Here is a 144,179-nt window from a genome sequence, read left to right on the forward strand (position 1 = left end):
CTAATTTAAATTCAGTTCAGTGTGTTTCAAGAATGCCTTTACACTCTCTCACACTCTCTCTCTCTCTCACTCTCTCTCGCTCTCTCGTCCCAATGCGCACATAGGTAGACCCACTGAGTCAGAGTTATGTAACCTGTCTGGTCTACTGCTTGAATTTTCCTTTAGATCAAAGCATGTCTGCTTTGATTGTCTCCCTGAAGGTCCTTGTGTCTCTGATCACTTCACCTTGGTCTGATCTTCACATGACAGTTATCTTTACCCTCATATTCACCTTCAGTATCAGAGGTGGAGAAAAAACCTTCTCTTTCCTTTTACCTTTTGCACAGAACTATGGGTATGGAAGATGTCAGAGTTCTCTGTGTTGCATTGTTATTTCTCAGTGACACAAGCTGTCTGCACTGCACTAGATATTAAGGTGCCAAAAAGTTATTTGGGGGTGATGCTATAACCACTTTTGGTTCTCTAAAAAAACCTGGCATGATGGATTAAATATTTGCTTGTGAAATTTCTTGAATGTTTTTAGAACCATAGATCAAGACAATAACTCTTTATGAAGCTTAGTTTTTATTTATTTCTTGAGTATTTATTTATTATATTTTTACCCATTTTTTTCCCCAATTTAGATCGCCAATAACCCAACCCGTACGTATTCTCTCCCCCTCACTACTGTAATGTGGGGAAATAGCGCTATCTACCCACCCTAGAGAGAGCAAGACCAATTGTGCTCTCTCACAGCCCCGGCTGCCAATGGCTATGAAGCTTAGTTTTTGAGAGTGTACAAAACACACATCTCTCCATCGAATCCCAATAAAGCCAATAGGATTGGTGTGTAGCACTATTGTGTGTGTGATGAGGCTATAGAACCTTCTCACCCATTCACACTGTTTGTAGAATGCTTGTATCTCATAGAATGTTTCCTCCTTCCTTTGCTAGCATTTTTCTCTTTGTTCACAATATTCTGTTCTAGAATGTTCTCATCCATTCACATTATAGAACAGTCACATCTGGAGGAATGTTCTCATCCATCTCATCCATTCACATCGTAGAATATTTCCACCTGGTGAAATGTTCTCATCCCTTCACATTGTTCTAGAATGTTCTCATCTATTCACATCGTAGAATATTTACATCTGGTGGAATATTCTCATCTATTCACATCATAGAATACTCACATCTGGTGGAATGTTCTCATCTATTCACACAGGTTCTAGAATGTTCTCATCCCTTCACATTGTTTTAGAATGTTCTCATCTATTCACATCGTAGAATATTCACATCTGGTGGAATGTTCTCATCCATTCACATTGTAGAATATTCACATCTGGTGGAATGTTCTCATCTATTCACACAGGTTCTAGAATGTTCTCATCCATTCACATTGTTCTAGAATGTTCTCATCTATTCACATCATAGAATATTCACATCTGGTGGAATTTTCTCATCCCTTCACACTGTTCTAGAATATTGTCATCTATTCACACAGGTTCTAGAATGTTCTCATGCCTTTACATTGTTCAAATATATTCACATCGTAGAATATTCACATCTGGTGGAATGTTCGCATCTATTCACACTGTTCTAGAATATTCACATCTGGTGGAATGTTCTCATCTATTCACATTGTTCTGGAATGTTCTCATCTATTCACATCATAGAATATCCACATCTAGGGGAATGTTGTCATCCCGTCACATTGTTCTAGAATATTCTCATCCATTCATGTCGTAGAATATTCACATCTGGTGGAATGTTCTCATCTATTCACACAGGTTCTAGAATGTTCTCATCCATTCACACTGTTCCAGAATGTTCTCATCTACTTACATCATAGAATATTCACATCTGGTGGAACGTTCTCATCCATTCACACTGTTCTAGAATATTCACATCTGGTGGAATGTTCTCATCCCTTCACATTGTTATAAAATGTTCTCATCCATTCACGTAATAGAATATTCACATATGGTGAAATGTTGTCATCTATTTATACAGGTTCTAAAATATTGTCATCTATTCACACAGGTTCTAGAATGTTCTCATCCTTCACATTGTTCTAGAATGTTCTCATCTGGTGGAATGTTCTCATCTATTCACATCATAGAATATTCACATCTGGTGGAATGTTCTCATCCATTTACACTGTTCAACAATATTCACATCTGGTAAAATGTTCTCATCCTATCACATTGTTCTAGAATGTTCTCATCTATTCACGTCATAGAATATTCACATCTGGTGGAATGTTCTCATCTATTCACATCATAGAATATTCACATCTGGTGGAATGTTCTCATCCATTTACACAGTTCAACAATATTCACATCTGGTGGAATGTTCTCATCCATTCATACTGTTCTAGAATATTCACATCTGGTGGAATGTTATCATCTATTCACATTGTTCTAAAATGTTTTCATCTATTCACATCATAGATTATTCACATCTGGTGGAATGTTCTCATCCCTTCACATTGTTCTAGAATGTTTTCATCCATTCATGTCGTAGAATATTCACATCTGGTGGAATGTTCTCATTCATTCACATCATAGAATATTCACATCTGGTGGAATGTTCTCATCTATTTACACAGGTTCTAGAATGTTCTTATCCCTTTACATTGTTCTAGAATGTTCTCATCCATTCATCTTGTAGAATATTCACATCTGGTCGAATGTTTTCATCACATTGTTCTAGAATTTCATAGATTTATATTGTCCTAAAATGTTCACACTGTTTTGGGTAGAACATTAGAAAGTTAGCATGTTAGCAGGTTGGGTAGGTGTGTGCCTTCATAACATTAGAAACATATCTCTAACAGCAGAAAAAATAATACCACTAAACCTTAAAAAAAATAAACCATATTATTATCAGATTGCCATATTTTTATCATTAGATCAATGTTAATTCAAGCACAGAACCAGGGAGGCTGTGTTTTGAGACTACAACCTAAACTCATATTTGTTAAAAGTGTATTTCCACCTAAAAGCCAAACATTACATACAAATGCAATTAATGACATGTAGAGTGTGTGAGAATCTATATGTCATGTATTATTTGCATGCTATGCTTGTTTTAATAATGTTCTAGTTTCTTTAGGCCACAGTTTAGCATTTGACAAATAAAAGAAGGAAACAAGGCTCTATCACTCTCAGAATGATGATTGATGTGCTTTGCCTGTGTTGCAACCCACAGTTTGTGTTTTCCCATGGATCTCCTCTGTTTGGACCTGCAAAACATTTGCACTGAGCTTGCTGAGCTCCCCAAACAGAACAAGGCTCCAGCTCAAAATCAATGCAGCCGGTATCAAAGGCAATTAGCAAACGGAGGTGGAGCACTTCTTATCTCTTGCTGCTGTAAAGTCTCATATTAGGCTGCTTATTCAGACCCAACTAAAACATGCATTAATGAACTTTAACGAATGAAAGGTGAAATGGCCCATGATCATCATGAAGGGTTATACATTTGTTGGTTAAGACAAGAGCACAAGGAGAAAATATCTAGTCAGATTATCTATTTAAACTCTAAGGATCCATCGGTGAGTCTGGACTCAAATTCATAACAGCTACTGAAAAACAAGCTTTAAAATGGCCATATCATGAAAAACTGAAACATGAATTCCTCTTAAAAAACAAAAAATGAATGTAGTATTGAAAACACTGTAAACGTTTTGCAGCATACTGATTACTCCTGAGTCTATAAGGGTACGTATACACTCACCGTGCACCTTATTAGCAACACTGTACTAATTGTGGGTAGCCCCATAAACAGCCTATGGCCCACATTGTTAAAAATGTTATTGTAATTGTTATCACCAAAGAATAGCCCCACCGGTTTGTACAGATGTCCCTGTAGTTACTAAATAATAATACACCTTAGTGTGTAATAGGCCTAAGAGTATAAAGGGGTAAAATAGCTTCATTTCTTTGTGCAATGGATTCCACAAAAACATTCCTTTTCTGAGATCCCGAAGGTATTCTATTGGATCCAGAACACAGAACTCTGGAAGCTGGAAGTATCCATTGGGTAAGAAGATGGTTAAACTGTGGTCATGAATGGGTGCACATGGTCAACAACAATACTCAAATAGGCTAGGGTTAGGGTTAGGGTTAGGGTTAGGCTGTGGCATGCAGGCAATGATTGATTGGCATTAACAGGCTGCCAAGAGAATTTAATGCACAAAAAACTTGAATTTGAGCAAGTGGAGTCGAGTACTTGGTGTTGAAGTGTCAGAAAGAGCAAATCTAACAAATTATTAGCATGCCTTTCTTTCTTTAGCGCTGTTTAACATTGGTTTAACACTTGTGTGGCCTGATTGACAGTTTATTTTAATTCTTCATCTCCACAAACGTATTCACTTGAAGCTACTAGTGGGAATGGCAGAGTCTGAAAAGTGAGAGCGGGGGGCATCTACAATTTCGAGATGCTTTAGTAGTTTTCTGGACTTTACCATTTGTATGGTTTAAATTAGGACATTATTGACATTAATAATAAATAGAAATAATGGATCATTATACACTTGTAGGAACAATGCTAGCACAACATTTAGGCATTCAAATGCTTCATCATGGTTCATATTATATTATATTTGCTTAAAGAACCCCAGAAAAACTATTTTGTAGGATTTAGTGTGTGATCAGTTCTATGTCTATGAAAACGGTGAATGGATGTAAACAATAGTGATAGGAAAGTGGCTTGAAAAAGCCACCCACCAATGTTTGAAATGGTCTGCACCGTTTGTGTTCACAGATAAAGACTCTCAGATAGAGAGAGAGTTTGACTTTTTGGTTAGAAGCCACATTGGCCTGATGCGCTGTTCTCCGCAGCTCAGGACTCGTCCGAGCGCTCGCACAAAGGGACAGCTCGCTTGGTGGGTAATTGGCATCTGCAGGGGACAGGTGCTCCCACAATGCAGCAGGGCCGTCCGCCGAGACTCCTTTCACACACTGGTAATTACCTAATTGAAAGGCTCACTAGGGGAGAATGAGAGCGAAAGAGATAAGGTCTATTTCTCGCTGCCCAGCCACGGGCTTGCTTTTCTGTTGATCCAAAAAAAACACCTATTGGATGGTGCTTGAGGTAAATATTGTCCAGGCAGGGGGTTGGGATAGTGTAGGGAAGCAAAGAAGGACGAGCTGGAATTGGAAAGGTATTTGGGAGGTAAAAGGGTTGAGGAGGAGGGACAAAATAGAGTCTGCAGAAGAAAAGATGGTGCATGTCTTTTATCTCCTAAACCTGAACTGAAGCTATCAGGATCAGGCTCCAGAGATCCAGAGAAGCACAAAGCAAGCTCTTCTTCTATTCTAAGTATGGGCCAGTTATTCAATATGGGCCAGTTATTCAATATTCATTCATATTATATATTTAATGTACATGAGATGTTTGAGAGGGAAGAGCTTTTAAAGGATTTACATATTGTAAAGACTCTATTAAAGGATTTTCTTGAATTGTACACTGCAGCGAAGAACCAGTTAGAAGTAGGGATGCACTGATCCATCTTTTTCTGTTCCGATACAGATACTTAAACTTTGAGCATACCCGATACCGATCCAATATCATTGTTGAATTTATAAACCAAATACCTGACCATCTGGGAGAGACTTATCAGAATTGATGTAATCATTACTTTACTAACTTTATAAAACCGACTATAACAAATGACACAGATATAAACTAACCAAATTTCTGTTTATTGGTCAGTAAAATTAATAACAGTGCTGGACCTTGGCACAGTGTTTTCTGGGCTGGGAGACTAAAGAGTCTCAAAGCTGGTTCTCTTTATATGAAAGAAAAGCTGGATTTCTCGCTGATACAGGTCGATGACAGGTCGAGGGCTAGATAGCGGGAGTCTTACATTTAGGTCTACATTTACATTTAAGGCATTTAGCAGACGCTCTTACCCAGAGAAACTTACAAAAGCTATTTGCTATTTACCCAAGAATAAGCTCAGCTAGTTTAAATAGGTTAAAAATTCAAAGATACCTCTAAGCTTAGACACTACTAAACACATGTCAATAAGGTGACCACTCTGCTATTCACAAAATTATTCTCAGAAGAGAATACTTCAGTCTGCATTTGAAGACAGCGAGCGACTCTGCCGTTCAGACACCCAGGAGGTGGTCGTTCCACCACTTTGGTGCCAGGACAGAAAAAAGCCTAGACGCTTGTCTTCCGTGGATTTTGAGGGATGGAGGAACGAGCCGAACCGTACTGGAAGCTTGAAGGGCTCTTGGTGCGGATCGGCTTTTGACCATTGCCATCAAGTATAGAGGGGCTGGTCCTTTCTTAGCTTTGCAGGCCAGCGTCAGGTTTTTGAATCTGATGCGGGCTGCAGCTACAGGAAGCCAGTGAAGAGAACGCAGCAGAGGAGTAACATGGCTGAATTTATGAACGTTGAAGTTGCATTAGTGTCTTGAAGTGACTCTGATTCTGAAGTCTAGAATATCGGTGGTGCGAGAATCGAGTTCCGTGAATGTATCGGTCCTTTGGATCAGACTAATTATCCGATACCCAATCCCGCTAATTTTGTTAGTATCGGGACTGATATCCAATCCCAGTATCCTAGTATCGGATTGGTGCAGCCCTAGTTAGAAGGCTTTATTGCTAAGAGTACAGTGTATTTTACATAAAAGAGGTTATTTAGTGAAGGCTATAGTGAAGGCTAAAGTTTTGAAAAACGTTTTTTATTTATTTAGTGTGGCTGTTAAATGTCATTAACTACTCATTAGCTTTGAATAATACTTTGCTATCTCAAGAAATAATCCAAAGCTGAGATGACCAAATAGTGGCCCACTGGGAACAGATCTGTACTGTGACCAAGTTTTTTCCAGTCCCAAACCATTGACCTATTAACCTTTATTAATTTCTAGGAAAATTGTGTGAACTCTGTGAGAAAAAAGGGTTCAATCATTGAACACACAGGGGTTGTTCTCACTCTATAGAAATTAGAAAAGATTGTTTTTTGAAGTGACACATTAAAAACAACACAATCATTTTAGAATGATGGTAATATGATAAAGACAAACAGTAAAGATATTAAATTTCATTAAAACGTTACAACACTCCACTAACACTGCAAATCTGAGAGAGGTGCTAGCAGGATTAGCATTCATTTTGAGGAGGCTCAAAGCTCATGCTAATGCTGCTAACACCGCTCTCAGATTCGCAATGTCATATTGCCAACTGGAAGTGGAGTGTACTAACTTTTCTATTGGGCTTATTACCCCTTATGGCATCTGCTTAGAGTTCCACATCCAAGTTCCACATTTCTTCACTTTTTATGGCATAGTTTTACTGTAAATCCTTCAGTAAGGCCTTTAGCTTAGCCTGGGGAGAGTTCATGCTAGTTTCCTCCTTCAGCGATGCACACAAGAGCTATTGAATACTAATAGCTCCCCTACAGCCTGAGGGAGTCAGTTATTGAGTTATACGCTAGGCTAATATGCTGCTTCACATGTTACAAAGTAGGAATTTTAATATCTGAATGTACTTTTCAGTTCAGTGTATATTTTATGACACCGGGCGAAATCATTCACTGATTGAAAAGCAGAGTCGCTCGCTGTCTTCAAACGCAGACTGAAGACCCATCCCTTCCAAGAGTACCTGGGCGAGGTGTAGCGTTGAGTATTGTGGTCTCCATGTTGACTCCATGTTTAGTAGTATCTAAGCTTAGAGGTATCGTTTGGATCCTAGTCTTCACAAACTAGCTAAGGGAATTTTTGGAGTGGCTCTGAATGAGAGGCTCTGATAAATGTAAATGTAAAAGTGTCAGGAGTTAAGAATATGTCTTATGAACCCTGTAGTGATATGAGTGTTTTATTCACCCCAGATTAAGTCTATTTGAGGACCCCTAAAGCCCTCGTGATCCAACATATTGTTGTTGTCATAAGCAAACCTTCTATATCTGAAACGGTAATTGCACTATACTGTATGTGAACTGTAAAACATGTAGTTCTGAGTAAGTTTGGATCAATATTGGGGGAAAAAAGCTTTGGTGTGAGAGCAGCGATTTGCTCTTTTACACTTACCACTGTCAGGTTAGCAAATGTGCTCCTACTAAAAGGTGTAGGTGTGAACTGTTGCTGACCAGCAAGCTGTAAAGGAAGCACATGTTTTTGTCTCCTCATTGTCCTTGGGAAATATTCTCTTTCATGTTGCGTAGCTGAAGCTATAATAGTGACACTAATATTTTCCTCTCTCCGATATTCCAGCTACAAAGGATGGAAATATCTCCCAGGGCAAGAATGGCTAGCTGTCAAAGTCAGCGCAGGCTCTTTTTAATAATTCAGCAGGAAACTCTGACAATTCTTCACACTCCGAGCCTGCTTCAGATGTCTCAATCACTTCCTTTTTTTTTGTGGCTGGTGATGGATGGGTTCTATTTTAAAGTGCTTGCCGCTTGTTTCCAGTTTTGTTAGGGCAGAGAAAACAGCAGGCCCGTGTCTTTCGTGCGGGCAACTTGGGAGTTAACTTGGGAGCTCCCTTGGGATTCAAAGGAATCAGTTAATCATGTTTTGATGTTACTTTGTGAAATGTGAAATTATAAAGTAGGAAACTGCCCTCTAGTGGTTGCTTCACAGACCACAGCATGCTGTATCTCACTAGCTTTACCATCACCATCATCATCATCATCAATAGAACACATTAAGAGTCTCTCTGTATTGCGTAGGTCTCCTTCTGGTCTTGAAGACTGCCATGAACTACCTGTCGTATTTTTGTTCTTAAAAAAAAAAATGAATTCACACATCCTTCACTGCTGGATGCTAGTGGTTGGATTTTCCTCCTAATGCTGTATAAATCTGGTGCTTGTATTCATAAACTGCAAAACCCGTGATTTGTTGCTGTGTTGGAGTGCTAGACACAAAGTGGGTAACAACACTGCCCTCCACATGGCAGACTGGGGTTCAATAGCCTGGGTAGGCAGGTATGTTACACCAGCAAGAGTAACCCCCGTGACCTCCAGACACAAATGGCTATGGTATCACATGGGATCAAAAAGACACATGCCCTGGTGGAACCACATGCCACTAAACCCCTACTTAAACCATTGGGTGCTAATGCTAATAACCCTCTTCAAGTGCTATACGGTATGGAGCTGAATAGGAGGACACGATTTTTGTGACATGACAGTCCCAAGCTTTCACAGCACCGTTTCCTTCCATAGACTCCCATGAGTCATAAAATACGAGTTTTTGAAAAAGTAAGCCACTGCTAATGCTAATTTCCATCTATCAACTTAAGTAAGCTGTCGCCAGGCTATCGATAACAGGGTTGTGGGTTCAATTCCCGTTCTTGGCAAGCTGCCACTGTTGGGCCCTTGAGCAAGGCGCTGGAGTTGGCTGCCCACCGCTCTGGGTGTGTGTGTACTCACTTCCCCTAGTTCACTAGTGTGTGTGTGTTCACTACCATAGATGGGTTAAATGCAGAGGACACATTTTGCTGTACAGTGACAAATACATGCACCTTTACATAATACTTTAAGTAGTAGCCTCTTCAAGTCAGATTTACACAGGGTTTGGTGGGGTTGGGGGCACGCCACATAGTTTTAGACAGTTATAAGAGCAGCCATACCTACCGGAATCATTGGGCGCAAGGCCGGTATACCCCCTGGACAAGGCATCAGTCTATCACAAGGTACCACAGACACCCATTACCTCACATTCTCACATCTAGGGTGCAATTTAGCGTAGGCAGTTTACTGACCTGCATGTTTTTGGGAGGATTTGAGGAGAACTCTTAGCAGATGACAGTGTGTAGTGCCTTAAATGAAACCAACAGATATGCAACATGTGGTGCGTCTTCTTGTTTGCCAGTGTTTGAGCTAGTCCGTGTCAAAGTCACATCACTTGTACACCTTGAGTAACAGGAATTGTGAGCACCTGTACGATAAAGGACGCAGGTCTGCGATTAGCATGATGTCGATTGTATGCTCTATAACTCTATATTCTTTAAGGACCCAAATGTGGTTCTTCTATGGCATCACTCCATTTGTAGCACCTTTATTTTTAGAAGTGTAGTAGGGAGCTCAAACACTCAAACACAGCTCTCCATGAGGTGGACCTATGCTGCCCTCTAGTGGTTGCTTCACAGACCACAGGATGCTGTATCTCACTAGCTTTACCATCACCATCATCAACATCAATAGAACACATTAAGAGTCTCTCTGTATTGCGTAGGTCTTCTTGTGGTCTTGAAGACTGCCATGAACTACCTGTCGTATTTTTGTTCTTAAAAAAAAAAAAAAAATGAATTCACACATCCTTCACTGCTGGATGCTTGTGGTTGGATTTTCCTCCTAATGCTGTATAAATCTGGTGCTTGTATTCATAAACTGCAAAACCCATGATTTGTTGCTGTGTTGGAGTGCTAGACACAAAGTGGGTAACAACACTGCCCTCCACATGGCAGACTGGGGTTCAATAGCCTGGGTAGGCAGGTATGTTACACCAGTAAGAGTAACCCCTGTGACCTCCAGACACAAATGGCTATGGTATCACATGGGATCGAAAAGACACATGCCCTGGTGGAACCACATGCCACTAAACCCCTACTTAAACCACTGGGTGCTAATGCTAATAACCCTCTCCAAGTGCTATACGGTATGGAGCTGAATAGGAGGACATGATTTTTGTGACATGACAGTCCCAAGCTTTCACAGCACCGTTTCTGTGGATGGGCTGGGAAAAGAATGGCACACTGCATGAAACACATTTTAGGAAAGCAGGGGGAATTTAGTGCCCATGATCTGTAAAGGACTTTGAGCTTAGCTGGCAGAAAGTGTGAATGTGTAATTAGGTCTTATAAACAAGTAAAGTAGGATACAAATATGAGAATATCCAAAAAATAAGGTTCTATGTCTGTGTGATTGTGATGGGGCTGAAGCATCTCCCAGAGGGCAGAACATCAGACAGGTGACGCTGGGGGTGGGGTGGGATGGGTCTTTGTGTACGTTGGCTGCTTTGTTGAGGCAGTGAAATCTGAAAATGACCTTCAAGAGAGCACTGAGAAACCAGTGATCTTCTGGGCAGTAGCAATGACCCTTTAAAAAGCTCTCCTGTCTGCTGCTGAGCATTTGGCACCCAGCACCAAGATGCAGTAGGTCAACACATTCTTGGTGAAGCATCGTTAGAAGGACACCAGCAGCTTCTCCTGCAGGTGGTTTTCCTTGAGGAATCCCAGGAAGAAGAGCTGCTGCTGGGCCTTCACTTGGTGATGTGGGTAGTCAAGGATAAATCATTAGCGATGTGTGTGCCCAGGAACCTGACAGCAGGGACCCTTCCTACACTGTCCCCATTGCTGTACAGTGGATCAGGGTTTGCACTATATTTCTATTACGAGTCTATCAGTTGTTCTTCTGTCCTGTGGGACGTGTGGATGCAGAGACGCAAGTGTGTGTAGAAGGGGATTCAACACGCAGTCTTGTGCGGCACCAGTGCCGAGCGTCAGGGCGGAGAAAAGGTGGGTGCCTATTCTGATAGTCTTGGGGCAAGTGAGCTAAATCACTCCTTCCTTGAGGAACTTTTGGAGGTTCTTCAATTTGAAACTGTGGAGGAACCACATAAGGTGCTTTGAGGAACCTTCAAGAAATTAAAGTAATATCACCATTATATGACAATCACAGACATGTATATTCAAATAGCTTTATTTACATCACTTATCGCAAAATATACAGATTTTAAATCCCTGAGTAGTTTAGTTTCTATTCCTGCTTGAGTAAGGCCACCTAAACTGTCCCCCACACATCACACTGTACAAGACTACAACAAACGAAGCAGATTTTTCATGAAAATAGACATTCTATAAACCTGCTTCAAGTTTAAGCAGCAAAACCTGGCATTTTGTGCACAGTAACTGAGCCTGCTCATGAGCTACTTCATGCATCAACATTTTGTACATTCAGAACATTTTGTATTAGATCAACATATCAGCACTAAATATTGGAAACATCTAAATCAAGTCCGGTATTTGAAACAAATAATTGCTGATACTGATATGGCACTGATATTACTGCACATCCCTACACTCTGACCCATTTTACACACAGATTAGCATGTCTATGGTGTACATAGTTTAGAGAATAAAGAGCAACTGGGCCTGGACACTGTCTAGGGTCGGCTGGCATAGTTTCAATAACCATTCCAAAGGCACATTCAAGCTTTCACATTCCTATCCAGTGGGAGAATGTTTAGGACATTTAGGCTTGGTCTATAAAGTACACCTCAGTAGTTTGGCAAAGTGGTCCTCTGGGTGGATCCCACAGATTGGCTCAGTGCTCTGGTAAAGAGATGACTGATTTTTCCACAGTATGTGTGCGTGGTCTCATTCAACTTGTCTTCCAGGGGCAGCCAAAAAGAGTTTACCAAATCATCTCCGAAGGCGTACTACAGGAAGGAAAATGTGAGAAAAGCATGGATATTAAAGATCACTGCAACTATTTTCAGATACTTTTGTGCATCAGTTTTCTTTTTATTCAGTCACCTTCAAATAAAGCTGTGTTATGTTAGTCATGTTCATTTTAGATGTATTTTATGTATTTTTATAAATTTATGGTGATGGTGTTTGAATTGTAAATTCATTATATTATATGTTTCTCACTGGACAAACATGTATACACAAAATCTCTGAAGGGGGCGAAGTGGGTTTTGCAGCCAATTGTTTCTTACGTAGAGAGCGGTCCAATGATTAGAGTTCAAGGGTTCATCAGCAAAGGCAGCGGTGCTGGTGGAATATAGAACCGTGACAACTCAAAGGTACATTTGGATGATTAAATAATTCTCTGCCTGGCTAAAGAGTTGTATATAAAATCATTTTAGGTGGTTTTATATACACAACCATTTAATGTGCAAATGTTTGTGGACGCCCCTTCTAATGAATGCATTCAGGTACTTTAAGCTGCACCTATTGTGGACACAGATATGCTAATGCACACACACAGCTCGTCTAGTCCCTGTGGAGAAGTACTGCAAATAGAATTAGACTCTCTGGAACAGGTAAGCATGAACCTATTGGCACCATGCCTAATGTCAGGCATGGGCTAAAGGGGTATAAAGCCAGCATTGAACTGTGGAGCAGTGGAACTGTATTTTCTAGAATCCATCCAATACTTTTGGGATGATTTGGAGAGTTGGGCAAGTGCACATCCATCTTTCTTACCTCAATCAAAATAATTGTCAAATAACCAATTTATAGTACTATAAATATAAAACCCAGTTCAGTTACAGTGTAGTGACAAATTACAGAGGATGAACAAAGTTAGGAGAAAATAAACTGAAAGTAAGTTTTTAAAACTTCAGAAAATAGTACCCCTCTCTCTCACCTGTCTAACAGCATCATATACAGCCCTGAATGCAGGCTGTTTCTCACTGTGGAACACTCCCCTGTTGCCATGGAGAACAAACACCCCTTCCTGCTCTGCGGGGCTGCAGTTACTGCCGTAGATGCAGTGATCAGGACGATAGTTCCATTGGCACGGGAACACCAGCAGCTTCTCTGTTATGAAACAATAGCAGATCTTACATTAGTGCTATTTTCATTTAGGTATAGGCTTTAATTGCCATTTTCTTAATAAAGCAACACAGTCATTTCCCTTTTATCTCATAAAAAGTACTTTAGTACTTCTGGGTACTTTAGAGGTTTACAATTTCTAAGAGTAGCTAATCTGTTACGGCACAACTTAATCAGTTACTCTCTTCCCTGTCTTGTAATGCCATAATGGTTATCAAACTAGTCCTCCAGATGGTTCACAATGTGCACTACTAAGTCCTATATTTAGTGGGTTTGGTTAGAGCAAAAACATTGCCTGACTGGAGGTCGCTCAGAACTGGTTGAGAACCACAGCAGTGATAGAAAAAAACAAACAAACATACAAACATTCTCAGGGCAAGAGAAGTACAAGAAATATTTCAGCATTTTGAAGCCCACCAGGATTATGATGAAAGATGATGTTAATGAGGTCTTGATCTCCCCAGGTGATGTTTAGCTTGTATTTGTGCAGCAGTGGCACCAGAAGCTCCTCCCAGCGCAGACCAACAGCAGTCATATCATTCTATTCACACAAAGACAAGCATTTGCTTACTAAACAGACTATTATGCAGAACATTTGGACATAGCCAGAACACTAAAAACCCTGACAGGTGAATATCCAGGGGTGGGATACAGCAACAGCCACTTCTTTAAGCTGATGATGTTGGAAGCAGTAAAAATGGGCAAACATAAGAATCTGAGCCACTTTGGACTTCTAGATTACTTGGTCAGAGAATCTCCAAAACAGCAGAGTTTATCCCGCTGCAGTAGTCAGTACCTACTATAATTGTTTCAAGGAAGGACAACTAATGACGCAGAGACAGGGCCACAGACACGCAAGGCTTATTGATGCAATCCATGGAGGCCCCACCTCCGAACTTACAGGTAGACACCCACAGAACACCTTCAGAGGTCATGCGGAGTGCATGCCTCGACTGAACAGAGCTGTTTTGGCAGCAAGAGGAAAAGCCTATCCAATATTAGACAGGTGGTTTTAATGTTATGGCTAATCAATGTATAAATTGTGGAATGGGCATCAGATTTGTAATACTTCAGGCCAGCAGTTCTGCTTTCTTCTAAACTATCATCTAGTGGACAATATTGGTTATTACATGACATTCACAACAAACTCACCTTAAAGTGGGCTTGTCTCATTCGGGTCAAGTTCATCAGCATTACACCAGAGTTGATGCCTGTTGCTCCATAATACGGATGGCGGGCGAAGCGGTTGTACCAGGCGATGCGCGGCTCCTCGTGCTCTGGTGCCATCGCTGCCAGCTGGCTGGAGTTAAACTGCACAAACAGGTCCCACAGCAGCTCCACAGGCCGCAAGAAGAGCACGTCTGTGTCCACATACAGCAGGGAGTCCACATCCCTTAGTATCATCTGCATGAACGAGAGTGAGTGGCCATTAAATCTTGTAAATCTGTCATCCACAATTACGTAGTATGACAATGGTGTTGATCACGGGTTCAGTTCTTGCTAAGACTGTAAGATACATGACACTGATTTGCCAGTTTATTTACTGGCCATTTTATCAGACAACTATATTAGAGATGGCATACTGGTTAGAATGGGTAACAGTATTAGGCCAATCTCCAGAAAACACCAGATTGGATGTTGGTTCGCTAATGTGATCACTGCTCAAGAGGCTGGGTTCTTCTTCTCTAAAGGTTTCCGAATACAGTCCCACAAACTCTTACAATAGTGTTTGAACCTGGTCATTGTGTTGTTCATGGCTTCACCTGAACTCAGCCCTCAACCCACTCCATCACTTGATTAACAGGGTAGCATCTTGTGTTGTCTTCTTGTTGTTTTTTTGTGGTACTATTTCTTGGAAAGACTCCTCAAACATATCCAAAACATGTGCTGTGTATTAGAATACATGATATTTATCTGAGTAGTCCAGAAATAGTTTGAACAGTCAGTACTTTAATATAACAGTAGAATTTCTTGCTTTTAGGGTATTTTTTCCATTTTCAAATTAACAGAATTTGTTATTTCAGTATGGATTAATATTGAGGTGACCAAGTGTAGTCAAGCGAGTAACCTTATATATGTCGCTCATTGTGAAGCTCAGTCCATTTTAAGGAAGACATTGATTGATACTTGATAGGGGAGTCATTCACAGAACCTATAATATACGCCAATCAGCCACAACATTAGCACCTAACGTAAAGTGTAATATTAAGTAGGTCGCCCCTGTGTTGCTACAACAGATGTGAGCAATCAAAGCACGCCACAAGACCTCTGAAGGTGTTTTGTGGTATCTCACCAATATGTTAGCAGAAGAGCCTTAAGTGTTATAAGTTGTGGGGTGGGGCCTTCATGGATCACATTAAGAGCTTTAGGTACCCATGACCCTGTGGCTGGTTTACAGGCGTTTTTTTTTTTTCATTTTTGGTAGGTACTGACCACTGCATACCTGGAACACCCTACAAGATCTGCCTGATGTTTCGGAGATGTTCTGACCCAGTCGCCTAGCCATGACAATTTGGTCCTTGTCGAAGTGGCTCAGATTCTTAATGTTTTCTTTACTTCACCTCTAATGTTATGGCTGACCGGTGCAGTGATTAACAACTTGTGGGTATAAGTGGGTATAAACACAATGGTAAAAATACGATTTCACCTTATAACAGAATCATTTATGGATGCGCTTTGTCAGATGTGTTTTATTATTTGTGATTTAGTCTTCGTCAGTTTTTTTACTGGTATAAACCGTAGGTTTCATGTATTATGGTCATAGTTCTAGACATCCATGAATGTGAAGCAAAATCATTACTTAAGAAATAAAAAAGCTTTGATATTCAGCATTTCTTTGGCTTGAACGTGTCTATGGAAATTGACCAAACAGGTCCCAGGTGTGTTAGTGTGAAAGGTAAATAAACCCCAGCAATGCTGACATGGCTGATGCACTCAGTGGAGTGCGACCAACTGTAACTGCAGGCCTAAAACAGTAATGAATGTATCACACACAGGAAGTAGAAAGGGCTGCGTAAAAAAGTCTACAGTCACAGGTTTGATCCCAGGTGACCCCTGACCGGACGTCCCAGCAAAAACACCCGGCCTTACTTTCACTGGATGGGCAACATGGCCCTCCCTTTCCCCAATCACACAGTGCTAGCCAGTGTTGGCGTCTGTTAGTCAACATAACAGCACTGGCGGTTAGTGTTCTTTTTTATGTGTGTATAGTTGTTCAATAACGCTGTATCAGCACCAGTTTCAAAAAAACAGATGATGTTTGGGTCATGTGACTCAGATGAAGGGGGGAGTTCCTAGCTACTGGGTGGGAACCAGAAATTACATAAATAAATTTAAAAAAAAATCAGAGAGAAAACTGTGACTACCACAATAAGGTACAAAGTAAACTTACAGGCAGGAAAAGTCTCTGTGATGCACATGGCTTGAAAAGCTTACTCCACTCGCTCTGGTGCTGGCTTGGGAAAGAGACTGGATGCACAGTGTAGTTGAACTTCTGCCTGATCGACGTGGGCCAAGAATCCAGCTGCATATGAGGAATGTTAGGAAAGGAGTTACTTTCAGAACTGTCTTATTCAGGCCAGACTATCAATCACTCACTGAACCTAATATTTATTTAATATTTGGGAAACATTACATTTGTTAATATGATATGTAACAGTGTTCTTTATCAGAAATGTTTAGAAAGAAATTCTCAACAGAAAACTCACTTAAATGGCAATCCTATAGTAGATGGTTGTCCAAAATTTCAGGTTAATTCTTTCTAAAATTAACAGGAAATGTTTTAAATAATGTTAAAAATACTCACAACTTCTTTTATACTGCTGTGCAGCTGATCCTCAGCAAATATATGAAATTGCATTGCCCTATTGCTCAGTATGACTGCAGACTTGAGCAGGCTGACAGCCTCCTCCTGCCTCGTTCCACAAGCCACCACTGCCAGATGCATTGTCTCCTCTTCCTGTCTCCCAACCGAATCGGGTTCCTGTGCAGCTTTTCTGAAAAGACAAATGTTGAAAATTAGGGCCAGTGTTGGATAGAAACATAGAAACGGTGTCTTCTACTACACCTATGGGTATTTAAAATGCATTAGGTTATTTATTTATTTATATATATATATACAGTGAGTCCAAGAAGTATTTGATCCCTTGCTGATTTTCTTCGTTGGCCCACTAATAAAGACATGATCATTCTATACTTTTAATGGTAGATGTATTCTTACATGGAGAGACAGAATATTAAAAAGAAAATCCAGAAAATAAATCTAAGGAATATATATTAATTGATTTGTATTTCATGGAGTGAAATAAGTATTTGATCCCTTAGTATTCATTAGCAGTTCTGGCTTTTACAGACCAGTTAGACACTCCCAATCAACTTGTTACCTGACCTGAAGCCACCTGTTCTCACTAATCACTTGTGTGAAAAACACCTGTCCACAGAATCAGACAGATCACACAGATTTCAAGTCTCCAACATGGGTAAAACCAAAGAGCTGTCACAGGACCTCAGAGTCAGAATTGTTGACCTTCACAAAGCTGGAATGGGCTACAAAAAGATTAGTAAGGTGTTGGATGTGAAAGTAACAACTATTGGTGCAATTATCAGAAAGTTTAAAGAGTATAACATGACAATCAACAGACCTCGGCCCGGTGCTCCAAAGAAGATTTCGCCTCGTGGGGTGGCAATGATGCTGAGAACAGTCAGAAATCGTCCTGCAACCACTCGGCAGGAGTTAGCAAATGACCTGAAGGCAGCTGGGACCACAGTTTGCAAGGAAACAATTGGCAACACTTTGCGCAACAATGGATTCACATCCTGCAGTGCCCGAAAGGTACCCCTGCTGAAGAGAGCACATGTGGAGGCGCGCCTCAAGTATGCCAATGATCATTTGAAAGATGAACCAAGTTATTGGGAGAAGGTTTTGTGGTCAGACGAGACCAAAATTGAACTTTTTGGCCTCAACTCCACCCGCCATGTGTGGAGGAAGAAAAATGCTGCCTATGACCCCAAGAACACTGTGCCCACCGTCAAGCATGGAGGTGGAAGCATAATGTTTTGGGGGTGTTTCTCTGCCAAGGGTACAGGGCTACTTCACCGCATCACTGGGAAGATGGATGGAGCCATGTACCGCACAATCCTGAGGGACAACCTCCTCCCCTCTGCCAGGGATCTGAAAATGGGCCGTGGTTGGGTCTTCCAACATGATAACGACCCTAAACATACAGCAAAGGCAACAAAGGATTGGCTCAAGAAAAATCACATTAAGGTCATGGAGTGGCCCAGCCAGTCGCCAGACCTCAATCCGATCGAAAATCTATGGAGGGAGCTGAAGGTCAGAGTTGCCAAGCGACAGCCCACCAACCTTCATGATTTAGAGAGGATCTGCAAAGAAGAGTGGGCCAAAATTCCCCCTGGTGTGTGTGCTAAACTTGTGGTTAACTACAACAAACGTCTCACCGCTGTGCTTGCAAACAAAGGCTTTGCCACTAAGTATTGAGTGTGTTTGGCAAGAGGGATCAAATACTTATTTTCCTCATTGAAATACAAATTAATTAAAATATATTCTTTAAAATTATATTCTGGATTTTTGTCTTGATATTCTGTCTCTCCATGTTAGAATATATCTACCATTAAAAGTGCAGAAGGATAGTGTCTTTATTAGTGGGCAAACAAAGAAAATCAGCAAGGGATCAAATACTTCTTGGACTCACTGTATATATATATATATATATATATATATATATATATATATATATATATATATATATATATACACACACACACACACATACACACACATTATATAATAATAATAATAATAATAATAATAATAAAAGTTTTCCTAATTATTCTGCGCTCAATACCCCATTATGAGAAAGGGACCGAATTTTAGAATTCTTCTTAAAATGGAAAAACTGAACTATTTACTAATATAGTATTAAGACCCTTTATTTAGTACTTAGTTAAAGCACCTTTGGCAACGATAACAGCCTGGATTTGGGGATTTTCCACCATTCTTTTCTGCAGATCCTCTTAAGATCTGTCAGGTTGGATGACTACTGTTGGTGGACAGCTATTTTCAGGTCTTTCCAGAAATGTTTGATTGGGTTCAAGCCATAGTGATAATGAACTACCAGTCTCTAACATCAACTGGGAGGAAGTGTTTCCCACTCCTCCATGCAGAAATCTTTTAGCTGTGTGACAGCTCTGATACAATAACGAATTCCTAGTGGAGTCTAAGTTGGAGAGCTCTCCAGACTCTACTGCAGAAAAGCAGCCCCAAACCATGACACTTCCACCTCCATGCTTCACAGCTGATATGGGTTCTTGAGCTCAAATGCTGTGTCCGGTTCATGCTAAAAAAAAAAGTCCTCTGTTAATACAGCTTTACTTGGCTCCTCCAAAATCCTCCTAATTATGTTCTGCACCCCATAAATATGGGGGCGTCCAAGATTTTAAATTTGTTTAATATCAAACTATTTTTTTTTAAAGAAGGGGAAATTATGATTGATTTTTTAGGGGCCAATACATTTTTTAACGGTTCTCTAGCGCAGGCTGTGGTAAATTACCCAACAAGGATACCCTGCAGATCTTAACATGTCTGAACATCTTGAAGGATCTTGGTACTTTGCAGACTCATTTACATCAAAGCAGTTCTCACAATGGTGTGAGAGAAAATCTTAACAGCCTGGTGAAGAAGCCCTGCAGTATGTCCCATGTGTGAAGGACAAGCTTATACCCCCTTAAAAGGGGGCTCTTAAAAGATTCATTTTTAGTAAAAGCAAGCATCTACACAGAGCTTAGTAATGGCTAAATACTGACAACTGGCTTAATTGTTATGCATCTCAAAAATATTAGAATTCCATGAAAATGTTTAATTCAAAAATGCAGAAATCTAGTAATACAAATTATTTAATTGCAGTTTGAATAAATTCCTATTTAGACAGTGTAAATAGCATGCACCTCTCTGTCTAGTTCAGCACATGCAACCACAATCATGGGGAAGACATGGAAATCACAGGCTGATTGCTTCAATGTCATGCCACACTGATGCAGTATTTGGTGGTAAAGAAGCCCCAACTATGCATATGCAAGTGTATAATTGAACATATTTGTCAGAAGTTCGGAATTGCAGTACTGTACACCCTTATGTATTTAATCTTATGAAATATTAGAATAATTTGAGATACAGGATTTTCATGAGCTATAAGCCATACTGATCAAAAGTGAATGCTCAAAATAGGTCACTTTACATGTAATAATTATAAAATACTGTGTATGGCTTTTATGACTTTTGAAACTAAAATATAAAATAAAAATAAAAAAATAACCCACCGGCCCTAATATAATTTTTTTGACATGTACATATTCAAAATATATTACAAAATAGGGCTTGGCGATATGGTAAAAAATACTATATCCCGGTATTTAAAGATATATCAATAGCAGTAGCAACAGATTCCTAAAAACTACTGTTTAGATCCTCTCCCGTAACCGAGAACAGTGATTCTGCTGCACTAATTAAACTACTTGTTATGAAACGTGCAGCTGAACGGTATCCTCGATAGAAAAGCATACTGCATATCACGATAACAAAACTGATCACGATACGAGAAAATCTCACCACATTGCTCAGCTCTATTAAAAAAAACCCATTTAGGAAAGGCCTCCTTTATATGGAAAAATTGTGAAATCTTAAGCCCAGCTACCAGAGACCATGGGTTACTGTAAACACCCTTACCCACGACAGCATTTCTGACAAACAACGCACGTCCAAGTGCTTTAATAAGCAGGAATCCTTTGAACACTGAATCCTTTATTTATATAAAACCACAAGTGGTCGATGTGGCGCAATGGATAACACCACTACCTGCCCAGTGAGCCAGGGGTTCGAGTCCCTGTCTGGATGACTAGCTATATCCTACACTACACCAATAAGAGTCCCTGGGCAAGACTCCCAACACTGCTCTGGTCCACCTCTGTAATACCTCTGAGTAACCTTGTAAATCTGAGTAACCTCTGAATAAGAGCATCAGCTAAATACCATTAAATCATCAGAAATTATATATATATATATATATATATATATATATATATATATATATATATATATATATATAAAATCTTACCTAAAACCAATAAAAAAAAGTTAAAGGAAACAAAATAATGCCAATAGTAATCCAATCTGAGGACCTGAAGGGTTGAACTTTTTGAAAACAAGGCACTGTAGGTATAGAGAGCCATTACTGCTCACAGAAGCACTTGAGTGCCTAAATGTTTCTCTGCCTGATTAAATAATTATTCTGTATGATGGGAAGATTGTTGTACATGTTCAACACCTCTAAGAGTCAAAGGGCTGTTTTGCTAAGAGTGTAGAGCACCCAGACTGGCTGTCCAGTGTGTAGTGAGCTATTCGGTTTTGCAGGTTCAGAGGTTAATAAACACGAACGGGTCCCGCCACGACCAACCTAGACCTTCAAAGACCACCAAAGACCAGCTCAGGCCACCTAAAAACCAGCTAGCTAGCTACCACTAAAAGCTGGTTTTATACAGATGCAGGAATACGCATAACTACACGTAGAAATAAACGACCCAGCAGGAGCAACAACAGATTTCGGACGCTGCCACTGTGGGTTAGGAGCTAGCAGCAACTTCCAAGTCCCGGCAAGTCCACCCGGCTGGGATGAGCACAACAGCCAGTAAACCTCCCTGATTCACTCCATGATTTAATCCAGGGGGAGGTTTGTAGCCATGTGTAGGAGAAACACCCTTACCTGACATTACTAGTGCTTCGCGGCTCTCCGGCGGCGTCTGCCTGTTTCGCATGCTGTCCTTTAGGAGAGGTCTGTGAGGAGAAGCGGAGCAGAGGCGCTGTAGCCCTGTTAGCATGTAGCTCACTGAACACGTACAGCACAGAGAGCAGGGCTAGCACCGTGCACAAGGCCAGAGCCCGCACATATCTCCGCATTATTTCTCACTCACAAACCTACAACTCGCCACTGGAGAGACTACATGTCCGTCTTTGGCTGCAGAAAACATGCCAAGCAGCTAAATACTCCACTCTGCAGCGCCTCGGTCATACGCCTCACCATCCCCCCACTCTACAGACCGCAGCAGAACTGGGGTCTCCCCCTACTGTGGATGCCCTGGAGCTACGGGTACCCCTGATATTTTACGCTAAGTGCTTATGTATTTATTTTCGAGTCAACGTTTAAGTAAGATTAGTGCATAATTTTTATTTTGTCCAATTTTAAAGTAAAGAAAAGAAAAAAAGCAGTGCAAAGGGCAACGTTTGGGCAGCCCAAAGATAACGGGCTCTCAAGATAACGGTCTAAAGGTCCCATACCGTAATAAGTTTGTTAGGGCTATTGCTTGGTCAAATCGCCATAAAGAAAGGCTAAGTAATGCACATCTCAAAGCCAAAAGATCAGCAGCTCATCTAAGCAGCCTAGCATTCTGCTCTGACCATAGCGCTATGCCCGTTAGCATTTTCATGAAAAGAGCACCTCTCCAACTGTTGAGCACTGGGGTGGCTCAGTTATGCTCTGGGTTGCAGCCAGTGGCACAGGGAACATTTTTGCTAGAAATTAAACATCAGCACATTCTGGATGCAGAAAAAAGAAGCTAAATATAAAAACTAAAGGCTTCTCCAGCAAGATGGTGATCCTCAACACATTCCAATATTCACAAAGGACTATCCCAAGAGACCCCCGCAGTCACCAACCTAAGCATCACAGAAAATCTGTAGAGAGCCCTCAAAAGAGCAGTACAAGCACAACAGCCCTAGACTCTCATGAAACTGAGACATTTGCCAGGAAGAATGGGTGAGAATTCTTAGCTGGCTACAAAATGCATTTACAAGCTGTGATACGTGCCACAGGGGCTGCTGCTGACCCTCAAGGGTGTCTGAATGTTTGCTTTCGGACATTTTATTATTTGGAAACTGTAAAACGTGTCTGTTTTAATGCATCTTTTGGATTAGGCCTTGCAATTGCTTTCACAGGAAGAGAACCCCTTTGCATACCACTAATATTACACCAATTCATCCTGTATTCATAGGATCACATCAAGCAAAAGGGGCAAAAAGGTACCTACAGTACCACAGCATTATCAGTTAAAAGTTACCTAGCATTGTGAAAACGCCCAGGATTTCTAGGGATTCACAACAATATCAAATCATAGGGGTGTTGGCAGAGGTGTTGGGTCTAATCTAGCTACCCTACAAAACCTTGCTTTGTGAATTGCCCTCCATCTAAGGACTCATTGCCCTGCACAGTTTCAGGTATTCTCTGCCCCACACCTGATCTGCACCCCTGCCATAATACCAACCACAAGGGTGAACAGCAAATTATATTACATGCAAAAATGAACCCACTACAAACCATCTAGAAATGGAATAAATCCACATATTGCACTCATTGACCAAAACAAATAACACACTCATATAGAAATGTCAGATTTTACAGTCAGCATTTATTGCATCGCAGTCATGTCTCAGGGCAGACATGTAAATGATTGCAGGTGTGTGGTCTGATTAGACACTGGGTCTGCCACAAGAGGGTGTAAAAGTGCCTTAGAAAAAGGCTCAGAGTGAGAGTCTCTACCATGCACTTAAAGACCTTTTCCCAGTTGACAGACTGAGAGAAGCAGGATAGTCATTTGACAAATTGCCTCCCATCTAGACCATTCTGACCTAGCTCACCGTCGCCTTAGTTACAGACTACAACCGTATTGTCTCTAGAGACGAATCCAGGTTCCCGTTTGGGTTTTGGGGACCGGCGGGTTTAATACGGCGGCCTCACGGTGAGCGCTTCAAGCCTGCCTTTACTGTGGAGCGACACACTGCCCCAACTGCTTGTGTGATGGTCTGATGAACCATCACACACCACAGTCTCCCCTAGTAGTGACACGAAAGACACTAAGAGCTCAGTGATATGTGCAGGACATCTTGCAGCCATATGTGGTGTTCAATCGATCCCAACAACTCCTCGTTGGTGCGTTATTTGTTTTGTCAGCGAGTGTATGATTCCCATGTTGCGACACCTCCCACCTCACTTTAGCAACGGAGATGCATACACTATTGAGTCTAAATATTAGAGTTTATTAAGAGATGATTCCTATACTGCAATATATTTATGTACCACTGCTCATTATAAAGGATGAAATAAGGTAAAGTGAACATCTTACAAATACATTTTCCTTTTTCTTTTCTTTTTTTTAAACTAATAAACGTTTTCGTCTGTTTAGCCGTCTTGGTGAGAGAAACCAAGACGTTCTAACATGTTACAGTACATCTGAGTGGAAGGCTAAACTAAAAAATGCTGATGTAATTCTCTCAAAATCAGACAATAAAAACAAACATCAAACATTATCCCCCTCCGCCTCATGAACCACACCAAGTGCCAGCAGGTGCAATAAACAAGTGAGGGTAAAAAAAAAAAACTAAACAAAACAATAAAACATAAAAACAAACAAGCCAGTTGCTACCACAGTTAGTTATCGATAAAGGACTGTACAATTACAGAAAGGCAATGCTTTTGCTCCTCCGTGTTGCACTTGATGCTCCAAAAGAAAAAAAAAAAAAAAAGGAACCCAACCATGCCACAACTTTACAAAGGACAAGAGTAGATGCATGTTTGTGTTTAAATGCAAACTGACACTAACACTGGTTTGATGCATAATACTATCAAAGTCAAATTGGCGCTGTGCAGTCAGTAAATCGTTTACTTGTTACAAGTCAGCAAATTTTATCATCATCATCATCGTCCTGTAAAAAGAAGTCAGAAGTTCACTCCAGCTGACTTTAATAAGTGTTGTAACAAAAACTCCTGTGTCATAACAAAGCAGGAGCGTTCAGTCCTGGGAGATCCTGGGCTTAAATCCTCTAGGTATGGCGAAGGTGGTTGCTCAATGGTGCCTGGGTCCGAGTCTGTATCTTGCAGTAAGTCTTGACACACACACACACACACACACACACACACACACACACACACACCTGTGCGTGTTCTGGTGCAAAAAGAACACTGGGTGCGAAGGGGTAGAGGGTTTGCTACAGGGTCAGCTCTTAATGGGCCTCTCCGTTGACTGAAGAGGCCTCCCCCCGTGGCGAGGAAGAACGGGAGAAGCCTCTCTCTGTGTTGTCGGAGCTGGAGCCGCTCTGGTTGTGGTGATCTGCAGAGGTGGCGCTAGAAGAGGAGCTGGACGAGGGCTTAGTTTTCTCTTTAAAGTCTGTGATGATAACTGTCAGGTCTCCCACAGTGACCTCCAGGTGCTGAGCACTGCTCCTGTCCACATTTTTTAACCTGGGCCTGCGGGGCAGGGACACGAAAAATGTAAAAATGTGATCTGGAAAGATTCTCTGAGGAGTTCAAATAATCTCTTAAGTGAGTGCGCTGGGAAAGACCGAACAAGACATTAAGAACATCAAAACACACTGATAATCCTTCAAAGCTGTGCTCAATCAATTTGGCATCAAAAACAGACACCCATATTCATCATTTGTGATGGACACCAATGAAATTGGAAATGGTCTTGTGTGCAAACAAACACAGTGGAATATGAGCACACATGTCCAGAGCTGTGGGCAGCCAACTCTGCAACTCTGCGTCCAGGGAGCAGACCGGGTTAAGGTCTGTGATTTTTTTTTTCCATGGGCAGAGAGGGTTTTGATTTGTTACATTTTTTATTTTGGTTTGTTCTGAACAAAAACATTCATTTTCTGTTTTAGTCTTATTGGTATGGTTTTCACACAGCTTCCAATATCAAAAATTCTGAGCATCAAATATATATGCAGGGTTTTACTTAGTTTTACTTTACTTATGACAGTATTTGCCTTTGTAGCACCTACAGCTAGAATTATGACTTGTTAATCCAGTTTAGTAACAGTTCAACCCATCAACAACATTGCTATGTCAAGTGTTGCTATTTTACTTTCATTTGTCTTGTGTCATAACTTTACAGTGAGATAGACCACAACTTAATTTAATAAATAGCAATTCACCAGTGGGGCTTCTTATCCCAGGTAGGTAGGGGGTCTTTTTACTCCAGGTGTGCTGTTTTGCTTATAACCCTTAGCTGCATGAATTTATGCTACAATCATGCACACATAATGTTTAGCCGCTGAGCTGAATAATAGTTTCACACTCATTATTCAGCCCACCAGCTAATTGCTAAATGAATAATGCATACACTGAAATGTGCAATGCAGTGGTATTTCATAATTATGCCGTCCTGAACTGCTGAAACAACATGCATACATGACAAAAAAGGATGCACCTCATTTTCTTGTGGCTATTCCTTTTCAGTGTGGGCTCCTTCTCATTTTTCTCTTTATCCGTCTTCTCCTTCTTCTCTTTCTTGGGATGAGTGGGCGAAGCAAACTGCTGCGTTACTTGCTGTGCTACCAGCTGGGAGACAGGACGAGGCTTCCTGCAGGAAAAGGAAAATAAAAAGAATAAGAAAGAGACAGAGAGACAAAACCAGAAATGCAAGAAATGCAAATTAACCACGTGTGTAGCGTGAACAGGGAACGGAAGGAAAACCCCAAGGTTTTCCAGGATTGAGCAAAACTAGTGGAGAAATCCAATCTGTCAGGCTACACCGTAATGTGAGAAAGCTTTTAGAGCAAACTCTCACCATTTATTCCTCTTACATTAGAAACATGCTAGAAAACATTAGCACTGGGAATTGCATGGAAACTTAATATTATTCTGTGTTCAGCCTCTGGTTTCTAGCTTTGCGGCTGCATGATACAGTGTGTGAAAACAATGTACAGTAACAAGTAAAAGATACATTCAAACCCCCAGTGGGTTCTGAGGCACTTATCTGTGGGATTAAAGTCAGCCTGGCAAAATGAGGACCACACACCATGCACAGATTCCATGAAATAGTGTGCTGTTTTGCACTGGTCTATGACAGGGGTCAGCAACCCAAACAAGAGGAAGAACCTATTATTTTGTAAATTATACTCCCCTCGCAAGATGCTATGAAGCTTTCTCTTGTAATGAGGTTTGTAGTTTGCGGAAAACATTGAAATCTAAAATTGGACAGTATTCCAAATACTCTATGTCTCACTAACACATTATTTAATCCAATGCTCTGAAGTATACTTAGACTTATTTGTACTTGTTCTTTGAGGCCTAACGTTTGATGTGCCACGCTGCGTATCATCGCACCGCAGAGCAGAGTACATTTCACGCACCACAATGAGAGTGCAGATAAACGTCACAGTCATTTTACACTCCATTTGAGGAGATTTAATGGAATAAAACTTTCAACACCACTTAGAGAATTTTTCATTTGATATCAGTTAACTTCTGCTTCATACACTCACCGTCATCCAGCTAAAAGGCACAAGACTAAACAAAAGATGGAAAAAAGCTCATCATATGGCAAGTGCGATCACTGTCCGACCTGACATTTTTAATGAAAACTGCTGTGTAAAAGGCAGTGGCCTCTAGTTTGGAAATATTCTTGGATCACCCTGTTTACAGTTTGCCTAAGGTCTATTGACTCATTTCCCATGATATTTAAGTCAGGGGAACATAAGGGCCATTCCAAAAGCTTCAGTTTGTGTCTCCTCACGTAGTTCTCCTCATAGTGGTTTGGATTATTTTCCTGTTATAGAAGCCATGCTCGATTCAGCCTTTTTCTTTTCACAGATGGTTTGACATTTGCATCCAGAATTTGCTGGCATTCAGTGGAAACCATTTTCCTCCCTCCGCCTGTGCAATACTGCAACACAACCCACCAAAAAATACACAGCTTCAAAGCACAGTGGCTCCACTCATCACTTCACAGTTGGAAAGGTGTTCTTTTTATTAAATGACAAGAGAGACAAAAGCAATTTTCCACTTGATGGAGGATCACTTCATGAAGTCCATCTACAGTGTTTGGCAACTAATTATTTTACTAACCTTTGTTTGCTATTACTTCATTTTTGCGAAGAGTTGCTGTGTCTTTTTAACAGACACAGTGACAGCGTTCTTTTGCAACAAATGCACTGAAAGTACTGCTGTGATTAGATTAGTGCATCGATGTCAAGCTCAGCTTTCACCCAAGAAGCCACAGAGGACACCACATTAGAGCTGCTCAAGCAGCTACTTACGCCAACTTCAGCATTCGATTCATTTACCATGACAAGATGCAACCAGATCTTGAATAACAAAGCAAGTACATTAAGACAACGATGACCTCACCAGTGACTTATTTTAAGGCCTATTAGTCAGTTCATGTTTCTCTGGCTCTCTCTTACACAGGCTATACGTCCTGACTCTTCTTTCTGTAGACAGAAAATTGCTAATTATTGGGTGGTACCTGATTCTTCTCCATCAGCTCCTCTGGGTGGGTAAATGTTGGCAACACTAGCTGATGCTGTTTGACAGTGAGCTGCATTTGTGTTGCAAAATTCATATTTCATTCCGTTCTCCACTTTGTCCAAAGTATAATACAATATACTACACACAAACACACATGCTAAAGATGTAAGTAGTACAAGAGCACATTTTTGAGACAGGCTGCCTGGATAGTGACAGCCTCACACTCTGTGTATGTGCAGGCGTGAGCAAACTTGACAGTCACTGTGTGAAATCAAGTCCAAAGCTTTGGAGTTGACTCACGATAGCTAAACGCCTGACTCTTTTTAGGATCGTCTGCCTGTTTTAGCAAAACCTAGTTCTAGTTTCCCAATAATGATTAACAATGGGTATGTCAAGCACCCTAACTACTGTAAACACCATACCGTGGTAAACGTTCCGTGTCACTGGCTAATGTTGGCAGCAGGTCAGGTTTTAGCGCAATAGTGTGATGACTGTGCTGTGAGGCAATGTGTAGTCAGGAGGCTGAGAGTATGATTAATGTGTTACACTGTGCGAGCATGCCATCAGCGTGCTGCTCTCTCCTCCACACCAGTGCCAAACCCCCTTTCTGACAGATGGCCCTGCACCTCCTGCTGCTCCATGCTTTCCCTCCCCTAACCTCCTATCCTTTCCCCTCTGCTAGCCTTTTCTTTTCTCCTGGCCTCTCCCAACTCCTCTGTTCTCCTGCAGTTTCCATTGCCTTTCCTCGTCCACGCTCTCTTTTGCAACCCCCCCCCCCCACACACACACACACTCCTTCGTTTCCCCACCCCACTCTTATTTAAAATTAGGTCAGCATTTTTCATAAATTCAAGCACACAACCAGTCATGCCTTGGCTAGCTGTATCATGCCTGCAGTATTATCTCCTTTTTCAGGGGAGATGATTTCGTTGGATAAGGCAGCTAATGTGCTGCCTTTCAATTCCATGAATAGAGCGGTTTGCAGAGACCTTCTGCACACTGTTAGTTTTGGCATAGCAGAGAGGGGCACTGTAAAGTTTCACACCCACACTGTTAGAGATGCTTAATTGGGAATCTACACGCATCTTATTGATCATGCCAATCATGTGTAATTATATGCTACAAATCTAAAGACCATGGTGTACAATTGAGGGTTGGGCACCTGAACAGTAGGGATGCAACAATGAAAACAATCATTAATGAACTGTCTGTTAGCATGAGCCTAACATCAAGTGGTAGAGCGTTAGACTGGGACACTATGGACCGGTTCCCCAGACGCAGATTAAGCCTAAACCTGGGAAGGGTGTGCTTTACCACTGGATCTGCAATTTAGTCTTAAGACTAGGCTTAATCCACCATTTATATCAAAACAAGTTAGCAACATCTGTCTAGCTAAAACACTTAGCCATAACTGTATTGATTTTACATCCTATTCACATCATTACTACATCCTGCCTATTCAATTCTTCAAAAGGGGGCATCAAGGTAAAGAATGATGCCTGGTCCAAAGCAAACGGTCCACCCCCCACACAGGTGGCAGCCGATTAGCATCATGTGCTCTGCAGCAGAGTGCTTTAGCTGGGGGGCAGAAAATGCCAGAGCACTCAGATTATCAGGAATGCTGGCTGGTGCAGGGGCGGTCTGGCCTCAAACACTCAGCAAGAGGCACCAGTGCCTCATCAGTGACCTGCCAGTCTGTCAACACTAGGTAAACATGCCACTCTTAGAATGAAGGGCAATAAAGCCAACGCTGAAAAGGCACTCAATGAGCACACCTCAAAGTGCACAAGCTACCGAGCATTTCATGCTGACTTGAGGAATGTGAGCTGTGCAAAAACGGGCTAAATCATCACTGCACGCCTGCAGACCGTCCTCTCCCACGTCTCAACTGACACGTCCAGCGAGTGGCCCGCAAACGTCCTTTCAATTACGGCTTTTTCTTTCGACACCTGCCAGCCAGGCTCGGTTAAACCTCCGCTTCATAAAACATTCATCCTCACCTGCAAACCGCAGGAACGCAACTGTGACCAAAAGTGGCGCCTGTCATCATTTCAGCAGGAGGACATGACCAGCAGAAAGAGATAAAAGCAGCTATTGACGTCAACAAACAATGGAAAGCACAAAAAATGGATTTGTTGGTGACAATCTCAAACAGGAAGCGAAACCTGCCTGATGATAGTCGGCTTGTCTGACAAATAAAGCAGTTTTCGCTTCTGAGGGTCTCTGGGGCGCAACCACTCGTATCGGTCACAGAACGAAGGGCATGTCATCATCATTAAAGCCCATCAACAACTGCCAACCTCAGGGGCGCAATAAAAGAGGCCAGGGTGGAGGGAGAGGGACAGAATGTCAGTGTTTCTGTGCGTGTCAGTGGTTAAATGTCCTGATGAGGTGCTCCTGCCTCTGATGACACCGCGCCTGATTAAGCCATTGAATACTAATGAGCTATGGATGTCTGGCAGCCAGCTGCCACACAGCCACACTATTTGCCACTCTCCCAAACCTAAATGGCCAGACACTAAAGAGTAAATAAGAACATGGTGAACAGACCTTCTTGTCAAGATTTGTGCAACAACAAAAAAACAACAGCGTCAGGATCCAGAAGGATCACAGGCCAAAAAATGTGATTACATAATTTGGGAATTCACAGGCCCATGTTCCTGCCTCTCAGCTAAGCTTTTAGCTCAGAAGAAGGGCAAATAATACTTGCTGCCAGGCACAGCCAGGTGATGTCCTAAAACTGTCAGAGGCTCTCATGGTGTGTGGACTGAGACCGACGAATCATCACCTAATAATAAATAGGGGCCAGGCCAAAGACCCTTAAATAACCTCCCTCACGAGGAGAGACAGAGCCTGTAAAAACTAAACAAAACAGACTAGAGTTCAACTCTCCCACGATCTTCCCACAGCACTTCAGTTCTGCTGTGGGTCAAAACGGAGGAACCACCTGAGGTTTTCTGGACGACCTCCGATCAGCTCCGTCTACTGCACCTCGCTCCTGTTTACACACCGTCTCACAGCACAGCGCTCAATAGGCCACATTACAGCAGCCTACACCAGCCTTCACTCAGAACGAAGACATTAAAAATACATGACCGTGCACTTCAGCAGGACCGCCAGCTCCCTGGTGCTCCTCGAAGAAGCGCTTCGTGCTCTCAGCTCCTCTTCGACGTTTAAACACACACCGACACCAAACGGCCAGCCTCAGAGAAGTCTGTCATCGCGCGGCTCGGAGAATTAAGACTAAAAACGCCTCACGGAAACACTTACCGTGTCGAGGTGCCCTTGCGGACATCGCACATCATGCATTTGAACGCCTCGGCGCTGTTCCTAAACGTACACACACTACAGTCCCAGTAGGCGTCGTCGGACGAGGGCTTGGGCTGCCGCTTCGGCCTGCGAAAAGAGACACGCACACACATAGGCAGGCAGGCAGGCACGCACACACACGCACACACACACACACACGGGCAATACCACGTGTCTGAACTGAAAAAGGCGACTGTGTGTGTGTGTGTGTGTGTTTTTCTAACGAGGTCTCGTTTTTGTGACTAAATCGCGAGCCGCCATGGCCGCAGCTTCCCTCAGCAGAGCGCGGTTTCTGTGAGGGCGAGGGGAGCTGCGGCCATAGCCATGCGAGCGTGGGCTTTATTTATTTATTTATTTACTTCGTTCTTTACCTCGTCGGACTCCTCTTGTCTCCCATGCTGGCCAAACTTTGGTCCGTTCCGTTCGCGTGTTCGGCGGCGCGGCGGGGCTGTGTTTGTTTTCTGTGAGACGGCAGAGCGCCCACAGCTCGCTGTCGGAGAAAAGTCCAGTTACGAGGACGGCGGTCACGTGACCGCGAAGGGCCAATCAGCGGCGATCTGCACGACCAACGGGTCGCCGGGTTCAGGAAAGCGTTAGGGGCCAAAACACAGATTTTGAGGACCACCTTCAGCTTAAGAGAGCTTAAGACCACTCGCAGGTCAGCATTTGGCTGATTTGTTCAAATCATATCTCAAGAAGGAGTAAACGTGGTAGGACTAAGCAAGTTTAACTAATCAGATCCAGAAAATCCTGAGGTTTTTCTTTTTTTTTTTTTCTTTTTTTTTTGAGATCCTTTTGGTATAAAATAAAAAGATAAAGCTCCGAGGTGAGGTGTGATAACCTCCAAAATAGCAAAAATTAATACACCATTTTAAAAGCAAACAGCAAAAATACATTCTCACCAAGCACTTTATTAGGAACACTACAGTAATACGGCTAGGGTCTCATTTCACCCTTGCTGGTAACAATTCTTTGAGATTCTGGCCCCTGTTTTCATCAGGGCATCTCACGCAAGCTCACGTTCTACCACATCCCAAAAGTGTTCTATTGGATCTGGTGACTGGGAAGTCCACTGAAGAACAGATTTTGACCCTACCATCTCTGTGCCTCAGCTGAAATCAAGATTCATGAGCCCAGACTACATTTTGCCAGTCTTCAACTGTCATGTTTTAGTGAGCCGGTGTCCACTGCAGCCTCAGTTTTCTATTCTTGACGGATAGAAGTGGAACCGGACATCTGCTGGTCTTCTGCTGTTGTAGCCTATCTGCCTTAAAAGATGTGTTGTGTATTCCGAGATGCTTTTCTCTCGATTTAGGATCTATGATTTAGCAGTCACCAGCACATCTGACCAGGGGTACCGTATGGGGGGAGGGGGGGTTAGGACGATGGGGCCTGTGACAGAATGTTAAGAGTTGTGGGGCCCAGTGTAACATTTTTACGGGGCCTAAAATCCCTGGCAGCACCCCTGCATCTGACACCAATAATCATGCTATGCTGAAAAGCAGAGATCACATTTTCCCCTTTTTGATTACCTTAAGCTTTTCACCTATATTTGCATTGCACTGCTGCCACACAATTGGCCAAGAAGACAATTGCTTAGATAAGTAGGTGTGCAGTTCTTCCTAATAAATGTTTTGGCTAGTATGAATATACAACTCATAAATTGCACTTGGAAGTAGATAGAACTAGTGATACACCCCAGCTCTGCATCTGGCAACATGATTTCACGTAGACTAAAATCCAATAGAATCCCTGTTCACCCCAGAAATCAAAAACCCCAATACTCTGTATAAGCAGCATGAAGTCATCAGATGTTCAATACTGGTTGCCTTAAACAAGTAGTTACTGGACAGGAATTACACGAACCACTTGACCAATTTCCATCTTCAGGGATTTTGCCGTTTTTAAAGTCGCACTAGCTCACAGCTCAAAAGTAGGGCCTTTGGAGTCGTCTTTGGCCTCAGCTCTATAAATCAGACTTACTCCAATTCTGCCACAGTCTACCAGTTTTGCAGACTACCACACAGCACAAGACTTGATGTTTCATGGATGTTGCATCAAAAAAATGTATTTGGGTGTAGGTGAGGTTAAATGTTCAGCATTCTCAGGTTGGCAAGTCTGGAAGAGATTTTTCTGAGGCTTATTAAATAACGTGATGTTGTGACCCTCGTCATTGAAGACTGCTTGGTGGTGTTGCTATATAATGGGGAGAAATCAGGTAGGATTTATGGAAATGGCTGAAATGAGAGAGAGGATTAAGACCTAAAAATATAGTTTTATTTACTCATTTCACAGCATGAAATCAGTAGTCCGTATTAAATCAGTAATCTGTACTATCTTTACAATACATCAGAGGACAAATAATAATAAAAATAATAAAAAAACATATGCAGGTAATGTAGAAATCAAAGCATTTATCTGAACACCAGTATGGCAGCTTCTCAAATCAAGTTAAAGTGTTTTGAATGCAGAATCCGTAACTATAGCATTTGGCTGCAAAAAGTGACAAAACTTTATTCATATAAAGAGATTTCACCTCCATTTCCTTGATAAGCCTTAGAGGATTCCTTTCACGAATGTTGTTTGAAGTGTAAGCCCACTGATTTGCAAATAAGGTAGACCGTAAGAACTTCAGAATATTTATTAGTCACTGAGCTCCTCCTCGTCGCTGAAGTAGGCGCTCTTTTTGATCCTGGGTTTATGTGAGTCGTCTGATGTGGAAGCCTGGCCCGAGTCTTCTACCGCTTGTTTCCGTCGTCTCTCTTCTTCTTCCATTCGAGCTTGCTGTAAAAAAAAAAAAAAAAAAAAAAAAAAAAAAGAACAACAAATTAATGAAGAGAAACTTTCTTGTTTCCTTATCCTGGATTATATCCTGAATAGATCCTTTAAGTCCTGAAAGCTCTGAGGTGAGGCCTCCATGGATCAACCAACGACCTTTGGGCGCCCATGAGCCTGTCGCTATGCCATCGTTTCTAATGTTTTGGAGATGCTCTGATCCGGTCATCTACCCATTACAATTTGGCCCTTGTCAAAGTCACTCAGATCTTTACACTTGCCCAGTCCCTTTTACTTTTAGTATTAGTCTGGCTCAGACGTGCTTGGCCGTGCCAGCCCTCTAACAAAACACCCCTCAACAATCTCCGTGCCTAGAATATGCAAGTCTAGTCATTTGTGCCTGCATGCAGACACATGAACGGCAGTGGTTTTCAAAAAAAAAAAAAAAAAGCAAATAAGAGACCTTAGGTTTACAATGTTAATGGTATTTAGCTGATGCTCTTTTACAGAGCGACGTACAAGGTTACTCATATTACAGAGGTGGGCCAATGTAGTGTCAGGAGTCTTGCCCCAGGGCTCTTATTAGAGCAGCACAGCATAGTCACCCAGACCAAGAATCGAACCCTGGTCTCCCACATGGTCACCACAACGCGTTATTTGCGCATTCAACATGGTAAAAGTACAATATTTTGTATAGTAGCTCAATTTCATGCTCTTGCCACAAGCTAATATGTTAGCCTCATGCTAACAGACCAGCCACAAATTAATAAGATGATAATCATAAGATCACAATACAATACTCAGCAATTCAACCAGATACGAATACGCTGCACTGTAGCATCACTAATAACAACAGCAAGCTGAACCCTGTAGAAACTGCATACCCCAAAAGGTCAGATTCTTTTCACTGACCTGGAAAGCAATTGCCTGACTTAAACTGTCGAGCGCAGGGTCTTCTCCCTCATCTGCACTTTCTTCAGGCTCACTGGTGGGGGAAATAAAAACATGTCCAAATTATGCTTTATGTAAAAAGAGCAGGAAAAAAAAACCCAAACCCACACACACACACACACACACACACACACACACACACACACACACACACACACACACACAGAAAGGCTACTTACACTTCTTCAGGCTGTTTTATCTTTTTCTTCTTTTTCTTCTCCTTCTTTGGTGGAGGTTCTCTTTCTCCCAGCAAATTCTTTGGGCAGGAGTAGCTTAAGTGACCGTCTTCCTGTGGTGAATCACAGGAATAACAGGGTGTAAACCTAATGTTGAACTATAATCCAACTACTAGGCTAATGCCTTTGGTAAGTACAAATGTACAGCACAAATTCACATAGCACTGCAACACCAGTGCACTGAGCATACTAAAATGAAACCCCTGTTGCTAAATTTTAGTGGTATTTGCACTCAGAATTAAGCAACTGTTCAAGTGAGTAGGGGCCATTTTTTCCTAACAGCAAAAAATAATAAAATAATTGATTACCCGTTTCACCTAGGCATGTTAAAAAAGGTTTGAACTGAAGGAAGTGTACCATTACCATGTACCATTAACTGACACAATGTCTAGCACTAGGATGTAAAAATACAAATGTGTTAATTATATATTAATAGAATATTGATTTAAGTCATTTCAGTGGGGATTAAGTGTTTCTGATGCCAATTAAGGGAATTTGTTAGAACAAGACCAAAAGTGATGTTAAATAAATAAAACGCAATAATGTGGATTCATTTATACTGAGTGCTACAGACATTTGAGACAAAGTTGCAAAGTTCAATACTGTACTGAGACTCTGAAGCACTTTTAACCCTTTATTTTAGTAAGTTAACAGCAGACTGAGGTCATATTTTGCCAGCACTCTTACATATAAGGGTAATGCCACTGAATACCAATGTTGCCTTCTGTAATTTTCACTGGATAATTGACGTGTGAGCACGAGGAAGCTTTGTAAAGTTTACACTTTAACCTTCAAATAAGAAATCATCATTTCACTATATGGCTAGTTGAATTGGAATACTGTCTATCCCATGGCTTGTCCCAATGGTAAATATACAACACCTTGAATTGGATGCTATGGATGCTGTGTAGGTATTTAAACCCGGTATCTTTAACCTCAACTAAAAACCTAAATATATAAAGTGTAAATGTAAATGTAAATGTTCTCCTCAGAGCTGAATGACATTGTTTAAAATAGTAAGAGAGGGGGGTCTTCTGCATAGTAATAATTGTTTGTAAATAAGCAGTGAATATTTTTCCTTTAAATAATAATAATAATAATAATAATAATAATAATAAAATAATAATAAAAAATAAACTGTCCTTTCAAAATGCTGCGTAGTCTAGGACTAGGCTTAATCCCTGTACTGGAAACTGGTCCTCCTTGGTGTTCAGGCAATGATATTACTACACACTTCTGCAAAATAAGTGTATCTGGGACAATGAAAACCAGCACAGGAGCTTTGGGAGTTTTTTTCCCCCTCTCACTATAATCCATATCCTAACCATTATACTACCTTAGCTAGTGTATTACTACTGTTTCATGTTGCTTTGTGGCTGAAAAACAAGTTATAATCCCAATAAAAGAAGTATAACAACAAAAAGCTGCACAGTGGTTTTTGCACTTTGCCTTAAAACCTAGTCTAAACACCATGCTTAAAACATTTTGTGACTAATTTATCAAATTATAATTTAAAATAGGATGTCCAACAACTTACACCACACTCATAACACCTGGATTTGTCCGTGTAGTTTCTCCTCCGAATAAACTCAGCTGCTCTTCCATTATCAATGGCAATGCTGGCCTTTACCAACCTCCCGAACAACTGCAAAAGAGACAAGGAGAAAATTACTGGGAGTACTGGGACAATACAGCAACCAAAAGACATGCAAACAGATTGTTTGTAAATGGAAAGGCAATGGTTTACTGATTTTACCAAAGTACCTGTTTGTTGTTTAGTGCTCGGGCACAATTGTGGGCGGACTCTCTGTCCAGGAACAGCACGAACGCCACTCCTTTGCTCATCCGTGTCTGTTTGTCCTTGACAACAGTCACCCTTGAAACACCCCAAAGAAATTGTATATGTAAGGCTCCATGTGATTACAACGCAACCACTCATTTAATTGTTGAATATGGAAAGTCTAACCAAAAAATGCATACTTACTTAACAACCTTCCCATATTTGGTGCACAGCTATTGGGGAAATGAGAGAATTCCGTGTGAGACAAGCAAAACCACAAAACATTTGGGCCTAATTCACAGTCTCTACACTGAGAACACACTATAGCACAATCTTGAGAAAATCACGGCCATTGCTGGAGAGTTTAAAAAATTGTGTCTGAGCAAGAAATGACACACGCAACAAGATTCAAGCACTATGTAATTCTGCAATCTGTTAATATGGCTGTAATGATTGTTGGGTTTAGTGGCTTACAAATGAAATCATAAGAAAATGAGCCACGAGATCTTCTCAAAAAGCAAAACTGTAGAGGTGAATTTGTTTAGCACTGCAGTTACACACCACCAACATGCTTACAATAAGGATGCAATACTGAGTGCTTGAAATTGGCTAAATCCGATTAAGTTGCCTGCATTTTCTTAACATTCAATGTTTGTAAATTATGTAAACATAGCCTAACAAGGTTTAGTCCAGGAAATGGCTTAATTGACTTTACAAAAAGCATTTGTTTACCAAACTCAGTGGATGTCAATGTAGAAAATGCATTAGAAAAAGTTCTTTAGGAGCATTTCTATTGGTCCGTTAATCCCGAAATTCTGACAGTTTAAAGAGCAACTGCTTGATTTAAACAATGTCAAAAAGAAAAAAGAAAAATTAGTGATGTATGATATATCTGTGGCCGATATATTATTTGCCGATATATGTTTTTTTCAGTTATTGTCATCGGTCCGTTAGAGGCCGATATTTTGGCCGATATTGCAACCGATAACTTTCGGACTTTTGCTGTTTGCAATAAATGTTCAGCTGAGGTACAGAGAGGGGGAAATGAAGCAATACCTTTCAATACCTGTAATTTAATCAGTCATTTGAGAATTTGTCATTCCACTGATGTATATAAAGGATGGGTGTCTATAAAACAGGCATTTAAAAGTGCCAGAAAGTTTGCTAAAGACAGTCCGAAAGCTAAAGCCATCACAGACGAAAGCTGCAGTTTATGGCTCTTGACGACCAACCGTTCTCTGTCGTGGAGGACCATGGATTTCGTTGACTGCTTGAGCAAGGTCTGATGTTTATTGCTATGTAAAGTGAATTACTAAAAAAGGTTTTTTAAAAGCAGTTCATATATGGATTATAATGTGACCTTTTTTTAAATACTAAAAACGTTAAGTTATCGGTTTTTAATATCGGTATCGGCCACAACAATGTGCTAATAATCGGTTATCATATCGGCCCAAGAAATTCTATATCGGTGCATCCCTAATAAAAATGGAGATACATGAATTTAGTGTGACAGCATCAACATGTTTTACTTGGTACGTTAGCATTTCAGAGACCTACAGTTAATAAAGATAAAAAATTATAAATAAATAAATAAAATCAGGTTAATAAGGTAACATAATCTATAGTCCAGTGCTTGTTGTACAGCGCAAAGCCAATGATGTCACACAGCTCCCAAAAAATTTAGTTTGGACCCTTTCAAAGCCTGAATTATTTTCAAGAAACAATTATGATCGTGCACAATTTTTATAATGAAAGACATTCACATTTAAAGGTCACTGAATTTATTTAATAACTGCAGTTTAGCAACTACTTCTAATATCCTTTACAATACAAGCAGGAAACAGGAAACAGGAAAATCTTTTTTTTTTTTTTCAAAAAATCTGAACGCATGGAAATTGTTTTGCATTGCAGGAACATACTAGTTACAGTCCTCACTTAGCAGTGCACATCATCTCTTACACAGGCACTGCAATGTATTTATGGACAATTTGTTTATAGCTATAATTATATAATGCGTGTGTGTGCATTTGTGCAAAGCATGCGCTCTATCTATTAATATTATTTGTCATTTGTTGGCGTCCAGTGTGTGATAATGTCAAGCATGATGTGAAATAACTTGCCTTATGCAGGTCGCTATTGGTCAGAGAAAACGGCAGATTGGAAACATAAACTGTGCTTTTGCTTGGTGCTAAGCCGCCACTCATCTCGCACCTGGAAAAAAAAAGGGAAAAGGTCATTTGTACGGCTTTGCCAACCAGATCACCTGCAGAGCACCTGAGAACCAATGAACTGGCACAGACCCAGTGATCTGGGTACAGAGGAGAAAATAACAAAAGGGAATGAAAAGCATAAATGATATGAAAGCAGGTCCTGACCACACATTAAGTTTGTGCGTAAAAAAAAATGCTGGGAGAAATGATCTCTTAAAATCAGCCCATTCATAACTGAGATAAATATATTATTAATACATTACTTATACCAGTGGTTCCCAACCCTGCTCCAATGAACAAGCCCTTTCTGAGTTTAAGGTAGTGCATTAGAGCAGGAAACATGTGAAACGTGCAGGGCAGAGGGGTCCTCCAGAATCAGGGCTGGGAACCACTGATCCGTACCATTGTACTGTGATATTGATAAAGCATTCTCTGTGATGATGATGATGATGATGATACAGGTGGATTTATTCTTAATCTTAACATTTTTATGTACATTTAGACCAATGTTGGCAACGACCCACAATACATTCCCATGTATGAGCTTCTCTACACTGTATTTTCAGTTTCTCTTTTGTGAAACCAAGTCATGCTGTCCAGGAACTGACATCTAACTGTGTTCTTTGGACAAAAAATGTATAGTTATTTCTGTAAACGTGTTTTTATCTGGTTTAATATTTTGAATTTTAGAGAAAGCTCCTCCATAGTCGGTTTGTGAAGCATTATTTGAGACACTGTAAAATGATGACCTTACCATTCCACACACAGTGCAAAGTTTCTGCACTAATGACAGATTTGCCTGAGAACCATATGATCGGGACAAGAACCATTTAGGAAGCAGTGTTTCCGATTGTCTTTTACTTTGACTTATTGTGTGAAATAGTGTAGAGATCCACCTACAAGCTCCTACAGTCTCAGAAATACTGTCTGTCCCACGACCCATAACCTTTATTTATTTACTTACTTATTTATTTATAAATTCGAGATTTATGCATTTTAATCCTGGACTGCTGGTTAAGTGTGAAGATGGACTAAAGTGTATAGAGAACAGAGAGTACTAAAATTAAATGTGGTGTTCAGCTAGCTACAATTTAATTAACTTATATTTACGTTAAGGCTTCACGTATAATGTCCTAATTTAGCTAGCATGTCAACATTCATTCACCCTATCAGTCTAAACAGAAATAACGGCTGAAACGGTTATATTTAGGCTGAAAATCTTGTGATCTTGAATTTTGGATCTGGGCTTTACTGCAGCTCAGTGTATTAAAGTCTCATTGGATAGCACGTCGTTTCTGTGTCTAATTTCTGGCGATTTTTTTTTTTGTTTATTTGGGAGATAACTAACTGTACAGCAGGATGGCAGTGCAGTGTAATCTTACCGAATCCGTTTAGACGATCTGGGAGTGTAGATAATGTTCAGTGCTCAGATCTCCTCTTCTGTTTCTAGTTAGCTATAGCTGACTACCAACTAGCACCCGGCTACTGTTAGCTGGACATGTACACAAACACTGCGAGCCATGCTGTCTAACCAGGCAGAAAGCTACAGATCCGCGCCAAACTGCGTCTATATGGACAGATCAAGGTAATGTGCGCCTCAGTGAACGCGCGCACATCACTGGTGTTAAAGGTTATATTAGCGCTACTGGTGCTACAAGGTTTGTCTCACAGCAAAGTGAACACAGTGACATCCAGTAGTGGAACTGTCATAATAAAAGCCTGGAAAAAACGTCTGAGCGTTAATATATACGTAAAAATTCTATAAAAATGATTAAACAACTCAGAATTGACATTAAGAATATTTTACACATACTTGTTATTTATCCAATTGTATATTGAATTCATATTAAATGCAATTGCTACACGTATTATGAGAGTTGTAGCAAAAAATATATAGCTAATTATGACAAATATAATACACTTGTTAAGGAAATTGCATGGACCAAACGCTGCAAGCCACAGACAATAAGTATTAGGATAGAAATTTGAAAATCTAAATTAGCTACAATAAATGCAGTTTCTCAGTACTAACGTTTCTCCAACGCGGGACAGACAGACTTTTATTTTGACAACGCCGCGAACGGGAAACGCTGTGTGTGACTCGTGCCGCTTCCCATTCGTGTCCACAGTGATGTTTGTGAACTGGTTTGGCTAAAAGGTTTTTCCTCCGTCGATTCTCCTGGAGTTAGGCAAAGTTCAAACTTCTGCACGAATGATGTGAACTCTGCTCCCGGGAGTAAACTGCAACGTTACGCGTTGTTTATTTTCAGGAGCTGGTTGACGTTGAACACAAAGCGCGCCGCGGTGGAGCTGGGTGTCGAGCAGCACTGAGAAAGAGAGGGGGAGAGAGAGAGGAAGAGAGAGAGAGGGAGAGTGGTATTAGAGACCTATGGTCTCTCTTTCACTCTCTCACACACTTCAGCATACATGTAAGGTATGTATACTGGTCTTAATTCCACTGATCACGACTTGACAGCACGGCAGTGGCGCTAACTGCTGCTTAAACCGCTCACTTCTTCTCCTGTCAGTCTCTGTCATGATGTGTAAGCCACTGCTGCTGGGGTCTGACCTAGCTAGCTAGCTATATCAGATGAATTGTGTCCTGCTCGCTGTGTCAAAACTCAGCAGGATGAGAAAACGTATTAATAAGCATGCTTAGAGATTAAAATATTTGTTTTGAACATTTTAGATTAGTCAGATTAGTGTGCTAGCTATCTTTGTTTTGCACAATTGTATAGAGAAAAATAAGAAAAGAGCACCATGCAAACATTTGAGCACCCCAGGAGATCTCTCGGATACCTTTTAGCAGAGTCTCAGACCTTATTTAGAACTTCATTAACAATAAAAATTCACTATATGGACAGAAGTACTGGAAATCGAAAAGCAAGGATATTAAAAAGAGTGTATCTTGCCTTTTTGGAGTAACGCACTCAGCGTTAGTGAGGTCAGGAAGTTGGATGATCACCACCCCAATTCATCCCAAATCACTGGACGGAGCACCATCATTCCGGAGCGCACAGTGTTAAGCTGTGGAGCTTTATACCCCTCTAGCCCACGCGTGGCATTAGACAAGGTGCCGACAGGTTCATGTTTATCTGCTCCAGAGAAAGGTTTTCTTTTGGCAGTACTTCTTTCTTTACAGGGACTAGACAATATGTATGTTTGTACATCTGTGTCAGCAATGGGTTGCATTAAATGCATTCATTAGAAGGGGTGTCTACAACCATTTGGACATATTGTGTTGTTGATGCCACACGATCTGGCTTACCAAAGTGTTTCTGCTCTGCAGTTTGGGACTACAATTTGGGTTTCTAAGACCAGTACAAAAAAGGTGAAAATGTTCGTGGAAGTGGTTTAAAGGATTTTAGTGTGATTTGTATTTATGACAGGGGTGTAAAAGTCAGTTACCCTCCGCAACCGTAGGGGGTAGCAAAGGCCCAGTGGCAAAAAATGCATTTTTACTGTAGATATGAGGGTGAAGATTGCATTTCTGATAATTCGTAGGAATTCATTGGATTTTTCGGTTCTCAAAGTGGAGGACCAGGCACTTTGTAACTGTAGTATTTTGTACTGTTTGATTTTTGTCCTGTACCTTTTCAGGTAACCAAGACTGTACAGCGGAAGATCACTTCATAAGTAAAGCAAGTAGGTGGAATATTTTCATCTTTGTTTAAAATGTGTTAAACTTTTAAAATGGTAAAACATGGCCCAAAATGTACATTGATGCCAGAATGTATCTCCTGCTTTTTTTTATTTTATTTTTTTATAAAGGAATTCGTTTTTTCTTGCTTTTTCACTTATAAAAGCATAATTCTGACACCAGTCTTGTTTTAGTGTGACTGTGAAAATCTTTAGCTAAAAGGTACTTTAACACACTGTATTTTCTTTTTCTTTTTTCCCCCTCTAGTGGCGTTCAGGAGAGAGAGGAACATCCGAGAGATGTATGAGGAGCGCTTCCATCCAGAACGAGCTGTAAGAGCAGTGTTTACACTACACACACATGCCGTCTGTGTGCCTTGATGTCATAGCTATTTGACACACTTGCCTTTGTTTGTTTAGGGCCTGTATCAAAGAGGGGCTGGTGGGGAAAGGAGACCCAATTTCGGACGCCCTGATGATGAATACGGTCGAGGTTTCGAATATGACGGCCCTCGCTTTTACCCAAACGGTGCACCCCGAAACTACCATGGTGAAGATCAGAGGGGTTATCATGGTGACAGCCATCACTCTTTTAGCAATGAACCTAGAGCGGGCCCACCCGGCCGGAGGGTGAGTACAGAAGCTGCAGCAACGAAACCGCATTAAATACTGTGTTGTGTTTTCATCTAACTTGCATTGCACTTCTTTAATAAATGCACTAAAGAAATCATTTTGGATAACTGATTTTAAAATTGTCTTTTTATTATTAAAACGTAAATGAGTTCCATCATGCTACACAAACAGTTCTTCAGGGCTTCTTTAGTCAGGCAATGATTCTACATTGTCTATATTGTGATTGTGGTCCAGCCTGGTGTGTTATAATGATACTGCAGCACAGCACATCGGCTACTATCCGCTACAGAGTTCTCTGAGTTCTCCCTGCAGTGTTGAACTGTTTTACAGTGAAACTCAAGAACGTAATCGTTGTTTTTACTGTATCTAAGCTGCTTTTCCTCCAATCTTGAGCGAATATGCTGTTACACTCCTGTTTGTATTTTCTGCTGTTTTGTGCCGTGTCACCAAAGGCACGAGGGAAATGCACTACCATCACTCTTCTGTCACGGCTGACAGAAAAACGAAACTACCTCAGAATGTTCCGCTTCACTGGTGAGGGTGCCACACTGCTGGTTAAACAGCAAGTTTAAAAACAGCAGCAGGCTGATGCACAAGCATTAGATTGGGGGGGGGGAGAGAAATCATAACACAGATAAGTGACATAAGACAATACTTTGGAGTTCCTGCAGCATATATGCAAGACAGGCAGAGAATACCCAAAAGAGCAGGGTACAAATAATAATACGAAGAAATAGAATGTAGAGTGTGTAAATGTTCATGTGCGTATACCCATGCAAAAGAGCATGACCAGTGCAGAATAGGCAGTAATGCAGATGATGCATACAGTGCTGTATCGCTAAAGATTTACCCATAGAAGAAACACAGATTGCCACCTCAGCCACAAAAACATCCAGTTAACCAAACTCTCATGACAGTTGGGTTCAGTTTCACTAGCCACATCCAGGCATGATTATTATCAGACTTGTAAATATCTCTTGTATGTCCCCCTGAGGACCCAATTAAACTTAGTTTACTAAAACCAACTTCTTTTTTTTTAAATTCCAGATAACATTTTTACACTAAATCATTGTTCATTTCCATCTCCTAATGCATCATATCAATGTTATAACAGATGTCAGAATTTATTTATGTGCACATTTATTAAACAGTGATTGACAACATTAATTCAGTGTTATTTTTGAGCGTATGTAAATGGAAAATCAATATACAATGCTGTCAGTTATTTTGCTCTCTTGAAATATTTACGTATTATGTAATTTATTTGTTTATTTTTATAACTCATACTTTTGCAATGGCAAAAGGCTCGTATTTACTTATTTTGTTTAATTTGCTTTTTTGTTTAATTACTTTTTTATCCTTAGAGAGAGCTGTGTAAGTGTGTATATTTTATATTTATATACACTGCTGTCCCAGCACACAACAGCATAAAAACTAGCACTAGCACCACAGACCCATAGAAAGATCTCAGCAGCAGACCTGCCGTGCCAAAGGACCTCAGCCTCTTCAGGAAGTACAGTTGCCTCTGGCCCTTCTTGTACAGCCTGTTTACAGTCAATCATCATCCCAACTTGTCTCAGAGCAGCTTCAGAATGTCACGTTATGTAAATAGTCTGTTTAAAAAAATTAGATTTGTATTTCATTATTAATTGGCAGCACTGGCTGTTTTATCTATGAAAACACAGAGAGCGGATCGCCATCGACTGATACTAAGCATTAGCTGATAATGTACTTAAAATAAAGAGCAGGGGCTGAAAAACAGGATTGTGACTTCAGTACGTTTGCATAGCATAGGGATAATTGCATAATTCCACAATTATAAATAAATAAATATATATAATAATATATATGCAGAATTATATAGAGCTTTTTTTTTTGTTTTGTTTTCTAATTCTAGTTTTCAGGTATCTGCTCTCCACATTGTACTGTTTTACCCACCCCAGCATATCCTCACTCAGTTCACAAGCCCTTCATGCATTGTAAACGTGTCCTAAAGGAGACATTTGCAAACATTCCTTGTAACATTAATACAAATATCAATAATATCTCATATATCAAGAATATTGTCAATTTTTGTGTGTGTGTGTTTTTGCAAAAAGAATCTGGGGAAGCATTGCATAAACATCACATAATAGTCATATTAACAATGACACAACCGGTTGAGCCATTTTGAAGTTCAGGTGCGTCGTCGAGGTGTAGTTTTTCCAAGGTGGCTCTGAATTGTAGGTCAGTCTCTCTTTGTATGATTGTAATTATCACTTAAGTCTCTGGGTGTGTGTGTCTCAACAGGAGGACTACCCTTATTACAGAGGACCCAGAGAGGAGCCTCACTCTGGACGCCAAGTGGATTTCAGGTATTAGCTTGATGTATAGTAATCGTACACACTTAAGTTGCCAAGGGGAAAAGAATGTGCCTATCCTTGCGGTCAGTGTTATGTCTGAATGTGATCCTAAGCAGAGAACGAGCTAGAAAAGCATCAAGCCTGACAAACGCTGCGCAATTGTAGCCAATTTTAGGCCTGCATCTCAGGACGTTTGACGTGCGGTGTGAGAGGGGAAGCAATGCCCAAAAAAACCCAATTGAGTAGTCGGTTGACCCGATGGCTTTCTGGCATGTCAGGAGTTTTGGTTGCTTGTCTCACAGTCAAGTCGTACCTTTCATCCTATATTTCATCTCTGCATAGCAGACAAACTGCAGTGTCCACGTCTTCCCAACCACCTGTGGATCCATGTACTACATTCCCTTTCTTTTCTCCAAGGACTCCCAGTACACAGCAAGGCACAAGTTATCAAGACTAAGTGGTTTCTCAACATTTCTAATATACAGGGTGCCATATTCTGCTGAAATCTATGTAGAAAGAAGTCTGCCTATGGGCTGCGTTTCACAGGGTGTGTGAGCACCCACGTTGCAGCATGTCAGTCAGACCAACTGCTTTTGCACAGTATGAGCAAAAGAACCAAATAATAAGACGTCCAAAATAGCTGAGATGGTTATTTGTCTGGATTATTTTGGGATATCTGTGGCCCTTGCAATACCTTGAGCTTTCTAAAAATATTTGCTTTTCTCAGCAGATGGCAGCACTGCTTCAGCCGTTAAAAGTGCTTGAGAAGGGGTGTGTGTGTGTGTGTTCATATGTTTTCCTGTTCGGAGGGGAAACAGTGCCATAGTACAATATAGGATCAGGGAAATAAGTGATAACACATCAGAGCATTTTCTTTTGGTTTCCCTGATCAAAGTTTGAGTCTGTAGAAAAAAAAGTTATTACTGCATACATTCACTACCTGTCAAAAATTAGAAAACACCCTATTGTGCTGTGTTGTTGACATTTAAACACTTCAGGTCCAAAAAGAACCTGTAATTGTAAAAAGGGAAGCATGGTAAATTTAATACATTGAATTAAAAAAGGTGTTGCTTTTTTTTCAGGGAACATTGCAGGATTATTGCTTAACCACTCACAGCTGGTTTGTATCAATGGGAGTAAATTCTATTTTGGAAATTGATGCAAACATTTCAGATGTCCAAACTTTTGCAGATTACCTACAAACCCTTTTTTAGGTATGAAAGTGGTGTTGAAACAGACTGTGTTACTGCTCTCTGTACCACAGTATGTATAATGAATAAAATACGTACATAATATTATAAGAAGACACTTAACAAAGAAACTCACAGATGAACTATTATACATTTTAATATTATAAACTTAAAGGTGTAGGCTTTTCTTTTGGAGAAATTCCAAATTTCAAGTCTGAGTGTAATGAGTACAGTCCTACCCCATCAAAAACTTCAGAAACCTACTTAGTACCTGGAGAAAACTTTAAAAACAGAAGAGATTGTGTGATTGTGGGCGTTTTAAAACTTCTGACCTGTAGTGTATACATGTACATTATTATTATTATTATTATTATTATTATTATTTGTTTTTTTAATGTATATAATTATGTGTGTGTGTGTGAGAAAGCGAGAGAGAGAGAGAGAAAAACATGTCAAGTCCTATGTCTTAACAAGGAGCATAAATCAAGCTAATACCCGACCTACATTCTGCTGGATTTCTGGCTTTGCTGTCATGGGAATGTACCCAGAGAGAGGTGCTGTGGTTTAAGGGTTAGTTTAGGAAGATTCCTTGTGGCTTTATCGCTCTTGTTCCTCCCACGTTAACCCTCTCCATCTCCTGTAATTTAAATGCTCTCTCTTATTTATATTAGCTGTATCATCATTAGGGAAAACCTACCTGTGCACTGTTGTTGTTGTTGTTCTTCCCTGTGCGAGAAAGCCTGTCCTGTCATGCCGTGTTATCTTTGAGTTATCAGTTCCTGAGTTAACAGTTTGGAAAGTGTACTCATGGCTGCGCATATTAAGATTTGGCTAGATGTTGGAGAAAATGGGCCTCAAGTTGAGCCTCAAGCAAGCAAACCCTTAAAATGAATAGGTACATCAGTGTGGCCAGAGTGACCCGTCACAAACACACGTGAGAAGTGACACGTACTGCGTACTTTGTAGCCATTCTCATTGATGTTGTACAGCTCCTCCCTCAGGTTCGCCCCTCACCCCGTGTCACCACACTCCCTGCCAGTCACAACTGGGTCACAACACTTTTCACACTTCTGGATGAGGACTCCCCTGAAGGTGCCGGATATTTAGCCTGCAAGCTCTCAGGTCGCGCCTCTTAACGGTTCGCAGATAGCGGCCGAGCTGATCACGAGCATACACCATTTTGCCTCTGTCCCAGAGCTTTTTTCAGTCATTAAAAACTGTTGGTGAGTGAAAAATCAAAGGAACTGCTCAAACTGCTGGAAGAAGAGCGCAGTTTACAATATGGGTGGTCTTTTGTCAACTCAATATCACAAAAAAGACCCCTCATCTGCAGCACGAGCACTGGCATGCAGACTAGCTAGCTTTTCGGCTTTCTTATGGTCCATGTTTGTACTCAAAGAGATTCTGCAGTAATGCCATTAACTTCAAGTGATTAAAAGATTCAAATGATTCTTGAGCAGCTCCACATCCTTTCAAACCCACAGTGTTGAGTTAGGGGTGTAAAAAAAATCAATATATCGAAGTATCGCAATATTATATTTTTCAATTCTGTGCCGATTCTCAAAAACACAGTATTGATTTTTAATGAATAGGTTACATGCAAAGTTTGGTGGCAAAGTTTGGTTCGTTTGTGTTGTGTTTAAACCCCCGACCTCTAAATAGCCTAGTCTACTGATCCCACTGTTCCCAACTTTTATTTTAGCTCAGAAGTCCCAAAGTTTGATTAATAAAATTGTGATATATCATCTTTCTTAAAGTATCTCAGTGTAGCGCAGTGTATTGGAATCATAACACCTGTATCACGATAATTACGTATCGTATCTCCAGGTTCTTGCCAGTTGAAGCGCAAGTGGATTTTCCTTTTCTTGTCTCTGTCTCAAATATAAAAGCTTTAAGTGCTGTTTATCTGATGGGATCATTTTCTTGCAGTCTGCAAGGCCTTGCACAGTTATTAGGGGTCTCATGTGCTCTGTACCTTTTGTTGTATTACTGTGCATTGTAAAATCTTAAATCTGTAAAACTCCTCTATTTGATCACTTATTAACCGTTGAGGATTAAGTTGGCCACACTGGATTCACATTTGGATATTTGGATGAGGTTTTGAACAGAATGAGCTGAACCAAGATAAACAGTCACTGTATCCAGTTGTTGCATAATCTAGTAATGAGACTACAGCTGGAAGGCAGGAGGAGTGTGGCGTGTGACATGCTTGTGAACATGCTGGAGTGGTGTTTTGCTTGGTGCCGGTTCTCACACAGTTCATTTGCATTAGAGATCATAATTCATAAAATGCCTATCTGTCATCTGTCAGCGTTTTTGCCTTGTTGCGCTATTGCACCCCTAGCAACAGGGTAATCATATCTAATTGATTTGAAGTAAATGAACGGTGGCCATTGCCCGGTATTGCATGTTGGGAAAAGTTACCAATGGTAAATATGATCCAAAATCAGCCTCTACAGCACTGAACTAGGGAGAAATATTGGAGCACTCCAAGGAAAGACCCTGAAGTATTATGAGCACTAATGTGCACTAATTCCAAGCTAAATAATAGAGCCATTGAGCTTTCTCTCAGTTACGCTATTGATTATTGCACATATTTGCAGGAACCAGACAGTAATAATGAATATACAACCATTTTCCACCACATGGTGGCACTGGTGTCATCGGATGACGCTGTAAATGTGAATTACTGCACTCACGCACATGGTCTGTTAATCATTTTAGTCATGCTGTAGGCTATATTTGGTGGTGGGCAGCATGCATAAAAATCCTTATTTATTACCCCTGCCTATAAAACTGGTTGAAATTTAGGACTTTGTGCAAGCCTGTATGTCTGGACTGGTTTGGAAGCATGTAACTCATTATGAACCATCAACACTGTCTCATATGTTGGTCTGCAATTATTACTCTTGGTTTCTGATTGCAGTTTTTTTTTTTTTTTTGAAGCTGAAGGTTATTAAAAGCCCCTTTTTGTACATAAGCATAATATCGGCAGTAAAGACAGACATGTGGTAATTTGCTCTGTCGGTCTGGGGCAGACGGGTCATGTACACTTCAAACAAAAAATCCGGGTCATTAAAGTTTTGTGAGGTCACTATGAGCGGCCTTTGCTGTCGTTCGTGTGCGTGTGTGTAAGAGAGAGAGATGGTTAAGGGTTCGTGCCAAGGTCACCCAAACCAGGTGCCTCTAATTCGTTCCTGGCCGTTCCCCGCCCCTGCCCCCCAGCCTGTACTGCAGGGTCGTATAAACGCTTCAACCAGAGGGAGTAAACAGGGAAAGCGGGACGAGGGCAGCGTAAAAAACCGCGGCCTTTGTTGCGCCTCACGCAGATGTGCGTTAATGAACGATGCGGACGCTGGCTAGCTCCCCAGCTCTGTAGTTCCAGGAGGCTCTGCAACAGTTTTAAGAGGCCATGGCTCTTTGTGTGGTTTAAAGCAAGCTGGAGTTTACAAGCAGGATGTGTTGCCTCTGGCATGACTCTTACACAAACATGCAAAGTCTTTAAATGAGGTGGGTAGCTCCCACGATGTAGCGTAAACTTTCCATTAGCGTTGTCTTAATTAGGGAGCAGTCATTAATCCGATACCCAGGATCAATGTAGGGGGTCATACCAGTAGGTCAGGCTATAGCTGACGAGTAAATAGGCAATGAAAGAGTGAGACGTAGTGTTGAAACTGTGTGTTGCAAAATGTACCTTCCACTCCATGGTCCATACAGTCCATATATGGAAATTAATCTGCAAAACCAGGCAGTTTAAATGTTTGTTTGACTCACTTTTCCAATTTCCTCCCAACTTAAAACCGCCAGTAAACCCACCCGTTCATAGCACCCCATAGCTTAAGCAATGCTCCCGACACTGAGGGTAAGCACATGTCCTCTCCGATACATGCAAAGCCAGCCACCACCTCTTTTTCGCACTGCCGCCAGTGCAACCGCCATCAGGAAAGGGCCTGGTCCCCAGCTCCACAGCACCAGCTAACAGATGCCTGTGCCGGTCAACATCACTTAAGAGAGCCAGTTGTGCTCTCTTGGACTCCGCTGAGACACTCACAGCTCATATTGGTGTTCAATCCTGTAAATCTCGCAACTCTACAGCGGACTATGTTGAAGCATGACCAGCTTCTCCTGCATAGGCAGCGTACTGTGTGCAGATGTGAGCTTTAGTCTTGTTACAAATAAGTCTTTCAGATGTAAAAAGGAAAGCAGCTCCCTTGTTCTGTGCTCTCGTTTCCTTTTGAAGTTTGTTACCTCTGGTGCTTTCCCTGCATGAAGGGTTTAAGTAGAAAGTAATCTATCAAACCAGTCTCCCTGCTGGGTAAGAGGACGGACGTGGCCTTCCCTCCGTCCAGTTTAATGGCCCTCAGATGCAGAAGCCCCCACCGTTGACCCCTTAAGGATAGGGGCGTGAAGTTTCTAAACAACCCCTGTAGAGGAGGCTATTGAAGTGACCCGCTTTGCCCCTCTTAACCCGTGAGTGAGGCAGAGCAAGCTGTGCTAGAAGGATGCCTGTTGTTTTTTATACAGTGGTGAAAGTATATTGAATGTGTAGGAAATGTGCAGTCTCTTTACACTATGCTCATCCTACCCACATGCAGTCAATTAACCAAGAGATGTGTTTAATTCAGGTTGTTTTCTCTGGGGACTATAACATCAGGGAATGTACCTTGTCACCATGAATGGATTTCTGAAAAGTGTAGGGCAGCAAGCCACACATTTGTTACCATTTCATGTTATGTAGCTGTTGGAAGTGTTCATTTGTTTAGACATCTGGTTTGTATCACCACCACTGTAAAGAAATGAGTCTGCAGGTTTCTCTACAATAAGCTCAGTATCTCTCATCAAACCAGTCTGAATTTGTACAGAAATTCAAGTATTTCTAATAGGCTTGCGGATATGGAGTTACACACTGTATGAGATTCTTTTATGTCTAAACATGATAAAATGTTCCTATTTATTATTTATTAACTCTTGTGTTTTATGAACACCCCTTGCAGAGGTAATAATCGAGTGGGTCCTCCTCCCAGCGCTCGGGTCCAAGGCTCTTACCCTGCACCCAGACCCCTGTCGGCTCTCGGCCCCGACCAAGGAGATGACACGCTAATACAGGCCATTATGAACCTGGACCGTGGGTAAGTGTTTGGCCGATATCAAACACGTTATGCTGTTCTGCATTTGTGATTAAACTTTGGACACCCCTGCTCAGAACAATGGTCACTATGAACAGCTAAGAAGGTAAAAGACCTGATTTCCCAAAGGCATTTTTTTAAAAGATATATTTGTTGATTTCCATCTTTTACAGTTCTCCAAACGACTGGATTTCCGACTACTTTAAACAACTGGATTTCCATGTAAAAAGTCAAGGGAAAGATGTCATGTTCTAATTTGCCTTCCATATCTATACTGATATCTAACATTTCTAAACGACCCCTGTCGAGGAGGCTATTGAATTGCCCTGCTTTGCCTAGCTGTGCTAGAAGGATGCCTGTTGTTTCTTATAGATTAGTGAAAGTATCTTGAATTTTTCTGAAGAAGGAAAATATGCAGCCTTATAACACTATACCCTATATATGAACTATACTATACTATTTAACATAATTTCATATCATTTCCATCTTTTCCGTCTTCATCTTCCATCATTTCCATGTAAAAAGTCAAGGGACAAATAGGCTCTTGTTCAATTTGCCTAATAAATCTGTACTGATTGACGGATGACTAAGTTAATAGTATTTGTCCCTCTTGCTGGTTCTTTGTGGTATCTGCGAAAAACAGAAAAGGATTCTAAGCTAGACTTTAAAGTACTCTAAAGTAATGTAGACTTTAGAGCTCTACTAAATTTGGAGGTGCATGACCACGTACTCCGATGGGGCATGGGGCTGGAAACAGTGGGGTTGCGCCATTTGCAATGCATCAAATATAAACTGACCCTACTATCTAGTATTCTTTTCTATTCAACTTAGTGTTCATACTTTGTTAAATTGCAGCTCATCTCAGCCATGCCTCAAGCAGGTTACCATGGAGTAAGTCACCTGTTCGACATTAAACCCCATCTCTCACCAACAGGGAAGAAAGGGAAGGTCTGCGCCGTAAAGCACCTTTCCCACCAGTGCGGGAGCGTTCCCCTGTCCGCCGGGATGTCCCCCCTTCCCCTCGCTCTGGATCCAGCATCAGCAGCCGAAGCTACTCCCCCGACAGGGGAAAGACCCTCCCGTATCAGCCTCCTCAGGGCAAAAGTAAGCTCCTCATGACTCCCCATCTTCTTATTCCCATAGAGAACGTCCAGCTGTATATCTGTATAGTAATTTTGGTAAATGTCACTAGCACTGGTAGCCTAGTGAGGAAACATCCTGCATCTCGTGAGTTGTTCGCTTTCCTCTTTCTTTGTGGCTTCAGTCTGGTAGACTGATGTGATTGTCTTGTTCTCTGATTGTCTTGATTGTCCAAATGTACATTACATAATGTAATTTCATGTACAGAAACATCTTATTTTAAATTGCCTGTTGTTCGTAGTACCACATTCAGAAAGCAGTCCAGGCTGCATCACTGCTATAACTTCAACATGAATGGGTGGAGGTAAACTGTCAAAGGCTGAACAGGAAGATATTGTCGCTGTCCTGCAAAAACCCTGCAAGTAATTTGAATGTGCCATTTGGTCTCTGATAAATGGACCAAAAAATAAATTATAAATGGCTCCAAAATGACTTGAAATCAAATCTTCTCACATTGACTTACATTAAACATTAAGAAGATCTTTTCCTTCTCCTGTAAAGATGCTATTTTGGAGGTTTTTGTGTGACCACCAATATGTGTAAATGTGTTGGATTACAAAACAGGTTGTTTTGCTGCTTAGTTTCCATATATAGGCTGTGTAGACTGCGGCATGTTTTGACTAATGATGTTTACGCACTACATCAGCCTCAAAATCCATGAAATGGGCCCTTTAATGCAAGCCGACAAAGAAAACATGCTCACAAACTTATAGAGACGCCAGAGGTCCCCAAGCTTTTCTCTGCCAGTGTAGATGGTGCAGATATGAAGGAAGAGATGACAGTAATGACCAAACCTCTGAGGAGGGGTGCTGCTATGTTATCAGTATAGCACAACTGGAACAAAAACGGCTGCTCTTTTGATGGAGCTGTTTCTGCTTTTCCCCCTGAATGGGGGGCTGCTCATTTGTTCACCTGTATATTGCTCATAATGTCCAAATAAATGGATATTGTCCAGACTTGGTGTATGCAGCAGAACGAGAGTAAACGCTCATACGCATATTGAGAATGTGGTGTTCTCCTGCTGTTTACAGAGCTGGATTTTCCTCATAGTCATCCAGTCTTTTCGAAGGAGAGTTCTGAGTGGTGGAGCATTCCCTGCACTCAGACTGAAGACTATGCGGGGGGTCAGTGTGTGATGCACTGTGTTCCTGCTGTGTTCCAGCGTGACCTGTGACTTGACACATAACACATCATAACATGTTGTTTGTGCTCTTAAATACTACATTGCTTAAGTAAAAAAAAAAAAGTTTTTTCACAAGAGAACCTAGATACTATAAAAAGGGTACTGTAAATTTTTGCTACATAAATCCCAGAGATAAAATCAGTAGGCCACAGACAACAACAACAAAAAAGAGAAGATCAAATAGTGTTATTTATGTGGCTTTGGCTAATAAATAGTACTTTAAATAAATAGTACTAGTTTTTTTTTGTTTTTTGTTTCTTTGTTTTTTTTTTTTAAGTAAAATTAAAGTTAAAAATGCAATAATAAATGCAATTGAGTTAAAATGCAATAACTAAATGAGTATTTATGTTTTAAATAACAGAAATAAATAACAAATTATCATTATATTCTAAAGAACACAGCGCTATAATAAATTTGGCCAAAAAAACGCTGTAGGCTGATAAAAATGAGAATAAATATATAATGCTCAGTGCAGCCCTAATATTTTGCAGTGTAGATGCAGTGGAACTTACATAGTTGGGTGTGTTGCACATACAGAAATAGCAGTGCATGCCCGCGTGCCATGTCTGAAATGATTGCTGCTGAAAAAGCTCCCAGCTGTTCTATATATTTCATGGTTTGATGAAAGATGCAGAAGGATTCCTTTGCTGCTCCTCTGCAGCTCGTCTCCGTACACTCATCAGAAATGGTCCATTTTGCTTTCTGGTGAGGAAAGTTCCGGCCTTTGAGAGATGCCCGAGTTGACAATTGAATCCATCTTGTTTTAGAAATGAAAGTGTGCTGTGAGGACAGGCTTGAAAACCCATCCTCCCAAGCAATACTTCTGCTCTTACAGTGGTTACACAGCAATAAGGCAGGACTGCAGCTCATTATATTTTACACCAGACCAGCACCAAACCTACCTGCATGTGTAATTTGGTTCGTTAGCTGATTCATTTAAAATGAGTTAGCAAATAGTCTATTATTGTGGAATTTAATTAATTACTCTCTTTCGAAATCTAGATTGTACCTTAAGCAAAAATACTGCATATATACTACTGCAGTCTTAGTACTGTTCCTGCCTATGAACAGCATGCAGTGGATATCATAAATAGACCTTGTGCTGTCCAGTGGGAAATGCGCAACTGACCACTATAGAATAGCTGGTGTTAAACAGGCTTTACAGGTAGACTCCTATGACTATTCTGAAAATAATAAGCTCAGTTTGCTATGTTTCAGTCCAGCCCTGAGATGCTGTAGACCGACTTAGTGGTGCTCCTTTTTTGTTACAGAGTTGCTGAAACATCTGACAGGGGGTGCTATACCTGTAGACCGTAGAATGTTTAGGTATATAAAGTAACACTGAGGCTGAAATCCTCAATCCTGATTCCTGAGAAAATTCAATGGACAGTGCATGTCAGGCTGTTACCTGGATGTCATCGAGGCTAAGAACCAGCCTTGAGCACTGCGTACACTCTGTGCTGATATTGATGAATCAGTCCTGTGTTAGATGACTGATCACAGAGTATTTATGACATTCATGTAATTTTACAGATTTCTGTATTTATGACATTCATGGTTAGGGAAAAAAAGTCAACACGCCAGGTCAGCACTTCTACTCCTGAGGTGGTTTGTGAATACATACATCAGTAGAGAACCTACAGTATTTTAGCAGCCTAATTATGAGTTCATAAACATTATGAACAGGTCTGTAAACATTTTTAGATGGTCTTAATGGGGGTGATTTTCAAGGGGTGTACCTGCCAGTAGAAGGTTTCTATAGAAGGGGGTTTTGGGGGTTGTTGTTTACTTGATTGTCAGCTCCCATTAGTTTTAAGGGTCATTCAATTTGAAACTGTGTCTTAAGGTGCTTTGAGGCACCTTCAAGCAAAAATCTTTTCTTGAAGGATCCTCAAAGCACCTTAGGGGGTTCCTCCACAGTTTCCGGTCTCAAGAAACATATACTTTTAACAGTGTGTTTCTATAGGCTACGCAAAGCAGAGTAGTGCACCTAAATGTTTACATGCATTGCCCTTATTTTTTACCTTTATCCACAAGTTCTGCTATCAAGTACTCAAGTTACATTTAAATTTAGTTCTAATCCAGAGTGCCCCCTCCCCCCCCCTTTGGCTGCAGATTGAATGCTAGATGGAAGGATTTTTTTATAGCTCTCGTCTTCATTTTGAAGGGTAACAATCAAGTTATTTTGGTCCACTGCACCCTCTCCTACACCCTTAGAAAGCTCAACTGCTTTCTGGAAGAGAAAATGCGCTTTACTGTTGGCTGTACTGTATATTTTTGCCTGACTGATGCCAGTGTTTGTCCCCTCTCTAATTTGTAAGCAGAGATTTGTTCAAGAGAAGGAGGGTCGTGCATCAACCAAAAAAAGCCAGCAGTGATGATTTTCAGTCCCCCCTGCTCCTCAGAGCTCCCTTCATATAACCCCTACTCACGAGTGATGTGTTTCGTGCATGCCTGTGTTGGTGCAAAGCAGCAAGCCAGAGCGTGCCTTGGATATGATTGTGATCATAACAGCTATAACACAGTACAATTTCAGGAATGCCTCATTCTGAAAGCTTCTGAAACCTGATTCAATCGGGGGGATTTTTTGGTTGAGGTTGATGACTGTGAATTTTTTCTTGTATTTGTTTTAGGGACTGAAGAGCCGTATGGGCCAAGTAGAAGTGCTGGTAAGTGCAACATATCATAGCAGTGATCTGTTTGGGGTCAAATGACGGCCTGTAAGTTGGATTATTCCAGCTGCAGGTTTCTGATTGGTTGGAGTGTTGATTATGGAACGATTTAGGGTTTTTGCTGAAATTTAAGCTAATGAACTGAAGGGAGCTACATTATTATTTATTTATTTATTTTTTAAATATATAAAGAGAGGCACTAATTCTGCTCCTGTGTATGAAAGGTCAAACATCAGTCATCAGTAATCTGAGAAAGAGCGTTGCAAATCGGTCAGCTGCGCTGCCTTATTCGGTTCTCTTCAGCCATTTGTTTGGTCAAGGATCATAAAAATTGAACTGTGTCGTGTGTAGGAGCCAAATATAGAGTTTAATTACAATTGTGTTTTTTTTTTTTTTTTTTTTCAAAGATTTCGTAATTAGCTAGAAGTATCAGTTGTAGCCCTGGCCCGATGATTGATGCCGTTCATTTATTGATTTTTAGAGTATTGTTCTTCTGTTCACTTTCACATGCTAAGTGAGTTTTTGCAGTGTACTAATGTTTTTTTTTTTTTGTATATTTACCTGTTTTTGTCCAAAAATTATTTTAAAGGAATTGTAAATAGTCCAATAAGAAAACATCACTAATTATTATTATCTGCACATCTGTACATCTGTACATCCTTTAAAACAGACACAGAGAGACAGTGGACAGTACAGAGAACGACCTTGTACAGATGATTGTATATGAAACTAATATTAGAAGTTGCTCTGTTGGTTTTCAAGGAATGCGGTGCTTCATAACTGAATTTGGATCATAATGTAGTTTAACATGACCGTTCTGCAAATGATGATAACTTGTATAAATGTATGTTGTTGCCCAAGCTTAGTGAATACTGAAGCTTAATAAGGCTCACATTAAAATAAATTTTAAATTAAAATAAATAAAATTAAAATTAATTTTAACACATGAAACACACGGAATGTATATATATCGCTGTTTAATTATTTACAATGTGTTGAATTCTGCACAAAAATGGCATGGGTGCTCTAAAATGTGTAAAAAAAAAAAAAAAAATCATTTATTGCATCTCTGCCGGAATGACACCTTGTCCAGTTTTTAGCACATGTTAAAAGCGCCAGCTGCCCTTAAGACTATGTCCAAATGTGAGAAATGAACCTGTAGAAATGTTTTAACAGTACTTTTACATTGCCATCCATTGAAAGTTAAGGTTTACTTTTTAGAAGATACCATGATTTCTTCATCCAGTGATAAATTGCTGACCTTTTTATCCTTAGAAAGCGTAATTCCCAAAAAGGATAAAGCATGTGTTCATTCTTTCCCCTAAAAATGAATGTGAACACTTTGGGCTTTTTAGCAAATCCTTAAGATCATATTTAAACAAAATTCATTTTCACTTAAAATATTTTTCAGTAAATAATATAAAATAACAAGTTGCAACAGACATATAACGGTTAATAAACCACACATATTTGTTCTTTATTTTTAAACTATGCAGATCTACAGTCATCCTTTTTCACACGTTACAGTGTCCTTTTGTCAAGATCCTAGATCAGCCCCTATTCTCTCAGCTCTTATGCTTGTAAAATACTCCTCTGAACCTGTACTTTGGCTGATGAGTGCTGTATAGTGAGTTTTAGTGCTGGAACAGCAGAGTCCGGGCTGTGTGTGCCTGCAGGTCAGCTCTCTGCTCATCTCCGAAAGAGCCATCTGCTTCAGCAGCCCCTCAGGCGCAGCAACATCCGCCCCAACATGTGCAACCGTTTACAGCACTTAGTGAGTCAAGGATGACCCTAGACACTGCTGTTCTGCGGGTTTTTTATGCGTGTCCAAACCAAAGCAGCATTATTAGCAAATGTTCTTTCTGCTGTCTCATCCTCTTTTTTTTGCTCATCCCATCTTCTTTTTCCCCTACCTTTTCTTTGATCTTGCTTAGACCGGGACAGAGCCCCAGGGACCTCGGTGAGCGCATCTCGAGACGGATCACCCCACAGCTCTGTGTCAGCCTCCAAGGTGAGTGGCACACACACACACAAGTATAAGTCAATAACACAAAATCTTCACTTGGCAAAACGTAGTCCGGATAAACTACTAAATGCTAATTTGGTAGTGCCAGTCAACCTATCCATTCCTAACTCCCCCTAGAACTAACAATGCTCCCGACACTAGGAGGGTAAGGAGTTAACACAAGCCTCCTCCAATACTGTCCATGCGAAGCCAGCCACCACTTCTTTTCGAACTCAGCCTTCATGCTTTGAGGAAAGCGACGGGTCCCCAGCTCCACCCCACAAGCTCACAAATGCCTGTGCCGGCCAACATCACATTTAGAGTGATGAGAAGAGAGGGCGCCATTTACCCATTCGGACAGCCAAGGGCACAGCCAACAGCACAGAGCTCTGACCGCTGAAAGCTAAGCAGCATGGCTTGGGATTTGAACTCTCAACCCCTGGACCATAGCGATAGCGCATTAGACCGCTGAGCCACTCAGAAAGCATGCTAGTGAAACAGCAGCAAAGACCAACAAACATTTGAGCACTGTTTACAACACCTCTGACTAACTAGCTTAAGTCAGACCTGTTAACTGTTAACTTTTTAGTTTATATAATTTGTTTTGTGTAGCATTATAACTTTAACAACATAATCATATCTTTGCAACGTAGCATTGCTACTGACATGTGCTAACAAACTGTGACCAGATGCATTTAGGGGTAGGCGAATTCTAAATCCAGTGCCCTTCAATACAGTATTTAATACTGAACACAATAGCGAAACCAAATCCACTGTGTAAAACTGAAGTACAGCCTCATAAGCCGCTTAAGTGAGGTTTTGAGAACTGCTAAGTATGGTAAATTGGTCTAGCAAATTTGACTGATGTAAAACAACCAATCGTGAAGCATTCCCAACAAGGCAAAACCAAGCCTGTAGGAATGTTTTACAGTTCAATGACTGTATCTGAAGAATCATTGGTATGCACAGATGACAACTAAATTATTACTACCAGTCGTTTGTTTTTCAGTCAGACTGGTAAGCGATACAAAGAAGTGCTGAAATGTGTAGAATTAAACAGGCTGTTTCTATCACTGTCTGTTCTGACTGGCTGTGCTGCATTGTGTCTCATTCAGAAAGCGGTCATAGCTGAAACACTCCTGATGACTAAACTGTAGCAGGCTGAGTATTTATTGTAGAGATATTTGAACTACAACGATTACAGTTTACTTCTTTTACTTCTTTATTTCATTAAAGTGCGTGAAATGTAGTTTTATTCGTGATGGGAATCATTTAATAAGTTGGTGAGCTGCATCAGTCTGCTCAATAGTTACATAATTGTGCAGTTTCCCTTTTTGGAAAATGCCCCCCCAATCCAGCTAAAATGGAGCCACTGATTTGACTGTGTATCTGCTCATGTGTATAGGTCAGTGGTCCGTGCAGTTAGAGAGGGAGAGAGTGCAGGTTTTTTTTTCCTTCCCCTAAAAAACATGGAAAAGGTGTCCGGGCATTGCTCGGTTGATCCTGCGGCCTTGTATCCAAACCTGGCCTGGACATATATTTGAAACTTTATCCCGTATTCAGGTTCAGATCAAACCTTTCTGCTTTCACTGATCCTATGTTGTGGTCGGAGGTAACCCATATTCCATAATCCATAACCATTAGTGTCAACACACCGTTATATCTTTTAGAACAAACAGCTCATGGGTCCCTGACCTTGCTGTATTAATATATAAATGCATACATTCATACATTTAAATGTGTGTGGATATGTAAAGGCATAAATACACGTAAATTTAAATATGCATGTGAATAAATGTGTGTACATTTAAATGTTAAATTAAATCCTTACGATTCTGTGCTTTTCTGCTCCAGCACACTTGATTTAAAACACCAGAATGTATGTGCATGACAAGGCTCCTCTTGGAGAGAGCTTGAAATGTTTATCCAAAGCCGACAGGACCCGGCTGCTTGGTTTGGACGTTGTTTGCCGAATAAGTTCAAATTTCACGTTCGGATTCTCGTAGCCTGCGTCCTGTTTTTAACAGATTTTACCCTGCATTACCCCCACATTCGTTTTTCTCCCTGCTTTATTTTTCCTCTCTGCTGTCATTGCCATCCTCATGTTTTTAATCCAGCATGCTGGATTCACACACTTTCATGTTTTACAAAATTGAGCCCTGGGGTGCATGAGGCTCACACTTGAGACAATGAAGGAATGCACAGTGAGAGTGCAGTTAAAAGGACCTTTTTATTTATATAGTGCTGGAGTTTGTGTCTGGCTTGGACAGAAAGATCTCAAGCTTTAAGGCTTACAGTCTAGTCTTCCTTTAAAATGCTTCAGCTCCCTAATATCTGGCCTACGTCCCTAAAATAAGGCTGTCTGTAAAGTTAGAATTTGGATATTTGTTGAAAAATGTCCATCTGAATGTTAGAAATGTCCTCTCGTAGTGTCTCCTTGAATTGCTGAGCTCAGTTGGTCACACATGACGTCTGCCAAATGCACAGAACACCACGTCAGCTCCTCTTCATACATAAAAGAAAATAATTCATTTAAATTAGATGTTTAAATATATGGAAATCCCCCAACTCTGCATTTCTCTGCTTATTTATTTTTTGGTCTACTTTAAATGGAGGACCTTTTCTAACTGCAAGTGCTAGCACACTATAACACAGTAAGCTAATGATCATGTTTATAGGTTTGCATGCTATGTTTCTTTAATTCATTTAATCCCTCCCCATGATTTTTCAATAATAGGCTAAAAGTTTACCCATTGCACTTGAATGAGGAAGCAACACATTTTAAGCAGTTCTGTGTTTTCTGTCACTATACAACTCCCAGCAGGATCCCTACTATTTTTTGTGGATTGTTTTTCTTTCTTCTGTTCATAACATTTAGAAAATGATTAGAGCAATGGCTTTGTGAATTTATGTTGTTAATAAGAGGCAGTAGATAAAACAGCAGAAATACCCATGTTATATAACATCTACAGGCCTGAGTGTTTTTGCTTCTTTTGCTTCCTGATTACAAAGATATGAGGTTCTGTTCTGACAGTGACAATAAAAAAATAATTTGTATTTTATCAGAGACCCACCTTGCACCCCCAATCAGAACTAGTGCGCTTTTGGAGATTCTTGATGCACTATGTGAACAAAGTATTGGGACACCTAGGGTGCCTGTTCTTCCAAAATTAAGGATTTTTTTTTTTTTAAAGTTTCTCCTGCTTTTGTTAGAGTAACTGTCTCTACTGTCCAGGAAAGGTGTTCTATATTTTGGAACATTGCTGTGATGATTTAATTGCATTCAGTCTCAAGAGCATTAGAGAGGTCAGAGTGCTGAATGATTATCATCCCACCTCATCCCAAACTCCACAGCACAGTACAGTCATTTGTCTGTTCTTTTGAAAGGTATATATCTGCATTCTGAGGCTTCACAACAAATTTGAAGATGAAACCTCATTTTTGAGGCAGTGGTGGCTCAGCCGTTAGAGCTCCAAGCTATTGATGTGGGTTTGCTGTACCCGGGCTTGCTGTACGTTGCATTGACAAATACGTGCACCTTTACCTTTTTACCTTTTAATGCTGGGGGGGCTTTATACCTAGCGAGTTCTGGGTGATATGATCTCAAATCAGTGTCCTGATGAATTCATTTTACACTAATTACAGTTAGTTGTATGATTAAATGAGCTGCTTGAGTCGGCTCCATGCTGCTTCCATGACATGGAAAGGCACATGCGATAAAATGTTTTTATAGGGGACAGTACATGAGCATTAAAATTAAGAATATAATTTAGTTAAATTAAGAAGTTTTTTTTTTTTATATTATTAGATTAAATAAAATGAATGAATTTGACACAGGTAATTTAGGCGATTCATAATGTTGTTAATAATGTTTTGATTAATGTTTGATTATTTGCCCAGCCCTACCTCTAGCCCATACCTGGCATTGGGCATGTTGCCAATAGGTTCATGTGCATCTTTTATTGGCACTGCTTGTCTACATGGACTAGACAAGCCGTGTTTGAATTTGCCTCAAAGTAGCTGAATGTAGTGTAAACATATAGCGTGTTTAAGGCGCCCACTTATGGGTTTAGGACACTCTTAAGACTATCTTAAAAAGATTTGCTGCAGTTATGTAATACAGTTATGTCTTTACAGTTGGTCGTATTTGCATATTTACTTTCAAACAATACTGTGCCAGAATCCTGACTGCTGCCACCGGCAGAGTTTGCCCCAAATGTGGCGAGTACGTTCTTTTTCTCTTTGATAACCTGTTTGCCCACACTTCCAAACTTCTGCCATATCTTCGGCACAGGTTTGGTGCTCAGTTGACACATGAAAGGCTCACTGTCTCTGCTGTGTTTACCCTCGGTGTAAGCAGGGTTCATACACTAGACACAGGAGAATGCAGAAGGAGGACTACAACTGAGCCTTAAACTGAGGCCACCCAGGCCGCATTAGTGCTGAGAAAAGAGAGAAAAATCCATTAACTCAGACTCTCAGCTTTATCATATGATCTTATCAAACGCAGAGCGCTCTAGTCCCACTCTAGGGAGTTCCCACAGCCCAGAATGAATATTTTTCCCTCCACTTTTGCTGTCTTTCGCTCTCTGCCTGACTTTCCCAACATATTGTCATCGCTCTGAGTGATGTATTTGTTTTAACGTCCTTTCTCGCGCACCCTTGTGTTGTTTCTTCTATTTTGATTCAAGGTCAGGCTAAAGATGGTGATGCTAGGCCTGCCAGGCTTGTTGTGGTTTCTTTGTGCTCTGTAGTCCATCAGTGCCACCTTGTCTTATAGTTTGCGAACACTGTGCAAGCCCTTTGTAATCTACGCCATATAACAAACCAAATACCGTTATCTGCGGCCTGGCGAAACACACATGCACACACACACACTGTGCACACTCTCTGATCTTTTGATCTCCCTACATGACTCTGCTCGCGGGGCATAACCCATAACCTTGTAATGAAGATGAAAAGGCTGGGCCCAGTGTAAACTTCTCTTAATGTGCGGCCTCTGAGGTTCAACAAACACTCTTGCTTTTTGGGATTCATTGTTTGTAGAACAAAGAGGAGATGGACTGGAACCGCTCGAGGTTCGCTCACCCACCATCAAACATACCTCACGCCAGCCTTACATATCTGTGCAGAGAATATTTATTAATACAGAGCCGCAAGATATGAGTGTTTTGTGGTTGGATTAGTAAGTGGGTGGTCATTGCCTCAACCCCCACCCCCCCAACCCTTCCTTATTGACAGATGCATGTATACGCGATTTCTCCTAACGTTGCAGGTATTGGCAGTGATGATTACAGCATCTTTGACTATTCCCATACCAACAAAGTATTTTAGTAATTAAACAGCTACTCTGCTTCAAAAAGAGCAGTTATTGCACATTATAGTAATTGAAGCACTTCAATTAAGATGAGCATCTAAAAGGGTGGCGTCATCTTCTAAGCGCTCAGACACTCGACTATCCCACAGGAAGAGAAACACACCGCTCACATCTCCACTTGCTGTGATGATTGGCTGATTTCTAAGTGTTCTTAGACTCTTCTGCATCTGCATCCTTCTTTTTAATGGTTTTGGATCTGACCATGGTGATGCCAGTAACTCCAATGGTCAAGCACCTGATTTAAATTTTAGATATTTTAAGTAATAATAAATGTGGGGTTATCCTAACTTTTTCCTTGCAGGAAACTTTATGAACTCCATTCATTATAATTTGCTAATTTTACAAATGATCTTTCTTCTGTTTTAAATCCAACTCCTCTGCATCTACAGCCTTCTTTTTGACTGAGAAGGTCATAAATGTACAGCCTTGTAAAATCATTCAAGTCATTCTTTATTTAGTTATATTGCTGTCATCTTTCGATATTGTTGAAAAGTAGAGCATATCGTTCATATCGTTGCTGTCTAATAAAAAACATGGATCTCCAAAATGGTGACTTAACAGGAGAAATATAAAACAATTAAATGAAAGTGGTGTAAATGTAAGTACAGGGTTTAAACACTTAAAAAAAACTAAAAACTGTAAAAAATTTAGATACATTTTTATGGAGAAATGCAGATACAGTTTTTCATTGGACAGCAGTGATGATTTTTTATTTTTATTTTTTTTATTTATTTATTTTTTTTGAAAAGCTTTTTTTGGGGTGTTGTGAATTATTTTTACATTACTGTATAAACATGTAGGTCATGCGATGTCATGGTTTAAAATTAGAATTTTTATGCAGTAAGATTCATTTTTTTCATTTTTTTCATTAGAGTGGTGGCTCAGCAGTTGGTCATTGATCACAGGGTTGTGGGTTCTGTACCCGGGTCTGCTAAGCTAAGCCTGACTGCGGCTTTCTAAGATAGGATATACAAAAGAGGGATTGACATATAGGTACTTAGCTAACATAACTAACATTGTGTCTGCCACTGTGGCCTAGTTCAGCCCACTGAATCCTCTTTAACATCCAAAGCCCTCTGTAGCCATAATTACAATGCTTCTCAGCCATGTAACGCATATTTGTTAACGGCCCATGCACTGAATGCATTACAAATGTGCTGTCATGGCAAATGCAGTGTGAAATAATTGGACAGCACATCGGGCCGTGCGTGGGTATTTTAAGAAGCGCCCAGCTTCTTTGTTCCAGCCTTTTCGTTTTTTATGGCTTGGGACACAAAGAAGCAAATGTGGCTTCGTCCCAGCCATGACGAGCCCTAGATCTGCGTCTGTTTAATGAGCAACGTTCTGGCCTTCTCCCCATAGCCTTGAGAGAAGCTGCATCTCCAGTGGTCCCTTTTGGCCCTGTTTTTCCACACTGATGCTTCTTTATTGTGTAATACGACTTGACTGTTTTTCCATTACTTCCATTTCATTATTTTGTCAGTGGGGGTGGGGAAAAATCTTGTGCCTCGGATTCTTGAACCGAGTGCTCGTCTTGAGATCATCAGGGATGGAATACGGCATTTGCATGCATATGTGCATTGTGATTGTACTGAATATTCAGCTGTGCTGGTGGACACGCTGCCTGTGTATTCTGAAGTCACCCTATTTTAGTTCCGTGTAGGTGGAATAAATGAAATTCAGAAAGTGGCAAATGCACAGGCTTGCAACTGAAAATGCTCATAGCACAGCATAGCTCAGAATGATAAACGTGAATATAGGGTTACATAAGAAATGGGTGAATTTGCTAGATCTTTGAGAACTGTCCAAGCTGAGAATGCTCTGTTCCTTGTGTAGGAGGAGATTCCAGTGACTGAGGGTCCAACAGATGAACCTTTACCTGCAACTGAAGAAGGCCCCACTGTTTTGGATGACTTCCATGAGCGGCGATCTCAAGCCATCGCGGCCAAAGCCAGAGAAATCGAGAAGGTTTGTCTCGTACTGTCACATGCAGAGGCCATATCCTACGTATTTTGTGTATTCTCTTTTCCATTTGTGACTTTTGTGAAAAAAGTTTTTGCCTTGAAACAATGAAACATGGTTCTTTCTGTTACTGTTCTTTTAAAACTGATGCTCTGTGTTCTACTTCATTCACAAAGAAAGCAGGCCAGCTTACAAAAATTAACCTCTTTATAAATAGGGCTGAGTACTACTACTACTTTGCTTGCGAACTGGTCGTCTGTTGAGTTTTAGCTTTTGGAAGGGGGCAGGGGTCTGCTACCCGCAAAGATTTCAGTGTATTCTGTATTCAGTATAGAGAGAATTCTTTAGAGTTTGGCTTGAGTACTTCCTTATGATATCCAGGTAACTTTCCCATGTCAACGCAGTCTTTTTAGGCTTAAACTTTGCCTCCAGTCTGATTACATTAGTGTGAATTAGAGATAAGTGGGGAGCTAATAGGTTTAGCTAATGCCCTAAACTCTCCAGCATGGTATCCTGTAGATGTTTTTCTCTGAACTCCTCTTCCTTTTTCACTTTCCCTCTCCTTTACCAGATTTATGTCTAATGAATGTCACATGTCTGTACTTTTCCCTGCACGTTTGCCCCACGCCCTGCCATTCCAGATGCAATGAAAGAGAAAAGGAGAAGGGAAATGAGGGCGGGGGCGGGGGCGGGGGCGGTGACTGTGCGTGCTCGGGATCATTATAGTTACACCCATGCCCTCTCTGCAGGGATTTTTATTATTATTATTATTTTTATTATTATTACCGCTCTCATGAAATGAGGGGCATGTATGCCCAAGAGGCATGCTTCAGCCCTCCTGTAGAGTACCAGTCCTTAAACTGTATTTCGGAGTTGCTGACACTGCTGGAATGCAGGCATTTTAAAACCAGAACAGACCCACTTTGAAGAAAAAGTTGACTAAAGTTTTCATGTTTAAACATTGCAAATGCCTGTGCTTAATTTGCTGACAGTGCAAATCCGCCACCAAACGTCTCAGCTGACCGACTACATTAGGGGTGAGTGGGGAAATTGTGTAAATTAGAATTTTTAGTGAACTATTGCTTTAGCGTAATGTACCCCTTGTTTTATTGGGAAGGATGTTTTGGCTTCTTTTAGAGCCTTTTCATGATCATTTGAGAAGCTACTTGAACATGAACACAATCTCCAGTTTCTGGGTTTCCTTAAGGATAGCTTCGTGAGTTCGGTACATTTGGTCAAGTTTGAGAGCTGTTTTCGAGCCCGGGAGCAGTCCAGAGCACCCATCTCTGGTCCTCTAAAGTCAGCCCAGACTCATTTATATGGGATTAAATAAGTGTGAAAACAGTGCAGTTTTGTGTTTTGTTGCTAATTTAACAGAAGTATGCCTGCTTCCATTTACTGGATGCATGGACAGTTTACGTCTGTGTTGATCACTGCCCAACTTTTTCCACTCTAAGAAATGAAACCACACTGTTGTTGGTTTCAATAATTTTTTTCCTCATTGATGTTACATAAGAAATGCATGTAAAAGATTCAAATGTGTTGCTTTAATGAAGTCGACTGAGCTGTCAGATTTACTTTGACAGATGCTTGTTGGAGCAACACAAGTCTTAACATCCTGTGATTCGGCTCCTGGCAAAATCCATTTGTATTTTGATTTGCTTGTTTTACTTACTCTCTTCTTGTTGTCTTTTGCCCTAAACTACACTGAACTCTTGTGAATGCATTTTTTCTTATATCTCCAAAACTGCCTAGCCACATTGTTGTTGTTGTTGCTGTTGTTGGCTATGAGTTCTACAACTTAACCACATGTAGATTTAACCTAAACCTGTGTTGCCACTTCCACTTACATTAAAAGATCATAACCATATTAGGCTGAATTTAGGAGTAATGCATAAAACAAGTCTATTCAGTTTGTGTGATTTTCTTGAATTGTTTGAGCACATATCACTGTCTGGTGTTTTACCAGCTACTTTAGACAGAGTGAGAATGTTTACACTTGTTTACTTCTTTTTTTTTTTTTTTTTTTTTTTTTTTTTTTTTTACTGTGCAAATCATGCAGGTTTTGTTTTATTAATAAATGATATATGTCATTAATGTTCAATTAAGACGCTACCTCTATGACCCTGGGTTCAGGAGTTCAAATTTCAAGCCATGCTGCTTTGCCATTAGCGCAATTAGCCATGCTGTCTTGCCAGGGTGGATCCCTGGCACTCTTTCCCCTCATCACTCTTAAGCTGGTGCGGTGGAGGTGGGGACCTGCTGCCCGACAATGCCGCAGTTCGTATAAGAGACGGTGGCTTTGCATGTATAGAAGAAGACATCTGTTAAGTCCTTACCCTCCTAGTGTTGGTAGTACTGCTAGTGCTAGGCGAGAAAAATACGACAAATTTTCTAAATGAATGTTCACTTATGAGCTTATTGCATTGCGTGCTGTCAAGCTACGCGCTTTGCTTTCACAGTAATGTTGACACACTTTTGGTTGTAATGTAATGTGGCCTTGATGCTGCTAATGCTGGTTGGGGCTTGTTTGTTCTGTAAAAGAGGTTATATGTATATGAAGAACCATTTAACCAAGAACCAGAACCAATTAAACAATCAGTTCCGATATCCAGTATAGTTGCATCCTTGAAGTACCCCGTTTCAACGTTTGAACTTATGTACAACTGGTGTGCCCGGACTCTGAAGAACTTCTGTGTTTATTTGCTGGGTTTTCTAAGCATGTTTGTTAAATCAGGTTTAATAATGTCAGTGTTGAGAGCAAGAATAGCAGAGGAAGTAAGTTAGTTATACACAATTACCTAAAAGGTCATCAGGCTTTATCAGCTTTCCTGCTACTGCATGACATTTACGTTTCAGCTCCGTTCTATTCACAGGACCTGTGTGTTAGGAAATACTGTTGTTTGGGCTTTTGTACTTTTATTTGACTGTACGAGTCCCTAGCTGTGTGTTCCAAAACTTTTCTGATGTTATCTTCTCATGTTTTCTTGATGGAGAGCCTGTTTAACCTCTGTGTGTTGCGCAACGTCCGGTAACTGTGCGCCCAGTAACACGTCCTGGCTGAGAGAGAGTGAACTCCTGAAGCGTGGAGCCCTGGAATTGCCCTGGAATCTGTTGTCCAGAGATTTCTCTGAGCCGGCCTCTCTTTTCTTCTGTTGTTTTGGGAAGGAGGACTCTCTGTAATCATAAATGTGGGTGTGGAGCTGTGCGCTGATGAGGACTTTTAGCAAAGCGTCTTTTTGTGTGTGTGTGTGTGTGTGTGTGTGTGTGTGTGTGTGTGTGTGTGTGTGTGTGTGTGTGTGTGTGTCCTCTTCAAGTTCTTGGAGCTGCTTCCTTTTACTCTCTAGCCCGTCTGACTGTCCCCATGCAATCTTCCGAGCAAATTAGGGCATGGGATTCATACATGAAAGTCTATGCGGCTAGAGAACGCGTACCTACAGTCGAGTAGATCCTTCCTGTTTGATTGAGTAACAAGGGTGGGTTGTTTACAGGAAATGCGTGAGTGTACGGAATGCTCTCTAGGAAGACCCTTCCCTATATACTCAGCATTGTTTGGAGCTTTTCCACTTTGGTGTATATGCTTATGTCTCAGGGGAGGTTTGCTTTTAGTCTACCTGCCCTTTTAAAAAAGCTCATTGTTTGGATGATCAGCACCAGAATAGATGCTGCTGAAGTGTCGGATAAAGTGCTGTGAGTTTGCACCCACTGTAATTCCCAAGACAGGACAGAAGTTGGAGTCCAAGTCAGTCCTTTTAGTTTTCATATACATGCAAATTTTAAGACATCACTATAAAAAAAAGATCTATTGTATATCTTAATAGTGTGTGTGTGTGTGTGTGTGTGTGTGTCTGTCTGTGTGTGTGTGCAGCCTCTTATGTACCCAATGGTGAGAGAAAATAGCACATGACTTCAGGCTTATGTACAGTCATGCGTGCTTTAATGAGTATGTGAGGCTGGCCATGCTACGGAGAGCCGCAACAGCTGTACTAGGTGTTGAGTGAGCACTTTGCTCACAGAAGAGAGGGCTTTTCTTCACTGCAAAAGACATTGTGATACTGTAACACTACCTTTCAGCTCAAATCACTAAACAAATACCACTGAAATCTAAGCCACATACATCCCCTCCCCAAGGAGAAGCAGTTCTGTACTAGAATTCACAGCAAGAGTGTGAGAACTTTTGTCTGGCCTCTTACTCGTCGCTTTTTTTTTTATGTTCTGTAGGGCTGTGCTGACTTACCCTAAAGGAAAATCTCTTGAACTTTACCTTCTCAATAAGTCAGCCATGATTTAACTGGCAGTTTGAATGAAGATCATGCATATATTTAATTCTCCTACTCTCTCACAGTTCCTGTAACTTAAGACCCTGTTGTTCTTTTTCTGGAACAGAGTGAGCACGTATCATACATGAAAAGAAATATTGATTAACAGGTTTTTGGGGTTTTCTGAAATCAGCACCAGGTCAAAATGATATATTAAGAGATCAGCCATGTACATACAGCACTAATATTTGGTTAAATGTCCTTTGCTTTTGGTAGCCATCAACAAGCAGACTTTTAAGCATAGTCCACATATATTTGTCACTCCAAAAGCTTAATGTTAGTGTGCTGTATCAATTCCCCAACCACCTTTGAAATGTGTTTGGGGCCAATGTGTCCATATTTCATCTAGCTGATGGTTTAAAGTTATGCTGAAGTATTCTGAGGGAGTCCTCCTTTGTGCAGCGTATCCATTGTGTTGCACTGGCAGCCAAACAGCCTACCACCACTATGTTTAACAGTTAGCACAATCTTTACGATTTACTAGCTCGCCATACTGCCTTTATTCAGCCGAACACACCACTGGTCATTGTGGTCATGTGTTCAGTTGCAAAACTTAGTAGAGCTTTAAGATGTTGATTTTGGAGCAGGGTCTTCTTTTTTGGACGACAGCCTCTCGGTCCATGGTGATGTAAAGCTCACAGGTGTTCCAGCAGCTTCTAGTTGATGACAGGCCTGTGTCTTGGTGGATCTTGGGTTGTTTCCGGGTTTTTCTTGACCATCTGAAACAACTTGTTCTCAGCTGAGGGTGACTGCATTCTTCCAGTGCTTGGCAAAGTGGCTACACCTCCCAAAAGCTAATTGTTTGAACTGGTGTTCTTGGAATCTGCAGTTGTTTAGAAATGGCTCCAGAAGACATTCCTGACTTGTGTACATCTACGATTGGTCTTGTCATGTCTGCACCTTGAACTTTCCCATTGTACTGTGTTAGTCAATCCAGTAAGTGCTGCCAAACAAACCCTTTTAAGTAGGCACAGAGAAGCTATCAACTGTAGTCAATGATGATTAACACTTCTCCTGGGTTGAACAGGAGGCCTTGGTGAGTTAAAAGACATGGAACTTTTAGCACCAGTCATTGTTTTTATCTCAATGAAACATCTGATCCTTTGGGTTTCTTAAAATTACAAAATTAAAATACAAACTCAGATGAACAATACATGCCAAATCACACTGTTACAAAGCGGCAAGATGCAGAAGCAGTGTGTGGAAAAATAAGTACTCCCTTCCAACAACCAGGTGCTGCCTTATCAAATGCCCCTGATTAGTTGATCTTCAGCAAGTGTGACCAACTCCATAAAAGCAGAAGTTTGCTGGTCTCGAGCATTCGGGTATGTGTTAACACAATGCCAGGAGGAATAACCTCAGCAGTGATCTAAGACAAGCAACTGTAGCTGCTCATCAGTCTGGGAGGGGTTATAAGGCCATTTCCAAACAATCAGAAGTCCATAATTCTACAGTGAGAAAAATTATTGGAAAATATTCAAGACAGGTGCCAATCTTCCCAGGAGCTGAGGTCCCAGCAAATTCACCTTAAGGTCAGACAATCATTCAACATCTCCGACTTTACAAGCCGTAGTTAGCTATAAAATGTTTTGGTTAATGACCGTACCATCAGAAAAAAGACTGGTAACAAGTATACCTTGTTTGGAAGGTTGTTTTTTGGGGGATTTTTTATTTTTTTTTAAACAAGAACATGGAAGCATAGCTTAATTTTTCAAAGATGCATCTGAACAAACTACAAGACTTCTGGAACCAACGTGGAGATGGTTGGCCATACTGCACAGCGCCATGTTTGGCAAAAACCAAACAGCACAAACATCTTGTACCAACTGTCAAGTACGGTAGTAAAAGGGTGATGATTTGGGCTTGTTTTGCAGTCACAGGACCATGGGCACCACTTAGTCATTAAGTCAACTTTGATCTCAAACGTGAGTCAGGCGTGAAGCCATCTATCCAACAGATAAAGCTTGGCCGAAATTGGGTCATGCAAAAGGACAATGATCCCAAGCACTCCAGCAAATCTACACCAGAATGACTGAAAAAGAAAAGAATCAAGGTGTTGCAATGGCCCGATCAAAGTCCAGACCTCGACCCAACTGAAATGCTGTGACGAGACCTTAGGAAAGCTGTGCATAAACGAATGCCCACAGACTTGAACTGAAGCGACAACGTAAAGAAAAGCAGGCCAAAATTCCTCCAGAACAATGTGAGAGTCATAGTCCTACAGAAGAATATGCTATGCTAGAATATGCAGCTAAATATGGTTATACAAGCTACTACACATGCCGTGTCTATTTTAGCTTCATTTTTGTTAAATAAATAATGATGCTGTGGAATCTGTTGAGCGTTGTTCATCTGAGGTTGTATTTGCCTGACTTTTAGACCTGATTTGATCATTTTCTGATATGTAAAACCATATAATTTAGGCTGTACTTTGTTTTCACAGTGTTGATTTCAGAAATATGTGTGCACCAAATTATTGAAAGTCCAATATTGGCATGATATCCGTGTCCATAATGTGTGAGATCTGTTTCCACAGCCTACAAACAAGCCTAGAATCCTGCCTTTTGGAGCATTTAAGCATTTCTTGTGAACACTAGCTGCTGACAGCCCTGCTAATCTAATTTCCCTTTCCGATAGTGTGATTTGTCTCTCACTGCAGTTGTGCGAAATGGTCTTGGCAGTGCTTAGGTTTCTAAAAAGAGCCCCAAGACCCTAGCAACAGCGCATATAGGGTTAATAGGCCCTTATCCTAAGCTGGATACATTCCTCCCGAGTGACTCTCTAAGTGCAGCGTGTGTTTCTGCGCTGCCTTGGGCTCCTGAGCTTCCTGTTTCTGTCAGAATCGTTCAGCTCGTCTCTTGTGGAATGTTCTGACGGACCCGCTGTAGAGGAGCCCCCCAGAATTTGACTTAATTACTTACTACAATAGCGTGCAAAGCGGCTTGTGTGGGCCAGGCTGATTCCTGGAACCAGGTTACCTCATTTTTGGAAGCCGGATGTGCAGAGCAGTTGGATCATTCTCTGCTGCACCACCAGGAGTGGTCACCACTTTTCTCTTCTGAGAACCTTTGTGCACAGGTCATTTATTGAGTGGGCCATTTCTGCCAGTTTCTCTTTTCTAAATTACAGTTAAAACCATAGATGGAAAAATGGGATACTATAAGTAGGGATTGAAATTATTCCTAATAAACTCCCATCTTTGTGTTTGTATAAATAACACAGGCACACAGTTTAGATAAGATGAGCTGCTTATTAATATTGAAATAAAAGTACTTTAAGTAGCAGATTCTATAATGAGACATTCTGGACTGATTGATTTAGCTTAGTAGATTTTTTTCTGAAAATGACTTTTATTATAGTGTGTTTTTGATATCTTATAATCCAGTCTGACTCTCCTCCCTGGCCAATCAGCTCCCAGCTCCTTTAAAACACTGTAGTCCGTGTGTGTTTCACACTCTGGACTGATATCTGTGGTACTTGGTCCAGTGATGTGAAATAATTGGTTTATAGTGGGTGACTGTGCTGTGATTTGGCTTTCTATAGCGTGTGTGTGTGTGTGTGCGTGTGTGTGTGTGTGTGTGTGTGTGTGTGTGTGTGTGTGTGTGTGTGTGTGTGTATTATCATTAGCGGTTCTGAACACACTGTTCAGTGCTGGAATAAAAACGAAGGCGTGTGGTTCTCCCGCTGGAACGGAGCATGCAAAAACGTGTGCTTCAGCTCTTATGAGCTGTGTTCATGTTCCACTGCAGACTCTAAACTCTTTTATTTACCTTCTGAGAACATCCTTACTCCTGCCTTACTTTTGAAGGGGGCAGCAATGCTGGTTAATGACGTTTTGAGGCACTGGAAGAATGTAGGCTAAAAAGGGAGGTATATCAGTCCTGTCTCCAAAACGGGATTTTACTTTGCAGCTAATCTCACCTAAATGATGTGCCTATATGAAAACATAAAGATTTGATCTGTCCCTATTAGCCAGCACACCTATTATGACACACTTTGATTATATGGTTTAGGACATCCAAAGATTATTATTATGTTTTTTTTTTTTTGTTGTTGTTGTTGTTTGTTTTTTTGTTTTTTTAACTGAATGTCCCAGAACTTTTGCCAGATGCAGCTCATCCTATCCTGCAGTCGATTTGGTATAGATCCACACACCGGCTTGCGTCCTCAGGGCCCCACTTGTGAGCAGGGAATCAGTGAAGGTGCTTACGCCAGCTCTAAGAAGTCTGCCTTTGACTCCTTTGATCTCAGGGCGTACAGGTCCCACCCAAACGCACAACAAAACCTCTCATTTCTGCCCATCCTCATTAGGGAACGTAGACTGTTAGGCTGTAGATTTAAGGGAGGTTTCTTTGTTGAGTATTTAGCTCCCTTTAGTTCTTCTCCCAAGTTTAATCAGCTCATTTTTTATGTAGTACGTTCCTCTAATGAGCTTAGTCTCTGAGATACAGTGCAAAAGGTATTGCTATTATTTATTTTGTTTATTGACCTCTGACCATGGTGCTGCTTAACATGGTTTTCCATATTTTAGAGTAAAGTGTTTATTGTTTAGTGTACAGCCCTTTTGGCACATGCACTTTCACTTGGGTATTTAAATGGTAAGGAGTGGAGTCAGATCAAATTTGGCACATAACATTTAGTTCAGTTTCCAACAATGTATTTATACCATTATATGACATGAAATTTTGATTTATACATTCTCAGATGTTACTGCTACTATTATTCAGCATATCGCATTTTTGCATATTGCAGGATTGCATACTACATTGTGCAGCTCAATTATTTTCGATGCACTAACCATACACCCAAACCTGCCATCTTTCAACGAAGTTTAGCGTTTTGAATGGTATATGGGCCATTTTTTTGTTTTTAATATTTGTTTGTATACATATTTCACCACATTTAGGGCAAACATGTCCAGCAAAACTATAGTTCATTTTTTTAAATCTTTAATATAAAGATATAAATATTTATATTTATTTTATATTTTACTTATTTTATATATGAAATATATATATAAGTGTATATAAAAAAGGTTTTTTCTCTCCCAAAATGTGTCCCTTCCGAAACATTATAGTCCTTACGGCATTACAGTGTATAACTAAACATTTTCACTGGTTTTATACATTTTCTTATATATTTCAGGCTTTTTCACTGCCAAACCAATTGAAATGACCTTAATTAAATCATTTCAATGTTTCAGTAAAATTTCATTAAAATCTGGAAGTTGATCAATTAAATATACCATAACAATACTATGCATTTCTTTGTTTATTCAGTATACTTTATTTTTTGCTGTTTACTCATGTATAATATATTGAATCACAAGTGGTCACCATTACCTCATTATGGAGCCAGTAGAGCACAAATGATGGGCAGTATTTTCAGAATGGTCTTGATTTTTATCACAAATTAACATTTTATACTTAATGACTTTTTGACCTGCGAAGCAACAGATTCTTTTTAACAACGAAGTTGTATCTATTCTATTTCTATTTCTATAAAAGTCGATACTTTGCACATGACTGAGAGCGTGTCAGAAATGTAATTTTTAAAGGCACTAATTTTGTCTGAACTCGTACCCTTTATTCACTGCTCAGGAGTTTTAAAACATAGGTTCTTTGACTGCATTTAAATACTTGGCTGCTGGGCTTTGTGTTGGCCAGGTGTATCGGCAGGACTGCGAGACTTTTGGGATGGTGGTCAAGATGCTGGTGGCCAAGGAGCCTAGTCTGGAGAAGCACCTGCAGACCCCTCTGAAAGAGAACCTGAGTGAGATCCGGGAGCGCTGCCTCGAGGACCTGCGGCACTTCATCTCGGAACTGGACGAGGTAGTACGACAACCAGAACCCAGTGCTTGAGGTGGGGCGCTGCGTCTGACCGAGAACCTTCAGGAAGGTTGTCTGCAATGCAAGAATGTAAAAGTACTGACCCAAGATATACAGTCCGTCCACTTGGAGGACTGCTAAGACAGCATCAAACTAGGTCAGACTGGATTGGCTGTATCTGCAGTTTTCTGTATATAAACAAACAGTGTGTCCTAGGGGACAGGTGTTAGTCTGCTGATAATTTCATTAATAAGCAGTACTAGTTGAGTATTATTTCAGAAGACTGTGCAGGAAGTTTTCTGAAACCGTTATTAAAGCAGAGATCCTGGGGTGCTTCACACCATTTATGCAGGCAGCACCATCATGTCTAAATATATTGTACATGAATTTAAGATACTTTTGTGTCCTTTTTTGGCATTTTCATTTCACTTTTACTGTGAGTTCTGTTCTTTGTGTATTAAATAAAGATGGAAAATGCAAATGCACCTAAAGATTCTGCCTTCGTCTTTTTTTTTTCTTTTTTTTTCTTAACCCACTAGAATGAGGCAATCTCGGGTAGTAAAGAATATTTATTAAATCTTTATTACATTGTTGTCAAAAATGAACAGAAGATTTATTTGCAAGAAAATGCATACAATAAAAAAACAAAATAAGTGCCTTTCCCCAATTTATGTAAAGGAGATAAGCATGTTGCCGGATAAGAGTTCATATAGTTAGTTTAAACACAAGGTACCGTGCTGTGACGAGGCTGTTATATGAAAAAACAGTGCACAGTATTTTCAGTTTACAAAACCCTGGTTAGCAAGAAGATGCCAAGAAGGAAATAAACTCTCTTAATAAAACCATTTAATAAAAAGGAAAAGGATTAGTTCACCGTTTTTCCACATTGGGATATAAAAATATCAGCAATCCGATCTTAATTTAACAAATATACACGAATGTTTGGTCTATTAAATAATTTTAGTTAGGTTCTATGCTACTAACAATGCATCATTTCATACAAGGTTCTATAAATCCAGCCCCATTTTAATGGGAGATTTTTTTAAATCATGTTTCAAAAAGAAAAATGTGGAACTGTCTTTTTGTAGTGGCACTTTACTTTGGAGAGAATCATCACGGCCTGTACCTGTACGTAGTCAAATATAGTCAAGCATGAGTTAAAAGTTAATTTAAGGGCATGTGAATCTCCAGACGCATCTATGAAATGATGCAGTTCTTGCCCTTATGGCCCCGTTTTTTAGGTTTGGTCCGTGAGCCGTATACAGGCGATAATGCCGTTACGCGAGTCTGCCGGTCTTCTGTGTAATAATGAAAACTCTGGGACCTAGGTTTGGGAATGGGTTTCCCTAGGAAGAATCCCTCTTCCTCAGACTCTGAGGATGAGGAGGAGCACGTGGAACACCAGTCGTCTTCATCTTCATCGTATAAACAGTGAGCGCGGTCCATTTGGACCATACTCTGTAGTGCGTAGTCCGATGAGGTTTGGTGGTAAGGCCTGTGTCCGGGAGAGTTCAGGAGAATTCCTTTCTTGGCCTCTGGGATGCTAGTCGTTATCGGAGTCTCGTAGTGCAATTCTGTCTGCTGTTGGACTGACAGGTGGAGGGCATTTTCAGAGCATGTTTTACGACTTGGTCGGTGTCTGCGGTTATGCCGGTGATGGCTGAGGCGTCTTTGTGACTCCTCCATGTGGTAAGTACGTCTGTGTGTCCTCTCACTCGTTGGAGGCGGTTGCGTATGTTTGTAATATCCGTTATCTGCAACGTCTTCAGAGAACTTCACCTGTTGAGGTCGGGACTGGGACTGGGACTTGGTCCTTCTCAAAACAGGGAGATGCAAAGGAGAAGGTGGCTCCTCTGAGAGACAGGCTGGAAGTTCTTCTTCTTCATCCTGCTCTCCCTCATCTTCTCCTAGTATCTCCTCGTTGTCAAGCAAGGAGTTCAGGCTCTTCAGGGAATTAGCACTCCTGTGTAGCATGGATGAGTTCAAGGTGCCCATATTGCTCATTTTATCACACTCATCCACCTCCTGCTGATTGAGGCTTTGGAAGGAATAGGTGGCATGTCGGTCTTTGCTATCTCTGTCCACTGAGGCTCCTGAAAAAGAGTAAAGAAAAAAAGTCAAATACTGCTGACTGTAGCGCCAGATAGCTTATTTTTAGAATATCTGTCAGTTAGTCCTGAAACTTTTCACTGCTGCTAAAGCAGACCCTTACCTGTGATGTTTGAGAGGGCTAGAGAGTCCATGGAATCGCCTACGTTCTGCTCAGCTTTCCGTAGCTCATCGGTAATGCACTCCAAAGAGTCATCATACCACTGCCTGGGCTTTGACCAAAAGCCAGCCCCTGCTCCTTGGTCTAGCTCCAGTTCCTGTATCTTCCTGGCACTGGCTGGCCCTGGGTGACTTCCATAGGCAGAGTCTCCAAGTCCATCCTGAGACTGGGTCCAGTAAATAGCTGTGTGATGCTTTTTACTGGCCAGATTATGGGCACCAGTCTTCACGTCTTGCTTGGCTCTGTTGGAGTCCAAGTCTGTCAGCATCCTTTGCTCACCCTGCCTAGTGTCCTCCGCTTGCTGGAAGACTCCCCGGTCACCAAACTTCAACAGCAGTTGCGTCATATAGTCCTCATGCTCAGCCCACTCTTCAAGAGGGTCTTCTGCAGGTTCCTGCTCCTCCCTGCCCCTCCAAAAGCTATCCTCTGCAAAAGTGAGGCGCTCTAACTGATGACACATGGTCTCGGATCTGTCTTCTTCACAAAGGCTTGGGCTTCTGTATTCTGGTGATGGTAAATAGAGCTGTGTCTGTTTGTACCGGCCTGTTGGCCGGCTGCTCTTGCCCATTCGCACGCTGCGTTGGGACTCCCGTGACCTGGCAGACTGGAAGGCAGAATCAGACGAGTCGGAGGCATGGGTATCTTCACCAAGGCTGCAGGCCTTGGAGCAATAGATCCGGCCTTCCTTTGGAAGGAAAGGGCAACCGAGGAGAGAGGTCTTGCACTGGGCACAGCAGAAGCACTTATCTGTGGCATGCCAATGTACACCCTCGTATGTCATCTGAGCGTGGTCCACTCCTGAGAAAGAACAGAAAGTGTAAATAAACATCAAGGTGTCTAATTCTCAGATGTTTCGCCATAGTTATTAAACGCGATGTTAGATGAAGCAATTAGACTTTTATTTACCGATGTTTTCCCCACAGGCCTCGCAATACTCTGCATAAAGAGACTCGAAACAGCCACAGCAGAAGGGACGGCCATCCTTCATTATATACCGCTGTCCTCCCAAAACTGTCTCGCACTCGAAACAAGAGAAGTGATTCATGTGCCAGTGACGACCTTCAGCCTCCGTGCACTCGTCCGCAAAGATGATCTATGAAAAAGGTTCATATTAGATACACATTCATATTAATCTTCTCCCTTGGAAGAATCAAGGATCCACCTAGATGTTTCTAACTGGAATAGTTGATGGCTTACCTCATCACAAGCCGAACATCTTGGCTTCAGCAGTTCGGCGTGATGCCTTCCACAGTAGATCTTGCCGTTGTGGTAGAAGTAGATGAGGTCAACCAGAAGCTCATGGCAGGTAGAACAGCTGAAGCATGCTGGGTGCCAGCAAGGTCCAGAGCCAGCCCTGGAGGCAAACACTGCCATTTCTCCCCCACTGATGTTTTCTTTACACTGCAATTCACATCACAAACTTGTGAGACTTCCTGCGAGTAGCCAAAAGCTGCACGCTTACTACAAAATTGAATGTTTACAAACACACCGGTCAGTAAATAAAGGATTAGACTTTTAAAATAGCTTTTGTTTGCATGCGTGAGGAAGATACATCAAATTTCATTCCCCATAACTCTTTTATCCTTTCAAGTGGCCTTCTCTAACTCAGTGGCGCATGACCAAGTACAAGGCCACAAGTTACTGTTGCTGCCACAGTATATGTTTCACAGCTGTTTCCCATTATTAAAACTTGGCCTTGAAAACAGGAGTGTTGAGTATCAGAAAAGACAGAAACTGGAGCCTACAAGACTATCAACATGGCCCCTGCCATATCATATGTGACAGCTCTCGATGAGACACATTTGTTGTTGAGATTAAAAGTGCTGGGCGAGTTTAGGAGGTAGAGTGATATAACAATAGACTGCGCACGACTGATAAAAAACCCCAGCACCGATGGTCTTCATATCACAAGCCTAAATGTGGCCATTTCTTCTGTGGACAGCTTGTATGGGAAAAGACAGCATCTGAAGACCATCTTTAAGCCACACTCTGCTCGTTTGTACAAGCTGTCACCAAGGACGTTTATTTTTACAGCCATAAATGGTACACTTTTCCTCTCCAAGGAATTTTGTTCATGCTTAGTGTGATATTCTCTTTTCGTAGCTAATAAAGCAACTTGACAGGAGAAGCACAACACATTCTTAACCTCTAGTATAGTGTATGTTTGTCAAAGGTTGTACCATGTAAAAAGCAGCTTATTAGAAAATTATTATTTAAAGAGTTAATTATAATAATTTAGTCTAATTAGTTAAATGACTAATATTATAGTATATAGTTATAGTGCATAGCTCTGTATATTAATAAGGTATTGTACATACATGTTCACAGATGGTGTGCTGCTGCAGAGCTCTAGGTAAAAGTCGGGGAGTTCCTCTGCCCAGTGCCTCTTTCTTCCTCTGCATGCTGAACATGTGCAGCTCCCTCCTCTCTTCCTCATTGAGTGACTGGCAATATCGGATCTGAGATGAAGGGAAAGGGAGACGGTTTATTTCAGATCAAAAACAGATGAGTAAAAAAAAAGTCTCTTTGCCCACAAAGGAAAAACATCTTGACAACAGTGAGTGAAAACTTTTTGATGGTGTTTTTCTCTCGCTTTTCAACTCTGTATTAGCAGAGCGGGAAGGTATACAAATCAAGCCCAGTGTTTATATAAAAATCCAACAGAATGATAAAAAGAAGAGCAGAGGCAAACAATGAGGTCTGGTTGGCAGCACGCAGGAGTAAATAGCAACGTCACACATAAAGGCTCTCTAAGCACTGCTTCTAGCTGTGAAACACTGGGAATGTTCTGGACCTGTGTCTATAGACCAATTATGCCAGGAATTCTCAGTGGTATGAAGCAGAGAGTCTGACAGCAGACCTCATAAACGTCACCATGGGAAATGATTTATTGTTCAAGGCCACATTCGAGGGGAAGGCAAAGAAACCCTCTGTAATGCCATTTCTCTGCAGAAATGGTGACATAAGGATGACCCACTTAGATAATTAGACACACATTTACAACAACATTCAGCACACTTGGCCACACTTGGAACTGAGCAGCATGGAAATATCAAATGTAAATATCTGAGTAGTTTAACAACATCATTCTTGAAATCTGACTATGATCAATACCTCATTGTCATGAGGAGGGAGCTGGTACAAAAGCTGTCTGATCCTATGTTTCTCTCCAGGGCTGTTCACGTAAGGCACCTTCTCCTCTGGCAAGCAGGAAAAGTAGAGCTGGACCTGAGGAACAGGGAAACAAGATAGAGAGGGGGAGTAGGCATTAGTGGGGGCTTTCAGCAGCTGGGGGTTGAAACAACACCAGCATCCATCAGTCCTATGTTATTTAGGCTGTCATATAAGCTTCCTCCAATTGTCTCCTGAACAAGGGGGCATGGGGTATATCATTTGCTCATGTAAAGCAGTTTAAACATCAGCAATTGTCAGCAGTGACCCTGAAGGATATTTATGGGGCAGGGACCATTTAAAGGCGGATTTAGATGCCTGCTGGAATGCTCCCCATCTGAGTGTCACTCTCATGCTGAATGACGCCTGTTAACTCCGCAGTTGTGTGTGGGTAGTGGTGAAGGAGTGGTGTCATACAAATTGCTTATAAATCCCTTGTCAAGCATTACACATAAAACAATTTCAGTTCGTCTACAAAGCATCAAAAATGGACCAGTCCCTCCCTGCCTGGTGAACAAAACCTGATCCGTACCATCAAGTTTCAAATACGGCTAGCTTCAAGCCACCATCCTTCAAGACATGTCTCTTTTATTGCATCCGGATGATGGATCGAACTTTGAGACTGAAGACCCTGAAGACTTTTGAAGAAGAGCCTTGGAATGAATTATCTCAGCAATACATATGTGTCATGTATTGTGCTTCTTATAGCTGGGTATTAGCACTGACTTGTTTCTGGTCACTAAGGGTAACTTTAGACTTTAGCCCAGAGGTCCTTCACCCTGTTCCTGGAGCAGCAACCGCACTCATATTTTCCAAATAAAAGACCAACTCTGACTGAACACCTCCATTTAATCCATCCACTTCATTTGTTGGATCATTTGTGTTAGATTTGGGATATCGCTGCATTCTGCAGGAGATGCTTTTACAGAGCTCCTGTAGCAGGACTGGTGACCACGACTCTAGCCTGTTTATACTAGCTTGGGACACATTTTAGGACAATGAGAGGAAAAAAAGCTATGTCAGCCAGCTCTTGCTGCACCCTTATTCACTTTTACAAAGGAAGAGGAGATGAGGGGTTAGAAAAACAGTTATGCAGCTCAATTCCAAGCCTTCATTCTTATTCTATTCCCCTTCTCCTTCTAGTGCTCTTCATTGCTTCCATGTGTGTTGTAAGATGCCCGCCCACCTTGCTTTGGGAAAGTGCCATGTAGCCTCTGGACATGGGTTCGACTCTGTTTGCTGACTGCACGCAGCGGGAGTAGAAAGGATCTCATCTTAATAGTTGTACTGTGGTGCATGCAATGCCTGAACCACACAAGTCCAAGCCTGACACTCAGCACTCATTAACTGCTATGTTGCCATGACCAGTTTTTTCCATCTTCTCTAAAAATTATTTCTTTTCCTTAGTGGTTCAAAAGGGCTAATCGACTAGGCTGGTCTGCTGTTGAGCTTATAAATAAGAAGAGGCCTACAGCAAACCTTATAGCTTACTGCTTCTATATGGCCCAAGAGGAAAATAGCTTTTTTAGCCTAATAAACATTTCTAGAGGATCAAAGCCATGAGAAGACAGATCATTTTTGCTGACACTGAACTATTTTTAGATGCAAGGCATTAGGCCTAAAGCCGGCGTATGGCAGTAGTTTGTTTAAGCATTTTGCCACGGATGACTTCACTCACTTGGGTCAGTTTCTGCAGTGAAATGCCTAAAACATTCTCTGCAGCAAAGAGCTCGACATGGACGACAGGAATACTGTCGGAACTGGGTGGGGGAGTGTACTGATTCCATTTCTACATGCATCCTTACTTTAATGCCATCTTAATTCTTAATACGGCCTTCATAAGGCCATAATGGTTGTCCCTGAATTCACCCAGGTGGATCATTGCAAGCTGTTGTGCTTATTTCAGCCGTATCTTCCTCGAAAGGGGAGTCTAAAGCTCTTTTCTGCTGGAGGATATGTGTGCCATCATATCTAATTGGGCAGACCTATACCTAGGCAGATTTCTGTATTTGCTCTGGGTGTCAGAAGCAATTTACCATATATGGGCAGGCCAGTTGAGAGCAGTACTGCAATTGGGAAATGCTCATTAAAAAAAGTGCATGGCCAATTAGTGCTGTATCGTCAGGCAGAGCTAGACTGACACTCGTAGGATAACTGGGAGCTTCTAGATCTGTTTAGAATTAAAAATGCAGTCTAAACCCTCAAATCTGAGGGAGTTTATGATTAGTAGCACTTACACTCTAAGCACACTTGTCTGTTTTTTATCACTTCCTACATTGGGGTGATGGTGTGCATTCTGCAGTACAGGCCTACATTCTGTTAGCTAATCCTCTCACTGCCTGGAAGTTTAAAAACTGGAGCTTTCAGCTCTTTTGGGGAATGTTTTAAATTTTATTGGCCTTCTGTTTTATTTCACCACTTATACTCATAAATGAACTTCAAACGCAGCACAGACTTACGTAATGGTGAGATACAGAGCATTTCTCAGCTAATAGACAGCATACACCAGGGCCACACCACCATAATGCAATTTTATTGCAACTTATAATTACTATATGCAAAACACCCTTGGTTAATCTAAGCAAAAGGATGATCACAGCATTTGATTGGTTAAAAGGCTCTTGTCCATATATCCATAATCAGTATTATACCGGCCACAATATGTTACGCAGCTCTAACGTGAATAGTCTTAAATGAGCCATCCTCACCTGGTCAGGTCTCAGGCCTGGAGGGACCCATGTGTATTCCTCCAGAGCGCAGCCAGAGTCATCGTCAGAAGTGGAACTCCTCTGGAAACCAAGCGCGATCTTGGTACCTCGTGGTTCCATGTCCAGCGTCCTGGCAAAAGGCTGGAACAGCGATGCAGACTCCAGACTCATCCGATTTGGGCACTATTGAAAGACACACAACAAGAGGATTGTTTATTCTCAATGAATGTAATTTACTCACTAGCTTCAGTAAATAGAACACACAACACATGGACTGTTTTTCTTATCCACTTGGGCATTGTGATGGAGACTGTCCAGCGAGTAAGATTGCAGAAGGATTACATTCGGAAGTCTTGGCTTGTTTTTCTTGTTTGCCATTCACACAAAGACTTTGCTCACAGATAAGATATGAAGGCACACATGAAGAGAGATTAAACACTTTTGTCTCTTTCAGTCTTTTTCTTATCTTCGTACTGAAGGAGCACAGAGTGCTCTCTGTCAGATAAACAAAGCCTTGGGCCTCAGGTGTTGAAAAAGACACTTCTGTTCCATCCAAAGCCTTTGATTTGCAAATGAGCTCAGTACAGTGTTTCACAAGACCTCTTAGGGCCGGTCAAAAAAAAAAAAGCGCTCTTAGCACAAAGTGCTAATCACAATATCAGTGACATATGATATCATATCATTTCTTAACTGTCTTGCAGAAATATCTGCAAAAGTCCTCAAACTTATTCTCGTGTCAGCAACACGTAATTTTTAAACCCCCAAGTTGACCCCAGTGCAACTGCCCTTCCGTGACCCGAGTGAAATGGAAATGCAAATTCTGCTGAACACCATCTACCTCATTTCCTAGCTCACTGCTTCACAACCACATTACCGCATTCGGATATAAATGAGGTCATCAGATAGGGCAGTATATAATCATATATGGAACCTTTGCACTAAAGCAGTTGGAAAGGAACAGCCCTGTCTAGGCAACAAGCTTCAAAATACAAAGTAAACTGGTAAGCATGGCAAGAATTTGAAGAGAGTTTGAAGATCCTTAAAAAAAAAAAATGAACTAGTATTCAATCTTAGAGCACCCCACCAGTTCATGAATGCGCCTTATTACGTCAAAATGAAAATGGCACTTACATAAATTTAAGAGTGCTTATTTGACCCTCTAATTTAAAGAGCTGCCTCTCTTAAGCATGAACCTCTCTCCGCTTGCCTCTCTCTCTCTCTCCAGTGTGTAGGAAGCGGCCACAGTGAATTCCACAGCCAACATATACAGGCACTCACGTTACACCTTGTCACTCTCTGGCACCGACACAATGTGTGGCTTTGTGGCAAAACAAAAACAGGGCCGCGCTCTCTCCCCTGCCCCGCTCTCCAAAGCGCAGGCACCGCAGGAAAGGGAACATTAAAGGGAGGGCGTCTTCTAAAAAAGAGTCACAACAACTGTGCAGCGTAAACACCTTCCAGATGTGGAGCTGCAATTTGACTGGCACATCTGAGGAGGGTGAAAGTGCTCAGCAGAGGCCAGGAAATGCTTAGTCAAACAGAAAGCACTTAGAAAATCAACACACCTCCATATCGGCTTAATGCGCCCTGCACCTAAAGCAGATATCAAACAAACCCCGGACTCCACAGCCGCTGTGTCAGGAGTTAATGTTCCCCAAAAGGAAACCATACATTTGGTTGACTGTGGCTAAAGCAGAATGAGTGGTCTAAGGGCGACTTTGAGTCCAAAATTAACAGAGTCACTGCAACTCTACAAGATATATGATAATTTAACTATATAGACAACCAACTTATATTATACTAGGGTAATAGCAGCCTAGTAAAGCAAAACACATTGATGGATTAGATCAGTGGGGCACACTGGTCAAAAGGCTCGCCCTGATGTGTTGTTCTAAGGCCAAATGGGCTCATCCTGCTGATATCAAAGAGAAAGACAGACCACCAACAAGCAATTCTAGGGATCTGTGTGTGTTTCAAGAAGAGGACAAACTCCCATACTTTCTCACTCCCACTACAGTATCTGACAGACAAATCAGGCATCAATCACTTCAGGATTTGGCTATGTCCTATCCTACCTAACTCCAAGTTCATCTTTGCCTCTAATATCAAAAGTGGACATTCTAAACTTTCAATTAGTGCCACGTTTGACTGTGACTTGACTTTTATGAGACGTTTTCATTAGACGTTTTCATTCGTCTTTTTATGGAGGAAGACAAATCAATACAGAATGTACTTATAATTAACCATGAAATAGAAATATAACATTGAAATAATACATAAAAACAACAGTGATAACCTCAAGCAGCAAAGGGTTAATATCGCATTCAAAGAGGAGTCGAAAACTCCTCATACTTTCACGTCTACGGTCCCAGTTCACACGGTACTCAGCACAGGACTTACCTCAGTATAATGCATGTTAGTAACTCCAATAATTTTCTTCTACAGCAAGTGGTGGAGGCAGGCCCAGTTAGTACAAAGCATGCTCAAAACCTAAAGAAGGCATCAGTACTCTTCTGAATTCAACTTCAACTGTCGGTTATCAGCAGCCGTCAGAATCCTTCATGTTCGGCGGTTAAATATTTGAACGTGGAACAGTTAACCAAGCCTGCTTTTTTGTCTCTCTTGCCTCTGTATGTGTGTTGTGTGTGGCTCCAGCATCTCTTGCCCTAGTAAGTGTAAGACCCTGGAGCCAGCCCCCTCTCACTCTAGCCCTCCCACTGCACTTCAAACACACACTCCAGCCTAGCACCCCCCCTATCACACACACACACACACACACACACACATATACATACACACACACACACACACACATACATATACACACACACATACCAGCACACATACACTCACATAAATTCCTACTGTCAGAACTGTCTACATATAAAGGTGACAAGCCCCCCTTGAACTGACAGATTTTACATTTTTGTTGCTGAAGGATCAATTAAAATGCTTAATTCATATATATATATATATATATATATATATATATATATATATATATATATATATATATATATATATATATATATGTGTGTGTGTGTGTGTGTGTGTGTGTGTGTGTGTGTGTGGAGGGCCCCAGACAACACATGGAAACGATGAGATAATATATTGGTCTACAATATATATTAAAGCAATGAGATAATATACTGAGGCCACAAATACATTATACACTAAATACATTATAGCCAGATGATACTGTATCTTATTAAAAACAATCACCATCTCACTTTAGGAGCTTGAATGGTATGTTTGTAAGAGTGTTAAGGTATAAGCTTGTCCAGCAGAATGCTCTAAGCCTCAGCAGTTTGCAAAAGTGTCTCAGATCATCTAACTCTGGTGGTTTAAAGTACACACAATTACATTTATGACGCTATTTTGGATCGTGTTTATGACTATTGGTGAAACACCACAAAGTATTTTATATCAGTGGTCAATGGAACTGAAACGCCTGTAGTTGTTTAGTTCTCACGAGTGCTCAGTGACATTTCCATCAGCCCCTCCCTCTTCTGTCAGGCCCAAGGGTGTTAATAGTGACAATGGCCCCTCCAGCTCATTTCTCTCCTCTACACTTCAGCCTCAGTCTTCTTATTGTGATCAGTCATTTTAAATGCGTGACTCTCACAAAGGCCCTTCTTTTCAGAATACTCATAATAACAATGAAATAACCAATAACAATGATATCCACATGCAAAACCCAACACATATACGCCTCAGGCCCAAATGTAAGGACCTTGATGATGTATGCTTCTGCCACCAATCACGATATGAACTCTAAAAGGCCTCTCAGTGCTCAAATAAAGTCACATGACAAATGTATTCCCATCATTGTTTCCCAGGACAAAAGCTGCCCTCTGCAATTGCCACGGAGACCAACGCAGAGCACTTTCACACTCTGCGCTAACGTGTCTGAATGTCAAATAAGGCTGTGATCAAAAGCCAGACAGAGCGAACATATTTAGATCAAGCCCAGCTCTAGAACTCCATGTGATCTGATAACATACAGCAGCCTCGGAAAGGACAACATGAACTCGTATTCATGGCAGGGAGACCTGAAATCCAGAAGACCCCAGTCGGACCACATTCACACAATACATGAGCTCCATTAAAGCTCACGAAGATGCTTATCAGGAGCACCTTTGAAATGGGCGCAACTCGTTTCAAGGTCAGACAATCTAGACGAACTCGGTGAACTTCTAGAGATGGCATTCTACATTAATTGGTCCTGCTGCATGAGGTATTTCCGCTTCTAATAAATACAATAAAAAAAAAATAAACACAATTTTAGATTAGTGCATGTCTTGAGTGAGAAACCTACAGATCTTCAAACAAAGACGTTAGTGATTTATCTCCATCCACCATGCACACATGTAAATCTGTGTGTGCATTCGTCTAAATGTGTGTTGGATTGATTGGGGAGCACAGCCCTTCCTGTTTCCTTCAAGAACTTTAAAGTTCCAGACTATCAACAGCAGCCTTGCATGGCTACTTCAGCTTTATCTTCAAGGAAGCGGAAGCTACGTGCTAAACACCTAGGGTGGACATCCTTTCCTTCCCATTGTAAAACAGGGTGACCTTCCCCTGCAAAGCCATTATACGTGATAACACATATTTCACCACATTGCCACGCCAATTGACAACTGCTTAAGAATGGATGCTGTCCTGTTGCATTCACATGTCAGTGCTATCTAACTAATGAGGCTTTTTTCCACCAACCTTTGACCCCTGCACACACCCTGAGTTCCCTCTGCTCATCTCTCTTGAACTTTCAATTCAAACCTCCTGGTGTTCATGCTTGGAACCACCATGCCCTCAGAAAAAGAGCACATAGACGATTCACAGACACTGCACTACTTCTACTTATTACACTAGAAATGTGCGTCTGTGGTATAGAGAAGTTCATAATGCAGCTGAACAGAGAAGAAGCCTATTTTCTATATGAAGTTCTATTCACACTGTTAAAACCAGCATCCTATATACCACTAAAAAAGCCTCAATCCACTTCTCGGGCATCTCTGTGAAGTGGTGGTGTATATTGATGTGGTAATGATAAAACACAGTGAGAGTGTGGCTGTTTGTACGTGTTAATTTGCCAGTTAACACAATCACAAGTTTGCAAGTTTGACAGATGTACAACAACTGCTCTAGTGTGATCCTTATTTCTGTAGTTAAACAGCATGAAAGATTTACAGAAGGAAATAAATCTGTTCTCATTACTTGTGTGTTTTGGGCATGCTAAATCCTCTTGAGTACGGAGAAATAATTTTAGGGTATGTGTTCAGAGGACAATTGCAAAACAAAAAAGCAAAATCTCAAAATGTCTGCATAATTAAACCTTAAGATTTGAATAAACCTGTTAATATCCATATACTTAATGAAATAAGGCATTCTATTGAAACCAAGCCAGTAGCAGTGACTGTGGGCTTAATTACAGACAGGCTTAAAGATATTTAACAATGCTATGTTATTGTGTGACATTGTTACTAACACATCGCCTAATGCTGTTTTTCATATATTATATTATATTTGTTATCAATTTGTTGGTGGAAAGGTACATGTAAAGAACCCCTCTTTTGAAAATTAACCTTTTCAAATTTACCACAACATATGGTACAAATGTACCATCAATATTACAAGTTTGAATAATAAATAAAATGGCTATATTTGTGCTATAGACATTATGAATCCCCGTTCCTATCACCACCACTGTAAAGAAATCTACATCTAAAGTCCCTCTAGAATGCACTATTAAACCTTGATGTTCCCTTTTAATGCTCGAAGCACAATCTTCCTAAAACCTAAAAAACAAACCATGCATGCATGGCCTTCACATGTTTTATCACAAAACCTTAAAAACTATAAATCACATGTGAAGCACCTACACCCTTAAAACTGCATAGAACATGTAGAACCACTGAATGATGATTAAACCTATTTGACATAGAACCAGCAACATCACTCTGGCTGTATGCTGTTCCTGTACCCTGGTCTAATCTTGTGTCACGCCTCAATCATTTTTAAAGAAGCCACAAAACTAAACAAAAAAAAAACAGGCCTCATGTAACCTCTATCACACCTTACCTCTCAACAAGTCCAGGCAAACACTCAGACCAGTGAAAATCCAGCTACATCTCCGTCGCACTGTGGCTTTTATCACCTGTTACAATTCAGATCAGCGACCACTGCACAGTTCACACAGCCCCAATGTACGTCCATTAGGAACCTATTCGCACTCCACATTCCCCACTTACTAGCGAAGTCTGAATTTGAATGGGTTTGATGATTCGCACCTGAACGTGGCTCTGTTGGCACGGAATTCACTCCTCTTCATTCATTGCTGCCAGGTGTAAAGTAAAGAGTTGGAGGGGTGGGCCCGTGCTTTTTGCAGCTCTGTGTTAATATTTAGAGTTGCTGAACAGTATTATAACCAGACTTGTGTGAGATACCGGGTTGTAAAATAGCAAGCTGCGTGCCAAGACTTAATAACTGCCAAGGGGTGTTATCAAGACACCTCCGCGACAATAGAACAGGGCCATAAAACCCAATAAAAAAAGCCCAACGTTCCTCTGTAATCACAGCTCTTCATGCCCTTAGAGCAGGAAAAAAAGGCAGAATGAGCTGGGAGGTTCCAGCCTTAACAGCTGTGTGCAGTGACTCTCTGGTGTCATGCACGAGGGTCGTCTTAGCCTCTTAACCTACAGCTAACCCTCTTTTCTGGTTTCATGCAAGAAGAACTAACTCTTACTCTAAGTGTATTACATAAGATTAAACATTCTTAATGCTTTTGGCAGTTGGAAAAAAATAGAGGGTGGAATTAAAGCTTGACTTTTTTTTCATATATCTAGTCTATCTAAAGCTACCAATGAGGTACCAGACTGAAATCTAGACAATGGTATACTCATGAACTGAATTATGCTTAGTGTAGCAAAATAATCCTTGAGGCTCAGTAGTAAGCAGCCTTTAGTTATCCAGCGCAATCAGAGATAAATCATTTTAAATATCTGAGAATTCAGCAGGCCTTACTTAAAGCTTGTGCCATAGTTCTACTAAACAATGCTGTGGGAAAAAAAATAGTCGAAACTTTCAGGTCAATTATAGGCATTATTCTGGACTTTTATGAAAAGAGCGTGTTCCAGCAGAACAAACAGAGATGCATTTATACGTTATCCTCTGTTGGGTAACCTGCTTTCAGCAGAGACACAATAGCAGAAGGAGTATGGCAGATAGCTATGTACGTTGCTAAAGAGGGGAAGCTTCTTTATGCTAGGCCAGGTTCTCTGTCAACACCCACCTGAGGAAGCCCACTGCACAGGAAGACGCACACAAACTCTTTAATTCTCTCCCTTTTTCCTCACCCTCGACCATAAACATCACTCATTCAGCCACAGTCACAGAGTTTCCATACGTGGGTACGTTCTGTAATACTGCACTTTGAGGTATGCAGTGCTACACTCCATTTGATCTGTATGGGCAAGCTGTGTGGTAGAGATGGAGCTATGGGTCAGTGACTGCCTGAGTCTAGCCTTTCATCCCCAGGGCTTCAGCTGCTGCCCCAATTAGCCTGTGTGCCTGCATGTGTGTGTGTATGTGAAGTCATAGAGGGCCCTGTTTCATTAGGGCCCTCCTGGTGGCCTAATTTGATATTGTTATGTATTTAAATTTAAGAGAGCATAGGGTTTGCTTTGACAAAATTGTGCTACTTATACACATTCAGCTGTAGCCAATAGTCTAGCTGCGTTCCAAAGCCTAGACTGCCTGTCTCGGCCGCTGTGTCACAGGACCCTTTGTATACAGCTAGAAATGCAGCACATTCTCTGTGCACATACAATTCTAAGGGAATGAAAAGGCAAAACAAAAAACAAAACCTCTAGAGCAGAGTTTGTTTTAAATTGTTAGTTTAATAAATATAATTCATTTTTGTGAAAAAAAGGAGCAGGAGACAAGACCTTTCTGCTGACGTCACCATGCTGCCCCGTTATACTGTTCCATCTGTGTGACCAATAGGCTTCTGAGTAGGATTCTTCATAGGACAGTCCTACCAAGGACCTGCCCTACCTGGGCTACAGCCAACAACCTGGGCTTTGGAACACAGCTACTGTGTACTCATGCATCTAAATGAGAGTGTGGGTTTCTGTGCATCATAGGCAACACCACACTGAATGACCCCTGATTTATTTCAAACTTTAATACATAATTAACTGGGGCTGGCATAGCTACAACCAGTAGCAGCACTCATTTTGGTTCATTTTCTCAGATAACAGTGTGTCATAGTGTTAAAACCCCACTACTTAAGATGACTTAACAGCTCTAAAAACAGTCTCAAGTTTTAATTATGCTGCTTGCACAATGCCGTCAAAGCGTAATTGTTAGCTACATTAGCCTTGTAGCTCCAGTACAAAACTAAAGAAGCAAACTGGTTTTGGCTGGCAGCCATAGGCTAATAATTTATGTAATCAGATATTGTGATCAAGGCCTATATTATTAGCACACTATCACTTTAATAAGCAGACTATGGAGAGAAGTGTCAGAGGGCCTTACTCCCATGAAGGGGACCACCCAGTGCAATCTTCCCCAGAGCCAGTCCCTCGCAACTAGACATCAGCCTTGCAGAACAGCTTCCATTCCTGCTAATTACAATCATTTAGGCAATTCTGAAACAACAGAAACCATCTGCTCTTAATGAGCAACCTGATGACTCTGATTATTAACAATGCAGGCCCAATGCTCCGCAGTCAGCACACGGAGGAAACCAACCAGACAGGAATGAGTCCATGTCGCTTGTGTTTATGAGCGAGGATGTATTAGGTATTTGGTTGCGAGTGTTTTTGCTAGGTTTTTAGCTTGTTTTTCTTGCTCTTGAGTCAGTATGTATTTGAACTGGATGCTGATGAAGTTACTCTTCTGTTTGTTGTGATCGATTGATCTCTAGGTTCATGACAGATTTTGTAGTGTCTCTTAGGAGATTGCTTGAATCCGAATGAATAATGGTTACACTTTTCTCTAGAGTTTATGGACTATTTATGGAACTAGTGTTATTTTCATGACACAGCAAGCAACTCTGCGCGATAAGTTGCATCACCTCTATTTGGATGATAATTATTGCCTCTCCTTTCCTTGAAGAAAAACGGGGGCTTATGGAGCTGGCTATACAACAGTAATGACACTGTCCCCTGGGGCATGCTGATTGCTCTCCCTTCTCTGTTTCATTACACAACCTAACCACTTTCTCATCATTTATGAACCACTTACATGATATATGCAAGTAAATGATGACCCACCCGACTTGTTTTCAGCTTTCTGACAGGCTGTGCTCTGCCCTGCTTTCGCCACTATATACACAGAGTGTAAAGATAGCAGTGGGGATATTTAACACATTTATTTCCCTGTTTTTGGTCACACTCACAAACTTTTCATCTGTCTCATTATTTCTAACAGCCACATACTTAAAGCTCGCCATGGTAAAACAGTTTCCCATTGGTCTGCAATAGTAAAGGCACAGAATGTAAATGGGTGTACGTGTATGAGTGCATATGGGGGGGGGGGGGGGGATCAGGCACTAGGCCACAGTTTGTTCGATTCAGCCAAAAATGACCATCCTGTGTATTTTGACTGCAAGCAGTTTATTTGTTTGAGTCTGTTCTGCTAAGACCCTTTAAACAAATCTGGTAATCTACTGCAGATGGAACCAGAGAATGAGATAGACCCCCATAGAGAGATGAAGAGAGAGAGCTTTCAGATTGTGTTTAAAAGGGGGACATGGGAATGGAACTTATAATGATCTCTATCAGGTTGTCTCTGAAGATTAACAAGCGTATTGTTGAAAGGTAAAAAGCTTTAGGTCTCCATCCAGATGTCAAATGCCCTGAGGGGGATTCCACACAGCCTTACAGCAATGCATACACACATACATACTGTGAGTGAGAGAGCGAGAGACAGGGAAAGAGAGCGCGGGAGAGAGGGAGAGACATACAGGCAAGCCTTCACATGTTGCATTTCACAGCTGAATGGTTTCAGATAATGAAGCTTGGCCTGATGTAATTTTTTTGGAAGAAAGTAGATGGTCTGGTTTTGGGGGTCATGAATATAAACACACATGGTGCCTCTTTACAATCTCATTACTATGCAAGCAATTAAACTCTCATACTTTTACCAGTGCAAACAAGTATACAATAAAAGCTCTGTTAGGATGTGTCTGCTCTGGAAAGCCCCGAGCATTCGTTAGCAAACCACGACGAATTTATGAGCACGTCTTCCATCCTGCATTTTGCCGATGAATTTATCTGAGCCAATCTGAAAAGTGAAAAGGAGAGGAGACTCTCTTAGAGCTCTATTAGAGCTTTGTTATTATCTTTAATAGGCTACCCTTATCCTGAGAGCGACCCATTTTGGTGGGATTTTACCATACAGTGTGCCTACACTGAACAAAGGCTGTGAGCTCAGTGCAGACAGTAAGACAGTGCAATTGGCATTAATGTTATAACATGAATGCCAACTGCATGAACAATGCTGAATGATGGTGAGAGAAGCCTTTTTTGTTCATCTGTGCTTTATTCTGAAGAGCAGCTTTGATGAGAGATCCAAGTGGAACACAGCATTACATTCAGCCCAAGCGACTGCTTGTTACAGCTAATTCAGTTTAGTGTGCGAGTGTGTGTGTGTGAGAGAGAGTCTGTTCTCGTGATTAGATTTTGGATTGAGCATTGAGACCTCTTTTGGCTTTTTTAGACCTAAGAATGTGAGAACATGCACATGAGAATAATTCAAGAAACTCAACTATAGGAACACACGCCTTCAATAACAAGCACAAGTTACAATGTTTTCAATCAAAATCACAAATCAGTTGTAAGTGAGCGCTTAATTTCAACCGCCCAAAAAAGATGTCCACAATTTCCACTCCATGCCCCCCCCCCATTCATCAAACAAAGTAAAGTACTTCCATTGAGCTAACCTTTGGTGGAAAATTTACCATAGAACTGGGCGATATAGCAAAAATATTATACCATGACAGTCTGACTGAATGAAATAAATTTGCTGCACTACATCCAATGAAACATGCAGCTGATTAGTGTTCTTTAAGTACTGACGAGAACAATACCAAAATGCCCACTTCTAACATACAGTGTTGTCTACAACATGTTATAAAGAGGTGACTATTGACTATGCTTATATATTCTTGGTCTGCACCAAATCATAACAATAAAATCAAAAGGCAAACAGATCATATATTGAATCACCTTTACACTTTGAGCAACACACCCTGCTTCCACCCATTATCACATCTCAAACACACAGCCAGCATAGTATTTGATAACTGTACATCCTACACATTCAAGTAGTGCTATATAGCTTTGATCTGAAGCTACCATATTGTCTCCCTAACCAAACAGTAAGTCATCGTTCACACATAAAGCTGCTTCTCAGCTGTCAAGGCCAGGGTCTGATCAGCTCTGTGGCCGTTATGATGCGGTTATCTCCTCATATCATGGATCTGCTGTGCGTCTGCTGGTCTGTTTGTCTGTGTCTCATCTTAAAAGTGTAATAACAAGGCAGCCCCCAGCAGCCGTCTGCCTGAGAGGTCTAAATCATCGCCCACCATTAATCTCCTCTGTGACACTGCTTATCAAGGGTAATTACCACACAGTCTAATCAACTCACTATTACTCGAGCTTCGAAAAGAAAACCACCGCAAATGCATCACTGTAAAAATACTGATTGGTGGCTCCTGAGTGGCAATGCCTGGGGCCCCAGAGTGCAGATTCACAGCAAGATACTAGTCAGTGTGGGTGTCTGTTAGCTGGTGCAACAGAGCTGATAGAGTCAGTGTTCTCCTCCAAGCATGTTAGTAGTTTAAAAAGATACTTGCTAGTCTTCACTCACCCAGAACTGGTAGCATTATGTGATGGGTAGTCTTAACTAGTGGGTGGGAACTGAATATGACTACAATTGGGGAGAAAATTGTTGTTGATGGTTGTAAGAAAAATAATTACTATCCATTGGATAAATCCTGACCCCCCCCCCTCCACCGATTGTTCAATGGATACAGAAAGTCGAGCATGTTTATGTGATGGAACACATGACTGCCCAGCTACAACTAAAACTACCATAACTGCCATTATTAGTTACATCAGTTAGTTTTTTTTTAGAGTATATGCATATAAATAAGATTTAGCGCTAGCAATAATTTCACGCTGCCTACTGACTGTACAATGTCAACCACAAATCTTTCTCTATCGCTCTACATCTCACCTTTCTCTTACCCCAAATAATGAGAGTCATTCAACCCATTAGACTTCTATAGAGGTAATAAAACAGCTTTCTGCCATTTCCCAAAACATAACACCATATTTTCTTTCTGTTCCTTCTAGCACAAGTCATCTTACCTTGATTTACACAGTAGGTGCAGATGTTTATCGTAAAAAGTCCAAGTTCACCTTTAGTGGAGGCTTTGATTGATTGGGGGCACCAATGGCAGAACGTCTTGTATCCAGTTGCAGCCGTACACCTTTGAGTTCTCTCAGGACAGCCAAAGGCCTGTCTGCCTCCCCTGCGCAGACTTGGCACCATTCACAAGCCCGAGCAGCTAAAGGGCTGCCAAATGTGTCTGCGCCCGCCGCCCGGGCCTGATTTACATAGGCCAGCACACACTCAGCACCTCCCAGCATAAATAGGCCTCTGTGCTGCCTCTCTACTCCCGGCTAGTAAATCAACACGGCTACGTATAAGTGCACACCCCTGGGCACCGCACATCCTGACCACTATGGCGCTGGTGGATGTGGCTTTGGAGTCGCACAATATCCCTCTTACACATGCGCATGCACACACACATACTTGCTCACACAGATATGCCTCTGTCATGTAGTGAACACATTTATTTAAAACCTTTCCAAACCCAGGTGTGTATAAAATATAGTGGGTCTTTAAATGCTGGTGCTAGTTTTTTTAAGGGGAGGCATGTTCTTGAGGATGATGTTTATCAAGATATAAGGTATGGCAGTTGATCCCCTTCTGTCCTTAAAGGATCCCTATAAACTGTAAACTGAATTTCACTCATTTTATTAGAACGTTTGAGCTTTTTTACATTTTTTACACTTTTTTACATACATACATTGTTAAAAATTCAGCACATACCATTCACTCCTCCAGTCCATTCAATCCATATATGAAAAATATGCTGCAAAAACAGCATGTTTACTTATTTACATATCCCCACCTATTCAACCTACCCCATTTCCCCACCCACACATACAGCAGTTATCAGGAGTGTTTCAGCACAATACAGCACAGCCAATCAGAACAGAGATCAGTCAGGTCAGCTGATTAGCCGATCAGTCTCGAAGACAGCAATACAAGCAGCCTGGTTAAGTTGAGGGGATAAAGAAAGACATGAAAGGCAATCAAACAAGCACTGTTTAATAATATAAGACTATTATGTTGCGGATAAATGTATGAAAGTATTCTACCACGCAACAACATTACAACCTCATAGGTTTCAGCGAATAAGTAAGAGAATGGAACAAACGTATGTTTGTTGGAAATGTTAACTGCAGGCTAAAATCATTTACATTCTTATAATAAAATACTTATACAAGAAATACCTCATATTTGAGTATAATTCAAGTGGGGAACAAAATTTGAGAATACCTAAATACCTTCTGGTGTCTCCTTCAATCTACACTGTATAAGATAAATAAATAAATAAATAAATAAATAAATAAATGCCACGCAAAATGAGGAGTGATTACAAACTTTTAAAAGATAGTGTATATATAGAAAGTATAACATTAAAATGGCCCATATTTTTTATATATTTATTATTAGTAGGAGTATTATTTATTTCATACTATATTTATAAATGACCGATGTTTTATCTCAGCACTGAATGATCCATCGCCTTGATGTTCCCTGGTTCGGAAACAAAGCTCAGCTCATTTTGCATCCACTCTTTTTGTGATGTCAGAGAGTCAGCCAATCAGGACAGAGCTAATTTACACACAAGCTAGTACATCAGTCTCAAAAGGTAACAAAACCTGTTAAATTCTAATTGATAATGAGATGAATCCACTAATACATAAACTACACGGAAAACGTAGGATAAGTAAAAAGTCATGGGGATGGAGAAAAGACACATGCAAGTCATGAGTAGAAGTTATGCAATTCAGGACAAAATAAAGCAAAAAAAAACAACAAAAAGAACAGGACAGATCAGACCGCCCCGAGCTGCCACTAGACCCCCCCTGAGTGCTAAAGCTTTCTCATGTGGACCAGAGCCGCAGCAGGAACCAGCACACCAACAACTCATTCACAACATTCCAGTCAGCTGAGGCCGCACTTCACATGGGCTCCTAATGGTTCATGTATTAACCTCCCCTTAACATGTCTCTCAAATCTCAAGACTCAAGTCTGGCAACCTGCCACATGTTCCACTGGCATCACCTGACCGCCCCCCCTGGGTCTGGTTAGCTAACTGGTTTGTCATTGACTCTCATATTCAGCAGCATGGGGTTCACATCGGCCCATTAAGGAGTGGGAATAAGAGAGATGAATGAGCTCATTATGATCAGATATCACACACACACACACACACTAAAGACAGAGGAATATTCAGCACACCACACACCAAATCTGTGAGGAGCTCAGACAGGCTAAGCTTTAACACATCGGTTTAACCACTAGGTGACAGCACCTCCCACATTAACCAGCTACCGCCTTACTAGCTAAATCCCCACAGCTCGTTCAGAACCACGGCTCGGAAAACACGCTCCCAGTATCAAGACGTTTAGAAAATGCTCGAGAAAATAAAAACAATGAAAAGGACAGAGCAGAGACGGTCCAAGAGCCCTTTTTAAGAGCCCAAGTCTCCCGTCTTTTAAACGGCAGTCTTGTGTTGTGAAAGTGAAAAGGTGAAAGGGCATGCTGAAGCAGAGGGACGCGCAGACACAGGCGAGCCTCCTGCGCTCCAGTCAGTGAAATGTCAGCGTTTACCTGACTGACAGGCAGCAGCTGAGTCCACACATCTGCACTCAACACACACTGCACCACGAAAGCCCCTCACACACGGGTCCCACTGAGAACTGAATACTTTAAGCTGCTTCAGCGCCTTAGTTAGCTAGCTTAGTCCGTTCTGCTGCTTTCGTGTCGAAATAGACAAGAGTGTTCAGTCAGCTCTCTGTGTCTCTCTGTGTCTCTCTGACCAGCGCTAGCTATCTAGCTCCTTATAAAGTTAGCTAGCTAACGAACAAACGGGTGACCCTGAAGCACTCAGCTGGTCATTTCAGCTCTGTCACGTCTCAAAGTTTCCACAGGAGAAAAACAAACTTAGCTAGCTAAAACGTTCATACTCACAGAGGTGCGAACCTGCTGCAGTCGTCGAGCAGAGCGTCCCCAAAAGCTACAAAATAATCACCGCAAGTGTCATTTGCTTGAGTCCAGCCGTCCAGTAAAGCACCAGAGAAGCACGTCCACTGTTGCAGCTCGCTAGCAGAGTGGTCAGGATCCAGATAACGCCAATAAATCGCCTACCATAGTGTCTGTATGTGGGAAGACAGTGTGTGGAGGTTTGAACCCCCAGCTGTGGGAGAGTTAGTAGCTCGCTAAACCGCCGCTCCGCTCCGCTCCGCTCGGCTCGACAGTTAAAAGACGCTGCGCGTGCACGGCCGTTAAAAGCCCATCATAGCTCCTCTCCGCCTATTGGCTGCGGGCGCTGCTAGTCCTCCTCCTCTCGCGCTGTAAAATACAGTTACTTCTTCCTTTCCCACCCGTTTTGTCTCCCGCTCTAGGATTGGTTAGTAGCCCTGGTAGGAGACACTGCTAGCCAATCCGATCAGAGGAGGCGTTTCTCGTTAGCGAATCGGACTGCGAGAGGCGCGGTTTGTCGGAATGCGGGTGGGAAAAAGGAACGCCAGCGAAAAGGAACTGATCTCACGTTAATGAAGGTCTGATTTCTTACTACTGAAGAGATAACGGGACGTAAAAGAAGGCGTTTGACAGGAGATACCAGGCATATAATTACTGCATATGCGAATGACAGAAACAACCTGAATAAAATGATAGGGGCTTTCCATCTCTTCGTGACTGACATTGGCATCTCCTGCCCTATACATACACCCAGGCTGTCTGTATAGTGGATAGCACCACTGAGGTGTGGCAACCACCCCCTTATCAAGTCAGAATCAAATAACTGAACTAGTATACCTAGTCCTAGTCTGGACACAATGCAGTTTTCATTTCTGAGTGGACAAGAATGGTGATCATTGTTGGTTCTTTCCATTTGAAGTCCATTAGTGATATTTACTTCCACAGCTAGATCATCTAGTTTTACTTCAGCGTTCAGCTTTCCATCCCTTCTTCTTCTGTCAGATCTGTCAGATCACATTCTGTCTCAGATATAACACTGAATGCTTATCACTTACACACACTCTACGCACTACCCCACTTTATTTTCATTCTGGGAATGTCTTTCATCCTTTTTTCCTTTCTCAAAAACACTTAACCCCCTCATAAAGTGCATGGACGTTAATGGTACTTTAACTGGAAGATGTAAAGAGTAAAAAAACAAAATGAAAGTGCCACGGGAGAGTATTTTTAGCATGATTCTAAAAGGAAAAGACAGCAAAAGTCTACCCTGCCTGCAATCGACGCTGCAGTCTTGGCAGTCTTCGGTTTTGCTGTCTCTTCAGGTTTCATGAGAGAAAGAAGTCACAAGAATGTGTTTTTTTTGGTACATGGTTCAGGACTGAAGGGTTTGTTGGCATGAGCTGAGGACATCACATCATGTTAGAACCATTCCAGAAACCCTGCACGCATATGGATGTTGAATCACTGTCGAAATGACACTCATGTGCTGGATTTCAATGACTATTCGACAGCGATTGTACATTGGCAAGTATGTACTTTCATTGCAACTTGGTCAATGACTGTTTAAGGGCTGTAAAAGGATAAAATGTCATATTTAATTTAATAGTTATCCATTTGTCCAGTTAACCACAGTGATGGAAAAAGCCACAACAAAAAGTAAAGAAATGAACGTCAGCTTCAAAACCAATAGGTTTGCTAACATAAAGTAGAACCTGGTCTGAGCTGGGTTCATACCTCCCCCTACCTCCCCCTAGTACTAGCAAGGCTAAAAGGGGGAAGGTACACTCCAACACATGTAAAGCCAGCCACCGCCTCTGTTGGAAATGCCACAGATGTTGGAGGACAGAGCTGGGTCAACATCGCTTTAAGGGTGATGAGGGGAGAGAGTGCCGTCAACCCATTTGGAGAGAACATGGCCAGTTGTGCTCTCTCTGACTCAGACTGCTGATGGCAAAGCGTCATGGCTCAAGATTCGAACTCACGATTAGACCAAGATTAGGCCGCTGAGCCACCCCGGCCTGTATACTTTCTAACACAACAGCTTTCCCATAATGAAACGTATATATGTCAGTCTTAACACAGTGGAACCTCGGATGATTAACTGTGTACTTGAATGCCATTGCACACTACTAGTGTAAATGGCATGAAGGCCACACTACTAGTGTAAAAGGCATGCAGATTACTGGTTCTGTCTCAAGTTATCCATAGACTTTACGACACATGTCTCATCCCATTTACAATGAGGCACTAAAGGCAAAACTTGTGTTTGCATTTTGGAAAGAACTGGAACGATGGAGCGACTTTCTCGGCTGTCCCTGCTGCACCAGCCACAGATGCTTACCAAACAGTGTCAAGACTGACAATGTAACTTCACTCCAAATCAATGTGTGGCTGATCCAGTCTGGTCTCTCTTTCTTTCAGCGTGTGGTGGTTCAGAGCTTGCTTTGAAAGCGATCCCCTCTCTGTCCTGTGCCAGGCTGATGTGGTCCTGGTTTTTCTTTGCGTATGTGGTCTGAGAGAACACAGCTCGGGAAAAAACAGGAAACCGCAAGCATGGGCCAGGCTGGATACTCAATCAATCCGACACAGAAATCAAACGATGCCAGACAGGAAGGTGATCTGATTACATCCACATTGGGATGTCAGGTTTGCAGAGATATGACCTATTCATCAAGCTGAGCTGTACTGCAATGTGACAAGGGAGGTATGTCACTTGCGTGATGATGCTGTGTGGTAGAGTCTGCCGGTTAACAGATAGCCTTTGGGTCGTGACCCAATAACCTTCATTTCTTGTTGTTTTTTTTTGGGAATGTCTGAGAAGATTTAGACATCTTCCAGATAGCAGGTTCAGATTTCAGTCAGAACCAACCCGAATCTGCAGAGGGGAATACTTTCTTACCACATCACTGAAGTGTCCTCATATGTTTATACTTGTCATCACTGAAGTGTCCTCATATGTTTATACTTGTCCCTTTACCAACGAGAAGGAGAAGAAGAAGCCTCCTTGGTCATAAATCCATGCAGACTGCTGTAGAGTCAAGATTCATTAAGTCTTTAAATAAACACTGGTAAATAAGAATTCTAAACTTTAACCTAAATAGTGTGTTTTATTTTAAATTAAAAACACCAAGGGCTAGTTTCCTGGACATTGTTTAGGTCCACATCCTCTAAAATGGGCTTCTTTAGTAAAGGTTATTGGTCTATAGGCATTTATAGTGGACATACTGTAACCTCTTATAAAGGTTTTTTTAAAGAACCTATGAAAATGGTTCTATATAGCAGCAAAATGATTCTACTATTGTCAATGAACCTAATTATACACTACATTTAACAACTACATTTTAACTAAGATTGTACTATTGTACTATTGTATTGTGCATTGAAAATTGTTTTAGTGTTGGCCTAGCTATAGCTTAATTTACAGGTTAATGAATTTCCTTTTTTAAAGGTTCAGTTACATGTTTTAGTGATAGATAGTTAATATTAATACCTAATTGAAAGTATTAAAAGTTTTCCAAAAAGTAGAGAACTTCTGATACTTTACTGTAGTTACTATTGGTGTTTTGTTGTGTATAAAAGGATGTAATTGGAGTTTTGTTTTTCTTTTTTTTCCTGAAAAAACTATCCAATTTATTTTGCAGCTGTGGCCGACAGCAATTGTTAATCTCTTCGGCAGGCGGCTGTGGTACAGTGGCATTTCTGCCTCAGTGGCAGACTTTTCCATCACACCACCAAAAAACATGGTGTATCTGGTTTTCCTTAATCCCTCTACTGTCATGATATAACTGAATGACTGTTGCCTTAGAACTTCAGTTCAGTGAGTGTTTGCAAACAACACGGAAAAACTGTCCAAAATGTGAAGGATCTAACAGTAGGATCTACTACCCTTAAAGCCTTTCTCAGGAGGAAGGATTAACAACGCATTGGCAAGGTGCGTTGGACCTGTCAGACCTCCATCCATCTGTGCCTCACATTCTACAGACTGACTGCCCTACAGTCTTGCTCAACAACGTCAACAAAGAGTCTGTTGATACTCAGAGCAGAGTCAGTATTATTCTTAGGGACAGATGACAGGGGATCGAGTGATTCACTCCATAGTCTGGCAAGCTCCTGCATATACCCACCCACCCACATAATGAAATATTCACACTCGGCTGTTGAACAACCCGGGGCATTGTTCATGATGCTATGCATTATGACACTACACAAAACATAAATATACATGAATAAAAAAAGATTCCAAAGTCTAATGAGTTATGAGGTATTTAGTGAACGCAAAATATGCACACACCAAGGTTCACCCACACACAGTGATTGGCCTTCTCCTGCCATCCATAATTTGTGTCAGATTGTGGCTAGGGTGTACTTGTTCCTTCTTAATCCCTTTTAGAAAACGCGTTGCTTTGGTTTGCCCCCCCACAGTGGCCACTCCAAAACCGACCTGCTCTAATTAGGCTCCAGTGCTGCATCCGGATAGGCTCCGAAAACAAATGAGACCCTATTACAAGCACACTTAAACACTTGACTGCCCAGTTTGCCCATCACACTGACTTACATTGTTCCCTCGAATGTCCTGTCAGCAAGGTTCTTATTAGAGTCATTCTCTGCCTGTAATTAACTGAACGGAAGCCTCCTGCACTTACTAAAAAGTCAGCTGCTCCTTTAGAGGGCCAAACATGAGTCACTGTCACATTCTACAAACTAGGCCGTAGCAATAGACCATTGCTTTTGGGTTAAAGGCTCATAGTTGGAAGTAAAGAATTACAGTACCTCTCACTATGGTAACGATGTGTTTTGAGTACAACTAAATCACAGTGACTTAACTTTTACTTGGGATTATTTGTAATGCTGCGATCAGTTTAGCTACTTTGTCAACGGTTACAGACTAAACAAATAACTGATTTTCACATGTAATTAAGCAGTTAGTGCACTAATTGTGGCTAAATAACTTTGGTACACTTTTACTACTTTTTTTACCATGTCTTTGTTTCTTTGTAATTCTAAACACAACAAGTATAACATGTTTTATTGAACCTAAAGCTTTTGTTTGCTTTATTGTAAGTGCCTATTAGCTAGCTAATTTAGCTAATGTAAGATAATGTTCAAGGTAAACCAACAACAAGATTTCATAAAATTCCCACACATACAACTTAAAGTGCACCCCAAGAAATCTGTAATATTTACACAAAGATATTTTGTACATATTTTACGATGCACAAAAGGAAATGCTTAGGTTTAAGTTTAGGTTAAGCTGTAGGTTAGGTTATATTTAGGTTAAGGTTGGAATTAGGTTTAGGTGTAGTAGGTTACATTTAGGTTAAGTAGATTAGGTTTAAGTTTAGGTTGAGGTGTAGATTAGCCTGAGTATATTTTAGGTTAGAATTAGATTTCTGTGTATTAGGTTACATGTAGGTTAAGTAGATTTAGTGAAGGTTTAGGTTGAAGTGTAGGTTGGGTTTAGGTTAAGTTTAGAATTAGGTTTATGTGTAGTAGGTTAAGTTTAGGTTTTGGTGAAGGTGTAGATTAGGTTAAGGTTAGAATTTGTTTAGTTTAGATTAGAATTAGGTTTAGGTTGAGGTGTAGATTAGAGTATAATTAGGTTTATGTGTAGGAGGTTAAGTTTAGGTTAGAATTAGGTTTAGGTTGAGGTGTAGGTTAGAGTATAATTAGGTTTATGTGTAGGAGGTTAAGTTTAGGTTAGAATTAGGTTTAGGTTGAGGTGTAGGTTAGAGTATAATTAGGTTTATGTGTAGGAGGTTAAGTTTAGGTTAGAATTAGGTTTAGGTTGAGGTGTAGGTTAAAGTATAATTAGGTTTATGTGTAGGAGGTTAAGTTTAGATTAGAATTAGGTTTAGGTTGAGGTGTAGGTTAGAGTATAATTAGGTTTATGTGTAGGAGGTTAAGTTTAGATTAGAATTAGGTTTAGGTTGAGGTGTAGGATAGAGTATAATTAGGTTTATGTGTAGGAGGTTAAGTTTAGGTTAGAATTAGGTTTAGGTTGAGGTGTAGGTTAAAGTATAATTAGGTTTATATGTAGGAGGTTAAGTTTAGATTAGAATTAGGTTTAGGTTGAGGTGTAGGTTAGAGTATAATTAGGTTTATGTGTAGGAGGTTAAGTTTAGATTAGAATTAGGTTTAGGTTGAGGTGTAGGTTAAAGTATAATTAGGTTTATGTGTAGTAGGTAAAGTTTAGGTTTAGGTTCAGGTAATAAAATTACACTGGTTGCTTTGTAACATTCTCTGTTCAGATCGTTTGATTTCTGCGAGTCTAGGCTGTGTGTGTAATGTGTGTATATGTATGAGGGTTAGCCACATATTTACCAATTCCTCTTGAGACCAGACTGAAACCAAAGCCAGGGCTGTCTTGATGAGGTCGGATTAATGTATGGACTAAATGGAGCTGCTGTCTATAGTAATATATTCTGATCACTTCCAAGTGGCAATGCCTATTTTGACTGATCCAGACACAGTTTTCCAAAAGCTTAGTAGTATTAAGATCATCTTAACCAGTAGAGAGATTATTCAACATGATTCTTGCTCTACCACTTAACAATGATCTTTGTGCTTAGCATGACTGAAGCCAGTCATGAATGTCAGAGAAGTTTATTATTGTTAAATATTCTTTGTGAAAAGGCTGAGATGCTCTCTGTTCTCCCTGTGACACGTCTGGGGAGAAGTGTAGCCCAGCTGATATGTTAATTGTGCTTAATGTGCTACATGCTGCTACAACATTTACTCATATTATATACAGAAAAGAAGTGACCTGAAAATCAAGGCTCTTTCCTTCATTCTGATTCACATCATCGCATCCAGTTGCTGACAGTAAAGTGTCCTTAGGCCGGGTATTTTAGATCTCATGAGGAGATATGAGTGGGGTAATTCCGGATTAAACTATTAGCTAGCAAAGACTACAGCATCTTCAAAACCACGAAGATACACCCAACCAGCAGAAATGTTATTTTGTGCCTTTAATATATTAACTCCTTAACGCTCCAAAGCTTATTATACAGTAATGTGAATTATTCAGTAAATACAGAGACTTTTGTACAAAGTGCTGGGGCTATTCTTGGGTAATCCGACAGCGTTTTTTTTTAAAGGGGTTGACCAATAATACTATCTACCTGACCTTTCCAAATGTTTGCACGTGCTTCATATGAATAAGCATCATGCTTATATACGGTTGCTGCTGGAAACAAAACCTTCTATCTGAAAAAAATAAACAGTTAAAGTTCATTAAGAATGTATTTTGCTTGTCCTGTAAGGTTACTTGTTTTGGTTTGGTTCTAGCAGTGACAATATGTGGCTCAATATAACTTTAGCCTTTTACAGTGTCCTAAGAACAGCAATAAACAACTACCAACAAGAGCATGAGAGAACCCTCTTGTCGATCAGAGGTGCGAGCTACCAGAACAAAAGTCATTGTGAAGGGCTTATTTGGAGAAAGGAACTTCGAATATTGACAGAGACTGCTCAGCAACTCACTGACACTAGGTTAAATAAATGAGTGAATAGAGCAGCCCTTAAAATCATTTCTGTTCCCGCCGAGGAGTGAAGCGCGGAACCTGGGCCAGTCACAGTGGTTCCTTTTCCTTAGCATTGCATAAATCCAACTCAAAAATACTTATGTGGTTCTTCCCTGACCAACATTTTTACCCTTGAATTATCACTACAATAACAGCTCTTGTACTTACGCTGGAAATTCACTCCCTCCAGTCCTGCAAAGATCTCTTACAGCTAAGACAAGTAATTAACCTGTTCTGCTCTTCCTGGTTTAAGGTATGCTAAAGTACAAACAACTACACAACCTATTTCCACGGAATCCCATTGCACTGATCGATAATAAGAAACTGGCTTATCAAAACAATGACACTGTGTCCTGCGCAGGAACAGGCCTGGGCGCCGGGTATTGTTTGGTTTGTCACAGTTGAAACGTCAGTTGAAATACAGCGATATGCAATGCATAGCAAACTTAATTGGAGTTGTCTTTCAAGAGAATGCAGGGTTAAGTGTTACTGGAAATATTTGTGACGCTATGCCAGAGCTCTATAACCGAGTGTCACACCTCATTTCTGCTCTATGGTTGAAGCAGGGGTGGGCTCAGCGTGGTGATGATTGCTATATTAGACCTGACCGGCGTTCAACACTTGCACACTGTTTCACCTCCTTAGACTTTCTCTGAAGTCGTCACCTCCACTCCAAGTGGTTAATCATGAATTACTTATTAATGCAATTGCCTTGACTGGTAATCTATAAACTAATATTAACCCAAAGATTTACCTGGGCTGTTAAAAAACCAGTAAAACACAGGCTGCCTTTAAATTGCCTAGTTAGTGCTACTCTAATGACCAACTGAAAGAGAAAAAGGCTCAACAGCTGTAAGGAAATGAACCCACCAAAATGCATACCTTTTTCCTAGGTATTGAGAAGTTGACAGATTTGGAACTCCATCATATGAAAATTAACCCAGAATATGTGTCATCTGTGATTTATATACACTTTTAACAATAATTAGGGTATCAGGTTCCTTAATTATTTAAGCTCATAAGTCAGAGATACATACTATATACAAATATATACATATTAATTGCAAAGTAGGCCTGCTTCAATTCAGGGAAAATATAGATTTCCATCAGTAAATATAAATAAACCTCTGAAAGTACACAAAAAACTCATGTTACTTGTATTGCTAATATTTAATTATTACTAATGCTTAAGTGACAGCTTAAACATTCTGTGGCAGTTAATTGCCTCTGAAGTTGCATGTCATGAATGGACATGCACATGTTTACACCAGTGGTCCCTAACCCTGGCCCTGGAGGCCCACTATCCTGCACATGTTAGTGCACCTGACCCATCTAATCAACTTATGAAGAAGCTCTTGCTAAGTTAAAAATATGAAGGGTAATTGTAGAGGAAGGAATCAAATGGCTCACACTAAGCCTGCTGTCTACTGAGTTTGATGTGTAGTACTGATACTGGTGAAATAGTGGTAAATCTGAGTAAAAGAAAATTGTGGGACTATTTTGTCTGGCAAAATCCCCTGCATGTACATCTTTCCCAAAAATGCATGTTTACAATGACATTTTAGTCCAAACTCTTCTAATTGAACAATCATTAAACAATGCCTTGGGCATCAGACATAACTCAAATATTGAATTATTGACTTGACTGAATAACTTCAATTAATGAATCTCTTAAGTTCAATATAACAGGATTATTCCAACTGTCAGCCCATTGCAGTGCTGCTAAATTGCCTTCCTATGCTGGGCACAGAGCCCTGTGCAGGGTCCTTCCTTTGGCAGTGGGGACAGTGGAGGAAGTGTGGGGAGGCACGTAGCTGTGGGTTAAGCTAAGGAATGTCACAGTCACCCTAAGGGCTGAGAGAGCCAAGGGCAAGGCATAGGAGAGAGGGGAAGCCAGTTTGCTCACAGGAGAGGAGAGGGGGGGATGGTAACGAGGGGGAGGAAAGCAAAGAAGGAATGAAGGAACGAGGGAGAAACAGAGGAGTCTGCAGTTAGAATAGAAGACAGATGGGTGAAGAGAGGTGGGTAGCAGAAACGCTAGCTTAGAAACTATGCAGTGTAAGGCAGTGGTTTTCCTGTCCTCTTTAGTTGAGTTAGACCAATAATGTGGATCATCTGGGGGACTTAAGAGACAGTTTGGGAACCACTAGTTGGTCTGTTAAAAAGGTGTTGGAAATACATTCTATAATTGCTAGCCATAAGATTTATTATCATGCTGGGATCTGAAGCATGACTTAGGCATTTATCCAATGGGATTTACAATGGCACCCATCTGCAGCCTTATGCTTTACATTGAAGTTTTCAGGCTTTTTCTCAGGGAAAGGACCTTGGAATTATTTTACTCTTGACTGCCTTTTCAACACTTTTAGCGCTCAGTGGCAGAAAAAATGAGTTTCCCTGCAATTTCCACTGCAGATGTGAAGAGCCATCAGACCAATTCAAATGAACCTCGGTATTGAGTTTGGTCATGGGAAAGCATACATGTTGCTTCCATGTAGATCACCATTAGGACTTGAAAGAGCTCAAGGCCTCAGCTCCTTGACTCCAGATCAGATTTGAGCAGGACTCTTTGGGGGGCCTTCTCAAAGGGTAAAGCCCTTGCCAGACAACCGGTCCTGCTCATGTTGCTGAGATAAGCTGACCTGAGAAAGCTCATTGACCCTGGTTCACTGCGCTGGGGCGAGGAGGAGAGGGGCTTTCCTCATTCACCCCTTTCCAGGTCTGGCTTTCTCTCACCATCCTACCAGCCTCCTGACCCCTCTCTCACCCAGCCGTCACAGGACACTCCAAGAGGAAGACTTGGCTTTTCCTCTCACAGTTGGCAGCCGTGAAATTGGAAGCTTTGAACCTCCATCCTCCCCCTTGTATCTATGACCACCCATGAATGGAGAACATCTGTAGAATAGGAGCACCGTGATTTGTGCAGGAACAATCATAGCTTAGTGTTATAAACCAGCGCATTGCTAATTTGGTTAGAAATAAGGAACTACTGGCTGGTTCTTGCAAAGTTCATTTATTTATGTCCAGTGCTGGAACTATTAGCCACAATGCAGGAGTACCCTCTGGTTAGGCCTTGTAATTTGTTAGGCCTCCATTTAGTCATTAGGACAGGTTAGGCAGGTCAAGAACTGTCATTAGAAATTGTTAGCTTTTGCAAGGAAGAATGAAAGGGTGAAAATTCCTAAGAAAAAAGAGCAGCGTATCCAATCTGTTTTGGCCCTGACCCACCTCTGTTCAGTAAAAACCCACATGTGGATCACTGTCTTCTCCACATGACATAATTCTTTCACACTGGGTGGGAACCTTGCTTGATTTGACATGCTGCTCCCATGAAGACCACATGCATTTGCACATGTGCATATACAGAGACTCTAGCGGTCTATATTTCATCGACTAATGTTGGGTGCAGTACAGGATTTTATCAAAGGATTCTACTGTAAGTTCACCCCAGCGTCGTCTGCAGGCCCGATGATGCAAGGCTGTGGTGATGAGCACACCTCAGATCATTTGTATCGAAGCTGTACAAATAGCTCTGCTCGCCTTCTGACAGGTGAAGGGAAACAGACTCTAAAAACACTTTGCAAATGAAAGCGCTACTCTTGCTCTTGGTTCTGCATATTGAGAAAAGCCAGGGAGGTTTGTGTGTTCTTTGTTGCTGATTTTTATATCATGCTCTGCAGAATTTGAGACTGGAATGCTAGATAATAAGCACTTGAAAAGTTATCAGTATTATACTCCTAAATTACAGGAAGGAACTAACTTTGTACCAACTTTCCACTTTTCCACCTCCTCTCTGATGTAGGCTGTTGAAGTGCACTTCTTTTACCTGTAACATTATAAGACATATAAAGGAAAATACACCAATTTGGCCTGCAAAAGTTCTGCAAAATGGAATGGGTAGTTAAGCAGTAAATATCCAGTCAAGTCACTTATATTATAGTTGTCCCACATAGTTATTTATGTGAAATGCCTGAGCCACTGTTTCATAATAGCTGGCTCATTCTACGTAGAATTGGGGGTACATTTCACATCTCCCCAATAAACCTTTTAGTATTTTCTGAAAAAACAACCTTGAATCAGTTTTGAAAAATAATATACATTGCGTTAAGTTTTAACTATTAATAATGTTTAAAGTATATATTATACAATTGTTGCACAAAATATTAACAAAATGACTCTTAGCCCACATATTACTGACCGTCTTCATTTCCTTATTCAGACAACTTGAATTTGGCATGAAACAATTAAGTAACAATTAAGTTAAAATAGTTGAATTTCAGTAATTAAAACAAATATTAATGTTTGTGTTCAATGCTAAGGTCAATTCTGTTACATCTGTTAAAAAAACAATAGTACTTATAAAAAACATGTTTCCCTTGGCGGAAAAACGGTGAAAGACAAACACATGATATGTCAAGATATGTCAAACTTCTAATCTTCTTATTTTGCATAAAATGTTTAAGATAGTCTGGTTTAATATTAAACATATTATTTTTCATGAACATAATGCATTGAAGACACATACAATTCTGTTTGTGGGTGGCTGTACGGAATCTAGTTTGAGGATTGCACAATTAAGGTACAAAATGGAAGAAAATGTCTCTGTTAATGGTGTAAATGGTTCATTACACTGTGATAACCCAGTTGACTGATGAGTCAGATCTTTCTGTACTTGAAATGTACCAGCAAAAAGGCAAAATAGACCAAAACATTGTACTAGTGGTCATATTTCACACTATTCAAAGGAAAGTATAGGTTAATTGATGATGTTGGGTAGTAAATAAAATGGCTATATTTGTGCTATAGACATTTCACAGTGACATTTGGATCCCTGTTTCTTATTACCAGCACTGCAGAAAAGATTTTAGATAAGAGTCAGCAAGTTTCTCTACCATCAGCTATTTCACATCAAACACTTTCTTTTTGCAACATTAAATGCTTCAGACATCTGCTTCCTATGCATCTGGTTCACCCCTGCTGTGAACAATTCTGACTAAGGCTCTCCACAATGCACCATTTCACATCAGTCATCTCTGCATGACTTTTAATCAGACAGAAAATGTGGGAATTCTCCTTTAAGTAACTACATTAAAAGCAGCAGACTGAACTGAGAAGTCCTGGGCTTTTTCTTAAGGCTCTAAAAGAGATGTAGCTCAAGGTTTTGCAGTTTGTGACGTGGTTGAATATATTTATGATCTCTGTCTGTTTACATTGACAGAATCAAGTCTCCATGTCTTGTTTCTTCTTAACAAGACTCGATACACTACAGTAACTTTTAATCACATTCAGATCACAGTCAAACATATCCTCTTCTACCTTCAAACACAAGTGTGGGATTAATTACAAGATTGGACTTCCTCTGTTTGTTTCTCTGTTTTGAAAAAAAAAGAAGAAAAGTCCAGAAAGATTGCCCTTGATAATTGCCCTTAAAGTTAATCTGGCTCCTCAGGGTCTCCCCACAATGTAAATGTAAAAAGCATGTCTTATGAATATCTTCTCAAAGTCTAATACATATGCTGTATTTCACCAGTATTGCTCTCCTCTCTGTGTGAAAAGGGGTGGTCCTTAAAGTGGTCATGCTCATGCCAACCGAACCCCGACCAATCACAAAGCTAACACTGCTCGGCCCTCTCTTCGAGTCTAAGCCACCTGGGGAGCGAAAGCTCGAGGGGAGTTTGGCGGGACGCCAGAATGGAAGGGAGGTCCTTTTCATACCCAGCCCTATAGGCATGGTGCGTAGCGGGATGAGGGATGACAGGGACGATGGGGAGTGTGGGGCAGCTGCTACCCCAAGTGTAATTTGTGCTTTGAGCCACCACTGAAGGACACACTTTACACATGCATTTCCGGACAAGCTGAGAGATACAGAACCGTCACTGAAAGGTTAATAAGCATGTGGACTGAGACGGTCAAATGAAATTACAGGATTTTTCAATGACTATAACTCTGGATAAGCAGCGGTACACAATTCTGGCGAGTGTTTTACTGCCTGTTTCACCAGAATTACATAGTGCAGTTAGTTGTGTGGTGAGCCTGGAGTAGCAGTGATAGACATGCTGATCTCCCTATTACAGGCCAGTGGAGCACTAACATAATTCAGAAGCTGTTAATTTAAGGTGAAAATGCTACATGGTGTTGCTTTAAATCCCAGGTTTATTATTCAGCAACTCATCCTCAGTTTAATTACTCAGTAACTGCTCTGCAATGAATGTGTGAGTTCTGTAGTTAAGTGTGGACCACATACGAGGCTAAGAGGTTAACGACTAGGACCGGGGCTGGCTGGCAGCTCAGCGAGGTCCGGCTCTGTGTCCTTATAAGCCAGTGTCTGGGGAGCAATTGGCAGAGCACGTGCCAGAGAGACAGTGTGCATCTCCCTGACAGAGCCTGAAGAACGGCTGCTTAGAGAAAACACACTGAAACACTCTGGGCCTGACCCCCTGCCTGCATTCTTGGAACTCATCCAAGTTCATGGGCTCCTGCTGCTCTCTCTCTCTCTCTCTCTCTCTCTCTCTCACACACACACACACACACACACACTGCTGCTCTCTTCTCTCTCTCTTTCTCTGTAGGCATCTTTCTTATCCATCCATTCCCTCCACTCTCGTCAAAGCTTATCCCTCCAGTCAGTTCTTATCTTCTGTACGAATCTGTGTTCTCTGTCTGACTGCAGTGAATCCGCACACACCTCTGTCTGTGTTCAGACCTGTTATCACTGTGTATCTTTCTCTGTGTGTGTCCCTTTCTTTCTGTTTCTCTCTGTGTCTTTCTCTTTCACTCTCTCTCTCTCTCTCTCTCTCTCTCTCTCTCACGCGCTGTCTCACTATATCTGTATCACTCTCTCTCCCTCTATTATTCTATCTCTGACTGTCCCTCACTCATCAACCTCTTCCTCTATCTCTCTGTGTCGTTCTCTCTTTCCCTCCCTCTTACTCTCTCTCTCTCTTTCTCTCTCTCACTCTCTCTCCCACACACACACACACACACACACACACACTGTCTCTCTCTCTTTTCCTCCCATTCTCCCCCCTCTCCCTCTCATACTTCCACTCCTTTACAATCCCCCTTTCCCTCTCTCACTCTCTCTGTTTGTCTTCCTCTTTCACACTCTCTCTCTTTTTCTCTCTCCTTCTTGCTCCTCTCGCTTCCTCCTTCCCTCTCTCTCTCCTCTCCTCTCTCTCTCTCTCTCTCTCTCTCTCTCTCCTCTCTCTCTCTCTCCTCTCTTTCTCATTCCTTTCTTTATCTATTTAGTTCTCTTTCTCTTCTCTCGCTTTCGTTCTCTCTCTCTCTCTCTCTCTCTCTCTCTCTCTCTCTCTCTCTCTCTCTCTCTTTCTCTCTGCTATTCATTCTTTCCCTGTGCCTTTCTGTCTCTCCTTCCCCTAACTCCCGTATCTCTTTCCTTCTTGCTCTCTCCTTCTGTCTCTCTTTCTCTCTCCTTCTCACTCCTCTCCCTTCTTTTCTCTGTTTCTCTCCCTCTGCCACTCGTTCTCTCTCTCTGTCTTTCTGTCTCTCTTTCTTCCCTTCACTCCCCCGTCTTTTTGCTTTCGTACTCTCTCTCTCTCTCTCTCTCTCTCTCTCTCTCTCTCTCTCTCTCTCTCTCATTCCTTTCTTTATGTATTTAGTTCTCTTTCTCTTCTCTCGCTTTCGTTCTCTCTCTCTCTCTCTCTCTCTCTCTCTCGCTCTCTCTCTCTCACCCTCATCATTTCTTTCTTTCTTTTTTTCTTTCTTTTTTTCTTTCACCCTCGCTCCTCTCTTCTCTCTCTCTCTCTCTCTCTCTCTCTCTCTCTCTCTCTCTCTGTCTCTCTCTCTCTCTCTCCCAGTCTCTTTCTCTCTCTCAGTAATTGATGAGTGGAGTCTGTGCTCATCAAAGACTTCATTAAGTGCAGTGGTGTCTGTCTGGCTGTTCAGATTTACTGTAGTAAATATGATCCCAGAGGTTCACACCTGCGCTTTCATTAACCTGAGTCACGCAGTCACTAACAACAGTGTCACTGATAGCACACACTTACATCAGCCTTTCATCTAGATCCCCCACCTCAGCAAGCTGGAGGAGGAAAGAGTCCAAATCCAAGACTGCGCCATAAACCCAGGTGGGCCCGAGGTGTTTAAAACAACACCACAGGGGGGCAAAAGAGCAGTGTTACATCATTAACGTGAGACCCTCCTGAGCTCAGCTTTACTGCACCTCAGCCCACATACTGCTATTACTGGCCCCAGCTGAAGACAAGCTGACACACTCGCACACACGCATATTCTCCCCAGAGAGGCACTCCTCGACCTGTGTCTGTCTCTGTGTCCCTGCACTGCTCTGTCTCTCTCTCAAGGGTCAAATGACAATAATGTATTATCCTATACAATGAGTATAGCAATACATTTTGGGGGGGTGGGGGGGTTCTACTTGCTTTACAAGCCTCAGTGAAGAATGGCGCATCTATTTGGACAAGTATTTTGACACTTCCTTTAACCACAAGTAAGTTCATTATATCTTTCTCCTAAAATTTAGGACCACTCCTGCTTTGCCACCTGCTCCAGGCCTCTCAGATTTGAAGGGTGTCTTCTCCCAACTGCAGTTTTGAGATCTCTCCACAGGTGTTCTACTGGACTTAGATCTGGACTCACTGCTGGTCACTTCAGAACTCTCCAGCACTTAAACCTATTCTGGGTGCTTTTTGAAGTATGCCTTGGGTCATTTCTACTGGAGACCCATGACCTCTGACAGCGAGCCATCTTTCTGACACTGGGCCCTACATTGTGCTCCAAAATTCTTCAGATTTTATAATGCCATTCACTCGGTCAAGGTATCAAGTGCCAGAAGCAGCAAAACAAGCCCAAAACATCTCTGAACCTCTGCCATGTTTGACCACAGGGACTGTGTTCTTTTCTTAGAAGGCCTCATTTTGTTTTCTGTAAATGGTACAATGATGTGGTTTACCAAAAAGCTTTATCTTGGTCTCGTCTGTCCACAGGACTTAAGGTTTGTGGCTTCATCGGTTAAGTTCTGGTGAACTCCAGTCTCCAGTTGGAGCAGAGAAATCATCACATTGTGCTGGATGTGGACCCTTATGCGCTGTGACTTTTATTACCCCTTAAGTTTAAGTTTACTAATCAGTAACTACAGGCAAAGCAATGCAACTTGCTGAGGTTATTCAGAGGTTCAGAGGGGTTTAAGAGGTTCAACTCTTCAGATGTTTCAGATATTTCTATCACCACCACTGAGAACAATTCTAAACTCTTTCAGCAGTTGAATTCCCCTTTGTTGGTTTTCTCCCTAATTCCAGCAAAAACTTTCTGGAAAAAGGCACCTTTAAGGTACATTTTCTGTACCTTTAGTTAAGGGACAGAATTGCATCAAATTCCACTGTAGTAGTTTTTCCTCTACCTCTAAGGACCATCATTTGTTTCTTGGTGAACAAAAACATTGCACAGTACCTTTTTTTTTGCCAGTTTAACCTCATTGGAAAGCTGAACACGCCTAAAGGAGAACAGTAACTACCAGTTCTGTCACATCAGCTAACACACACCCATGCTGGCTAGCACTGTGCTGGGGGAGAGGATAGAGCCATCCTGCCCACCCGGAGAGAGCGAGGCCAATTGTGCTCTCTGGGACTCCTGACCACAGATGTCTGTAGCATCATCAGAGATCAAACCTGTGATCTTCTGATGATAGGGTCAATTGCGGCTTAATTATGAAACTCTGCTCAGATAATTACAGATTAAAGTACAGCTTGTGTTGATGTAAACATATATCATGTGTAATTATACTGTGTATGCTCACAATATGGATATCTCACTATTTTGAGAAATAGGGTGCAGATATATGATCAAAAACATGATGTGTTTTGCCCTTTAGATTAAATGTATGGCCTCCCTGAGTGCACTGATCTGTGTGTGTGTGTGTGTGAGAGAGAGAAAGAGAGAGAGTGTGTTTTGTTCCCAGAGGACTGCTCATTACTCTGCCTTCTCTGTTGAGTGCACCTGTCTTTGCCATCAAGACCTCACTAATTAATCACTGAGGTGCCTGTCTCTCGCCCAGTTTTTCATCCCTCAACATATGGCCTCTCACTATTGCAGTGCAGCCAAACACAAAATTCAGATGAACACATCCCTTTGAAAAGGTTTAAAGATCTATCTGTATAATTTTGGAACACCAGAGCATGGACTTCCACTTTGTGTGTTTGTAAGCTAAGAGAAGGCGCTGGAGATACATTGTCATACATTGACATACATTGTCCACAATCTGGTGGCTTTAACTGTCACTGAACAATAGAGAGCTTTGCTACTCATAGGCTCAAGCAAGCTTGTGTAACGGTCTGGATGTGTACCCGCAAAACCTGGCACATACACATACCGGCAGCTCATTACTGCCTGTGGTGGCAGGAGACAGAATTACAAGGTAATATTTCAGTAACTGAAGGGACAAGGGTTACTTGACCTCAAAGGTCAATAGTTTTAGTCCATAAATACAACAAATTTGGTTGTTTTTTCCCTGTCTGTCCACTAGTAGCATTGTTGAGCAAAATACACACAGACAAAGATACACACGTGCAAAAAGAAGAATTGATAAAACAGTGCTGGGAGGATCATGTTGTAAATAATTCTGCTGTTTATGTAGTTTATAAACTAAAAAAACTTAATGGAACAAAATTGCTGGAGGAACAGGGTTTAGAATAAGGCTTAAGGTTAGGTTAAGATTAGGCTTAGGTGTAGATTAAAATGATAAAATTACATTTCACAGGAGAGTCTACTCTCATTTACATTTACATTTACATTTACATTTACGGCATTTAGCAGACGCTCTTATCCAGAGCGACTTACAAAGTGCTTTGCTATTTACCCAAGAAAAGCTTTAGCTAGTTAGAATAGGCTAATAATTCAAAAGATACCTCTAAGCTTAGACATTGCTAAACACAATACAATAAGGCGACCATAGAACTATTCGTCCAAGTACTCTCTGAAGAGGTGGGTCTTCAGTCTGCGTTTGAAGACAGCGAGTGACTCGGCCGTTCGGACACCCAGGGGCAGCTCGTTCCACCACTTTGGTGCCAGGACAGAAAAAAGCCTGGACGCTTGTCTTCCGCGGATTTTGAGGGATGGCGGGTCTAGCCGAGCCGTACTTGAAGCTCAAAGGGCTCTTGGTGCGGATCGGCTTTTGACCATTGCCATCAGATACGGAGGGGCTGGTCCTTTCTTGGCTTTGTAGGCCAGCGTCAGGGTTTTAAATCTGATGCGGGCAGCTACAGGAAGCCAGTGGAGAGAACACAGCAGTGGAGTGACATGGCTAAATTTTGGGACATTGAAGACAACCCGTGCCGCTGCATTCTGGATGAGTTGCAGGGGCCTGATGGTGCTCAGAGGGAGACCAGCCAGAAGAGAGTTGCAGTAGTCAAGTCTGGAAGTGACGAGAGACTGAACAAGCACCTGGGTGGCCTCTCTAGAGAGGAAGGGTCGAATTCTCCGGATGTTGTACAGAAGAAATCTGCAGGACAGAGTTACGTTTGCAACATGACTTGAGAACGATAACTGATCATCCATCACTATACCAAGGCTTCGGGCTTCAGTAGAAGGAGTGACCAGTGAGTTCTCAAAGGTGATGGCAAGATCGTTTCTTGGTCCAGCAGTTCCCGGGATGTACAGCAGTTCTGTCTTGCTGGGGTTGAGTTTGAGGTGGTGAGCAGTCATCCAAGAAGAGACGTTGGCGAGGCATGCTGAGATACGGGCAGAAACCTGCGTGTCAGACAGTGGGAAAGAGAGCATGAGTTAAGTGTCATCGGCGTAACAGTGGTAAGAGAATCCATGAGTGGATATCACTTTACCAAGAGAGTGAGTGTAGAGTGAGAAAAGAAGAGGACCAAGAACTGAGCCTTGTGGAACGCCAGTGGAGAGACTACAAGGAGCGGACGTGTCGCCCTGCCACGTTACCTGGTATGAGCGTCCCTGCAGGTATGATGCAAACCATTGCCATGCAGAGCCGGTAATTCCAAGACCGGCAAGGATAGACAGGAGGATCTTGTGGTCCACTGTGTCAAAAGCTGCGGAGAGGTCAAGAAGGATCAGAACCGAGGACAGTCTGGCAGCTTTAGCTGCATGGAGCTTCTCTGTAACAGCAATGAGAGCAGTTTCAGTAGAGTGTGCAGCTTTGAAGCCAGACTGGTTAGAGTCCTGAAGATTGTTCAGAGTGAGAAAGAGAGACAGTTGGTTGTAGACGGAACGTTCGAGAATCTTTGAGAGAAAAGAGAGAAGAGAGATAGGTCTGTATATGCCGATGTCCAAGCTGTCTAAGCTGTCTAGAGTTACTCTCCTTTGTGATTGGTCTGACATGAGTCTCCTGTAGTCTTTTCTTCGTTGCTAGAGGTTGCGTTTCTTTCTGAGATCAGGCCGCTCTGTGATCATGAATTTAACCTAGTCTTGGTCTAAACTTTATTGTCTAAAAAACACAAATACCATTTTCAGGAGATCAGTGGTTCAATCCGTTGTGATGACACAGCCATCATGGAGCATAGCATCACTCACTCTGAACGAATAGGATGGCTCTGCTTTTTCCTCCATCACTCAGCCCAGTGATAGTTTCTAATCTCCTTCAAGCATGTTTGGCTTTCTATTGACTTTCCATTAGTGTTAGTTTAAAAGATACATAGGCTGGTTTCATGAGATTCAGAGGAAGCACATGCTAGCATTCACTCCTCCATCACTGGTGACTTTGTGAGATGGGGGTGGTGGGTTTATGTTCTGGGAAGGAATTAGAAATGACTAAAATTGGGGTGTAAACTGGGGAAAGATTCAGGCTTTGGAAAACCATCCTCAAGGATTTGTGGCATGTGTGGCATGTTCAATGCAGTACAGTTTATTTATTCAGTTTATTTGTGTCTCATTTATTGCATTTTTTATTTTTGACTAATATTTCTAATTTTTCTTGCTTTTTTTATTTTTGACGTTTTATGTTTGACTATTTATTTTTGAGTAAATGTGCCTGTGTTAAATCAACACAGTTAATGTTAGGATGAACACTGTGAGTGATGATTTAAGTGGTCAAGCTCTTAATGGTCAAGATCTCTAAATAGGTTTGATTGAATCTGATCTGTTCACATTAATACAGGCCTGGGATATGCATTGTTTATCCGGATAGTATCTTGATATATTTTAAACTGATTCTGTCTACACATGTCAATAAGATACTCTTAATATTTTTTTTTGACAGACCTATTTGACAGAGCTATGCATGTTAATTCCAAGTGGACCCTAGATACACCAAGGAGGTGGATGACATCAAGTTATGTGTTGTTTCTTTAGCACTTCATGAAGGTTCCTGTCTCTTTAAGTGTAAACAAGTGATAAAAATCAACTGGTCAGTTCACAAGGGGGCTTTGATAGCTAACATTCATGTGAAAAGGCTCCATAGTTTCTAGATAGTGTTTTGACTTCCATGCCCCATATACTGTGCTGTTAATGAAATGTAGAGCCATTTGTGTTCCAGTCATAGCACACCCAGCATCATCTAAATATGCAATGCATTATTAGTGTGTAGAAGTCATGCTGTTGGTATGGGAAATTAAGTTGTGATATGGTTGCTATGGTAGATGAGATTGCAGATGAGGTTAAGGTGAAGGGAAGACCCAGGACGTGTGTCACATTTGGAGAAAGTTCTGAAGGTCTTAAGCAAGACTGGCAGTGGCTCACTGCCCAAGAGCCGAAGACATCCTCTGTTCCTCAAGCACGTCAGATTTCCACATCATAGCATGGCATCTCACATCGTCTATGCAACTATGTAAACACGAGACTGTGTCCCCAAGGTAAGCTGAACGTGTGGAAAATCTAATCTGCTCTCTGACATTGCCCAGTCTCGCTCGAGCAATTATCCCACAAGAAAGGTGCATGCGGTAAAGTCATTGTGGAGCACGGATAAACACTCCACTACAATGCTAATCCACCCAACTGCTGTCCTCGCACGTTCATTTCAGCAGCTGTGTCGCTGTGAAACTTTCTCTGTTTAGATGGGTCTGTATGCTATATCTGACCAATGATTCCTCTATTTTTGTAAGATGTGGTTAGCCCTTGTCAGTGTGGTTTAAAGCCCAATATGACTCCTTGGAAATGATAACAATGTTATTGTGTAGCTAAACACTGGGATAGGAACATCAGACAACAGTTGGTGCACTGAATTCTGACTCATATGCACACATCTTTAAAATCTTTAACTTTAAAATCTGAACTATCACTGTCACACTCTTTGGTTGCCTTTAAGATTCTGCTCTGGTGTTATCTGCAAAGGTAAAAATATTTTAATAATAGTGTTAAATATGTACACCTTATTAAACCTTGCAAGACTGAATACCTGGAAGCATTAAGGGTCAGTTGAGAAAGGTGCGTGAGGATTTATAGTATTTATAGAACAGATTTTGGGCGATTATTTACATGTGCCTCGAGGCTCCAGTGCTCCAGTGTACAAAAAAAGTCCTGATCATCCACATCTGAGGTCAATGGAAAATTGTGTGAAATTTGATTTTTCACCCAAACATTCTTTCAGACTTCAAGCTGTCCTCCCACATAAACAGTTTATTGTTCAGATTCCAGCTGTGATCTCGGTTCAGAACACAAACCTTCTGTGATTCCATGTTACTAATCTTTATACTACATAATTCCTGAATCTGACATATAGAACTCAACACATGGCAAAATGTTTATCTTGCTGGGACTTACAAATAAACATAGAGCATTAAAGTAGTACAAGAGCCTTGTCAGTACTTTTATTTAAGGAAGGCATCCAGGTTGCTCTCACATGATCAGTCAGTGATTAATATTGATCTACGTTCTCAAATATGCTTTAAACGTTACATAGTCCTAGAATGTAACTCATTGCCCATGAATAGGTTTCTTTGACATGTTGAAGAGGTGGGAGCGAACACTTAAAGCATGCTCAGTCCAGTTCTATTCTGTTAAATGGAAGGGAATTGCAAATAGCAATTTAAGGAATGCTAGTTGCACCCTCTTGCGAGATTTTAATCCTGCTGGACCTCATTAGAAACAGAAAGAAACATTAATGTGGATGGAGCTGCTCGCTGTCCTTTGACTGCATTGTGTCATTTTGTCCTTCTAGCTTTGCTTTTGTGAAGCATGACGTGGCTGAACGATATGCCAAGAAGAGCATTACTATTCTTGGTTGACCATCTTTAATCTTGTCTGGATGCTCTTGACTGATATCAATTTGACAGATTCAGCTTTTGGCTCATCTGGAGCTTCAACAGGTGATGCTGAACTCTAATGAACCCTCTTCCAGAGACTTGTGCGTAACCTGAATCCCAGCTCATGTCGGGGAGGGGAAACACATGCTTTCAGACTTGATCAACATCCCCAATGATAAACATTCCTCCCTGCAAAAGTGGTTTTATGTAGTGCTTAAAGGAGTTTCCTATGACTTGTAACAACAGCACCATTTCTTCAGTGTAGCAGTTGTGTCAAGTTTACATACTCTTTTCTTGGACATGAAGGCCATGACAATGATTGTGTTCAGTGATTTATTTGAACTTCTTTTGTTTCTTCTATCTCTGGGGTAGAATGAGTGTACAACATACACCCTTAGACACAGACAATTTTTTTCTTTGAATTTTTTGAGGGTTTTCTGAAACAACACTGTATTATTTCAGTAGTTTTTTTTTTTTAAAAAGATAATGTCTTTTAACTTGACAAGGCCTCCTAATTTGCTGTTAGGGATCATGATTGACTACAGATGGTGGTTTCTCTGTGCCCTCAAAAAGTACTCAATGTATTGACTGACATGCAACACTGGGAAAAGGAGCTTCAGTGCAGATTTACACAAGTCAGGAATGTCTCTTGGAGTCATTGCTAAACAATTGCAGATTCCAAGATCGTTGGTTCAAACAGTTGTATGTAAGGGCAACGTATTGGGAGCTGTAGCCACTTTGCCAAGATCTTGAAGAACTGAAAGCTGCTAAAACACCAGTATCACTGTCTACAGTTTAACTTTGTCCTTAGCTGAGAGGCTGCCTCTGCTCCCAAAAGAACTCCTGCTTAACTAGGCTTAACTAATGTTTTCAACTGACCAAATGAACAAAGAAAAAGCCTGTTTATGATCAGATAGGACAAAGATGTTTGAAGGAATTAAGGTGTGGCATTCAACCTCAAGAACACTGTACCAGCTGTTAAGCATGATGGTGGTAGCAACCTGCGCTGGGGCTGTTTTGGAAATTGTACATTGCGCAAAGTTGATGCAAAAACTGACTACTTCAGAATTCTTCAGTATAACCCCCTGCCATCAGCTAGATGCATAGTAGAAACATAGACAGAATTGTCAGTGACCCTAAACACACAAATCAAAGGTGGGGGTGGAATTGATAAAGCAGGACAACATTAAGTTTTTGGAACGGCCTTCCCAAAGTCCTGTTCATGAGGTCCTTTAAGGCCCTTTTAAAAAACTGGTAAACATGTGGTCTACATCTTAATGCTCTGAGAGCAAGGCAGGGCCACATGAAATGGCACATGAAACATAATAGAGGTAATTATATCCCACAGCACCTTTTTCCCAATAAAGAGCAGATATTTCTGTCCCAAACTCATTAGCATTGCCTGATTTTTCTTGTTGTGCTTCACAAAAATAACAGTTCAAAGAAATCATCACAAGCCCAATATTGCCATGACATTTGTGTCCATGATGACTGTATGTAAACTTTTATAAAAGAACCATCTACTACTAGTAGAAGTTATTTATGTTGTTCTGATTCTCCATACAACTATTTACTTTACTAAAGAACCCTTGAATACCTTTTTTTAAAGGTAGACTAACATCATTGCACCGGCAGGTGTGAAAAATTGCGTGATCATTAGCAAGATCTCTAGTAATCAAGTACAAATCTGTGATATCTATAGTTTCTATTTAGGTGATGGTAGTTCTGTTGAAATTGTCCTCATTGTAATGTAGCAACAAAATGTTGCTAATAGAAAAAAACTAATGACCACAAAAAGGAAAAAAACAATTACTACATACCAGGATGAAAGTTCTTTTCACTTTAAGTTCAACACAGGACTACTTTAAATCTACAACGTAGCGAAGGTCTTCTGGGAAAAAAGACACCTCTCGCAAAGCACTGCAATGTCTGTCTTGTCTGTGTCTGTGCCCATTTTAGTAGGCTAATGCTACTGTATCTGGCCTTAAAGGGAGGTTAGTTTCTGTTGTTTGTTTGTTTTGAATCTCTTTAATTATTTGCCTTAACAATCACGCAAACATCTGGGCTGTGACGTTTCAATTGTTTTTAGAGGTAACTCGGGGACATACAGATACTTTATTGCGTGTGATAGGCCAGTCAAATCCCTTAAAAAATTACATTGCTCTACCTCCTCTGGTAAAACTAATCCAGATCAAACAAGGCTTAATCTGAACAGGTCAAGAGTAAATTACATTCATCCAACCTTTCCATTGAAACAAGCACTTACATGGTTTTATTATAAGTCTGAATGACAGATGCAACATTACATTGTTTAAAAACCCTATCACTTCTGTGTTAAAATGGTCAACCGTCCAAATAATATCTGGTCAGTGGTCTGTCTATACATCTAAACATCAATTTATATCCATTAAAATATATCTAATGTTTCTAGCTACAAAATCTAAGATAATTAAACATGTTTAAGTGTTTTGAAACAAGTGTAATTATCAGCAAGCAGAATAAGATCCCTTTGATACAATTAATTAAACCAATTAAACCAATAACTTTACAATTGTAAAGGAATATAACTTATAGGTGCACTCAGCCCAGCTGTTGTCTCAAGCAGGATAGCATCTGTTCTCATACCTCTATCTGTAAAGACACGTGCCCTCACACATCATGTACTGCAATGCCCCTATGAAACACATCCAAGCTGGGTCATGCCAAGTGGGTTGGCAGTCATGGATATAAGTGAGGCTCCTGGCGCCTCTCTGGCTTACCCTATGTGGGTGCACTTGCTGTGATAAAAACAGTCGAAGCATCACTAACACATCTAGCCTCTTCTTAGCAACTGCACTAAGCTAAGCTCTTCGACGAGCCAGTGGGCTTCTACTTGGAATATAATGTTGGGAAGAAATGGACAAAGTGTGCTGGGACTGAATATACTCAAAAAAAGAGCTGAATAAGACCCACTTTTGGTTCCCTAAAGAACCTTTGAGTCGATGGAACTTTAGGCCTAAAACATACTTCATGCAAGGACCCGAGTACTAAGTGCCACAGTAAAGTAAGAACGCACATTAAGTTTGTACAGCAGGGCCGTTTGCTTGCTTTGGCATTTGGAGTTTTGGCATTTGTGTACCTAAGAATGTTTCTGGCCTTAAGTTAAAGAACCTTCTTTTTTTCCTAAATGTTTTTTTGGCTTTTTTTTTTTTCAGTATATTTTTTGTATAAAAACATTTTGGAAAAAATATTATATATTTTATATAATATACAATATACAGATTTTAAAAGTTATTTTTATGTAATTTTTTCAACATTTCACAGCACTTCCTATTGGGATAAAACAGCTTCCAATGCATTTACACCATCAGTCCGAGGTGGAGTTTTGAGGGTAGATTCTGTGTTGCTTTCTGATTGTTCACACTCCTCTAAATGTCAGGCTGTATGATTATGTTTAAGACTTACCTGTACCAATAAAATAAACCCTACACTTATCTAACCTACATCTTATGCTATGAGATACTGGATTGGCCATGACACTCCACTTCAGTAGCCTTTCTACTGCTACTTGGGCTTCTACTCAAGTTGGCCATGAAGCTCCACTTCAGCAGCTTTTTAAACTGCTACGTCCACTGTACTTCGACTCAAGTGTTTTTTAAGACATATACTAATATTAAAATCATTATTTCTTTACACACCTCTGTCAACAGTGCTGAGTAAACTGCTTGGAGAAGTCCAAGAGTCATGTACAGTAGGCCCTCCAAGCCCAGCAGTGAACTGTGAGATCTTTATAAGTGACGATGTCTGTATAATTAAGCACACGAATCTAAGAATCAGTAGTGCGAAAATCCATTATGTAAAACATTCACAATCTGCCTGGTCAAAAAAGCGGCAAAACAAAAGAAACAACATCTACTATTGTCTTCTGTTTCCCTGCCTGCCGTCGCTCGCTGATGAATATTGCATAAACATCCTCTTATCATTTCCACAGAAGAGCCCTTATATTACTTTCCCCAAACTTACACAGTCATTGTTTACACAGACCTAATGACTGCAGCCCTGTCAAACCTGCACCCCCCCCTTCCAGACTCCGAGATGACGAATGAAACAAAGAGACATGCGTTCCATGCAGGACAATGAGCCCACGGATAACCGCAAAAATTCAGACTGTTCTTGTAGGCTCTGCCGATGTTGCAACATGCAATGGGGGCTCAAGCGGCATCAGCGTCGAATGCTGGGGCCGTTAAAAGAGCCAGAGCAGAACAAATACGAACCGAGTGAACCTCGCCGTAACTAGCTAAAGCCGAAGCTTTGCATGATGTATTTTTCACATTACAATATACTTTCCCCCCTCCTTCCACACCGCTCCACACTGCTTGCCAAAAGTGCAGGACTCAAACGAAGCCAAGAGAGGATCTGGAAAGTGGTTGCATTTGGATCTTGGAGGGGATGGCCTTCGTGCTTCTGGTGCCAAGAAAAGCAAACCGGGCTGAAGCAATGTGTGAGAGAGCGCCTTAAACAAAGAATAAACAGGGCCCTTCACCTACTGCAGGATTGCCCCTACTGCTTTTAAATGAAAGGCTTCATTATGTTTACGCGGCCGCTACTTAAAAGCGGCCTAATGAAACGTGTTCTTCTGCACTTGACACCAAAGGAATATGCCATAAATCACTCGTTACTCATTCATTTAATTATTAGAAAACTTTGACTAGACTGTCTGACTCTGTGAGAACTCTAAAAAGTGCTTTTGAAGAAAATAGCAAATAAAGGGGTTCTCAAAGAAGAGATGTAGGCAGAGAGAGAGAGAGGGAGTGTGTGTGTGTGTGTGTGTGAGAGAGAGAGAGAGAGAGAGAGAGAGAGAGAGAAAGAGAGAGAGAGATTGTTTGCCGTATCCAGCGTTCCAACGAAAACAGCAACTTTAAAGAGTGAGCCATGTTAAACATCTTGGCACACAAGGCAGTGCATAGTAGAACATTGCTATGTGTTTAACCCAGGGGTGGAGTGGGAACAGCCGTAATAGAAAATAAAAAAATAAAAACTCACTTTCAGTTTTTAGTACCAAAGAACATTTAATTTACTTTATTAAAAGTGCTGATAAAAATGTCTGGCTGTAAAAGAGTGTAGGTTGGTAAGGCTGATCCAGCACTTTCACTTGTGTGTATATTAAAATTTGCTCTGTGTACTTAAATACATTAAGAGTTTTTTTTTCAACCCTATATACTCCATGACACCTTGAAGATTACTAATCGATAACTACATGCAAAGCGATGCAAACTGGCGGAGTGGTTCTTCAATTATAACAATGGGGGAAAATCCAGTAAACACCGGTGATTCCTAGGGCTTACAACATGGTTTCCCAGTGGTTCCGCTTGTTTTGCTATGTAATTATCATCATCTAACAAAAATCCATAATATGTACACTTTTCAATGTCGCTCAGATGAAGCAAAATCAATAGTAGCCTTTCTGTTCCTGTTGCATGTGCAGAAAGAATGCAGTGCAACCAACAACAAAGCCAGCATCTTGTATAGCACAGTAGTTTAGCCAGAATTTCATTTTCAAGGGTGTGGGTGCTTGCTGGTTAAAGGTTAAGGGGACCAGCTAGAAAGCATTATATCCCAGAGCTGCCACCAATGTTTATGTTGCTTCCACAAACAGAGAGCAATTACAGAACACTTAATTGTTGACCTCCACACATTCGCCTACATGGTTACTATAACAGCTGACAGCATATCAAAAAAGCTAATCGTCTGTGGCCCCACCTTTTACATCACTAGGTGTAAAAGTCTGGGGGAAAAGGTTAAAGACTTTTTGTAGTTTTGTCCATATTTTTCTTGGTTTTCTTTAACATGCTCATTCCACTCACTGGCTAACTACTACTACTAGTCAATACTACCAATGGTTTTTGCCAGCAGAATTCAGCAGAACTTTACTATGAAATTTAGTATCAGAATTTAAATACAGCTAAAGTTAATAGACCTGGTTTAAATGCTAAAGGCTGAATACGTAGATACTGTATGGCATTACTGTTGTGCAAAACCCTGGAAAATTTTTAATTTTCTGCAGTTTTTACAGACATAATTGTGAGCCAGGTCAGTCATGTCAAACGTCAATGATGAGTGCTCCAAAATGACCTGAAATCAAATATTTTTACATTGTTTTCTATTTCCATTTTTTTTGGTTCTTCAGTTCAAGTTAATATTTTGGGCTTTGGTCAAGGCTTTGGGGTGACGGTGACGAACTGCATTGAGTTCTATGACATTGCAAAAACAATGACTTTGCAACTAGGCTAAACTAATTTGTAGACACCTGAAGCTTTCTCAGGCCCGAGAGGAGGCCGCATCCGCTTGCTCTCTCAGATGAGCGTTTTATAGCGGTGTCCAAGTGCGCATTTACTCACCTCTCCATACCCGGCAGGAACTTGCCTTCAAAACTCCAGGGTTCACCACGGAGACGACCTCTAAGCTGTAGAGGTCAGAGGCCGGCGGTCCCGTGGGTAAGCAGTGGCGACACACCAGGAGCTCAGGAGACGGGGGCATGCAGTTGACTAATGGGGTCTGACTCCATCATTAAGGGGGTGAATGTGTGCAAACACACAGAAAAACATAATCAGAAGACAACTGCAGCCATGTTATGCTCATGTTTTTTTTTTGTTTTTTTCCACTGATTGTTTTAAATTGTTGCTTTTCACTTTGTTGAAGCACTGCTCCACTGTTCTGGTTCAATCATACAGTCACTGATCTTTTACAGCTTGAAATTAATTAGACATTCATTTGTATGTATCTTGCATTTCTTTGTTCACAACCAATTCATTTTATTATTTCTCTTCATACCTTAGAATCGAACAGGCTGTTTTTAAAACTGGGCTCTCGATAATGTCCTGGACAAATAACCTCTGTTCTGACTGGCTGCTCTGTATTGGTCCTAATTCACAAAGCATCTAAACACTTAGTGTTAGTTCATTATGTTGAACATGAATGAACAATGCTAAACTTGCAGGGTTGGAAGTTATATGTAAATAAATTGATTGAATAAATTGTTTTTTTCTGACATCACAAAAACCATAACTTCAAAATCCATTGTATTTGCACCCTGATCACTTGAGTCCCTTACATACTTTTCAGAAAAGCAAGGATAATGTGGATTTCCATGAAATGAGCACATTAACTATTACCACAAATACACTTTTGTGATTTCCTATGTAAATACAAAAAAAGAAAAAGAGATAATACGGTAAGATTAAAAATCTCATACACAAATAAACACCTTTATGAAGTTACTTTAATTCCACACATTTTCATTCATTCAGATCTAGGGTCAGGACTTTGATACCTCAGCGTAAAAATGTGACTGCAGTTAACGTGAGCTTATTTTTAGTATGTAAGGCAGACAAAGCCAACAAGGGATCATTTGTTTCAGTGTAAGACATCAATGCGCACATCACCATTTAATCAAGTCTCTGGCCTTCCCACAGCAGTCACCCCCTTCACCCCAAACTTCTCCTTTAGTGAAAAAGCAATTGGATTAGCCCATTTTGTTCATGTTATGTCAAGAGTTAAATGGATGGCTAGTTAGCTTGATGGATGAACACTTCTTGCAAAGAGTCTCTGCATTTGACACACCACCATACATCATTTTTATTAGCTTCAATTTGGTCTCTTGCCACAGATAACCGCGGGCGGCTAAACGAACTAAATGCAGCGCCACATGGCAAACCACAAATCTACATCTGCATCTTCAACTTCCCATTAGTATAAACCGTTTTCAATAATTACATTTCAGCCACAAATTGTGTTACATGCGCTGGAGATCTCTTGATATGTTGCAAAATAAGTACATTCATATTGTACATTTCAGTGCATTACATGTGATTTCAGTATTATATGACATTTCGGTTATATAAAGTTTGGTTTATGAACAATTCAGCATGGCTTGGTGAATTGAATAATTGTAGAGAAACATTAAGAACAGAAATGAAAAGAGCTGCACATTCAAAATTATTTATTTAAGTTATTATGCAATTATATTAGCTATACTATTATCAAGCAGTTCATATATAGCATGGTTTTAAACATATTGCTTTCCACATTGTTTCACAATAATTTTACAGTTTGGTAAAGTCTAGTGGGTAACTTTCCACATGGCAGGCTGGGGTTTCCCTTCCAGGACAGCAATTCACACTATAACAATAGGAGTCTTTGAGCAACACTACACTCACCTACCTCTGCAACGTGATTACACTGGAAGTCGCTCTGGTTAAGGGTGTCTGCCAAATGACATAATTGGAGATGTTTACCACAAGCATCTGAGCTTAAAATGTATTTTTGAAAATATACAGAGCAGAAAGGGCATTCAGCTACTTTAAGCTACACTCATTGCTGACACAGATATGCAAATGCACACATACACACACCAATAGAATAGGACTCTCTGGAGCAACTAAACATGAAACTACTGGCACCTTGTTTAATGCAGGTGTGGGCTAGATGAATCTAAAGGCCCCCAGCATTGAGCTGTGGAACAGTGGAACTGTGTTCTCTGAAATGATGATGCTCCATCCAATACTTTTGGGATAAGTTGGGGGGTTGGGGATGAGATAAGGTGGTGATCATCAAACATGCTGACCTCAGATAAACCTTTTTAATACCCTTTAGAAAGAAACAATGAATGTGCATCTTAGCGATGATGTATTCCAATACTTTCTCTATATGTATACAAATAACTAGTTAGTATGGCTGTTAACTAAAGAGATCCTGCCTAGCTAGGGTATTCCTTTAATAGCCTATTTTTGTATTGTTAACCATGTTTTATAAGTCATGTGAAAACTTGAATGATTTGGGAATCAAACTATTTAAAGTCAAAGGGTTGAAAACTTTACTTAACAGATCTTAACAGATTTATTATAACTGTTTTTAATGTAATTGGCTTTTAGTTACACTGTAAGTGTAACCCCCCACCAGAACAACAGTGTCCTGAGGGTATTTGCTTTTGTTTATAGTGCTATAGATGCTAATGTTTGCCTCAGGCCATATGCCACCACACAACAGAGGCCATTACTAGCAATCCATTGATTCACAATGAGAGCGGGCCCTATCCATGCCTACAGCCTGTTGTTAATTGTGGGTGACAGTTAAGTAAGTAAATGTATGGGTGTTGCTACCTGACTTATGATGACTTGACGAAATAGTACAAAATAGAACTATCCTCGTTACAGTACTTGCATTTACCCCTGCTACTTAATACAAATACCTTTTGCTAAGAAGTGTGTCTGGTGAAAAGTTTAACTTACCCTTCAGGACAATATAAATTTTAACCTATCAAGGCTGATCAAAGCTGAGGTTTATATGCTCTATTGTTTATGTGCTCTATTGCCAGTTCCTGTTAACTAGCTTTTAGTTTACATAGGCTATTATTGGGGCACTAATAGTAGCCTCTATTGAACTGTACAATAACATTTTACTAAACAATATATTTATTTATATGTATTTTTTTGGCTTCTAATAATATACACGTTCTCTTCATGAAAACTTTTGTTAGTATTTTAGGGAATAAATGATTAGCATTGCATTGCGTATTTGGAACAACTTGAGATGCAATACTGATTGCATGTGTGTGTGTGGGTGTATGCTGGTGATTTGAGCCAGTTGTCAAACTGGACAGCTCCACATATCAGAGGCGTCACTCTCATCAAGCTGACCCCACACACAATGGATTAACGGGGCTGCATCTTATTTAAACAATGGCTGCAATTAACCTCATTTGCTTGATTGACCATGAGCAGCAGTGTTGATGTATCTGTGTCAAGGCCACACTATGGACTGATTAAAGATGCAATGTTTGGCCTCCTGCTGTGATTTGGATTTAATGCAAACACAGGCTTGTGTAATTATGAAGAGGCCTTTGTGCTCAGTGTACAGAACCATGATTATTACCTCATGATGCAGTGAGGATGTAGTCGGACTGGGACGTTTACTGTACGGTATTTACAGTGGAATGTAGTGTAGTGTTAATCAATGTGCATTGAGCATGTGTGCTTTAGAGGTTATTGTAATATTTTAGGTCGGGTGGGGGGGAGGGGGTTATTTTATTGTCCTCATGAATGATGAATAGCAGAGCTTAGAGGGTTTAAATCACGGCGCAGTTCATACAAACTTCCCTCTAGGGAGAATTCTGCTACTCTTGCTGTGAGCGAACACTTGGCTAGGAGTCACAGCAGTGAATGTCTATGTGGCAAAAGATAATAATCCAGCAAGACCACCATCATGACACACTTTTGAACTCTCACGCTTGCTTGCTTATCGTACTAATTCATCAAGCAGTTGTAGCCCATCGAAGGCCAAGCGTCATATTTTTACAGGATCAGCTGTGTTTGCTTTCAGTGCAATTAGTTGTCCTTTAAGTGTCAACTGAATGCATAATGTGCAGTCCACTCCAAAAATATAGGGATGGCAAGGCCAATTCTTTTCTTCATGCATAACACAGAAGACATTTGGTTTTGAGATCAAAAGAAGAATGTGAGGCTATTTTTTCAGCGGCTATTTTCTAATCTTTACACCTAGTTGTGCAAAATGACCTAGAACAAGAAACCATTGGAAGCAGACCACCCAGTATTCAGGTGAGCAGAAATATTGGAACAGATACCCTGCTAAAAAAAGGTAGCCTGACCAGCTCAAGCTGGTTAAACTGGCTTAGCACTTGACTAGCATAGGGTATGTTTTTGTTTAAGTCAACCAGACCACGCTAGACCACCAGTACAACCATGCTTGACCATGCTGGTTGACCAGAAAGACATTAATCAAATGCACAATGCTGCTCAATGGCTGGTTAACCAGCTGGCTTACCAGTATTGAATTTGTTTTCGCCCGCATTACTAACTTTTCAACCACCTTGATCATCAAAGATCAGCATAGACCAGCTTAGAAAATCTCTTTTTTAACAACAACTTCAGTTTTCACAGGTGAATCCCAGGATACTCTCAGAGCTATTAATTAAACAATTTATGCAACAGTCGGTTACACTTTAATATTTTACCTACTTTAAAGTAATGGGTGGGTTCAAAAGGTGCCATGTTCTAAGCTATAAATATATCAGGAAATAAAAGCTGAAATTCTGACCTGTTGTTTCAAATGTATCTCTTGAATGATCTCTTACCCATATGCCTTAAGTGCATGGCAACAAATGTCATGTTTTTCCAATATTTTTTGAAGGGACTGTATGTTAATAGACCTCTGACATGTCACATCCAAACAAACCCTAAACCTTTATGGCCTCTATAATGATCTCATGTGAACTTTCCAAAACCTATACTATCAGTCATGCACACATTTCCCTCCTAAATATTACTGTCTTTAAAATCACAATGTTGCTAATTAGTCAAAATATTGCAGATTATATGTGCAGATTAACACTACTGTGCATTTAGTGACATCCTAAAGGACATCACCCAAACACCCTAAACCAGCAACTTTGTCAAGTGTGATAAAGTGGCTTTAGCAGTAGTAACCTACAGTTGTCAAGTGTAAGTAGCGGCGTATGATTATAAAATCATAATGTAATTGTTTGCAGCTATGATATGGACCCTATTGTCCTCATAAACTAAACAAATACCAAATAAGAAAATACTGCTGAATTTCAAGAAGAAAATTCTTCTTAGGAACGATTGGTGAATGAGGCCCAATGCTTTTGTCTAGTCTGTTTGGGTAATGTTGCTTCTTTATTCGTTGTTGTAGATCACTGGTCTTGCCTCTGTTGCCCTGCCCTGTTCACTGACTTGGATCTGGATTCCTGTAAATCTGCTTTGTGAAAACTCTGTGACAGCGCTGTACAAATAAATATCAATCGAACTGAATTGAACTGAAACAACTGTAGAACAAAACATGCCAGGTATTAAACAATACTGTTTATGAGAACAACCGTGCATGTTCCCATAGACAAAACTGCTGCTTAGACCCTCAGTCATGTAGACATTGGTAACATAGCACAGTCAGTTGCACATGACCTGGAGGTCCATTGTTTCAGAGTGGGGAAAATGAAACATGAGTTCCTGAGAGCTAGCAGGGCTTTTACAGTTGATTTGAAATGAGGGGACTACATCATGCATTTACACTACTGCACCTCTGAAGAGTGTTTCACCAGCCTTTAAGGCCATGTTGACTGACAGAATGCTTAACGTGTTGAAGTGAACTCCTGTGACTCTTGTGAGTGTGAGTGTGTGTGTGTGTGTGTGTGTGTGTGTGTGTGTGTGTGTGCATGTATGCATTATTATTATTTTTAAATATACAGAAATTAGTTTACCTATGTTAACATTTGACTAGTTGCTTTATTGATTCTTATCCTTGAGTGTTTTAAAAGGCATTACAAATATATTCATCCTACTTTTACTTTAATTATTTATTTATTTATTGTATTATTTAGCTAGTTTTCACATTCACCCACTAGCCAGGACTCCCCATCACACTATGCTGCCAGTCTTGGGAGGGTAAAGGCTAGCATGTGCTTTCTCAGAGTCACATGAAGGACCACAGTATCTTTTTTGAACTGGTACTATCGCAATGTTACTAGGCAGACAGACATGCTTGAAGAAGAACTCTTAACTGCCAGTTATGTTACTATACAGCTAATAGACTCCCACCGTGAGGAGTAGGGCTATCCTACCCAATAAGAGAGAGACAGTGAGGATTACTGGCCTCCAAATAAACTCCTGGCCAATACTGGTTATGCCATCAGTGGCATCAAACTAATGCTCTCCCAATAATACAGCTAAAGCTTATACAGTTGCGCTACCAGCCATCATCACTTTTTATATTGTGTATATAAGTGCTTGCGTATCATTTTTACATTACATTCTAAAAAGAATAAAGTAGATATCTATTTAGACTCTCTGGCCTTTAGCGGCTAACAGGGATGTTGGAAGGAAACTGGCATTTGCACTCATCCTTTTTTAGTCTTGTGCTTTGCAAACTCAAACAGATGTATGGAATGAATGAGGCAGAACATGCGGAAATAGTGCATAGCAATGAAATAACACCTAGAAGTGAGTCATAAATATTCTGCATGCCACATGCACACAAATATTTTTATATTCTTTGGCAGAGCCCAGGCACCCTAGTTCAGTCCGGTCCTGTCAAAGTGTTTTAAGGTCTGTTTTACCACAGTACTCTGGAGCTTTCTTCTGCTGTAAAATGGTTTATGCATATTCCTCCGCTGAGACGCGTTGCGGACGCTCTAAACCATCTTTTATACACATTTTTGAATGAATGTATTCTGATGGGGAACTTTTGAATGTTATTGGTTTCTATGCCAAAAGCAATCTGATTGTTCTTCCAACAAAATCCTACATTTTTTCACTTCATATAAATGAAATAATAGCTGCTGTTGAGATTGATCACTGTGGGTAACTGTTCTTACAAAGCAGTGGCAGACACTGTGGTTCTCTTGAAGATTGCATAGGCTACTTTGAAGCATCCCCTCCCCATCCTGATTAATAGGGTCCTGACATGAAATGATGGACTGTTGCCATCAACATTGACATGAACGAATCAATTCAAGCCATCAGTGGTGCCTCTAATGCTCTCTAATGTTCTCACAAGCTCAGGTCTATGTCTATGTTTAAGTTGGAATTAAATCCGGGTGTAGCAGGTTATGTTTAGTTTGAAGTGTAGGTTACGTTAAGTTTAGGTTAAGGTTAGAATTAGGTTTAGGTGTAGTAGGGTAGGTTTAGGTTTAGGTTGAGGTGTATGTTAGGTTAGAATTAGGTTTAGGTGTAGTAGGGTAGGTTTAGGTTTAGGTTGAGGTGTATGTTAGGTTAGAATTAGGTTTAGGTGTAGTAGGTTAGGTTTAGTTTTAGGTTGAGGTGTAGGTTAGGTTAGAATTAGGTTTAGCTGTAGTAGGTTAGGTTTAGTTTTAGGTTGAGGTGTAGGTTAGGTTAGAATTAGGTTTAGGTTGAGGTGTAGGTTAAAATTTGGTTAAGATATATGTAAGGTTAGAATTAGGTTCAAGTGCTGTAGGTTAAATGTAGGATTTTGGTTGAGGTGTAGATTAGGTTCAGGTGTAGGTTAGGTTCAAATTAGGTTAGGTGTAGTAGGTTAAGTTTAGGTTAAGTTTAGGTTAGAATTAGGTTTAGGTTGAGGCGTAGATTAGGTTTAGGTGTAGGTTAGGTTAGAATTAGGTTTAGGTTGAGGTGTAGGTTAGAGTATAATTAAGTTTATGTGCAGTAGGTTAAGTTTAGGTTAAGGTTCAGGTAATAAAATTACACTGGTTGCTTTGTAATATTCTTAGTTCAAATTATTTGATTTCTGCATGTCTAGGCTGTGTCTGTAATCTGTATGTGTATAACGGTCAAACTACATTTGGTACACATTGTACGAATCCTGAAATGTCCTTTTTCTCTTTTACTCACTCTCTTTTTTGGGGGCAGTGGTAGCTCAGCGGTTAGAGCGCCAGGATATCAATAACAGGGTTGTGGGTTCGATTCCCGGGCTCGGCTGTTGGGTCCTTGAGCAAGGCCCTTTACAAGGCCCTCTCCCCTCCCCTGGCGCTGGAGTTGGCTGCCCACCACTGTGCGTGCGTGCGTGCGTGCGTGCGTGCGTGCGTGTGTGTGTACTACCAGATGGGTTAAATGCGGAGGACACATTTCACTGTACAGTGTACACTTTACAGTGACAAATATGTGCACCTTTACCTTACCTTGTTTTTACAAACATGTATTTTAAGGGGAATCAAAAGTGGTTATGAATCCTTTGTAGCATCTTTTATTTTTACGAGTGTATTTGTAGTTTTTTGAGTTTTTTGAGTTCAAATCAAGGTTATGTTTGACACCTTTACAATGGCTTACAACTCCTGGCACAGTGGTCTGGTCTGGTGTAGAGATTATGGTAAGCCAGAGAGTCTGGGCCTTTCAGCACAGCTGTCCTTCCTGTCCTCATTAGATTGGGTTACTAAGAGTGAGTCAACCATAAAGAGAGGCCTTGCCTGAAGGAGATGTCTCCTCACATGATGCTTTAGAAGTGACAGGGGGGTGATAAGGAGGTGAGATCAGGCAATGATTTGCAGCTGAATGTATTGTACATAAAGCAGAAATGGGAATGGATGGTAGAATTGCTGTTATGCTGTAATGCTGATATAATGTTATGTTATATCAATTTATTTCTTAAAACATTCATAGCAACTTTAAGGAGAAGCTAATTGCTTCACTGAGGCTAGATAATATCTTTTATTGTATTATCTCACTTCATTCGAGTTTGTTTGCTCAGCTTGTACATGATCAGGCTGGGATACGAAGGTAAATTTTCCCCAGTCCGTGTCATGGACTACTTTTGCATGGTACAGGTCAGTGTTTTCCCTGCTGTGTAAGGTGTAACTGTCTATTTGGACAAACTAGGACTGTGATAAAGGAACACTGTGCTAGGTGACACAGGTAACCATCAGGTAAGTCAGGTCCAATATTTAAACAGTGACACAATTTTCATACTTTTTTCCTATGTACACCATGTCAGTACATTTCAAATGAAGCAATTAAGATGGGATTGAAGTGTAGACCTCCATCTTCAGTTCAAGGGGTTTAACAAAAGTATTGCATTCAGGAATGCTGTTTTAATGACTGTTTAGGAATTACAGTTGTTTTTACATAGTCACTCCATTTTCACAGGCTTAAAAGTAATTGAACTACTAAGATTATTATAAATATAGGGATTATTTTTGATACTTTGCAGTGAATGACTACCTGATGTCTGGAACCCATGGACATCACCACATGCTTAGTTTCCTCAGCTGAGATGCTTTGCCAGGCCTTACTGCTGCCTTTAGCCCTTATAATAATCTACTGTTAGTCATTATGCAGGCTCAGTAGTTCTTCTGTTATATTAACATACTTGAATAAGTGGCTTATTAGAAACATCTCATCTTTACCATTAGCTTTTTGTATATATTTTAAGAGAATAAATCAGCAGGGTCATCTGAAAGTCATTGGAAAACTCACAGCTAACCTCATGATTAATGTTCATAAGATAAGATAAGATAATCCTTTATTAGTCCCACAGTGGGGAAATTCTCAGTGTCACAGCAGAAAGGGATAGCAAGACACTCAGTTACAAAAAAATGTAGATAAATAATTGTACATAGTATTTTTTACATTGAGGGACCTCTGTTCCCTGAACATGTGTGTGTAGTTAAGTGTGTGTATGTGGTCCGCTGGGAGCAGTGCTGGTTGTGCAGTCTGACGGCAGCAGGAAGGAAGGACCTGCGATACCGCTCCTTCATACACTTGGGATGAAGCAGCCTGTCACTAAAGGAGCTGCCCAGTGCTGCCAGAGTCTCATGCATTGGGTGGGAGCTGTTCTCCAGCATGGATACCAGCTTAGCTGTCATCCTCCTGTTTCCCACCACCTGCACTGGGTCTAAGAAGAATCCCAGGACAGAGCCGGCCCTCTTTTACCTTTAGTTTTTTCAGTCTCGTCTTATTTGCTGTCAAGATGCTACTGCCCCAGCAGACCACTCCATAAAAGATGGCAGATGCCGCCACTGTGTCGAAGAAAGTCCTCAGGAGTGCTCCCTGCACCCCAAAGGACCTCAGTAGGTAATGATGGTTAGAATTAACCTATGCATTTTTAGCTTTGTCAGCCATCCAACAGTAGTCTCCTAGCTTCTACACACAAACAGTGTAATACGCTTTGGGGTGGGAATGCACCACAACAGTCAATGTAGTTTTCATACAGGGAACTGTTTCTACTTACAGATGGCTGTGGCATCTCAGAGGATCAAACTTGTGAGAACCTGAAAAATAAGATGAATTATGTCCAATAAATATGTCCAAATATGTTTTTCCCCCACAAAATCAAGTTATCAAACAAACAAATAATGATTTAAATGCACTAGTATAATGCATTATACTACACCGTCAATAATAAATAACCATTACAGTGTAAATTCCTTCATGGATTCAATTCTGGTTAACACACATTCCAAATGTGGAATATGAGAGCAATTACAACAATATAGGACTAATATTCTGCTATCTTGTATGAGGGTGGGATTACACTTAGGAATGAAGTGATTGACAGCCTTGGCTGGAAGCGAATGCCTGCAGGACCTAAGCTTTAGTCCAATGGTCAGGCAACTGGATAGGAAATCGTAGTATTGTATTACTAGTATTGCTCATTACTCATTAGTGTGTATTTTAGATGATTTGACAGCCATGTCATGCTATACAGTTGGGGGGTATTAACAGATGCTCTGTACAAAGTTCTTTACAGCTTTTGTCTGATGTTCATGTAAAATTGTCAGTGTACTCTAATAGATTGTTAGCTAGACAGCTAATATAAGCATAGTAAGACTCTGTAGTATCTGTACTCAGTCTCAGCCAGCAAATATATTATTGTTTGGGCTGAGTTCATGTATTGTTCATTTGTTTTTTTCTTTTAACCGTGCTTCCTCTCTTGTAGCAGAAGCTTGAGGGTTAAACTGGACCACAGGAGCTTTGGTTCAAACAGCCGAGCTCCTGCAGTTGGTTGAAAGGTGGTTGTTTCTGAATAAAATGTTTGTGAACCCATGATGAGAAATAACCTCTTATCTGGCTCCCCTCAGGTTCATTCATGTTTTGTGTTTTGTTTAACATCACCTTATTCTTCTGTACAACCCTGTAAGTTCTGGCATTTCTGGCATTTAATGATGTCTTAACTCTATAAAAGCTGGGGGATCAGCTACTAAACAAAAACAACTAGGCCGACCAAACCTGGAACCTGGAGTAAATTCTGGCCGTAAGCGAGCGAGCCTCGCTGATGACTTGATTGGCAGGGTGACCTGCTCCTGAACGTGGAAGCCGTGTTGAAGCTGACTTTAACACACTGTTAGTCATATGGGGAACCTCTCGAGTGACCTCAAGGTTCCAAACGATACAATTCTCTGCACCGAATGGCGGTGTCGAGGCTTCTTAAATATTCCCCAATCCCAGGTGTAACTCATGAACCCAATCAACATGAATCGACACAATGAACCAAACATGAACACAAACGAGGAGGAAGTCCTTATTTGGGCCTGTGGGCGGCGGCTCGAAATTGCCCCGGGGGAGGGCACGATACCGAGGAGCTGACACATATTTCCATATTTGTCACTTAAATAGCATCTAGCATTTTGATTCATAGTGCATTACTGAGTAGTTCATCTTATGAATTGTTACATTAATCAGTGACTAATTTCTATAGAATGAAAGGCAATGGCACCATGTTGTCCATGTTTGTGTACAGTCATTGCTTCAATAGAGGCATACAAAATTGAACAGAGTTTGGCCGAGTTTTCCCAAATTTGCTCAACTGCTCCTGCTTTCAAATACGATAGAATTGGAGAATAGAAATACAATCATAATTATTGTGCATATAAAAGCATTTCATATTTGACAGTGGCTGATTCTGTGAATCAACTGAGAAGTGAAGGGAACATGCCAGAGCCTTTTTCCACACAAAACCTTCTTCATAACATCCAAGGTACGGTTGTGCTCACTTTTTTTTAGAGAAAACTGATACAGTGATGATAGAAGAGAGAAGGAAGGCTGAAGTAGAGGCACTGCAGTGCAGGATGAAGCTTTTGTGCACTTTGAAAATCGATGACATGTGGCAGCTATTTGTACCGTAATCCCAGCATGATTCGCTTTAGAAATTGTAGGTATTGAATTTCACTTAATCCGAATAGCGCTGCACAAAAAAAGCTCTTTTTATGTTGTAAACATCTGCCATTTAGAATCAGGATGAGTTTTCCTCTTTGTTTGACTTTGAAGTGCTTAGCCTATAGTTTTATAGTGTAGTATTATATTACAAAGACAGAGAAAACTGAATCTTGACTAGATGATGGAGATAATATTTTGGCCTGGTGTGTGTAAAAGTCTTATTACAATGTTTACGTCATTTACTCAAGCAAAGAATCCTTCATTTTGCAGTCAGTGATGTCTAAATAAAAACTTTGGGAGTTTTTAGAGCTTAAAGTTTAATTTTTTGCTCTTCGAATGAACGTATAGTAGACAATTTATATAATGTGACAATCTGGACTGATATATCTTTCACTTAATTAATGTTTTTTTTTATTAAGTTTTTTTAAATGAATATAGTGATGAGTTATAGTGATGAGTTAAATGAGTTATATAAAATATGCTTAAAGTTGCCTTGATTCTGATTTGCTAAATTAAATTGGGACTTCCCAAGTATAATTTTGCTGTATTACAGCACTGTTTTATAACAACAGCAGCCACTCCACTGCTGGCATCTATTGCCAAAGCCACTTAATCGCCACACTTTACCCAGGAGGAGGTCATCAAATTCCCATTGAAGGTTTTGGAACCTGTCGGTCAACCACAGAGAACAGTAGAGATGTTTTTAAGAAATGGTGTTGATAATTGACTGGAAAAGTATGATGTGTAATCAAGCCTATTGCACGTGGCAGTCAGTTTTAAAAACTCCAAGGGTCCTCAGCGGGTCCAACACCTTCCATTCAAGTAAATCACTGAATAATACATAGTAGATAGTAACAAGCCTCAGGATTACTGTTATAAGCCTGAAGATGAAAGGGTTAATGGAGGTCTTGTTGTGGAAGCAAAAAAAGAAGTCCAGGTCCGTCTCAGAGAAGTTACATATTAGATGATTTACGCAAAAACAAGATCAGCCTGCACTTCATTTTATCTGGACTCCACAGTGCTGAGCACTCTGCAGCTGAACAAGAGTGCATTTGATGTACAAGCTTTTAGTCCAGAGATGGTCACTCCCCCATTCCTCTCCCTCCGCACATGTGTTTTATTAGTGCAGTGCTCCGGACTGTAAATTCCAAGGCCGGGTGCTGGGAGAGGAAACAGTATCCTGATGGGAGCAGAGGTGGCCCACGGATGGAGAGGAGACAGCAGTGATCCCCCTCTATCCCTCCCCCATCAAGTTCTTGACATGGCACTCATACCTTTAAAGAGGGATTCTGGAGGAGATCCGAGAGAAGTTCAGTTAGGGGTGTAAAGCGATGTAGTGGCATTATCTAAATCTGTTTGTCCTTTAAGCTCAGTTTTAATATGATGAAAGAACAGAGAAGACAATAAAAATGTATAATGAATATGCAAGTTAAAATATAATAGTTTTTAATAAGCCTAACCAAATCTTGATCCTAGCGTATTATCTAATTATAGACCTATCTCCAACTTAACATTTGTATCTAAGATATTAGAAAAAGCTGTGGCCCAACAACTCTGCTTATACCTGAGTAAAAATTACATGTATGAGAAATTCCAATCTGGATTTAGACCAAATCACAGCACAGAGACAGCCCTAGTGAAGATTACAAATGATCTCCTTTTTGCCTCTGATCAAGGCTACGTATCTTTATTAGTCCTACTAGACCTTAGTGCAGCCTTTGATACAATAGATCATACTATATTACTAGAAAGATTAGAGAAAATAGTTGGAATCACAGGGACAGCCCTATCATGGTTCCAATCTTATCTAACGGGATGCTATCAATTCGTAAAGATAAAAGATTTATCTTCAAAT

The 144,179-nt window shown here is 40.8% G+C and overlaps 5 protein-coding genes across 6 annotated transcripts; 1 reads left to right on the top strand and 4 right to left on the bottom strand.

Moving 5' to 3' along the window:
• Nucleotides 1-11,638: 11,638 nt before the first annotated feature.
• Nucleotides 11,639-23,102, bottom strand: gxylt1b (glucoside xylosyltransferase 1b). Its single transcript, XM_072672584.1, has 7 exons — nucleotides 22,275-23,102; nucleotides 17,306-17,495; nucleotides 16,892-17,023; nucleotides 14,653-14,904; nucleotides 13,918-14,041; nucleotides 13,313-13,485; nucleotides 11,639-12,377 (listed from the first exon to the last, which is right to left on the bottom strand). The coding sequence occupies exons 1-7, from the start codon at nucleotides 22,466-22,468 to the stop codon at nucleotides 12,216-12,218; spliced, it is 1,227 nt and encodes a 408-aa protein (XP_072528685.1). The 5' UTR covers nucleotides 22,469-23,102; the 3' UTR covers nucleotides 11,639-12,215.
• An 851-nt stretch (nucleotides 23,103-23,953) lies between these two features.
• On the bottom strand, nucleotides 23,954-32,635 carry yaf2 (YY1 associated factor 2). Its single transcript, XM_072672585.1, has 4 exons — nucleotides 32,498-32,635; nucleotides 32,088-32,213; nucleotides 26,776-26,928; nucleotides 23,954-25,808 (listed from the first exon to the last, which is right to left on the bottom strand). Exons 1-4 carry the CDS (start codon nucleotides 32,521-32,523, stop codon nucleotides 25,565-25,567), a joined length of 549 nt encoding a protein of 182 aa, XP_072528686.1. The 5' UTR covers nucleotides 32,524-32,635; the 3' UTR covers nucleotides 23,954-25,564.
• A 1,746-nt stretch (nucleotides 32,636-34,381) lies between these two features.
• zcrb1 (zinc finger CCHC-type and RNA binding motif 1) lies at nucleotides 34,382-41,758 on the bottom strand. Its single transcript, XM_072673847.1, has 8 exons — nucleotides 41,461-41,758; nucleotides 39,989-40,079; nucleotides 38,073-38,101; nucleotides 37,853-37,964; nucleotides 37,626-37,733; nucleotides 36,032-36,141; nucleotides 35,814-35,886; nucleotides 34,382-34,910 (listed from the first exon to the last, which is right to left on the bottom strand). Exons 2-8 carry the CDS (start codon nucleotides 40,070-40,072, stop codon nucleotides 34,770-34,772), a joined length of 657 nt encoding a protein of 218 aa, XP_072529948.1. The 5' UTR covers nucleotides 40,073-40,079; nucleotides 41,461-41,758; the 3' UTR covers nucleotides 34,382-34,769.
• Nucleotides 41,759-42,188: 430 nt separating this feature from the next.
• Nucleotides 42,189-77,985, top strand: pphln1 (periphilin 1). Its single transcript, XM_072672601.1, has 11 exons — nucleotides 42,189-42,512; nucleotides 43,679-43,723; nucleotides 43,986-44,050; nucleotides 44,138-44,347; nucleotides 46,640-46,704; nucleotides 52,877-53,011; nucleotides 53,943-54,112; nucleotides 57,965-58,000; nucleotides 59,938-60,014; nucleotides 67,222-67,353; nucleotides 77,333-77,985. Coding segments are annotated over exons 2-11 (1,086 nt in total). The 5' UTR covers nucleotides 42,189-42,512; nucleotides 43,679-43,722; the 3' UTR covers nucleotides 77,528-77,985.
• Nucleotides 77,986-78,045: 60 nt separating this feature from the next.
• prickle1b (prickle homolog 1b) lies at nucleotides 78,046-101,253 on the bottom strand. Of its 2 annotated transcripts, none has more exons than XM_072673849.1 (8): nucleotides 100,985-101,253; nucleotides 85,643-85,825; nucleotides 82,878-82,991; nucleotides 82,082-82,222; nucleotides 80,961-81,164; nucleotides 80,670-80,856; nucleotides 79,707-80,561; nucleotides 78,046-79,587 (listed from the first exon to the last, which is right to left on the bottom strand). In XM_072673849.1, the coding sequence occupies exons 2-8, from the start codon at nucleotides 85,811-85,813 to the stop codon at nucleotides 78,692-78,694; spliced, it is 2,568 nt and encodes an 855-aa protein (XP_072529950.1). In that variant the 5' UTR covers nucleotides 85,814-85,825; nucleotides 100,985-101,253; the 3' UTR covers nucleotides 78,046-78,691. The 2 variants fall into 2 exon arrangements, with proteins under 2 accessions (XP_072529950.1, XP_072529949.1); XM_072673848.1 differs by lacking the exon at nucleotides 100,985-101,253 and adding an exon at nucleotides 88,043-88,267.
• Between the last annotated feature and the right edge of the window lie 42,926 nt (nucleotides 101,254-144,179).

The sequence above is a fragment of the Salminus brasiliensis genome, chromosome 2 (genome assembly GCF_030463535.1).
Source record: "Salminus brasiliensis chromosome 2, fSalBra1.hap2, whole genome shotgun sequence".
Taxonomy (NCBI): Eukaryota; Metazoa; Chordata; class Actinopteri; order Characiformes; family Bryconidae; genus Salminus; species Salminus brasiliensis.

Bases quoted from the DNA above. Each gene is read 5' to 3' on its own strand.
- gxylt1b (XM_072672584.1), bottom strand. From the start codon at position 22,468: ATGCGGAGATATGTGCGGGCTCTGGCCTTGTGCACGGTGCTAGCCCTG. The intron at 17,024-17,305 runs GTGAGTATTTTT...CCTCATATGCAG, and splicing joins ACAGCAGTATAAAAGAAGTT to CTGGATTCTTGGCCCACGTC. The intron at 13,486-13,917 runs GTGGGCTTCAAA...GTTTCATAACAG, and splicing joins CATCTTTCATCATAATCCTG to AGAAGCTGCTGGTGTTCCCG.
- yaf2 (XM_072672585.1), bottom strand. From the start codon at position 32,523: ATGGGAGACAAGAGGAGTCCGACGAG. The intron at 32,214-32,497 runs GTAAAGAACGAA...CTCTTTTCGCAG, and splicing joins GACAAGAGGAGTCCGACGAG to GCCGAAGCGGCAGCCCAAGC. The intron at 25,809-26,775 runs GTGCATCCTTTT...CCTGCCCCGCAG, and splicing joins AATAGCCACAAGAAAATGAG to GCCCAGGTTAAAAAATGTGG.
- zcrb1 (XM_072673847.1), bottom strand. From the start codon at position 40,072: ATGAGTGGCGGCTTAGCACCAAGCAAAAGCACAGTTTATGTTTCCAAT. The intron at 37,734-37,852 runs GTACTTTGGTAA...TCTCTTTTGCAG, and splicing joins GAGCACTAAACAACAAACAG to TTGTTCGGGAGGTTGGTAAA. The intron at 34,911-35,813 runs GTCAGTGAAAAG...TTTTTTTTACAG, and splicing joins GTCAGGCAATTGCTTTCCAG to CAAGCTCGAATGGAAGAAGA.
- pphln1 (XM_072672601.1), top strand. The intron at 46,705-52,876 runs GTATTAGCTTGA...CACCCCTTGCAG, and splicing joins GGACGCCAAGTGGATTTCAG to AGGTAATAATCGAGTGGGTC. The intron at 67,354-77,332 runs GTTTGTCTCGTA...TGTGTTGGCCAG, and splicing joins AAGCCAGAGAAATCGAGAAG to GTGTATCGGCAGGACTGCGA.
- prickle1b (XM_072673848.1), bottom strand. The intron at 82,223-82,877 runs GTATTGATCATA...CCTTCATCTCAG, and splicing joins TCCCTCCTCATGACAATGAG to ATCCGATATTGCCAGTCACT. The intron at 81,165-82,081 runs GTATGTACAATA...TGTGAATTGCAG, and splicing joins AGCACACCATCTGTGAACAT to TGTAAAGAAAACATCAGTGG.